We start from the raw sequence: 144,179 nt of genomic DNA, 5'->3' as shown, positions 1-144,179 counted from the left end.
AAAATCATATTGCTCCTATAACTATCTCATATACCAAAGTTTGTGTCTGCATATACCTGCAAAGCAAAATCTTTTAACTCTGCTTTTCTGCAACTTGTAGATAAATGAAATCTGCAACTCTAAAACAGGCGATAAAAATAATCTGTGCCATAATACAGAGTTTTCTTAAAAGAGATTAAAAACCAAAAAACAAGCCAGCTTTTATGAAAGGTTTTCGAAGCTTAATGCTCTGTGTTCACTTCTACTTGACTTTGATTCATCATATATGACTCCGTAATGTAACCTAAATCATTAGTCTAAGTCTTATGTTATGATATGAGTAAAATTGCATCATGCCATGACAACTGAATTTCCCCCACGGGATCAATAAAGGTCGGTCTGTCTGTCTGTCTGTCTGTCTGTCTGTCTGTCTGTCTGTCTGTCTGTCTGTCTGTCTGCCTCCCTGCCTGCAGTGGCCGGTTTGTCTATCATATCTATCAAACAAAATGATATAAGATGCAAATTTATTGTCATATGCATAGTAAAACCACAGATGTTTGTATAGCACTTTTGTCCACTATGCACACACAAAAGGATATCAGTGTGTATAAATATAATCGTACAAAATCCCTATACACAAAGAGAGCAGAGCAGCAGCCCTGAGTGTCCCACGGTGCACTACAACAAGATATTACATAACATATTACAACAACAACAAAAAGTTAAAAAGAGCAGCAATCCTGAGTGGTCTGACCAGGGACGAGACTGAGTGCAATCAATAGCAGCATATTACATCAATGATGCACAATATCCAAAGTCCAGTACCAATACGGTCAGTATTATAGGTTTGTGTGCGTGCGTGCGTGCGTGCGTGCGTGCGTGCGTGCGTGCGTGCGTGCGTGCGTGTGTGAGAGATGGCTGTACCTGAAGATAGGGCGTCCCCTCCCATACATACACTCCTACAGACACAGTTCAACTATTTTAGTCTGCAGCACAAAGTCTTAGAAGATAATTGCTATCATATGAATTAAAATGTAATATTCATGACGCCCATTTTTAACATGAAAGATCAATTAATGCAGCCATAGTATTTGATGTTGTATTTTTACTAATTGAATTAAATCCAGTCAAAGAGCAGATATATTTGTCTTAAAGGCTTTCAAAGCCCCGAGCTCTAATTAGAAATAGATCTCTTTAAACAGAAAATAATACATTTTAATTCATTCATAATTAATGAGGAAGGAGCGAAAATACTATGATGCAAATCCTTTACATATTCATGGGTTCAATTGAATTAATATGGTTTTAGCATTGCACTGTAGTGCATAGTGAACAATTCAGCTGCACAGCAAAGTCCTGAGTGGTAATTTAACTCATAAGTAAAATACAATCCCAAGAGTTAACCCGTTCAATCCGGGAACGCATTTCTGTCATTTAGATTTCTTTGGCTATTCAAAAATGGCAGATATACAAGCTCATAGCGCGGCAGTCGAGAGCTTGTAGATCTGCTTTTTTTTTTTTTGTGAAAATTTGTGCAAATCTTTGAATATACTGTATATTTTTTAAAGCGAACATTTGGAACTCAAATCTTTGCTTCTGGGGGGGGGGGGGGTCCCTGGAACTAAATATTTTGAGATGGGGCCACGGTCAAATACATATCATATTGGGGGTCCTTGACATGAAAAAGTCCAATGAGAACCACTGATATAGCAACATAGGTTTGTTTTTTTTTTCAACGGTTAGGATTTAGAAGACAGGATTGTAGACATTTGTGGAATGTATTCAAAGATTTGCACAAATGTTCACGATTTTTCAAAAAATAGCGGATCTACAAGCTCATAGCACAGCACTCGGTGCTGCGCTATGAGCTTGTATACCTGCTATTTTTGGATAGCCAAAGAAATCTTAAAATGACAGAGATGCGTTCCCGGATTGAATGGACACTAGAGTTACTTATCCATTTGTGACTCAAAGTGTACAAATGTGTTGCACCTGTACACTCTCAGGGTTAAATGAACACTATATGAGTTAGAGCAGTGGTTCTCAACCTTTTCTGGATCAGGGGCCCCACTTGAAATTCATGAAAGCGTTTGTGGCCCACCCATCTGACTACTTAACACGGCATCCTATCGGCCGTTAAGTGGTCAGAGGGGCTCAGATGGGTGGGCCGCTTAAAAAAAAAATCAATCGATTGTGTTCAATTAGATTAACATAGTATACATTTTAATGTAACTTTTAATTTAAATTTAACATAGCATCTATATCTATATATATGATATAATGATGATAATGATAATAGTATATTATATATATATATATATATATATATATATATATATGTATACTAGTGGGCCACGGCCCACAGGTTGAGAATCACTCAGTATCTTCAGGCATCTTGTTGGTATACAGTGATCACCATATAACCTGTTTAAAGAGGACATTTTTTTCTCTCTCTGTTAAATAGGTGGGGTGGGCTGAACAGATGGCCGAACCCGCGTCTTTCAACACTGTTTCTGTTCAGCAATTAAAAGTTTCTGGCTGTTTTTCTCCCCCCCCCCCACAAGTACAGATTGCAAACATGACAAGAGGTCAAATATCTGCAAGGGAAACAGGAGCGAAACAACTGTTCCAACGAGCTGCCGTGGCCTCAGCTGGCGTACAAGCGGACGAGGATTCACCTGAACGATGGGGCCGGTAATCACCCCGCACCAAAGTGAATAATTAGTGCAATAATTACCAGGCTTAAAATGAATCTGTGCGCCTGCCCTCTCACACAATGCCATCAAGAATAACAGGTGTTGGAAGTGCCTGGAAGGGACAGAGATTAAAGATTATTTCGCTATCCTGGGTCTCCTTCAGGCACAACTGTCTTGTGTTTTATCCTGTGATGCGCGGCCGGGTGCGCGCGGGGGGCTCATTTTCCTCTGGCTCGGCAGTTTTGGGAGCTGCGGCGCTTGACAGAGAGTGAACGTTGTTTAATCTGGGAGTGTTGAGCCGTCCTTGAGCTTCCTGGACGTTCCGTGTCCACATAACCTCCAGCTACATGCAGTTTGTTGTAATTCAGTAGGTCGCTGGGCTAATGGTCGCCACGGTGCCGTCTTCGTGGAGGAACCACTTAAGCCCTATATATACTACAAATAGCTAAAATATTAGGCAATCTACAAGCTCACAACTCGTCTCATTGTGACACATTGTGAGCCTGTAGATTTAGAGTTTTATCTGTTTATGATTGAAGTTTGAGTATCGTTGCCTATAATGACAAAATAGGGATATCAGGAATACTAGGGATACCAGGTTAAAAATGTGTCATGCTGTCCAGAGAGCCACACATCATGAAATGTATGCATTCGGATGCTAAAACGTAAACATAAATTAAGTCAAGTATAGAATGTCTGAGTAAATATGCAAATATCTCCAGCAATAAGTGCATATAAATCAACAGATTATGGTTTCCTCAGTTAGGGGCAAGATCGTATAATGAGTGATTACTGTTTATGACAGGCTATATGGTGTGGTCATAAGCCATTATAATATCCATGGACAGCACTTATCTGATTTCATTGGCAGCCTATAGGAGGCTGTATGCATTTTCTGCTTTGACTTAAGCAATGAAGCAAGTGAGCCTAGGGGTGTTTGTTCTTGTAGGAATTACTTAAAGACTTGTCATGATGCCACAACCACTCCTTGGGTTCTCGGGCACTTTCTGTGTTTGTTATTTAGACTTGCTGTGTGTTTTTGAAATCGCTACAGCAGGTGTTAACAGATCTCAGATACGGCAGTGCTAAATATTTGTTTGCTATTTCTCCAGAAGGGTTTTTTACATGTTCAAAAGTGTTACTGGAAGCTCATAGAAGTATTTCTGACAGCATGATTTAAAAGAGAGAGAGAGGGGGAAAAAAAGGCTAGCATTTCAAGTATCACAAAATAGGATTTAACCAGGAAGGAACAATCGTGTCATGACATTCTCATCCCGTACAAAAGGTCCTCGCTATATAAAATGTTATTTAAGGAATGGAATGGCATTTCAGAGCAAGGAGCAGAATATATGAAAGTCTATGCAAAATCAAGATGAATGTGGGGCCGGAACAGACATTGGCTGACTATAGCATCAGCATGACACACTCCACTTTATCTTTCACAATGCCCTGTTGTCTTATACTATTGTATCATTAGTTTCCTTGACAATGATTTAGCAGTCCGTGGCCAACCTCATTGACCTGTGCTGTGTTTAAATGTAACCTTCTTCCATCCCTCGCCATCATTTGTCAATTGCGAGCTGTCAAATACACACAAATTGGACACAACCAGCCATGGCCACTGACAAGCAGACACAGAGGGGCTGGGATGCAAGCAGGGCAAGCAGCTGCATCCATTACATTTACATGGTCTGGGAAGGTTAGCAAGTTGTTCCTGAAAGATTACCACCTCTAATTTCTTTGGGGAGGATGGGACCTTGGTTCTGCTGCCAAGCCTGCTTTTCGGGTCAGGGCCCCCTGAATGTTAAATAAGACCCAGGAGCAGGTCAGCAGGCAGGCCAAGGGACCAGTGGAAAGACTGCCCCCTGCTCTTACACTGGCGGCCAGCAGCTCGTGCAGAAAGTTGCCATCCATCTTTGGCACGATGCTAATGATCCATTTTGGGAGAGGTCTATGGTCAGGGAAGGCTATCCAGGTAACTCTCCATTGGTGCCTCCCTGCTGCTTAGTGCAGCACCAACTCTGAAATCTATGCCAGCAAAAATACATGCCCACTTACCAGCAAGCCTCTAGTATTCCTTCTAGTTACATTGGATCTGTTTGATGTCCTTATAAGCCTCGGTTCAACCCCCTGGTTGTCTTCTTTAAGCTATGCTGCAAGAAAATTCCACAAAGTGCTGCAAAGAGTGCCTTTTGCCTTCATTCTTAACTTCTAACTTTTGCTTTGATCTAAATAATTTACTAGCTTCAACTCCATCTACAGCGAATAGCTAGTACAAACCAACGAATGCCCTTACAACCCCCTCTCCCACTACAGACCTATGTTAAATAATTGTTTTAGTTATTTTAATTTGGATATAGCAGTCATCAGATTAGATAACATTTATCAGGCATTAGCCCCACTTTTAATCTCAGAATAATTATTTAACTGTATTATACATCATAAAATTGCATAGACATATGTAACCCACTTAGGGTGCACGTTATCTCTAGACAGAATATAAAATCAACATGATTTTAAATGTTACACATAATATTTTTTCAATAGTGACAGTCCCCAAAGTATTTTCTAAGGTCACCTCCTCTACGGTACAAACGTACCACTGCACCTGCAACAAACAATACCCAATATGTTCTATATTTGGTGAAGATAATAGCAGGTCTTTCAGTTACACAGTTACACAATTAGAGAAGGCAATTAAAAAGAAAGAGGACAATAGATTGTCCTATTCTTGTCATTTTTTCTAATTTGGTGAACAATGAAATACCCATTTAGAAATAACTGTATTAATAAAGCAGACAAGAGCGACCCTAGGGACCATTTCATTGGCAGTTAATTATACACTCAAGTGTTCTCAGCAAATGTAGAGTAAAACTATAAAGCAGTTATTGTGCGTCTGCTTCAGTTCACATTTGTGATAGAGCCATGTGCTTTACTGCCTCCATATGCAAGGACTCAGCATTTCTGCAATAACCTAGAAATATCTATAAAAATAAATATCTAAATAGAAAACATAGGAAATGCCTCATATCAGATGAAGTTGTCAGTACAAAGACTGATAAAAGGCATATATAAATGTAATATTTAAGTAAATAATGTGAACGTAATGAAGTATTTGTGGATTTTTGTTGTCGTTGTAAATGTAGCGATTCAATATGATCAAGCAATTATTTTTTTAAAGTTGCATTGCATGCTACTTCAAATGTATGAACAGTAGCTATTCCTTAATAGGATTTTCTGTAGATGATTGTGATACGAGTTGTGCCGAAAATCTGTCTGTTTTCACGCCTCTCTGTGGTAAATGAGGCTTGAAAAGCAAGGGAATCACTCACTGTTAACCATATGGTTTCCTGCACAAGCGTGGAACCACGCTTGTTCTGCTATTCTTTTATTCTTTTATGATTACCTACTTTTCAGCTGTGCACAGTAATATCTGGAGGGTTCATTTAACTCTAAAAACTGACCACCATGGCTACATTTTTACACTCCCAGTTTTACTGTGCCTTTTCACTTAATGTAAAGCGCACACAAAATGTGCTAAATAAATAGGTGATGTTGACAAGCTGACCAGCATTATGAAGGTTAATATCACATGTCTAAACATTATACAAAAGATTCCAAAGTATATAAATTATACTATATATCTGTGTTATTATCTCAAGTCTGAAGAGGACCAGGTCATGGCAAATAAGATGAGGGTGAGTTTAATTCACTATTCTCACACAATGACAGTTAATGAACGGCTAATGACACTTTTTGCAGCTTGTGTGTTTTATTTACTGAACTAATATGATAATGTACGGTATTGGACTTGGCATATGGATTTTTCATTTAACTTCTCTTTATAGCCACCCATCACTAATTAACATACTAACTGTTCATGTCGCCTGACAGATTGAGATGGATTGAGTCATTTAGTGAAGTCTAAATATGTAAGCTTCTCTATTGTTATAGGGAAACATTCATATGGGGTTAGACTCAACCTATTATGCATGATTTTTCACTTTATTTTGCAGATATGCTGGCTTCCTCTTTACATTGACAGTAGGCAAGATCAAGAGCCAGAATAAGAAATATTGGCTTTTAACAGCCACATAAAAAGGGCAAGGATGCTTAAGGCCATTCCAACATGATGTTCAAGCCGGTAGGGATTTATACAGTGTGCAGTCTCTCACATACTGTATCTGCAATCTATACCAAAACAACTATCACTTTATTAGCAAATAGTTATTATTTCATAACATAAAAAGCTCTGTGGCAACACACACTAAAATGATAAAATATTGAAACGTCTATGAAACATAAATGTGAATTCTTGCTACATCTGTCTCTTGCTAATTGAGTTGCTACCAAGAATGTTAGGGCTCTGGAGAATAATTTGTCAGTGCAAAACATCGAATGGACCAATTTATTGCTTGCTGCAGGCTGTGGAGTTCCAACAGTCTTTGATCAACCTTTTTAGGTCAGTATCTCTCGAAATACAGAGAGGAGTATTACATGGAAGAGAAAATATTTCATCTCTTTTAAAAAGACAAGGAAATGGATTTTTTTGTAGTTACATTGTTTGGATGTAAGATGAATAAATTCTTTATAGCACCGGAAGCCAGGGAGGGGTGGGGAAATAGTTGCTCCTGTGTGTCGTATTTGCTGTTTTGTGTTCATGATTAGTTAAACATTTATAATACAAAAAAGTGACAGTAAGAGTAATTATAAGTTTTGCTTCCTCTCATCACAGCACTCTTTCCTCTCACTCGCTGAACATGTAGAATCAATCCACTGACAGTTACCAACAGGTTCTTCCATAGACTTTGAATAAAAAGGGTGCTTCAAAGGTTTTCTTTTTTATGTAGGCTCTGGGGTTGAAGAGCCTTTGATTTGAATGAAGGATCATTCTTTAGGTGCTGACATGTTGTTCTGGGGCTCAGTGGTATGTCAAAATGCTCCTTTATCTAATGGAAGCTCAGACATCTTTAAGGAGTTAGTGTGCTTGAATTCAAATTCCAATTTCCATGTAGGATTATCTTTATTCATGTTTATTTAAATAATTTACACATCTCCACGACACATATCTATATAGATAAAGCTTGAATGTAAAATACATATAAACACATTCTCATGGAAATACACATTGAACACAGTATAACAGACTGTGTAATATGTGAACATTCTTTATCAAAACACGCAAGAAGTACAAAACGTAATATGCTGAAACCAGCCGGTGCTTTTGCTTTGTTTTATATCATTAACACAGGCTTAACAAGCATACCAGCTCAGTGGCCTTGTGGTTAACCCATTCAATCCGGGAACGCATTTGTGTCATTTTAAGATTTCTTTGGCTATTCAAAAATAGCAGATCCACAAGCTCATAGCTATGAGCTTGTGGATCTGCTATCTGCAAATCTTTGAATATATATATTTATAAAGCAAACATTTGTAACTCAAATCTTTGCTTCTGCGGGGTCCCTGGAACAGAACATTTTGAGATGGGGATCCGCCGCCAAATACATATCTAAAAATGTTTTCTAAATCCAACAGTATGTTTCTATATCAGTGGTGCTCCAACTTTTCCATGTCAAGGAAATTATATGTATTTGGCCGCAGACTCCCATCTCAAAATATGTTGTTCCAGGGACCCCCCAGAAGCACAGATCGGAGTTAAAAATGTTTGCTTTAAAACATATATTATTATATTAACTAAATACGACTCGTGCACATCTTTGTAAGACCTCGACTGGAGGTGCAGGTCAGTGCAAGGGATGTATATAACTAAAAGGAAAAACCTTCAAAAGAAGGGACCGCACAACTCCAGGACTGATTTTGCTTTCTTTATTTGCACAACGCGTTTCGTATACAAATTTGTATACTTTATGTATGTGATTTCTATGCATCATATCTGTCAAAATGATGAAATGAAATGTAATAATTGAAGAGCCAATGAACTTGGCATATTACTTGGTGGGGGTGGAGCATTCTGTATAAACTGATGATCACTGACACCTGCTGTATAGCACCTGAAGAAGCAAACAAGCGAAACGCGTTGTGCAAATAAAGAAAGCAAAATCAGTCCTGGAGTTGTGCGGTCCCTTCTTTTGAAGGTTTTTCCTTTTAGTTATATATATTATTATATATTCAAAGATTTGCACACATTTTCCATGATTTTTCAAAACATTGCAGATATACAAGCTCATATGTAGCTCTATGAGCTTGTATATCTGCTGTTTTTCAATAGTCAAAGAAATCTTAAAATGACACAGATGCGTTCCCGGTCTTAAAGTGTCCGCCCTGAGATTGGGAGGTCAATCCCCAGCCGCGTGATGATATAAAAATGGTATCCGATGCCTCCCTGCTTGGCACTCAGCACAGCGCCATGTCCAGAGGGCTTGTACATCAAGCTGCCTCACGCTGCCTCAAGGAAACAAGACCTATGGGTCACATGGCTCGGGAACGTTGGTTCCTAAGGCTTTTTTTATTTGATTTGATTTATTTGAAATGCAATAAAACCACAGGCTACTTACAGTATTACTTACCAACTCACATGAAAAGCCTCAAAATCACAGAAGTTAGATAACTCCATGTAACAAATCACCAGCTAACCAAAACTATCGTATTAGCATGTTAAAGCTACAACGCTTATGTTTTATGTCCATTGTCTCCCTCTACCGATGGAGAGAGGTAACTGCAACAATGTCCAAACTACAATAATGATGGCTGTGAATCTAATGTCCAATCCGGTGTGCCGTCTGCTTAAAATAACTATATTAGTATTTAACTCTAGTTATGTTGTATACTCAACCATACAGAATGTTTAAATCATATTTTATTCTTTCAAATGAATCCCAGATTGGAGCTTTAACCTAGCTTGTAATATGTAAGCACAGTAACAGTCAGGAATTTCAGTCGCCCAGAGGCAGCACAAGCAGTTAAGAGTTACAGATATAGAGTAAGGAAAGTGCTAACGGATACAGCAATACAAAAGGTAAGAAATAACAATAAGAAACACTGTTAGTAAAGAACAACGGTATACAAAAGTATACACCTGCAATATGCAGAAAAACAACAACAACACCAGGTTACAGTGTCCTGACTCCTGACAAACTAAATCAAGTCGTGTCAAACCGTGCAACCAGTACAATCAGTGCAATGCAAAGAAAAGTGACAGTGCAATCAGTACAATAACTATCCAAGTGTTATTAGAGGTCAGAGTAGGCTACTTGGTACATCTTTTATTCCAAGTTATATGACAGTTGACCAGGCAGAGCGACCAACGTGTGTCTTGTTGTAAATCCTCATAGCTACCGGCACAAAGGTCATGCCAAGTCTCATACAGTTCCACCCGGGGTATTAAATAGGTGAATCTATTGTTTCCTCTCCTGCTCAGATGCCCCACTATATCTAGCCCTATAGTAAGGGGTCGCACAAACTCCGAGAGGTTCTTGACTGACTGTACAGAATATCGCTGTGCTGCAACCCGCTATCACATCCCCTTAAGTTACTTGCCCGTCTGCTAGAAACATACCTATCGGCATTGCGGTAGAATGCTCAGAGGGTTATGGGTTCAAGCATCCACCTCATCAAATGTTGTGTTGTTGACAAAGTGGAATTGCTTGGAGGACCATTTGACATATGTGTGAGATTTAGAGAAACAAGGCACCATGCTCTGTTATCTGTCTGGCTTGAGATGCTTGTGCATTCCTATCAGAAAACTTGTGATTCTGCACTTCACTAAATGTGATGTTTTCTGACAGCAAGAGTCAGCTACCTGTGAATCTTAACCCATTTAAACCGGGAACGCATCTGTGTAACCACTTAAACCATTATTTTATACTTTGGCAATTCAAAAATAGCAGATATACAAGATTTGTGCAAATCTTTGAATATATATATATTTTAAAGCGAACATTTTTAACTCAAATCTTTGCTTCTGGGGAGGTACCTGGAACTAAATATTTTGAGATGGCGGCCAAATACATATAATTTTTGGTGGTCCTTGACATGAAAAAGTTTGAGCACCACTGATACAGCAACAATAGTTCTTCAGAAAAATGAAGACATTTGTTGAGACATTTGACCGTTACAAATGTTAGCTTTAAAAATATATATATATATTCAAAGATTTGCACACATTTTCACGATTTTTCTAAAATAGCCAAAGAAGTCTAAAGTGACAAGAGATGCGTTCCCGGATTGAATGGGTTAACTACATCTCCAATCTACATGACACTCCTTGAAATAAACAACAACCTTTTATACAGTAGGCTCTGTTATGCTTGAAGAGTCCTTCTTCACCAGCACGACATAACTGACTGTAATCATATCAGTGGCAGTTGGCAATTTAGAAATCCACATCTCAACCAACACCTACGCAAATAGTTTCATGATGTGACACCAAAGTTTGGCACTTTAACTTGAGCAAGTGTTCCATCAGCCAGACAACTTGAAGATTTCCCCTGGCCAGCTCGCCTACCATTAAAAATGAGTTACATCCAAGCAACTGTCACTTATTACTTATTGTCTGAAAACACCACAGGGGGGGGTTTAGACTTTTTTCTAAAGTTTTGCTGGTTGGTTCCAAGGCTACAGCTATTCTTGTTGTCCACTATAGCACAGGGACAATCAAGAGAACCCTTAAGAAAATAGATCTACAAGCTCATCACGCATCACAGTGTTAGACGTTGTGAGTTTGCAGATCAGCTATTTTAAGATGAGATTCAATAAAGAGGAAAATACTAGCAGACCTAGTATAGAGCCCTGGGGGGCTTCGGTCAACTAAGTAAATTGGGTTTATGGAGTTTTATCCCTCCATCACTAGAAAAGTGCGCTTCTCGGGGCACAGGTCTCTCTCCACCAGGCTGAGTTGCCTACCCACGGCCCAAGATTTGGAAGGTTTTTGTGTACATTTTGGACAAAATTTGTGGGAGTAGTAGCAAACGGTGTGTTTAGAAGAAAGCGCTAAATGGCGGAAAGTCGAGTGGCACAAATGGCTGGGGCCTATATAACGAGTTGCAAGAATCCAGGGAAGTAAATATTTGCCAAAACGTGAAGTGGGCTGTTATAGCACCACCATGAGGCCGATTTTAAACATTTGGGTGGAGGTTTTCCCTTGGCCTACTGGGAGTGTGGGTGCAAAGGTTCACAGCAATCGGACACTGTGTTCATGATTTGTGGCATTCTGTGCAAAACGGGCCCCTCACTCAAACTTTGAATGCCAAATGTTTATTTTATTGTTGTCTTGTGTACAAGTACACGTACATAAGAGTAAAATGTATTTTTGTTCAGCTCCTCAGACATTAACAGTAGCAGCATTAATAAGACTAATAAGAAAAGAGCAAACAATCAACAAGAATAATAATTATTGTTCTTTTTCTATGACTTTAGAATCAATATAAAGTATCAAGATCACCATGGTGTAATAAAACACAATGTAGTAAAACAGGCTACCTACTCTTTATTCATAATTGTATACAGATCAGTTTTGACTGCAAGCATAGTATTAAAATTCATATCCTCAAACCTGAAGCTATAAGGAAATCATTTAAGTGTGAATTTGACAATGAAAATACAAATCTGAATGGTATTTTCTATTCTTTAAGACTTATATTTAACATGCAATGCCATCACATATAACGATGACTATCACAAAATATGTGGTTCACATGTTCTCAGGTACAGTAAGACTTTCACTTCTAACTACCTGCCATTAGCATCACATGTCGTTATAAGTACATGGGTGCCACTCCCATCACATCTGGCATTTTTATCTGGTCACAGATAGTTGAAATTGTTTTCAACTCTGGCCAGGGCATGTGGACAAGACGTTGTATGTTTTCACCCGGGAAATACGGAGCTGGATCCCAGGCACTGTTCAGTGGCTGCCAACTGCTCCCAATAGTTTGGATGCGTTAAATGTAGAGGACCAATTTCCGGGTTTGTGCAAGTGTATTTGTCTAAAAAATGAAATAAAATATCCTAACTTAGTGTATTAATAGACACTACTGAGATTCAGACTGAAGCTGACCTTCAATTAATAGATACTACTGAGATTCAGACTGCAGCTGACCTTCAATCAAGTAGGTATGGTTTCAGGTTGAGTCTATGCTGATCACCACCATATCCCATTTATTATAGCTAGGAATGGTCCCAAGGCCATGGGGCTGGACATTTTAATTATGTTAGCAGTAAAAGGAAATATTAAGTGGTACATTTAAAATGCTGAATTGCAGTAATTAATTTGGACATGGTAGACTGGTAGTTCAAGTCTATCCTCCAGTGGGAATGAAAGATTTTGTGAAATCCATTCCTCCCATGTCCCTTCACAAATGCTGCCTCAACACCAGAGAGTCAGACCAGTTATTAGAGACTGTCAAGCAAACAGCTGTACTTTCTTTTCTTTCATTTAAAGTTCTATCCACTGAGAGGAACAATACGGAAAGAGGGTGAAATCTGCAGGTCATGAACTGGACCCAAATCCCAGATCAAACAGTTAGGTCTGTGTCTGTGTGTGCATAGCAGAATACTGGCTCTTAATTTAACTTATAAAGTGTCAAAATGGAGCCCTAAGGGTTTTACTGGGTGGTAGCCATCCAGGATGGCCCAGATAGAAGGGATATTTTTCACCATTGCTTTAGACATAACTGCTGGTGTTTGCCAAATTTGGTCTATAAATGTAAGGATGCTGACATTTGTAATTCTAAAAGACATTTGAAGAGGTGCGTGTGCCCATCATATTGTACGTGTGTAAGGTGCACCTAGAGATGGTGCCATAGCAAAAGTAGATAGTGCACATTACTGCTACCAAGACAACATTAACTTGCTACGTTCTGTTGACTTTAAAATGGCTATGTATATGTCAAATTCCAACCACTGTCAAAACTCAGCCATGGTGTGTATCTGATTCACAGCCTGTTTGCTACGAAGCACTTCGACCATGACAAATGCTAAGTAGAATTCACAGGTTATGAAATGGAAAAAGGTCATAAGTATCAATTAAATAGAAAATGTACAGACTAAAACATGTTTGCTTGGAAAATATCCACACTCCATAAGGGTCTGGTCATATAATTTCTTTCTTTCAAAACATTTCAACAAGCCCCCCCCAGATATCAGGTTCTGAAGCCCTTTACGTACATCATTAGCTCACACATGTAGGGTCTCAGAGGACCTTTAATTTGAGTAGGAAAAGTCTGTTCAGAGGTTATAGAGTGGGTGACAAGCGTAGAAAATCATGGTGGAATGCATTAATTAGTTAGACCTAAAAGAATATTTATCAAAGGCTAAACCTTATGGGAATTATCTTAGAAAGGCTCCAATAAAGAAAGGAGAGGTTAATAGAATAAAGGGCCTTGAATGGAATGTGTGCTTATACATAAAATATCAACCTGATCTCTCAAGTAAACGGATCATTAGGATGTAACGATTAAACATTACGACAAGCAAATCCTCACCAAATGAATTGACCTTAATCATTTTTGACAGTGACATGGCCTTCCTCTGTTCGTTGTGATTAACATGTTAGTTCTGCACTAAACCTCTGCCGTAATGCATCTCAGCATTTCACAAATTCCACGATTAAATGGAGCAATATTTGTTCAGAGCGAAAGACTGATTGCATGAACTTAAATGTGATTTCACGAAGAATAAACATTTCCTGAAATATTTTTGTCTTTATCGCTAAAACCTGAATGTGTCTGATGAGGAAATACACTGCACTGTGGCTTCTGACAGTATCATCCACATGGCATCAGTCACAGGTGAACATGCAGGGCTATTGTACCAGCAGATGACTGATGGCCCTTCACCGGCGATCAAGACAGAAGGAGCCGATAGAGGAAGCCCATCTTTACGATGGAGCCATGGCATTGTTAACAAGATGTGATAGCTCACGTCCACTGAACGGAGCCGGGAAATAAAGATGTTGGGCTCAGGCTATCACCCAATCATTCACAGAGGTAATGATCTCTGACTCGGTCCAGATTATAAGTCACTATCTGCCTGTCTACAGGTTACTATATGGGCATGACACAGTGTCACTGAAAAGCTGAACTTGGACAGATAGTGAAGATGAGGTGCACCACAATAACCTTAAGGCATTGTATTAAAACAGGCTATACTACAACACCTAGTGTAGTTTCTCAAAAATAATACCTGGCTGCTACAGTATGTATTCCCATTCATATTTATTTAGCCACGATTCAGGAATAATGGTATGAAACATTCTAAGTAACTAGTACGGTACAATAGATCAACACATGTAAAACTAATCTAATAAATACCATATTAGATCAAAAACGACTATGTATCTACACAGAACAACACTTTTCTGTGACAACCTACACTGTTATTAACAGACTATCACAAAGGTCGTTGTGCGAAATGCACAGCTATACTGATGCCATTTGAAGAGATAGCAGTCAAAGAACTAGCCCCATTCAATTATCTTTTGCAGGATAATTAATCGATTCAGTATGCACATCCAAGTCTCAAAGGCGTCTTTGAGATAATTGTTCTCATTGACTCGAATAATCATTTGTTTGCTGATTTAATTATTTTCACATTTAGAAAACAAATGAACGTGAGCTGATATGTACAACATATGTTTCTCTAGTGCTATAGGTAGAATTCAGACTTGGATATTTTATCAACGTGTACAGCACCTCAGTAACACATTTTTAAACTCCAAATATGTTTTATGGTCAATCCTAATGTAGATGTGTATCATTTTGTTTTCCCCACCCAGAACCCTAAGCTTAACTTCAAAGGAGCCAGCAAAGGCAATAGCTCTCTGCCTTGTAGCATCATTACAAACTACTGTACATTCAGCCAAAGGCAAATATTCCTCAGTTATGAGGTTGGCCAAGAGTTACAGACACGGTGTGCCCATGTAATGGCTGGCATAGGGAAAACAAAGTGCTATGGCCTGACTTGACACCACCATAAGTTGTGTCTAATTAATAGCACAAATTACAATAGGACCATTTTAATGACACACTACTATTTATCATGCTGTTTTAAATGTTTTGCTCATTTGTTTCCATTAAATATTTCATCTTCCCTTAAATATTCATTTAACTTCCTCTCTAAATTTTTCACCATGCAGTCTCTTTGCAGTGCCTATCTCCTCGCCTCCCTTTTAGGGTTTGCAATCATAAATAATTATTCATCTACGCCCAGAAAGAGATTGCATAAAACATGCACATGGATCCTTTTTGTCTTTTCTCATTACAGATATAGTTCGAGTAGCCTAAATACTTCCCACTACCCCACTTATGGAAATTGGTTGGAGAACCTCCCTAACGATACTGTTTCACAATTAGGTTACAGCTTCCCTTCCCTGATAATAAGATTCATCATCTCTTCTTTCAAGATGAAAGGAGAGGTCTAGTTTGGGTTGAGCTCTGTGGGTCTTCTTTTCCTACCACTTATAAGAAGAAGAGTCAAATCCATCCCCCATCAAATAATAAATCTTCCTCATTCTAACTGTTGCAGCTATTCTAGACCTACAGGTACGTATATGCAAAACAATAGCTGCTCTACTGCACTTAATACAATCTTAAAGAGAGTTTATCATGTTGAGCAATAACTGGGAAAATTACAGTAGTAGTAATTGATCTGCAATGTGTGTGTGTGTGTGTGTGTGTGTGTGTGTGTGTGTGTGTGTACATTTATGTATATTACAGTATATCTACCATATATATATATATATATATACACACACACACACACACACACACACACACACACACACACACACACACACACACAATATTCACAGCATCAAAGATTTTAGGTTTATGTCAAAATAAGTAGGCCTACTGAAAATCTATGTTAGGAAGGAAAACCCTTTCCAAGAGAAATCAAGAGAAATCATCAAATCAACCTAAACTCACTGAGCTATATGCCATACAAGATTCTTTTTTTTACATTTAAGTAAATAAAATGACATACATGTACGTACATTTTCACATGTCTGTCCTATAATTACTTTGGCCTGGCTCAATATTAGTTTGGCTTAACAGGCAAACATTTGCCTTCACAAAGTACAATCCTCAGTGTTCATTTTATCCATTTGTAACGGAGAGTGTAACAAATGTAAAGCAATGGACCCTCGTGCGTCTACTTGGTTACATTTGTATTCTCCGAGTTAATTTAACACTGAGGATTTGACGGTGTATACGTTGAATAATTGCAACATGATTCATTAGCAAACAACACCATGGTGCAATGTGGGAAGGAAGCATAAACCTTCAATTTGACCGGATTATCATTTTTGTGATGAGTCCTAATGATCCATCAGGGTAAATAGCAATGTGTTAATTAGAAATTACTCTGAATGATCCGCTGCAAACAGACTAGGTATTACCCAGGCTTTATTATCATATTACATCTGTACCTCTTCATGTTTCACTAATATGATGGCTGATGATAAATTATCCCTTAAAATTGAAAGATGCAGTTTTTGTAAAGTCTTCTTTTAGTACAGAAGTCAGAATATTTGTTGATAGTGATACCGGTACTCTCTGTTGCCAATGTTGATAAAGCCATGCAGTAACCTCTGAATCACAAAATAGACGAAATGGCATAGGACTGATTAATCAATTCAAATATATCCAAGTGTATTATGTCTCAGTGGTACAACCATTTTACAACCTTTTTAGTTAAAACAACATTAAATATTTTTGAAAATAACAATGTACTACTTTCAGCTCATCATCAAGCTTTGCACCAGATTTGGAACTTGGCAAATACCATATTTCATCAATAAAACTCTTGACCACTGTAAGTAAGGATCTGCTGCCATCTAGTGGATAACATCTATAATTGATTTAAATCACACAAACCCAAGGAATAGGTTACCAGTTATATTAGAACTCGTTCTAATAAGTAGAGCAGGGGTCTTCAACAGGGGGTCCGTGAGCCCTAGGGGGTCCTCAGAGTTACTACAGGGGGTCCGCAAAATAGGTGTGAAAGGGAACATTATAGACAAAAATAGCCGATCGGCTATTTTCGGAGAGTTGGTGTAGAGGGAAAAAGAGCAGACTAAGTACAGAGCCAACGGTCAAGTTGACTAAATATTGACTTTGAAAGGTTAACTGTCTGAAAATACACATTAGCATGAATCGAACTATCTATGAAATCTATGAAAAACTTTAATGTGCAACACAGTTTTATACAATGTGTAGTGGGGGTCCCTGCTTCATCTCTCTCTCAGCTAATGGGTCCTTGGGCCGAAAAACGTTGAAAACCCCTGAAGTATAGAGACAGAACAACAGCCACAACACTGTATCAACCTTTCCCCAAATTCCCAGAACTAGATTCCTACACAAAATAACCTGAACTCCACAAATGCCATAAAAGAGCACCTGTCTGCAATTTGCAACTGGACCAAGTATTCTAAGCTTGCCAAAAGAAATCACCCCCTACTGATTTTCTGTAAATATACTTTACTACTCCTTGTATTGATGATTTCTTGTATAGTATTGTATGTCTTTATAAGTATTGATGAATTGAATACACAGGACCACAATGGAAACAGGCCCTCTGGGCTTTTTGTGTTATCCTTTTAGCATTAATGTATAACTGTACCTTTTGCAAACTGTTAATAAAGTATTCAATCAATCAAACTAAACAGTTTCCCCCTTTTGGAAAAAAAAAACATACAGTCCATGTGGCCTAGGCAGCTACACTACCTTTGTTGAGTGGAACAGTAGTAGCAAGAATGGATTACATCCAAAGTGCAAGACACTACCCAATTAAAATTACAATTTAGGCATTTAGCAAACACTCTTACGCGACTTACAGATACAAAGTCAGAGAAAGCAGATTAAACAGCAGTGGTTCTCAACCTTTTCAGGCCGTGACCCCCCCAAAAGAATCATATTTTAACTGGCGACCCCCAACCCTGATAAGCACTTGGAATTAAGGAGTTGGCATTACATTTTCAGCTCCACAGATACATAATATGTGAAAATAGCAGATCTACAAGCTCACGAAGCCTCGCTTTGCGAGGCGTTGTGAGCTAGGCCAATGTTTTACCAGTTTTTATAGCATAGTTTGTTGATTATCTTTGATGCAGTAATGGTATTTTTATTTTCTTTCTGTTTGAGGTATTCAAAAGGTCTTAAAAGTCCCCCCCGACCCACAGGTTGAGAACCACTGCCATAGACAATGCATTGAACCTCGTTGCAGCCTCCAAGCAGGTTGGTCCCTCCCAACATCGCTGCCAGATGTCAACATTTTACTGTAAGACACATCCTGGACAGATTTTCCTCATAACCATCCATCCCATCACTGGTCCAGCCCATGGAAGGGAAAGATGTTTTTTTGATTGAATGAATACTTTATCAACAGTTTGCAGATTGTACAGAGGTACGGTTTACAAAGATTGTTAGAAGGATAACACAAAAAGCCCTAGGGGGCTTGTTTCCATTGTGGTCCTGATGTCAAGAGGTGGAACTTCCAGAAAGCAAACTGGGTAGACTTCACACAACAAGTCAGCAAGGCAGCTGCTGGTCTCTCACACCTTTGCCCTGGAACAGCTAGTTCCTATACGACTCCTACAACAAGATGATGCTGGCTGCCACCATTATGCAAAAACAAATGCAAAAAAACATTGTGGACTGTGGAGCCACTCCGGTAAACCTCAAATTTGATGATATTTACGTCAAAAAATCTAAAATATTGTAAATCTATCTAACTGTCTATCTATCTATCTATCTATCTATCTATCTATCTATCTATCTATAGGAAATAACCCAGTCACTTAGGTCACACCAGCAACTTTCCTTGGAGTATATATTCATGAAAGCTGGAAAAGCCATATTAGCCATGTATGTAATAAAATATCAAAATCTATCGGCATTATCTGCAAATTCAGCAGTTTGGTTATAGATTAATTTATCTGTATCTTATTGCAATGTCAGTTGAGGAGCTACTTATATAGCCTATACTCATCTTCATAAACTTCATAAGTTACAAAAACAATTCTGCAGGATTGCTACATGCAGTGATTTGTCTGCTCATTCTGCCTCTCTTTTCTACCAATTCTTTATTTAAATAAATACCAATCTTTATTTTCAAAGTTTAGCTTCAGCCAGTTTCATTTTCTTTCTTCCCTGAGCCATAGACCCCTTAACAGACGACGTCACTGATAAGAACCAGTATGCGTGCAACCAGTATGCGCGCAATGAAACCCATTCTGTCAGGTCTCGCTAGGACGCGCCTCACTAGCCAACACACAAGAGGGGGTTGGGGTGTGGTGAAACCAGCGCATCCCGAAACAACAGGTTGAGAATTGATTGCATGAAACAATCACCTGTGCGTCCAGTCTCAATGTTGGTAAACAAATAATTGGTCAAATAATGTAACTAGAAAATGTATAGAATTAAACAGTACTTGAGTAAATGTATCTACTTAAGTTACTTTACACCACTGCTGGTAGACTTACTTCTCCAATTCTGCAGTGATCTCTCTGGTGACACAGCACGTTCACTTCCTAGTGTGACGGTGTCCCTTTCAGTTTGATGAACACTTGCAGTCGTTTGTTGACAAGTTGTTGACTGGATCTTGTTCTGGTTTCTTTGGAACCGTGACCCCGTCTGGGTTAATTTTCTTCTTTGAATCAGGAGGGTGTTTTTCAGTGTTGCCAGGTTTTGCGAGAGAAACAAGCAACCAGGTCTATGAAAACAAGCCCAAGAGAAGCGACTAGGCCACATTAAACCATCGGATATTTGAAAATAGCCAATCTACAAGATCACAACGCGTCGACGCGTTTTGAGCTTGTAGATCTTCTATCTTCAAAATAATCTCAATCTATAAAAAAAAGTTACACGTTTTCAATATTTTTTGAAACATTTAACAACACAAATCTGGTAGGGGTCCCTGGCAGCTGGCACCAAATATTTTTAGATGGGGGGGGTCCGTGGACAAATTCATATTAATTTGGGGGTCTTTGACATGAAAATGTTTGAGAACCATTGGTTTAAACTACCCCAAAACAAGCCCAAAAAACGCAACTATAATATTTACAAGCAACTTTACAGAACAAGTCGCTTATAATATGCGGACATGGCAACACTGGACAGGAGCGCGCACCCCTGCCAGGTGCTCCTGAACGCCACCATGAGGCCGATTGGAGTTGGGTTCTTAGTATTAGGCCTCGGCCTTTTAGCCTTGGACTCCTTGTTGTGTTGTGTATCGCCGTGCAGGGACAGAACCCGATATATTATCTCTATGGACAGACAGAACCGAAGAAAACCCAAAGGTTCATCTTTTCCACTGGATTCCTTGGATCATGAAAATCTGTCAATAACGTGTCCACACAGAGTCTCTTTTCTACTCTAGCTTTTGTGTATACAGTACACCAAGACAATTCTTAATCGGCTGCTTCAATAATTAGACCACCCCCCCTGTTTGATCATAAGACTCAATTACTGAATGTCAGTCTCCAGGCTTTCTACTATGACACTATGGCACATTAGGAGTCCACTGGTTCAGTGGTTCTCTAACTTTTTATTTTCAAGGACCCCATAACTCTGAGAATGTACAAATGTTACATTTGTACACTCTCAGAGTTACAGACCAGAAATGGTCATTTAGGGCTAGCTCTTTATGTGTTTGTCTACTCATTTTGTATGTCCATGGCAAAAACTAATGTCACTCAGGAGTGTTCTTTGGTGAGAGAAACCAACCCCCCGACCACCCCACCCCACCCCCTCCTCCTACACTGTACAGTGCAAGGAAGTAGCGTTTTTAGAACTTGCTTCAGTTTCTCAGAGCATGCCCTACTTACACACATGCATACTGGAGAAGTGTGTTGTTGGAACTGTCCTGTCAGTCACCCAGGTAATTAAAAATGATGAAAAGGGAATCTCAATTGCAGAAAACCATATATTAAAGCTCACAAACAGCACCATAAAGGCAAATGAAGGAACACAAAAAGGCTAGTCAAAAAACATGCAGCACATGGCAAAGCGTTTCGAACTACTTGTGTCAGGCAGCAATGCTGATTTATGTTAGTTGCAAGCTATTTTCGGTGTGCGACACCAGCACGCAAATGACAGGGCTTTAAGGTCTGACCCTAGAAACACATGATGAAGAGAGGACAACAAAGAAAACAACAAATCTGAAAATACACATGAATGTCAACCCAGTAATAACAAAACCATTAAAAAAAAGTTTTTAGAACAAAACAATAAGAATATATAGAACCCAAATCTAAATATATGGTATACTAAATCCTACTAGTATTTCCCTCTACACCAAATCTCTGACCCAAACAGTTGCCAACCCAACCCTAAATAAAACAAATATCCCAAAACATATATATATATATTTTTTGTTCAAGGTTTTTTTTATTTTCACATACAGGTTAATAACAAAAGGCATACAAAAACAGTGAATGTATGTTACCCCTCCCACCCCCCCAAAGTTCCCGCTCCGAAAGAGCCACAACCCTGGTATCTTATTGTACCATTAACACAAAGGACAATACAAACAAGTCAAAAAATAAATAAATACAAAAAATACAAAAAAAGAAAGTATACCAAAACATAATTTGACCCCAAATTGTTTAAGAGATGGATTCTCTGTTTAAATTAATTTAGTGTAGCTAACTGCTTCTGTTCTTATTGTGCTTCATGTATGTGGAATTGATTACAGCGTAGCCACGGTGACACCTCTCAACACATTTGTACAGTGACCCACTGACCATATTATTCTCTTTGTTCTGTCACCACGGACACACTTTCTCCACCAATACCTCCAGGCAACCATCGTTCACCAGTTGAAGATGGAGCTGGCAAAACACATATGAGGCCAACGAAGCTGGTATGGAACATGAGAGCAGACTCACCAGGTATAGTTTAACTATTTATACCACTCATTCTAGTGCTATTCTTTGTCAGCATGTCACACATGTCACGCATGTAACACTAACACATGTGGATAATGCGGTCAACACGCGCTGACATTTTGCACCTTAATCCCATGTACAACACACTGTCTTTTGTCTTTTCTTTTGTGTTTTCTAGCACCTTAACTAACGTCCATAGTATATCATGTACAGTATACATCTGCAGCTATGCTCACGCGCCTTTATATCTTATCTCAGGTACTATGTGTAAACATGTAGATAATTTGTTTGTTTTCTCTGATTGATCTCTTTCCCCCTTGCCCCCCCCCCCCCATTCTTCTTTTTTCTATGGAAATAACAAAACGATAGCACAAATTTAACCCCCTTCTTTACTTCTGTAAACCTGTGATCACGTGATCACAGCTGACACGTGGATGAGATTTAATTCATCCACATATTTTTGAAAATCACTGACAGCACAGTCGATGAGGGCGAGGAAGATGAGAGGCCCAAGTAGTGTAGTACCTTGGGCCACGCAGTCTCTCCACCATACACTTGCCTGCAGCCTGAAACAAAGTTACACAAATAGGGAGACGTTCCATTGCAACGGTCAGGTCCACTATAGTCAAATGCTTTAGAAAAGTCAGTGGAGCATCACCAGAAGCTTTGCATAGGGTGTCTGGGATACTTACAAGAGCACGAATGGCTGATCTACCAAGTCTGCTATAAAACTGGACAGGGTCATGGTTGGGGGATTTTTAAAATTTCTTTTTACACAATTTGCTATAAACCCCTCTGCTACTTTGCTGATCTGGGGTGCTAGCCTAGGTACTATATCGAGAGTGGTTTAGAGCTTTGGGAACAGGAATGGCGGAGGGGGTGTTCAGGATGTTACACACAGGGCGACTCGGTTCACAGGCAAGATCCCTTGCCTACCCCCCTGGAGTATCTCTGAGGACCCCCTAGGGATCCCAGGCCCCCTGTTGAAGACCCCTGCTCTGGGGCACTATTGGTTTAAATAATCCTCCATTTGTCATATACATGGATGTATTTGAGGGAGGAGATGTGGAGCCGGCAGGAATGCAGGTAGTCAGCAATTGATTTGGTAATTATTAGACAGCACATGCCTATAGAGGTGGGCCTGGATTGGGCACACGTTGAGGAAACCATCCTCCAACACAACCAGGCAGGCTTTAACCTGGAACCCTCAGGGGAAAAGAAGTGGGTCTGTCGAGGTGGAACTCGGGGAAAAGGTCTGTCGAGGTGGAACTCGGGGAGAAAGGAACATCTTGGAAAGAAGCAGAGAAGATCGCCCAACACCGAACCAACTGGAAGACATTCATGAATGGCCTATGCACCCCTAAGAGCAAAAGGATTTAAGTCAAATAAGTCACATCGAGCTAGAGTGGAGAGGGGAGGTATATAGTGGCGTCATGACCATACCCGTCCCGAACCCTAACCCTAACACATTCTGTACACCATGTAATTGTACACCTTCCTCGGCCAATTTAATTTGTACATAGTATGTTTTTTGTTTATGTTTTGTCATATAAATCAGCATCGTCATCATCATCATAACCAACAGAGGGCAGTGTGGGAACAGTCCTAGAGGTTCAGTCATAACGGGTCACAAGGATGCCAGGTTTGATAGTTTTTACTTTGTTTTCACAGCCCTATTGAAACTTTGGCTATTTGAAAATAGCCGATCTACAAGCTCACACAACACGTCGCGATGCAAGGTGTTGTGTGCTTGTAGATCTGATGTTTTCAAAATATTTTTATACAGTTTGAAAACTTGAAATGGGACATTTTTGCATTATGAGTACTTTTACTTTTGGGTACTTTAAGTACTATTTTGATACTTTCACCCAAGTAATTATTTTTAACACCGAACTTTTACATGTATTTTTACATTGTGATATTGGTACTTTTACCTAAGTAAACAATGTGAGTACTTTTTCCACCAGTGGTGATTAGCCTTTTTATGTGACGTTTAAGACTAGTACTAATTTACTGGAAAGTGTCAAACTAATCTGGCAACTCACACATAGGGCTCTTACTAGCATTAGCAGAGTGGGCTACTGGCTGGTCAGCAGAAGCAACACAACAGTTACTTCACTTCTGGGATTTATGGAAAGCCAGAATGGTAAAACCAATGTTAACAGACCTCTAGCATATGCCCTTAAAGCCATACGTGGCCCGCAAGTTGACATTTTCTTGTTTCTTTTGGATTCTAGCTGATTAATGTGAAGTTATCTGAGGATTAGCCTGGCCAGCCGAGCTAGCAGCGTAACTTTGGCCACTTTCGCAGTTTGTGTGGATCATCAGGGAGGAAGGAAGAGGACAAGAAGGAAAAGGAATCAAACAAAACAAGGCGCTGGCTCCGAAACTCTTTGTCAAATCTACACAACTTGTCTAGACCGCAAACAGAAAACTAGACCGTTTTCTGTGAGTTATTTACTTGGCTAATAAAGTATGTCGTCTAAGCTGACTGTAGCTAACGTTAGCTAACTGTTGACTGGTAATCCGGTGTTTGTGGGGGGGATTAATTAAACACTTAAATCGGGAGTGTTTAATACTCTAGTATTAGCTTCACAAGGCGATCGTATGGATTCTGATGTGATCGAGACTGACGTGGTGCTGAAGAAGGGTGTCGGCGATATGAGTGTGAACAATGGCACGGATCTGGACACCGACACACCCAGGAGGACTACTGCTGACGACCTGGAAGATAGAGAGACTGAGGACCTGGAAGATAGAGAGACTCCAAGTCCTTCATCGTCTGGGGTCTCAGGAGAGGAGGAGGAAGAAGAAGATGATGAGGAGGAGGAGGAGGAGGAGGACGACGAGTTAGACGAGCTACAACTCAGCACAGCATCCAGCGTAGAACATGGCGTGGAGGCACTTCAAGAGAGCCAAGAGAGCCTAACCCAAACAGGAGGTCAGCCACAGGAAAGGACAACTCCTCCAGACAATGGACGTAAACAATCGGAGGAGGCAAGAAGCTCTACTCCTGATATGAGCTTCGCCCAGACTTACACAACTTTGGGAAGGTAGGGCAGTAGGTTCTCACACTGTTTCATGTCAAGGACCCCCCCCAAATTGAAAATATGTTGTGCCAGGGATCTACAAGCTCATAGCGCTATGAGCTTGTAGATCTGCTATTTTTGCCACAGTATAAAAGGTCAAAGTGGTTAAAATCATTGTGATGCTATATTCATAATTTTGCCGGGGACCCCCTGGAACCTCCCCAAGGAACCCTGGGGGTCCCCAGACCCCACTTTGAGAACCAATGAGGTAGGCTGTGTGGGTGCGTGTGTGAGACTAGATCTGGCCTTCGATCCCAGAACGCCAAGTTCTAATGAATGTCACCTTTCACCTACCACCAGGAAATCTGTCAACTTCTTATGAGTTATGAGGGTCCACCTCTTTTCCACCACTGTGTGCATATCTAATCAATTCTATCAAACCTGATGCTGCCAAGACTCTGCTAAACACTATGCTGTCTGGGGCAGATATTTGCTGTTCTTAAATGGACTTAAATCATATTTTCACTCATCATAATAATAATAAACAAAACAACCAACCAAGGGTTAGGGTGGAATGTCTTGCAGCTTATAGACTTTTTCATGTTAACGGGATATTTTCATCTTGAATGTAGAGATGACTTCCTATGACTGCGTACGTACACTAGTTGTTGTGGATTCTTGTATGCTCAATATTCAAGAACTCCGTAAAACTCTGTTTCATGGTAGACTGAATCACAGGCCTAGCCCAGATAATTTGATTGTGATTAACTTTAACTTAATTTATTCTGGACAGTATCTATCCTCTTGGCTTCAGTAAGGCATACATGAATGCCAGCCACCAATCAAATGTAGGTAAATTTACTTCCTTTCATCGCTGCTGCCAACAAGTGTCTTTGTTTGGAGATTAGCCTATTATTTTGGCCAGGGGATGACTGACTGCAATGGCAGCATGAATGAGTAGTCTTTATAATCAGATTTGGGGTTTAACAGTTCTAATGCCATACATATTATGACTCATCTCCACTACAATTGTTGTCATTCCCATTTGTATGCCCTGCATTTTAGTGGTTTAAGTAGCAGGCCATAACTGGACTAATATAATTTGGATTGACTACCTGTGAACAACAGCACATAACTTGGACTGACTTTTGACTGAGTCATTGAGAAGAAGGACTGTCATTTGTGATACATATGACGAGCTCGGTAGTTGACAAATAGTATCCCTACCACCGCCATCATCATCATCCTAAGATGATGAAGAAAATAATAATTTAGCGACATTTGACACTGGTCTACCAGCCTTGTGAGTCACCATCAACCAATTATTTTTCAGTGTACTCATTTAGAATAAATGTTATGTTCACAAATAAGACAATGTCTGAACTAGGAAAGGATACAATATTTTATCTTATCAGTATACAAAAGACTCAAGATGGATACTTTTATGGTGCGTTTACATTTTGGAGATAATCGTGAATATCCTCACAAGCGACTTGAAAAATGTGTCTAGCTCACTATGACATACCAGTGTTCCAACGTCCTTCTGAGAGACTGTTAAGTGCCACTGCACTTAGTTGCAAGGACAACTCAATCCAGAAAAAAGTGAGCGTGCTGACATTTCTGCACAATCAAGCTTGACAAGGACCACAGTTTGGCACATCTCAACTCTCTACAGGTCAGAAGGTTAGCAGCAAACAAGTTCCACAGTGTTTTTTTTTACTAAAACAGGTTCAATGTAGTAGCTAAACTACAGTTTGACTGACTTCATTTAAAGAAAAGACACAAAATGATGTATGCATATTTGATAATTATCGTTTTAATTGTTACATCCCTAATTGGTGGTCTAGGACGGTCAAGGGACAATAACATAAATCCAGTGAAAAGCATGGAGAAAACGGATGGATAAAATGAATATGAGGTGTCTGAGCAAAAACAAACAGGACGGCTGAGTGCCAAATCAAAATACCATAAAACCAAAATCCCAGTAACTACTGAACAAAAAAATACTAAACAAAACAAAATCTTCTACACCAACTATCAAAACAAATACAGGAGGTGGCACTCACACCTAAGCTAGTGTGTTTAACATAAATAATTATGTAATGACAATGGGATGGGTACCCCAAATCTTACCTAATGTTTCCCTGATAGAGAGAATAAGTATACTGAACAGATGGCTGAGTACACATACACACACGAAACAGGCCTGAATTTCACACAAAAGACAAAATGTAGGTCTGAACACAGACCGAGCTATCTCTCTCTGATCGTGGTGTAAGGGAGCAGGGGTTGATTGCTATTTTGTAAATAGTAAAAAACGCCTAAAGAGTTGAGGCATAAACGGTAAGGCGGCTCTTAAGATAGGGCCCATGTGCGAATGACTTCATGTCATGCATGCGTCCAGTCAGTGCACTTTGGCTTTGAGGGTTTGATTTCAAGGAGCCACATTCCTGTAGCACTTCTCCCCCTCTCAGCTGATTTCCAGTGTAACATGGAGATTAACGCTATACACAACCAAACTACTAACTGTTATGAAATGTCTTGAGTGCAGAATGCCTGGGATGTTTTTGTGTCTGAGAGTGCAAGTACCGTCGTGTTTGTGATTTACGGATCAAAGGGAGCTCTGTATACCATAGACACAGATACAATAATCAGCATTAATAAATACCCATATGGTTTACAAGCTAAGCCCTTAACACGCTGCCTTTTATCCCCAAGCTTTTCAAGGAGCCAGTGATCTGATTATGTAGCCAGTGGTGAGCTTGAAGCCCAGGGAATTGTTTGTGAACGCTGGGAACTGTGAATTGGGTATTGATTGCTCTACCAAGCACTGTATGCCTTCACACTGCAAAATGCTGAGCATAAGCATGATATTATGATGCTTCTCTAGTATCTCTACCCAACTTAATGTTGGTTTTTAGACCATTTAAGGATCGTACACTCAGAATCCTGAGTGTTAATTCAACTCTCAGGATTTAAAAATCAGGAAGGCACTTGAGTTGTAACGCTGAAAGTGGCAGCCAGCCAGAAGCTTGCTGTGGTCTGTAGTAGACATGGACTAAGCGTACACATGAACGTGACGCGGATGTTTCACACAGCCATTTACTGGATAAAACATTGCTGGTTTGAATTGGTTGTAAGTACAATTTTGAGTGTAAATAACATTATAAAACAATACCCTTTCCCCGCAGGTCCATTTTTGCAATCGGAGTTAAATTGACACTCTGATTTTTGCAGTGTATATGCACATACAAAAACAACAATTATGCGTTGGGAACTATAGTTTTGGTTGTTGAAGATAAAGTCCTTTGTTCTTGATCTTAGACTAGATATTAACTTTTTTTTGTTATGCCATCAACGAAATGTATTTTTTTCCAGTTTGGAGCGCCAGGAGTCAGTGCTCACAACAGAGGCCCGTTTAAGAATGGAAGGGGTGGAGCTTAAAGAAGAGTGGCAGGATGAGGACTTTCCCAGGTATTGTATCAGTGACACCCATACTCCATCACGGTGCTGGGCCATGTGACTTGAAATTGATATCATCATATTCATGGACACATTGTCTATATTCAGTATGCCTCGGTCTTGTCACGTTTTCTTCACTTAGTTATATAATGCAACAGTGTACCTCCATTTTATATGTCACATATAATGTAAAACCACTGGAAAGTTGGAGAGATCATTTTGAATAGCAAAAATGGCCAATCTATAAGCTCAACACGCATATTTCTTTTTAAATGTTTGAAAGTTGTGGCCTATAACGTCTTGCTCAAACTAACATTATGGAAAATATAACTTTTTTTTTTTCATGCTTAGTTTCAATGCTTAGTTTTACCACTGACCACTGAACCACTGATATACAACCTCCCTGCTTCCAAAACCAGCATACTCATCGTGGCCTCATAACCTCATATACTGGTTTTATGTTTAGGCCCCTGCCTGAGGAGGAGGAGGAGCTTGATGATGAGCTTTTTGGTGGGACCTCTGGAGAGGGAGAGACGGGTAAATGAACAAATGAGTGTTGGCTGTGCAACACTATAGTGACACTGGGAACGCATCATTGGTTGTTACCAGTGGTGGAAAAAGTTTTTTAAAAATGACTTAAGTGAAAGTATCAATACCAGAGTTGAAATTTTCTGTCACAAGTAAAAGTCCGGAATTTAAAATGTACTTGAGTAAAAGTATTGGTATCAAAATGTTCTTAAAGTACCTAAAGTAGAAAGTACTTATTATGCGGAATGTCCCATATCACAAAGTTTTCAAATGTATAAAATGCATAGAACTATTTTGAAAATAGTAGATCGGCTATTTTCAAATGGCCGAAATGTATATAAAGTGGTTTTGTAATAAGAATCAAAAAAAGAATACAAAGTAACTAGTAACTAAATAAGGAAGAAAAAACGGTGTGTTTCCTCTGGATGCCTTCTTAGTTTAGGCAGTGGGTGCTCAGCTATGTATACAACTCAAATCAAAACCACCTAAATGGAAAAAGCGGCACTCCAAAATAAATACTGCAAGACAGTGGCTCATATGTAGTTTCTCATTTTATTGCAAGAAGTGAACGCGTTTCGGCCGCAGCCTTCCTCAGAGCAGTTTAGATTATCTAATCTGCAACCTTCCTCAGAGCAGATTAGTTTATCTAATCTACTCTGAGGAAGGCTGCGGCCGAAACGCGTTAGCGTTCACTTCTCGCAATAAAATGAGAAACTACATCTGAGCCACTGTCTTGCAGTATTTATTTTGGAGTGCCGCTTTTTCCACAGGTGGTTTTGATTTAACTAGTAACTGTTACTAATTTGTCATTTCTGGCCCAACGATGTTCAGCTGCTCCGGGGTATGCCATGAACCATGGCAAAAAAGCCAAGAAGAGGCTCACAGCTCCAGACATCAGCCTCAACCTGGACCGTAGTGAAGGCTCCCTGCTCTCTGACGAACTGGACGACAGCACAGAACTGGACCTCGAGGACATAGACACACCCTCAGACAACAGCAATGAGTTTGAATGGGAAGGTATGGAGTAACTGCGTTGTGTTCGGATGATCCGCCTGTTTTGTCAGTGCTTTGATGTCCTCCAATTCTAACATACGAGTAGGAGCGAAGTTGACAGTATTTATGCAAAACGCCCAATTAGAGCTTGAGACTTGAGCTGAACTACAAATTGAGATGCAATGAAAGGTTTGATAGTCCATCATAGTGGGACTTCCGTTGAAGTCACAACTGAAGATGAGAAGATGTTACTGCGGAGACATGCACAGTATGTAATTGCAGACCTTGCCTCTTCTGGTTTATTCTCATCCTGAAACAGAAAAGATGTCATCAACAGACCTCATGTTTACACTTTAACCCTTGCAACCCTATTCTGAGGTTAACATTTGGTTCATTTGGTTTAAATAGCAGATATACAAGCTCACAACGGTTCGTGAGCTTGTAGATCTGCTATAGATCTGTTTTTGGAAGATATTCATTTAGAGGGAAAAAAGTAGGGAGCCTAGTATAGATCCCTGGGGGACTCCGGTCAACTAAGTAAACTAAGTAAGTGGTTAACTCTCAGCCACATTCTCCCACCTCTCAGGTCCACATGCTTATTTCGTACTTTATTCCAAGAGTCTGATGAGGCAGTGGACTCGGTGAAGTCTAGTTAAAATGTGTTGTGTTTTTGTTTTTGTGTTTTCCACTCTGCTGCCTACCTCTTTGTCCCTCGGAAGGATTGTTTCCGTTCTTTGCCTGGAAACAGGCCTCAGGCCAGCACCAGGTTTCTGCCGTTCGCGTGGTAAGGTCTCCTGGAACAGCAACCCCCCTTTGTTTTCTACCAGCCATGAGCTAATCAACCAGAAATGTCCAGATTATGCCGTGCCTTCGGTCATACGTTTGTGTGCATCAATTGTTTGAACAAATCAGGTGGTGTCTTTGTGTTGAGGAAGTTATTTTATTGTTTCATTCGAAGTTTTGTCAGCAGCATGTCATCATTCCTTTCCCCCCCCGAAATGATTTGTCCTGTATTTGAATCAAAAGAAACGTGTCGGTCACAAAGTTGCTCATTGTCTGTGTAATAATGCTATGAATATATATATATATATATATATATATATATATATATATATATATATATATATATATATATATATATATATATATATATATATATATATATATAAATAATTTCAGTGCCATTAACAAGCTATTCCAAGCATCAAGATACAACATGGTTACATTACTTTTCCAATATTCCACCCCAAAAAACACTGAACAATAGTGTTGTGTTTAATTGCGGCGTTATTACACTTACAATGTAGCAATATGCAATCTAATTTCACATCTTCCCATACATTAGCTGAACTCAAAACCATTGCCTTGCATGTCATTCATTTGATGAATGGTTAGATAGACACCTTATTTCATCAGAAGTCTTAGATCAACATTTTGGCCACATAAAGTGAGGAAATAAAGTTGATTTGATTTGATTACATATGTAATAACTTATACTCAATGCAGGCGTGATTCTGTTGGTTTGCACTATATCCCTAAATTACACCCTGCATGTGTGACATCTCAAAAGATACATGATTAGTGCTGTTCCTTGATTGACGATATTGTAATGAAATAATAATTATAGAGTTTGTTTTTCCTATTTGAACTTGTCTTGTTGCCCATGCTGTATAAAGCAAAATATCACTTTGATGCGGTCTAAACCGGGAGCGAGTTTTATGACGTGTCCCATGCAGTAATGGTGTGAATACACTGCATAAAATACAATATTGACCCTAATCTGGGCAAAAGGGACACATGGAATCTTCACATGTGATTAAGTTATTCAGAAATTAGCTTCACTACATCCAGCACACAGTAATCCAAGGTGTAGACTAAACGGATCTTGCTTTCCTCCAGATGACCTACCCAAGCCTAAAACCACAGAGCTTCTACAGAAGGGTGTGGAAACGGTGCAGGAGTACGCTGCTTCAGAGGAGAGAGAGGAGGGCAGACGCTGGAGGATATTCCGCATCGGCGACCAGGAACATCGAGTGGACATGAAGGCTATTGAGCCCTACAAGAGGGTCATCAGCCATGGAGGTCAGTGCATTGCCTTTTACGGGCCGCAGGGGAAACGAGCCCCATGCTGATTTTCGTGTTTTCCCTTTAGCATAACCTTTGACTGCACTGCTGGTACTGTTAACAAACCTGCGAATAATGTATTCAATCACTCAATCAATGTTATGTTTTCTTTTGTTACCACAAAAAATTAGAAGTCTTTGACAGGTAATCTTCATTTTTACAGAGAATAGTGGAAAAAGATGCAATTATAAAATCAGCAGCCAAGATTGTTTTTGGTACAGGAATATTCTTTTAATATTTCTGTTTTTTTCTGCAGGTTACTACGGAGATGGGTTGAATGCCATTATCGTATTTGCCGTTTGCTTTATGCCTGAGAGCAATCAACCAAATTACAGATACATAATGGACAATCTCTTCAAGTGAGGAATTATTTGAGCATAGTTTTTTCATTTCCTACATTAGAGCATTTTATTGAACCAATGCTAATGAGATTATTCTGTCACAGGTATGTCATTGGCACTCTGGAGCTTTTGGTCGCTGAGAACTATATGATAGTGTATTTGAATGGGGCGACATCGCGAAAAAAGATGCCCACCGTCGGCTGGCTCAGGAAATGTTATCAACAAATTGACAGGAGGTGAGTTGGGCTTAATCTTTCTTTCGCCCATATTACTCCCAGAAATAATGAACTATGATATTTGCGAAAAGCAGAAGGTTTTTTTTAAGATGCAATGCTCAGCCTTTACCAGGAAGTGTGGCCTTAATCCAAAGATCACTTTTGACTTAACTGCTACATAATGTGGTGTGGAGTCAACGGTCTGTCAGCAACAATATAATGTTTGATGCACTTGATTTCAGCCATGATCATCTCTATTTTGGTAATATCCATGACCCCTTAATTAACACAGTGTAATTGCAGTGTCAGAAATTTCAGGCCATGATCATGATGTGAAGCTGTGGTACCATGACGATTGTCAACACAAGATCATTATAACAGCTACTGTTCAAAATAAAGGGGAAAGGCCATCATTGTATTATGATGGCCTGCAACGATTACCAGAAAAATGATCGTATGGTAAAGCATGGGGAATCTATCCTTTTTTTTTAGCTTTTTTTACATTATTATTTTGTTTTGTACAATACTAGATTCTCGGGGCGCTTCGCGCCCCTCGAACCCATCCGCTGCGCGGGGCTTTGTGTTTGTTGGTCCCGCCGTGTCCCTCTCTCTGTGTCCGTGTCGCTGCAGCACAGAGTGGGCAGTAGAGATGGGATTTATGTGTCTTTGAAGGGAGGCGGATCGTGGGGTTCTGTTCCTTTCAAAGAGGCGTTGTGAATACTGGCTCATTTATGGCTCAGGTGTATATTATAGATACGTAGAAATAGATATAAAGATGTATGTATTGATATGTCATAATAGTATGTGTGTTTGTATTGTAGATATCATTTATATGTGACTGTAAGTATGTGTTATTATGTACTATAACTATAGGTCGCGCCCTTCCCGCTAGCTCCCTAGCCAACAAAATCGTTGGATACAAAAGAAAACATCGCAAACCCCTTTGAAAGAGCTGTTGTAAAGACTGTGTCATTTATGGCTGATGTGTATATTATATTTATTTTAAAAATATATTTAAATATGTATGTATTCATATGTCATAATACTATGTATATGTATATTGTAGATATAATGTATGTGTTAAATATGTGTTATGTACTGTAATACAGCATATGACATTATGATATAATAATGTATTATTATGTTTCATGTTATATAATATATAACATCATTAATACAATATTTATCATAGCATAAGATATTGCTGCAGCACCCCTGGTAGTGGGGAGTCCGCTCCGTGTGTCTGGCTCTGTCTGTCAATCCGGCGAACAGCTTTTTAACATGTTATATTTAATAATATATAATAATATAATATATAACATCATTAATACAATATTTATTATAGCATAAGATAATAATAAACATAATAATACATAGTATTGTAATGTGTAATATTGTGACATCTTTGGAGCGCATCTGTAGTGTACTGTTCTGTCTTTCAATCCCCCCCACCAGTGTTGGGACCAGTGGTGAGCTGTGGATTTTTGAACTAAGGGTGCTCTATTTTATGATGTCACGTGCGCGCGCAGGCATGTGCACATAGCCACTCAGCTCAGTGCTAGTTGAAATACTGTAGGTATTCAACATGTGATTATTAATGTATTTATATTTCTTATTATTTTGTTGCATTGTTAATTTGTTTTTGTTTTTATTTGTTTCAATTCTTTTGTTTTCCTTTTAGTTTTATGTAAAAGCCCTTTACATAGACTCACCCACACATAAGTAGTTAAAATAATCAGACAACTTGGCTTTGTCTTGTCTCGGAGAACTGGGTCCTCTGCTAAGCGATCCCCTTCACACTCTGCAGTGCAGAGACTGTTGTCTGTCAATTGTGAGAGGAATGTACGCATTCAATTCAAGTCCGTGGCTTTTCTCCAGTATAGCCTAATGTTATGCGAAGCAGCCAGGTAGAGGCTATTGAGGCTCGCCACTGACGGCGCGAACCTTGACAGGCTATTGTTTAAACTTTAAGGTGTTAACGACCGCCGCTGACGGTGAGTGCATGTGGAGCACGCGCGAGCCCCCAGCCCCCACAGTGTCAGAACTAAGGGTGTGGCGCCCCCCTTAGCACCCCCAACGTCAGTCCCAACTTGGGACTGATGTTGGGACTACATAACGCAACTACTATTTGCGTTAACTAATAACGTAACGCGTTACCTTTTCCCATTCAGTTAGAGTTACTGTGATTGAAATTGGTACGTTACTTGTGTTACGTTATGTGATCCAAATGAAGTTCTTTCTGCGAAGCAACCTTCCTCTCTCTGCCTGTCATTCAACAGGCAGACAGCGTGCAGCAGCCAGCAGGCTGAATAGAGTGGTTCCTCTCAGTCTAACATGATGAATAAGTGAAAGTGGTGGAGAGGACGATGATTGGTTAACGCGGGGTAAATTTTCAGTTTAAGCCAATCAGAGACAGCGTTAGAGGGCAGTGTTGCCATGTCCTGTTATTGTAAGCGACTTGTAATCGACTTTGAGCAAGCCTCCATGGAGGCAAATGGAGGAAAATTCACAGACCCTATTGCTTATTTAGCGCGCGCAACCTGGCAGCTAAAGGGAACTAACCTCGCGTCAGCAGTCTTTCCAGTTTCCACCTCGGAGGAAATGAAAGGTAACACAATGGTGTAGAGGAAATTTGGTCCGCCTCGCTGTGTTTGGGTCTCGTTGGGCGGTGGTCAGCGATGACGCTAAGGAACAACATGGCCGACCGTAATGTTGTGAGTTTGTGTTGGCCGCAATTAATTATGCTGCGAGGGGGCAGATGTGTGCTGAGCAGTAAGAAGTGGCCTACAGACTGCGCGGAGTGATTGTGCGCGTTGTGGCTTGTGTTGTTAGTGACATTGATATGTTGTTTTTGTATTGAGTCCCACACAGTGGCAGGTTTTTTTTGGGGGTTTGGGGTTTTGCAATGTATTATAGGATTGGACTGACAGTCCCACATACGATATACGCTATTATTGCTATAATGTCCAAATAGAAAATATATTCCCACCTGAAAGATCAAATGCTTATTAAACTTTTATTCGTGTTGAGAATGAATATATACCGCCGAGCAGACAGGCAGCAGGAGTGTATAGTCACATGTCTTATGTCTGTCTTGGAGTTCCAGTAACATTTTTTAACTATCGATTTCTTAAATTAGCCTTTCATTATATGTTCTGGCCCGCCATCTAATGCCTAAGGAAAAAATTGGCCCGGCACCAAACCTAGTTGCCAACTCCTGTGCTAGTCTATATGCAGACTGTTTGTGAAAAGAATGGCATGTGTGTACATATTACCAGCTCCCTTGGGAGAATTGCCGACACCGTTTCATCTCCTGCCAAGTCGAGACCGGGTCCATATCCTTTTGTTTTGTTTACTCGAGACAGAACTTGGCCCGGCAAACGTCAGCTGATGTAGGTCTTAGTCTCATGCACAGTAGACTCCTTAACAGACGACGTCACGCTGGTTGCAAGCGTCATACTGCGCAAGCGTCAAACCCATTCTGCCAGGTCTCGCTAGGGCGCGCAGCACTAGCCAACACACAAGAGGGGGTTGGGGTGTGCTGAAACTAGCGCACCCCGAAACAACAGGCTTAGAATTGATTGCATGAAACAATCACCTGTGCATCCAGTCTCAATGTTGGTAAACAAATAATTGGTCTATGTGACAGTAAACATTAGAATTCAGTAGAATTCAACTTGCACAGTCTGACAAGGAAGGTAATCAAGATTTTACCTTTTTCTCATTGCACAGTTTGACATGTCATACGACCAAAATCGTATGACAGTGTGCAGGCACTATAATAATAATAAACTGAAATGACTGAATTGTGCCCGGGCCCCACAGAAATGTAGTATAATACAAAACAAAGCACACACCAAGATGATTCTGGCCAATCATGGGCCCTTTGGCAAGAGCGTACCAGTGGTCTGCAGAAAGGCAAAGTTATGGTGTCCGTCCCAAAATTATAACAACCATAAATGTTCAGATTATGCTGTGCCTACAGCGATACTTGCTGTAATATGACACAAATAAAGCTCTAAACTGCAGGCTGTTACTACTTGTATTTTAAATTATGCAAAGATATGGCACGTATCGCATTTAAAAGGCATTCATATTTTCAAAAGTAAGCTATGTTCTTATCGACCCCTTACTAACAATTTAGACTAAACGCATAGTCCTTCTGCTCATGTTTAATAATCAGAATAATGTTCATATCAGCACATGATTAATGCTCTGGCACTTTTTCTGCAGGTTAAGGAAGAATCTGAAGTCCTTGATAATCGTTCATCCCTCTTGGTTTATTCGCACCCTCTTGGCACTCACAAAACCATTCATAAGGTAATAATAGCCTTGAAAATGAAGAGAATTTAATGGAGAAAATGTTTTAATAGTTTTAAGACTGGACATTGTTCTTAACAACACCTGCTATTTTTCTTAGCTCCAAATTTACCCAGAAAATCAAGTTTGTGTTCAGTTTGGCAGACCTGGCTGAGTTGGTCCCTATGGAGTACGTGTCCATACCAGAGTGTATCAAACAGTAAGTGTGCTCCACTCAGACACACATCAGACCTTTGTAAGTTTCACTCAGCCACCTTATCTGTGACTGACTAAGTCTTTGGAAAGGATTAGAAATGCATCCAAAAGATTGTGTTGTTCATGCTACTATGAATGGTTTAAAACAAAATTCAATTCCTTTTCGAAATAGCAGATATCGTACTATGAAATTTAATTTAAATCAGTGTACTTTAATCAAGTGATTAAAGTAGACAAAATTCTGCCACCTTCTCTGTTCTTTTCTGACATGGATTGAAATATTTTTCTTGTGAAAGGTTCCTGGACAGCCTTGGTATTAAGACTATGTTGAAAATCAATGCAGAGACCACTCTTGTTTTTGCTTAGCCTCATTTGGATGTATTAACGTGGCAGCTGAATGTGCCGTACATATTTCAAAATGCTCCTTTGGATTTGGTTTCTGTTGGCTGTATATTTCTCTATATATTTCTCTATTCCTTAACCCCATTTCCCTGCCCCTTTTAAGGTTTGACGACGAAAAAAATAGGAAAACCAGTAAAAGGTATATATGCATATTCACCCAAGGGGTTTCACCAGGTTTTGTTTTTTAAATTTGTAATTCTTTTAATTGCACGAAACTAACAACAAATTGATTGATTGGCTTTTAGGGATGCAACTATCCTCCCCAGTATTTTAATTTTACTTTTTCCAATAATCTCCCTGCCATCTCATAATTTACTCAACTACAACTGATCATTGAGTGACTTTTAATGAGCAAATTGAGTGGCTGTTTCTACAAACTGAAATTCAGCTTAGACCCCATACAATGTGTTTTTTGCCTGTTTTTCTGCTCTTCCCTTCGAATCTATGTTACTTACTATACACTACAGTAAATGCATTGTCAGCCTAATATGATGTATCATTTTCTGTTTACTTATATTTACCTTCAAACAATTGTTTCGTTAATAGTTACTCTATATGCCATGCTGCTATCACAAGTTAAAAGCACCGAGAAGAACTTACTAGAATGTTTCTTTAAAACTACAGGTTTAGAATAGGACTCGGTTGGTAGGTTGGTAAGTACGCTTATGTCTCCTGGTGCTCGTTTTGCTCAAGGGGGTGAAGCGAATGCACTGTGGTGTGTGGTTGCACTGTAGCCATGTCCTTTCATGGTCCCTCCAGTAACTAGCCCTCACTGCACACTTGGCTTGTCCATTCTCACAGCTTCCTGCATGACTTGCTGTAAAACTGCTCCTTACTGATATTTTTCAATTGTAACGAAACTCTAATGTCAGCCGTGGGCACTTCGTATCAGTTAATGTCAAAATATTAGAGTTTTATAGAAGTACAATGTAAATTCAAGTGGCACAGTGTTATTGGAGAAGTTTGTTGTAGATATTTTACACTGCATTAAAGCATGCATACAATACATTATTTCTGGTCAGTTCTAGGATTGTAGCGGCTAAAATTAAGCTGGAAAACATCAGTTGATCAAAGTATAATTATTTGTCTTCACCAAATAATACCTGGTCAAGAAGCCTCATTACGCCTGATTTATACTTGGTTGTGCATGTTCATGCAAATAATGTTCATGAAAATAGCCGATCTATAAGTTCACAACCTGTCACATTGCAGTGTGTTGAGCTTGTAGATCTTCTTTTTGTGATGCACAGCACAGCATGTAACTTAGATGCATTGATTATATCATTAGCTACTCTCAGCTGAAATCTCACTGAATTGGAATAAATGTGGTTATAACATCGTTTCAAGGATCGGCTGAAATTGGGAAAATGACTTTCAATAGTAATTGAAAAGCAAGTTAATTCGTGATGCACATGTACACAAAGTTAATTCGTGATGCACATATACACAAAGGCAATTCATATTGTTTTACATAAGGCATGAAAAGGCATTTCAAAATAATTACAAAATGTAAACAAAGAAATTGATGGTTAATGATGATTAGGAGATAAACGGATCCATAGCAGAGAATTATTAATGTGATGATCAATTAGCCTAGCCCTGTTAGACATGGCTCTGTGCCTCTCACACAGACACCTGATGAGCCCATTGTTCTCTTCACAGCATTGACCAGGACAGCAAAGTGGAGATAGCAGCCGCTGCTGATCCAGAGTAACTCAGTCATGCACTGCAACGTCTGGAGGAATAGGATGGAGAAGAATGTGGACAGCAGCCGCTCATATGTTGATGTTCTGTGCAATGTAACTGGAGCATAATTAGCTCTTTGTCAGAGACGTGCCCTCTTGAAACTATGCTGCGTGTTACATTGTGGAACTCTCTGCTGTGTTGTTACTAGTGTGCCATGTGCTTTATCTTCAGTAGTTCTATCACGTGCTGTCTGAAGCATTTTTATAACCTTTTTATGTACTATATCAAGCCAAACCTAGATACTGTCTCCGTAGTTACTGTTCAACGATGTATGTATCTACAAATGTATTGAAGGCACTCTTGATACAAACGGTTGATGCATGTTCGGCTTCATCACATTTAAATATTATATTTATATTCAAGAGGTGACAAAGGAGAAAGATTAATATATTTTTTATGGTTGCTCTGATTTCAATTGCGTTTTAGGTCATCCGACCCCACCGAGTGGCATTCTTAGAGCAGGTTTCACGTCACCCCCGTCACTGTTCAATTTCACTGCTGAAGTTCTTTGTAAGAATCCTGCCTGGGAATGAGAAAAGAAAAAAAATAGTTGTGCTGTTCCCAATCACTTGAATGTTGTTTCTGAATTGTGGCTGGAAGGTAATGTTTGTGAGAATTTGTCTGAAGCAGGGATTTGGGTCAAGGCTGAACATGATTCATGTTCACCCACACATGTTCACTCATGTATGTATCAATGTTGATGTTACAGAAGAAGATTTACTGGTGAGCTTATTCTTGTACATTATTTCCTGCAAATAAATGGGCAATGGATCCACACAAACTGTTTTTGTAAATATTTATTAATGTGCATTTTGGGTCTTATCTCAAGAACTTGACAAAACCAAGAGATATGGTGCTACTGTAGCAGAAATTGTGAACTGTGCAAAATACATTTAACAGATTATACATCATTCATAGATTTTAATTTAGCCAATGCTGTATTTGAAAAATACTATGTACTGTACATTTGCTGATGATGAAGCCTTAGTTGTCCCAGTAGATGGCACTGTTGACCTAATAGTGATTTCAAGATCTCTGTAATATTTACAAAAGTAATACAATTACCTAAAGCTACACTATGTCACTTTTTGTGTGTGAATTGAATGTTCTTTTGACAAATCTATATGGAAGAGTATGTTAATTTAACTCACACATTTGGGGTGGTGGCATTTGTTCTCCCTGCTCTTGTATATCCTGTGGTCTGGTTTGACTACTACGCCTACTTGTCATCAAGTGGTTCTGCCTTAATGTCAAATTTAAATTTCTTTAATAGCTCAGTGATAGAAAAAAGATAGAAAATATCAGCACTTGCGTTGGGGAGTTGGGTTCAAATCCGGGATAGGACATGAAAGTTACATAATGTAGCTATAACATTACTGTACAGTAGGCCACTGTTTCTCAAACACTGGGTCAGAACCCATGTTTGGATTGCAGACTAATTTCTGTGTGTAACGAGTAATTATCCCTTTATTTTTCGTTTCTTAATTTTTTTTACATTTTCTTACAAATCCAAAGATTATTTTTTTTTCATAAATTAAAAACTTTGTAAATAAATCATAAATTAAAAACATTGTAAAGAAATCATAAATTAAAAACATTCAAATATTTTTGAAAACAATTGAATAAATTCATAAAAAAAATAAGAAATTCCATAAATTAGGGTAAAAAAATCTAAGTGGAAATAGCAGATCTACAAGCTGACATCCTGTCACATGTGTTGTGAGCTTGTATATCTGCTATTTTCACTAGTTTGGTTCCCGGGGAGACACATTTCTCTTTTGGGTCTCGAGCTAAAACGTTTGGGAACCACTGCAGTAGGCTGAGGCTATATCAAATGCTTCAGGTACAGTATAAGCTTAATGGTACAATGCAGCTAAATAAATTAAATTAAATGATGTACATGAGAAAAATTCACTTACATCATCAAGAGACAAAACCGACAAGAAGAATAAAATATAAATTAAGAAACCATGAAAGAAAACTTCATAGTCAAATTACATAGCACAAGAAGTGAAAATAACACAAGGACTTCAAGTAATAGTATTTACTGTATAATGTGCTTTTATGAATTTTGCACAGCTACTACAGACCGATTTTGCAATGCTTTGAAACGGAGCATTGACTCTATACATCTAATAGCAATGTCATCAACTTCCGGGTCAAACTTGTTCGCCATGAGGTGATGCTGTTGAAACATCCACTGGAGATCTCCAGCCCCATACACACACACTGCTCTTCTATATGTTCCAGAGCATGAAGGGTACGGGGCTCCTCTAGTTACATCACCAGCTAAATAAGACCAATTTACCAGGCGGGCGATGGCATTCATGTCAGACAGGTCGAACTTACTGTTGGCAGGCTGTGACCCGGGTACAGAGACCATCCTGTATAGAGTGGCCCACAAATGCTCATCTGGGCTAAACGTGTCTTTCTCCCACTCCAGAAAATTCTGGATTTCTTTATTCTCCAGCACGTGTTCTACAAAGGCTCTAGTGACCACAAAGTAGGCATTGCCTGAGAACATGGGGCTGTTGATTGGGGGGGAGGTCTTCTTGATTCCTGTCCCGGTGACAGTATCAGTGACATTGTGATGGTACTGCCAGCGGCCCTTCTTGTAGTCGTTGGTGGGCTCAGACTCCATATGGTTCTTCCCATTGAGCAGCTTCAGTGCCTGAACCATCTCGGCATTGGTCTTGATGGGGAAGTCTGCGCCGCAAGTGTTGAGCAGATACCTCCACTGGACAGGGGACTTCAATAGATCCTTCATGCAGTTTAGATCCGCTTGCACTCGAGACCAGGACGCGTAAACCACACGTTCTAGTTTGCTGGCTATGAACACGTTAGGGAAACAGGAAACAATTGCTCTCACAGCTTTCTGGAATTCCTCTGAGGACTTCCGGTCCACATGCACACAGTAGGCATTCTGAGGGTTGTAAACGGCACGCAGGAGTCGCTCAAACATCTCGACATTTGCATGGATCACCATGGAGTAGGCGATGGGAAAGTCTCTCTCCTCCGCACTGAGGGGCACTGTGATGAACCCTCTGTTTTCAATATAAGCTTTACAGTCCTTTGTTTTGTTAAGGTAGAACTCCTCCGATAGGAGCTTAGTTCTCTTCTTGGATCCCAGAAGTTGAGCAATTTCATCTTTCATGCTCTCTGAGTCTCCTTGGACGATGGCCGAGCAGGCTGGCATGTCATCAAAGTATCCTTGTGGTACTCTGTGGTGGTCAGTCACTGGGCGCCTCTCAGAGGTAGTTTGCCAAAGAAAAAAGGAGACAAGCATACATACCAGCAAGAGAGAGAGGTTCACGAAGAAGCTCTTACACTTTGATGATCTTAAAGTAGCCATGACTTCAGTGGTGTGCCGTCAAGTGATATGATATGTTAAAATCAGAGAAACAGATTAAACCCTCTCTGCTGTTAAGCTCTAGATAAATAGGGAGAGGTTCATAAGCTCAGGCATTTTAAATGGTACATTTGAATAGGTGTGTCCAAATAAGATGTATGCACACCATGATTGTGTCAATAGCTTTTACAGGATGTGCACATAGCATATCAATTGCAAATCCTGTGGGGATTGAATAACTATTACCTACTTATATCTTTAATTTACTATGTAGCCAAATGTTTTTTTCACTATGGAGAGCAAGGCAAATAGAGAGAATGATAACATTTTTAAATGATTTGTTTAGTGGAAGCTGTGAAAGCAATCGTTTACTGCGATTGTTTAGTGAACCTTTTCATAAACACTTTATGTTTTCAATTGCTGGTTTAAAGTATTTTTTAAATCTTCATGATATGCGTTTAGTAAATTATGGTCCCATTCATTTAAAAATTAATGATAAAGTAGGGTATGTTTCTACTGGTTCTACCGAGTGAAGACTTTCTATGGCTGAGACCCGCTGCTCCAGAGCCAGAGTCTGTATTGAAGTTTGCTGGCTGTATTGTAACTTTATTAATTATGCCAGGCTGTTTGGCAGTACAACAATAATTATGTATTATGTATTATTATTATGTTATATAATACGTACATGAAATGATAGTTGCACAACTAAGACGTTTCTGTACTTCCTATGGCTCATGAGCACACTTTGTCTATGCACACACTGCACTGCACACTATACCTCAACACCTTCTCTACATAATCTAACTCAGTGGTTATAACTATTTTATAGTTTTAATATTCAAAAATAGAGACTATCTACAAGCTCACAATGTGTTGCATCGCAGCACATTGTGAGATTGTAGATCAGCTATATTTGAAAAAGTTGGACATATAGAAAGAAATTGAGTACTTTAACTTTGGTACTGTAACTATTTTGATGCCATTACTTTTGTTTCTGTTACATGTAACAGAGTATTTTATATTGGGATATTGCAACTTATTCCACCATTACAAACAGTGCAATGTCTTTTAAAATGTGTTTGCTTAATGTTTTATGTAAATTTGAATTGCCTTGTTGAACTGTGCCATTCAAAATAAACTTGCCTTGCCTAGAATATGGACACAGGTGTTATAACAGCTATTTAAAATGTGCCCATTGTTTAATCTTATGGCATAATTATATTCAGGTGTGGACCTTAAGCTTATGTCAATGCTCATTTACATGTACAATCATGTTGCTTGTCATAAAATCACTGAAAATATTTATTCGGAAACCACTTGTTTTCGTTATCTGCAACCGTTTAGAAGGTAAGTGATATACTGTCCACTGAGGGCATGGAATTGAAAAAGAACATTTTATTTCAGTTATATTTTCTATTTACAATAAATGATACAGAATTCAGTCCTTATACACAATCACTTAATGTAACTCCCAAACACCACATCTAGTAAGGTACAATGCACAAGTGGAAGCACTTTATATTACAAAACATAAAATGTATCAAAAATGAATCTCACATAAAGTAAGAAAAAAAAAAAAACATTGTTTGGTTCTAATACATTACATATGAAAACATAACTAGATTTCTTCCCCAAAATTCAATTTCGAACACCCACAATACCGTTATCAGCTACTGTAAGTGCTAATGGATGGAGATACTGTATGTCACTAGGATCGGTTGAGGTACGTGCTCTCGTCCACGTCCTGGTCAGCGTCTGCGTCCGGCTCATGGATAAAGCTGTAGCGTCGATACACTGATCCACCCTTGCTAGTGTACACGACGTCTGCCTCGTCCCCACTGTCTGGATCCGGCACGCCATGGGGCATAGTGCTGCTTGCACTCCCACTCAGTCTCTCATAGCTCTGGCTCCAGCATAGCCTCTTCCTGGCACGGGCCTGGACCAAAGCAAACACAGCCAGAGCCAACCCCAGCGCCAGCAGCAGAGCAGCGGGCAGAGCGGCTGAAGTGTGCTTGACTACTCCGGGTGCAAAGGATAAGTCAGTTGCCTGGTCTCCTCCAGACTTGGGCTGGGGAGCCTCCACGCAAAGAGCTAGAAAGAAAAAGAAGATTTTAGGGCATACATGGGCAACTGGCAACCCGGGGGCCACATGCGGCCCCCGCCTTCACTTAATGCGGCCCGCAGGTTAATATCGGAGTACTGATATATTATTGATTTCAGCTGTTACAATTCCAAACATGCAAACATGACCCATTTAAATTACTTCAGTCTATTTTAGTAGCTTAATGACTAGTTTTAAAATGTTATTGTCTTTTTTATGTCCAATGTATTTGTATTTAAGTTCATAAAGTTAACATAAGTATAACTAAATTAAATTAAATAAAAATGTTACTTTTCAGGATTCCAATTAAAAAATAGCACAAAAAAAAATCTCCTCCTGGGATTTTTGAGCAATCTGCACAAAACGTTTTACACATGAACTTTGGACCTCGGCAAAACATTAGTAGCGGATTTTCCATAAGTGAAAGAATGAAGCTTTTAAGAGCCAATGACTGTTTTTCATATAATTGAAAATGGTGGGAGATCTAAAGGTCAAAGGTCAAAAGTCAGAGTGTGAAAGTTGTTCAGCACGAGGAGACGCATATGTGTATCGAAGTTTCATGGCTGTAGGTCAAACAGGGCATGAGTTGTACCTGTTCAAAGTTGGCATTTTCAATTGAGTGCTATAGCGCCACCTTTTGACGAAAGATTGTGAGAATTATTTCTTGATAGTTTTTCATGACCATCTACCATATGTTGCCGAGTTTCGTAAAAAGCGACAGCACGGTTCAGCCAGAACTGCAAAAAGTGGCAGAAGAAGAAGAAGAAGAAGAAGAAGAAGAAGAAGAAGAAGAAGAAGAAGAAGAAGAAGAAGAAGAAGGAGAAGAAAAATAATGCCAATCTTAAAACGGAGCCCAGCTCAGTGCCTGAGCTCTGGCCCCGTAAATAGCAAAAATAGCAGATCTACAAGTTCAACGTATCGCACTGCAATGTGTTTTGGGCTTGTAGATTGGCTATTTCTGCTACTTTTGTGTGACATAGAATGACGAAGTAGGGCATTAATTACGAAAAAAAGTTATATATAAATACAGAGATAAGAGGTTTCTGTACAGTATATGCAATGTGGCCCTCTGGAGTGAGAGTGGAAATATAGTGGCCCTCTCCATCATCAAAGTTGCCCACTCCTGTTTTAGGGGATGGTATTATCTCAATGACCCTACGACGCTCAAGGGCTGCAGGAACCTTACCTGAGCGGGTATCGCACACACAGCACTCTGTGTCATTCCCTCCAGTCTGGCAGCAGCGGGCACAGCGGTTCTCCACAGCATGGAGGGCAAAGTCACGGGGGCAAGACAAACACTGGTCAGGCCTGGGGCCACTACAGTGCCGACAGGAGCTGTCACATGGCTCACAGCTCTCCTGCAACGGCATGCGTTTCAAAGCATAATGTAAAGGACACTGGACTGCACTGACAAGATAGCAAAGAAACATGCAGTATGTGTGATATGTACATATTAATGTCATGGAGGACTCCAGCCATCCAGGAATCCATGAATATGACAACTACAGGTTACCAATTTCTGTTACTATAGTAGTGCATTTATTTATTGAGAAAATAAAGTGCTTTTCATAAACGGTATTTTTAGGGAATATGCAACTCAGATCTCCAACCGGAGTCAAACAGGGCACAATTTATGTATTCAGCACACAACACGCACGTCCCTCGTAGACATTCTAAATGAGTGACATTAAGTGACATTTGCGGTGAACCTCATACTCTTTGTAGCGTTCGGCAGCGTTCGGCTGACTCAGAGCTCACCTCGTCAGAGAAGTACGACCCTTCCTTACAGTGCGGATAGCAGACGTTGTCGCGTAGCGTGCTGCCCCAGTCGCATGTCACACAGCTCTGAGGCGCGGCGTCTGCAAACATACATATACATAGACACGCCTGGTTATCTGAAAAACTATTATATGTCTAAGAAGCAGCGTGCCGACAAGGGTAAGATAAGGTCTGTGAAGCTCTGGACGTCCTGTTCAGTCAAAGGCAGAACAATACCTGTATTATGAACTGCATGATTCACTGAAGTAATAAGTCGTTTTATGGAATCAGATCTGTAAGAGGTAGTAAATCAGTAAACCAGCGGTTTACCTGTGCAGGTCTGGCAGCTGGTGTGGCACTGTTTGCAGAGATGGTTGAGCTGATAGAAGCGGGTTGGACAGTGCTCCACACACAGCCTGGTGCCCTGCAGCTCCAGCAGAGGAGGGCGGCAGGCCCGGCAGGACTCGGGTCCCGGACCAGTACACATTTCACAGGAACCGTCGCATTTCTCACAGCGGGAGCCCTCCCGGTAGTACCTGACAGGGCAAAAAAAAAAAGAACATCCAAATGATTGAAAATAAATGAGCTGAAAGTAAAGTTACTGTACAGAGTGGGCAGTTTGCCCAAAAGAAACTGCCTTGATAATCAGCTTTGACATGAGTGGACACAGGGTGGAGAGGAAGTTTCATCACAGTAAAACAATAGCAATAGGGTTGGGCAATTAACCAGCAATTAAATTTACATTTTTTTTAACCAATAACCTACTTAATCTTGCTCATGTAGGTTAATCGAATAACCAAGAACATTCTTTCTTTATTTTCTATTCTTATATATCAACAAATCCTCACAAAAATTCTAATAGATTTTGTAAAATCGACTAAATCAATTAACCACTTAACCCTGTATTATACTTCATTGTGCTATTGTGGTGTACTTGTGGTGTAGTATTGTGGCGCACTATTGTGGAGTTTTGTGAGCTTTTAGATCTGCTATTTTCGCTATTAAAAAAATAAATGAATAATCGTGATCGAGGAAAACGTTTGAGATAATCGTGATATTGATTTGAAGTCGTATCAACCAGCCCTACAGTATATCGTAGTTTCCAAAAGCCAGTGCTTCGAAGCTCTTACCCTGTGGGACAATGGCTGACACATAGGTGGAGGAGCTGGAGGTATCCTGGGGAACAGGTCAGGCAGTCTTTGGGTGAAGCCCCGGTACAGGTAGAGCACACGTGGTCGCACGGTAAACAGAACCCCAGCTCTGTTCCATCAGCATCCTGTTTGGAGCTGTATGTGCCTGGTGGACACTCATTCACACAGGTACTGTCTGTAGAGCACACACGCACGCACACACGCACGCACGCACGCACGCGCACGCGCACACGCACACGCACACGCACACGCACACGCACACACACACACACACACACACACACACACACACACACACACACACACACACACACACACCACAGACACACACACCAGAATGTCGAGATCAATAATATCCAACATTTGAAAGAGGGCTGAACTGATTACCATTATTCTCGTCTCAGTCAGTTTTTATGTTCTTCCATAAATGTAATACCCTATTTTATTATTTCTCGTGTGACAATATCATCCAAAAGTAGCAAATATAGCCCACCTACAAGCTCAAAACGTATCACAAGGCGACAAGCTTGAAGTTCTGATGTTTTCACTTTTTGGAAAAACTTTGAAAGCTAATAAAAGCTTGTTACTAAAACTACATTTGGATCCATTGCGACACATTCTCTTTTGTACATTTCTGGTTTTGAACATAGGCTACAAGGTTTCCGCCTGACAGTGACGACATGGGAGCCTCTGTCAGTTAAACCACTGCTTCTCAAAGTGGAGTCCGGGGGTCCCCAGGAGTCCTTTAGGGGATTCCAGGAGGTCCCTAGCAAAATGAGGAACAGTTCAAACACTTAAGTTTGTAGATCTGCTATTTTCAAAAACAAATGGACAGATCTTCTCTTATGGGTGTCTCTGTCACAAAATAAATATATTTTTTCCCCAAAGATTTATTTTTGGGCTTTTTATGCCTTTATTGATAGGATAGTAAGTTGACAGGAAAATGGGGAAAGAGATGGGGAGTGACACACAGCAAAGGCCGTCGGGATCGGGACTCAACCCTGCGACAGGCTACTTTGGAGCCTAGGTGCCACAAAACCTTTCAAATGGGGGTAAGCGGCCAAATACATCAATTTGGGGATCCGTATGATAACGTTTGAGATACACTGAGTTGAACATTAGTGAGTGCTTACTGTGGAGGTACTTTGGCATAACACAGGCCTCGCATTGGTTGTGCCCCGGCCCTCCGCAGTAATGACAGTGATGGTGGCAGTCTAAGCAGGTGAACTGGTCATCGTGCAGGTAGGTCCTTGGTGGGCAGTCTGTGTCACCTGTCACTCCACACAACATTGTGTTTGGGTCCAGCACCAGTCCCCTCTCACACTGGGTGCACTGGTTGGCATCTGGCCCTGAGCAGCTGGCACAGGTCTGGTGGCATTCTGTGTGTAATCAAATAATTCACACTGCGTCATCTATGTGTTGCAAAACGGTGAACAGTAAAAGGGTGGTGTCACTTTACCGCACGCAAGGGTGACTACGTACGATGTTTACCTGTGTTATCAATCAATTTATCACTGAACAAGCAATTAAAGTGTAAATTAAATAACATGGCATTGTATAAAATTCAATTCAGATAGTAATCCTATCACTGAACATGCAGTTATAGAATACATTTACAGTAAATGACATGGTACCTTTTGTAATTCCAGTTACCGTAGTAACGATCATTGTTACAGTTATTGTAACTGAAGAAGTTATCTTTGCATTTCCACATCCCCAACAAATCGTTTGTGCTTGCTTTAGCATTTCCTGTTCTGTATAAATTCTGATGTGTCAAGTACAATAAATGTACTGTAACTGGTTTTGCTGACACAGGTGAAGACACACACGACCCCTCACAGAGCCTCACAGTACAGCACGTACTGCACAGACACACCTGATATCAGAACGACTACACATACTGTACCCCTTTCCATACAGTAAGAACGTTCCACCTTCAATCAAATCAAAGCTAAATACAATGAGTCCAGTGGTGTAAAGTAACTAAATACATTTACTCAATACAATTTTCAGTACTTTTACTTTTACTCCACTACATCTCAGAGGCAAATACTGTTCTTTTACTCCACTACAATTGTGAAAACTTTAGTTACTGGTTACTTTGTAGATTTTGATTATTATTGCAAAACATAAATTAACCACTTCAGCCCTATATACATTTCGGCCATTTGAGAATAGCCAATCTACAAGCTTACAATGCGTCGCGATGCAACGTATTGTGAGCTTGTAGATCTGCTAATTTCAAAAGATTTTTATACATTTGAAAACTTGAAATGGGACATTCTGCATAATAAGTACTTTTACGTTTGGTACTACAGTATAAATACATTTTGATGCCAATACTTTTGTAACAGAGTATTTCTATATTGCAGTATTGATACTTTTACTTAAGTAAAAAATGTGAGTACTTTTTTCACCACTGAATGAGTCTCACCTTGGCATTCCTTAGCCGAGGTCTCATAGTAGGTCCCCATGGGGCAGTCCTTGGCGCACACGCCTTCATACAGCTTGGGGGTCAGCTCAACGCAGGTCTCACAGTCATCTGGCTGAGGGCCTGAGCAGCTGCTACAGGTGCTGTGACATTCACCACAACGACCCTCCTCCATATCCTCATAGTAGCCCATGGGACAGCTGGCCTTGCACACACCGTTCAGGATCAGGTAGAGGAAACTGCACTCTGAAACAGTGACGGGGCCAATGGCTAGTTAACAGAGGTAGGGCTGCAACTGCAAGTATTATTAGTATTGTTTTGTATATATCAATGAATCGATTAACTACTTATTGTATACTTAGTTCAGTTAGTTGCACAATTGTGTCATGAAAAATCCTATATTAAAATTGGCTTAAGGGACGACTGGCCAGCAGTGTTAGGAAAGTTCACTTTCTACATGAACTAGTTCAAAGTTCAGTTCACAAATTTTAAAATGAACTAGTTCAGTTCATAGTTCATAATTAAAACATTAGAACTAAAGTTCATGGTTCCAAAAATGAACTAGTTTATAGTTCTTATTTTTTTCAATACATTGCTGCGAGCTATGATTTGTCAAAATTATTGCTAGCCCATATAGAACCACAGAGAGCAATTATTTTATCAGTTTTAACACTGAAACTATGCGTCAGATTCATCTTCGCCGTTAGCCTTAGATCAAGACTATCATAGATGTATTTTATCGATTTTAACATTTTTATATCTACGAGAGTCTTAGCGACCACTCCCCCAGTTTGCCATGGAATGTCACCAGCAAAGCCCGTATTTCTCCAAACATGTACAAATGTGAAATATAAGGTGCTTACCCGCTTGCCCCATTTGTTAACTAGGTGTCCAGAGTATTTGTGCAATGTATTAGTCCATATTTTTCAATTAAGTGTTTTAATCCTGTCTGTGGCCGATTCTGTCGGAAGTTCCCAATGGGTGGTAGTGACGGGGCGCATCCGGTGAAAGCCGGAATTACACTCAATGTAAACAGGAAGTAAACGAGGGGGGGAAAATGGCGTTCGGCCACAGACGGGATTAAAACACTTCTTTATTGAAAATACATTGCACAAATACTCCGGACACCTAGTTAACATTTGGGGAAAGCAGGTAAGCACCTTATATTTTGCATTTGTGAAAGAGCGCCGTTCACAAACTCCAGAATGAACACGTTCACAATAACGTTCATCCAGCGGGAATACAGTACGTTCAGTTCATGTTCGCCCAAAACACGAACGAGTTTGTGAACGATCGTTCATTGAACGTGTTCAGGCACAACACTGCTGGCCAGTGGGCCGGCGGACCACGTTGTCACGCTCATGTCACTATGACTCGTCCATAACCTTATAAGGAGTTCCCAATGCAGCTTATCCAAAATATGTGTTGTCTAAAGTCAATGCGTCTCATGAAATCAGGCGCAAACAAATCAGCTAGCTCCATATATGGGCACAAAAGGGGGCATGCCCGTATACTGAAGACATCAGGGATCTCCATACTGTATATGGGCATGAAAGGGACAAGGACTGACAGATACAGAGATCTCCATATATGGGCATATCGTTCGGATCGGCAATGCAACATAGGCGTAGGGGCCCGAACCTATAGTAGTAAAAATTTGTCAATCTACAAGCTCACAACGCGTTAGCTGTTTTTTTTTACTAAACCTTAACTTTTCACCTATAATGACTTGCCCAAAATGGGAATTGATTCGATTATCAATTCTTTTTTTATAATAGTTTGATTAACTGCACCCCTAAACAGAAGCAGGTGTAGCACAGTAGCCCTGCCTGTAGGCCAGAAGCCTAGTATTTCCTTTGGCAGGGGCGCAGCCCTCTTTGTTTGAATGGTGGGAGTTTGGTTTCCTATGCGATAGTGTTTACACAGGCAAAACAAACATTGGTAATAGTATTATTAAGCGTTTTAAACCATTATCCTTGTATGAGGTATATAGGGTGTAAGATGTGGAATGTTGCTCATTAGCCATTCAGTTAAAATATACATATATATATATCTTTCACATAGTTTCTTTAAAACAAGAAACATTAAACACTTCTAATTACAAATAATAATGTTTTGATATATTTTGCCAATTGAAAGGCTATTTCCTCCCATACATGACCATTTTGTACGGGTGCTTTTCGAAACATGTAAAGTATGTTTTTCTGTAGGGGATCTCACTGAAGCAGGTCCTGTCATCCGAGCAGACATCACAGTGGGGAGGACAGCGTCTACAGGTGCCGTCGTCTCCGGGGTAGGACCGCACGGAACAATTGAGTCGACAGAGACCATTCTCTAGGTAGTGTCCGTCAGGACAGGACAGACACTGGGTCTTAGTCCCATCGCAAGTCTGGCAGGAGCTGTCACAGGCTTCACATGACCCTTCCGCCGTCTCAAAGAAACCTCTGTAAGTACAATTGCAGGTCAATTGATGACATAGAAAAGTAGGAATTGGACAGACGATGGAAAACAGTAATTGTGCAAATGCAGAAAATAATTAAATAAGAAATAATACATTTCATAGTTATTTTTTCTGCACGGATTTAGTCCCATTTCTATAGAGCTTACTCTGGGCAGTTGGACCAGCACCGCCCCTGGTGTAGAAAGAGTTTATAGCTGCCTTTGGAACAGCTAATACAGGTATCACTGCTGTCTGCACAGGCCTCACAGTTAGGCGAACAGTCCTCACACAGCTGAGTCGAAGGGTTGGCAAAAGAGCCATGAGGACAATGCTTTACACATGAGCTGTCCTGGTCCAAGAAATATCCTGTTCCAAAGGCACACAAACAAACACACACACACACACACACACACACACACACACATGAACACACGCATGCAGTAAGTGAATAAAGACAATAAACATAAACAAAAAGTAGTGGCATCTGCAGCTACAATTTCATAACCTTAACTCATTCCACGACGATCACGCAGACCTAAATTCAGGCATACCATTTTATTTGTTGTGTTTAGGCATTGCATTACAAATGGAATACAAAAGCTACAGGCAGATCTGATCAATGATAGTGCATGACCACTGTGTAATTATTTATTCAGCTAAAGCCTTACTGTCTTTCCAATCATGTGTAGTAGACTGATTGACTGACTGAACCATACCAAAACACAGACGCTCACAGCTATTTGACCACTCTATCTCTCAAGTTGAAATATGGAGAGTACAAAGTTTCTGCTGGACAGCGACGATATACTACATATATTATTTACAACAAAAACAATAATAATAATTAGGCTACTACTATATTCTAATAAATATACACATACTACACTTTATTGTATTTATAGGCTATTATTAAAATTAAAATAAAAACATGCTGTAATGCTGTACTGTACTGTATATTGTTGTACATCTCACTTTATACTATTTTTCTCAGTGATGGTCTATTACTAGTAGTCAAACCATTTCAATAAAAAAAATATGAGCTGTGTTCTGACTGGCCGGAGTACAAGAAAGGGTAAAATGATGAGGACATAGACAGAAAAAGCGATTCCCACGATGAAAATAACTTTCTGATTTATTCCCTGAGACCTCAAACTCCCTAAACAAAATCTATCTTGAAACCTTTTTTCAGGCAGAACATCAGTAATTAATTGTACCTGTGAAACATGAGGAGCAATCCAGTGCTTGGGGACCAAAGCATGTCTTACAGGATACATCGCATGATTGACAGCCACGAGAGGCTCCTGAAATAAGATCAGAGGACAAATAAGTATCCGATTTTACATGCCAACAAAACACTGAACTTGAAAAAAGAAATTAAGAACAAGCAACTGCTAGTGCTAATGTCTCCTGTAGAGGACAGCATAATCAGCTTAGGGTGAAGGATTCAGAGTACAAAGCATTGTAGACTATTGATCCATGGTGTTAATGGGAAACTTAACAACACAAAGCCACTGTCTTTTAACAACACATCTGTTTTTCATGTTTCTAAATAATCTCTGATCCAACCCACTACTGTATAAAACACCATGCTATCAACTGACACAATCAAGGACCTGGGGTACGATGTTTGATTTATCTTTAAGTGACATGCAGTCATCCAGCATCCTTAATCAATGTTTTCATATTTTTTCATATTTTGTCATTAATTATTAAATGATGTGGATCTCAGGATCCACATAGGAACTCCAACGTGGAACTCGGACTTAATGTATGACGTCAGTCGTCTATGTGATGTATCCTACGTATGACTCCGAATTTGGGCAAGGTCTCAGCGCGATCACAACCCCACTGACCTCAGTGATTAGCTCAAGGACATTTTGAAAGGATACATGACTGCTGACAGAGCTGACACGATAGCTATTACAGGAATTGAACCCGTGACCTTCTGGTGAGAAAGTGGCTCTCAAACCAATTGGCTACCCTGCCACCCCCAGGATGTGTTAGTGAAATAAGGCCTTGGGTTCGTACACACTGGGAGCTGTTTAATTTCAGTCATTTACCTCAAGTCTCCAACTGTTATTTATAAGGACATTGAACAGGTAGGGGCCAGCATCTTCCTAAAAGACACATGTCCGCTGATGGACACTTTATTGGACTGGGGATTCGACTTGCAACCTTTTGGTCATGGGGCAATGTTTCAAACCTCTAGACCCCTTCCCTCCCCTGAGCAGTGTTTTCACAACTATTTGTCTAAAGTGAACTTAAATGGCCCTATTGTTACATCATTATCTCTGGCTCTGCTGTCACTGAATAGTCAATTCTCACACTTCATTAGCTTTGCTTCCAGCTGACACGCATCACAATGGACTGAAAACCTTTCTATACCAAAGGAGATGCCCTCTGTAACAGAGAGGAAGTGACAGATGAGGAGGGGGAGAGAGAGAGAGAGAAAGAGAGAGAGAGAGAGAGAGAGAGAGAGAGAGAGAGAGAGAGAGAGAGAGAGAGAGAGAGAGAGAGAGAGAGAGAGAGAGAGAGAGAGAGAGAGAGAGAGAGAGAGAGAGAGAGAGAGAGAGAGAGAGAGAGAGAGAGAGAGAGAGAGAGAGAGAGAGAGAGAGAGAGAGAGAGAGAGAGAGAGAGAGAGAGAGAGAGAGAGAGACATTACTATACCCTTATCACCAGTGGTGGAAAAAGTACTCACATTTCTTACTTAAGTAAAAGTATCAATACTGCAATGTAGAGATACTCTGGTACAAGTAGAAGTCCGGAATTCTACAAGTAGAAGTCCGGTATTCCAAATTTTCTTGACTAAAAGTACAAAAGTATTGGTATCAAAATGTACTTAAAGTACCAAAAGTAGAAAGTAGGCTACTCATTATGCAGAATTTACACCACTGATTATCACAGAGTGTTCCCTCACCATCAAAGTACTGGCTCTGTGCACAGTTGACCAGAGGGCACTGTCCATGGAGAGGGATATCCCCGCCCTGGCATAGATCACAGTCTGTTGAGCGTGGTCCATGGCATGTCTGGCAAGAGCTGTGACAGGCCTGACAGCGCCGCCCAGTGGAATCACTGAAGGTTTGCAGGGGACACTGTTTCACACACTCACCACCTGACAACACAGAGCAGCAAAGAGGAATATGCGATGAGAACAATTCTGTAATAGTATTATTATTATTATTATGACTAATATTATTTCTGTATTTGAATTATTAGTATCCCTGGATAGTGGATTGTGATGTTCATGATTTTTTTGCACAAAAGGTTTCCATGAGGCACATGCTCACACTGATGGTTCTGATGTAGCCTCAGAATCAGGATCACTTTAGTGGTGCTTAAAGTTAACCACATGAAACCTAGTGTCCCTATTCTGGGGCGAACATTTGTCAGAAATAGCAGATCTACAAGCTCACAACCCGTCGCAACGTGATGCGTTGTGGGCTTAATAGATGTGCCATTTTTGGTGAAGAGATTTGGTGTAATACTAGCGGGCTATACAGGGACAGATTGCTGCTTCAGAGGGAGGCCTCTTGGATCCACACACTACAAACTGAGCACCCCAAGGGTCGTAATGAGGAGCTATTATTAAGCCATATTGGCTTAATTTTTCAAATTAATATAACAAACATGTCCACATTGGGACATCAATTACTATTAGTATTTTGCTAATATTGTATGTTGTATTGGCTTTTTGTAGGCTACATGTGCATAATATTTGTGAATTTTGTGAGTCAGTTGAATACTGCTAGCCTTTCAGGCACCTTAGGTTCTACCTAGCCCTCTGTCCATGTGTCTTTGATTCATGTATAGATATAGTTGACTCACTGTACAGATTGTAAATGTTTTTCTCTTCATTGTCTCCGCCAGGAGACATTGTTTTCACTTTCCACATGTCAAGCTAACATTGGTCAAGCCTCACGTGACACGTGACAATACGGTGAAATAGTGTGATCTGATTGGCTAGTGACGTATAGCGGCCTATAAATACATGTGTCACTTTGAAAGAGTCTTAGCCTCTTTCAAAGTGAGGTAAGACAGGAATAATCACGAAATGGCTGAGAAATGGCGGATACTGTAACAATTGGATAGGACACTTACACAGACAGGACAGATAGGACACTTACATAGGACACTTACATAGACAGGACGGATAGGACACTTATACAGACAGGACGGATAGGACACTTATACAGACAGGACGGATAGGACACTTATACAGACAGGACGGATAGGACACTTATACAGACAGGACGGATAGGACAGTTATACAGACGGATAGGACACTTGTGTCATGTTACTATGACACAGTAACATGTTCTATTTTTTGTAAGAATTAGAACATAAGAAGTAGAACATTCCCAACATTCCCAAGTCTGCTGGCGGAGACTTGTGCTCCGAGGAGCACTTTTTCTAGTTGTCTCCGCCAGGAGACATTGTTTTCACTTTCCACATGTCAAGCTAACATTGGTCAAGCCTCACGTGACACGTGACAATACGGTGAAATAGTGTGATCTGATTGGCTAGTGACGTATAGCGGCCTATAAATACATGTGTCACTTTGAAAGAGTCTTAGCCTCTTTCAAAGTGAGGTAAGACAGGAATAATCACGAAATGGCGGATACTGTAACAATTGGATAGGACACTTACACAGACAGGACAGATAGGACACTTATACAGACAGGACGGATAGGACACTTATACAGACAGGACACTTATACAGACAGGACACTTACACAGACAGGACACTTACACAGACAGGACGGATAGGACACTTACATATACAGGACGGATAGGACACTTATACAGACAGGACGGATAGGACACTTATACAGACAGGACACTTATACAGACAGGACGGATAGGACAGTTACAGTATACAGACGGATAGGACACCTGTGTCATGTTACTTTGACACAGTAACATGTTCTAGTTTTTGTAAGAATTAGATTAGAACATAAGAATTAGAACATTCCCAACATTCCCAACACAAGTCTGCTGGCGGAGACTTGTGCTCCGAGGAGCACTTTTTCTAGTTGAATTTGAATTCACATAGTAATTATCCTTTCCAAGTAACTTGTAATTAATAGAGTTGTCATTGTTAGCTTCCAAAGTGATGACAGTTTGCACCTGTATTCATTTGGATCATATACTACTTAAACCTCACTTCCTATTGTCTTGACACAACGAATAACTATTAAGTTGAATTGTACGTGTTGCTCTGCCTGGGTGAGGTAAATAAAATGTGAAAAGGTGAAAAGGACATGTATTGAGTGCTGGCTGACTGTCTTCTTCTCGTGATATTGTTGAGCCCTGCACCTTCACCTTGAGACAATAATTGAATTCCTCTCTTTTCTCTACTAGCGGACCTAGTAAAGAGCTCTGGGGGACGCTGGTCAACTAAAGTAAATAGGGTTTAAGTGGTTACGTTTGCACATACAAGGAATTTGGCCTTGTAAAAAAAGAACACATTTTGGAATGGGGAGGGGGGCAATATATATTATTATAAAAGATTCCTTGCTTCTCTATCTCTATAACATACTGTGAGATGGTTTTAATACCCTCTCTAAAGTGTTTCTCCTCTAACTGACCTTCTCTCTCTCCACATTCCATCCAGTTGCCCAGCCATGAAGCAATGACCCAAATCATTTGAAAATGGACCTTGAGCTAGCCTTGGCTCAAGAGCAGGGAAACAAGCTTATCCCCCCTTAATATACTCCATACAGCCACATGTGTAACCGTTACCACATACAATCAATTTGTTGACACTTAGGGGTCAGAGGGACCTCTGATGGGTCATAACAGTGCACTCTAATGAGCAATACTGATGACTGATAGATATTTAATATGGACCACACACCGGTCCATACACACAGGTCCATATTAAGACATTATCTGAATCAAAGGTTTATTAGATGAGAAGCAGATCTAAATGTTGGTGAACCTGCAGTTTTCTGTGGATTTTCTTCACAAAATTAATACATAAATGAGCAAATCTTCGTAATTTAAGGGGTTGCTATATGATTTAAAGGTGTACTTTCCCCTCAGCAAGTGATAACACTGTCACGTCCACCCCAGAGTCAACCTCAGCTCTTGTTTGCATACATCATATATTTACATATCTCATGCTGACATGGGAGTGATTTGCAATGCAAATGAGGGGTACCAGTGCCAGCCAGGATTCATCTTTAACGAGAATGATTGATTACCCTTACATGCACAATGATTTAAGAGTTTACGAAACAATGTGTACACAGACTGCAGATAAACGATGATTTACTACATTTGATGGGAGAGTAGACTGGTGCTACAAGGAAGGCCATCTAATGTTTTGTTTAAAGTCGCCACCTCCACCCTTTGCTCCCCAAAACCTATTTTCATATATTGCCTCCTGACTGATAATTCCTGACTGGCACAGAAGTGTGCACTTTTTAACGAAGTTTGTATGTATTTGTATACATGAATGTGAAGTACATTGAGTTTTCATATGTATGAAATGTGACTTGACTTCACTAATATTTAACCACATGAAGTCTATTAGCATCCCTATTCTGTGCAATGTTGGGCCTGTGTGGGCATGTCGGACATTCTGCAAAAACAGGTGAACATTCGGCAAACTTAGGCAAATGTTGAGCTTGTAGATCGGCTATTTTCACCATTTGACCTAAAGCTAAGTAGGGTTTAACCCATTAAAACCGGAAAAGCATCTGTTATTTTAGCGTTGGCTAGGGCTATTCAAAAATAACAGATATACAAGCTCTTCATGCCACGCTGCGAGCTTGCACATCTGCTATTTTTGAACATTTTAAAAAAATCTTTAAAGTGTGAGAACTACTGATTTAGAATGCATTTGTAGAGTCGACCTCAGGTCTTAATGGGTTAATCCCAACAGATTTACATCAGTACAGTGTAAAGGGAAAGAATGATGCGTTCTCTCCTTCGTAACATGTTTAGTACCATTGAGGAAGTGTCCATTCTGGCACGCCAGACAGAGTGTGTTGCTCCTGCAGTCAGTGCATGGTCCTGGGCAAGTCAAACACATGGCCCTGCCCCGGTCCTCGTACGTGCTCTGAGGACAGTGCCTGCGACACTGTTGCCTGAATCTATGATGAGATTTTAAAACAAATGTCAAATACATGTCTATTATAAGCACCCAACTGAAATGTCATGATTACTGAACAAAGAGTCTTGTATTAGACTTGGCCTATGTCAATTCAATCCAATCCAAATTCAAAATGATCTACAATAGGTATATTTTATTTATGTTTATTTGACAGGGACAATGCAAAAAAACAATGTATCAAGTTATAAAAACATTAAACCGTTGGCTAATTTGCGACCCCTTTCCCTGGTTAGGCCTTTCTATCTACCTAGTTAAAAACGTATCCAAACAAGTAGAAAAGTAATAACATTCACAAATTATAGTCATAAAAGCAATGACTTTAACATTTTAAAACGTGCATAACATATTAGTGTTCGCAGCTTTGGTTTGATTTTCAGTATTTTACCTTTTCATAAAATATTTTAAGACCAGTTTGTTTTTTTATTTCAGTTGGTAGGGCATTCCACAAGTGTATCCCTTTACTGAAAAAGATGACTGACCAAAAGTGGTTTTGCGCTTTGCTACCCTGCAGTTGCCATTCGCTTCAGCAAAAAAACTGCTACTTTTTTAAGTTAAGCATTCAGAGCAAATCTATTGAGAGATCAAAGACCTGAAGTCTAGTATGACTGAATACCACATGTCAGGTAAAGCTTCACAGCAAAAGAGGAGCAATGTCGCTATGGGCAGATTTTTTTCTTCCCAGATGAAGGATTCTGAAGTTAGAGGAATTGATACCAGAGAAGTGACGACACACACCACATGTACAGTAACATGCAATCCCTGCATGCACTGTGGCAATCTGCACCGCACCTGTAGCTGCATTGTTGACTTCAATACATTCCACAGTCAAACAGTCTACACCACCAATCAATAAGCATGACAAAAGTATAATACAAGCTGATTTTGTTCAAGCCTATCATGCTTCTTTTCTTGTCTCAAGGCAGAGAATGAATTGCTGTTTTATTTTCAGCCTGTAGGCTGAGGGGGTACTTTCCTGCCATTAACCTGTCCTGTCTGTCCTAGGGCTTAATTGACCCTCCGATATGGGGGACTGCTCTCAGCCATAAGCATCTACGGGATTGAGTTACAAGGATGTCACACATAAATGGTAGTTTGAAGATGACATAGCACTCTACATGATACAAATGTAGCAGCAATCACTTGCAATAACTTTGACAACAATCTGCTGCTACGCTTCCCGATGCCCTCCTATGTGAGAGTATAGCTGACCACAGATAGGCATGGTGCTACCCTTCCTGCTGTGTTGCCGTGGTATCCGTACTGAGATGCACTAGTTTGTTTGAGGAGGAACAGCTGGGAGTGGCATACTGCATCAGTCATCACACTCACAATAGCAGCAGCACAGTCAAATCCTGTGTTTTAATTTAACTCTGACGGCGTGCAAATGCAACCAAATGGAACCATAAGTGTCCATTTGGTTACATTTGTACGCCGTCAAGAGTTACAAATGGATGAAGGGACACTAGGATTTTACTGTGTGCAGACCAGCAGTGGTCTCTGGCCCGGAAACAGCATATTCATTTAAGAAACGCTCAGCAAATATTAGATTGGCCCATACATTCACCAAGGAGAGCATCGTTTCCTGCTTAGCTTTGGTTTAGGGGCATTCAGTGTTTTAAGTTGAAGTAGCGAGACAGTAGAAAATACATGTAGTGATGTAGTAAAAAAGCCTGAAGGGCTAATTTGGACCAAATTAGATTGAAAGCAGGCGGGTACATTGTACTGAGTATGGTTTTGGTGCACTTAGCTTAGAGGAAGATAAATGCCAAAAATGAAACCCCATTCTGAAAGATCAACTGTACAAAGCTGTATTTCTGGGCTGATGAGTATAGTACTCTTTCAGCTTGACAGTCCACAGGGCTGAATTTCTATGTTTGCAATCCATAGGCTGAAGCACCTATCGGACCTTCTGGAATGGGACGATCAGTAGAAAAAATAATGGCATTTCAGCAGTACGTTCAGAATGGTGCTGAGGGTCAGGTAGATTAAGCATCTCTACATAGTCACAGCAATGCTGTTTTTACAGCTCATTTTATGACGACTCTCCATGTAGGCTATGGTTATTTTTTTGGTAGTTGCACAATTGGAAGAAAGTAATGGGGGAGAAAAACACTTTGTCGCACTTTCGGAATGCAAAGTTACAGTATCATGGCAAGGGTTCAGACAAAGACCGAGTATCTGTCAACAGCATCGGTGTAACCACAATAAAATGTGTGAGTGGATAGTGGACTCTCCCCCTGTTATTGTGGGTCATGCAACTAGAGGAAATAAAGATGCTGCTACACAATCCTGCTTAGGCTTTCTCTTCTGCAATGTTCTGTCTTTGTCTGTTATTCCACACACACACACACACACACACACACACACACACACACACACACACACACACACACACACACACACACACACACACACACACACACACACACACACACAAAATCACACTGTGAAGTGCCTTTGTATGAATCAGCCTGCATGTGTATGCTCAAACTAAGGCTCATGTAACAGTGCATGGCTCGGAGTGGTGGGTAACCTGATTCACACAATACCAGGAGGCCCAAACTCAGGGGACAAGAACATAATGGGAGGTCTGTTCTAGTTCTAGAGCCCATGTGCTAAGCTAGGTCCAAGTGATAGGGTGGAGTAAACAGAGCCAAGAAATGCTCTGGTGGTGTAATGAATAACTAAACAATTTCTGCAACAAAACAAAAAAATAGAAAGGAAAAAACTATTTCTGTGGTGCACGTCTATGAGACTGTATTGCTTTGCACACCTTATGCTACCTAATTTAGCAGGACAATGACAAATTCTGTGTAGATGGCAGAAGATTAAAAAGAAACTCAATTATAGGACGACAATTATTCATGGAGAGCATTTATAATGTCTAATATTCATAATCTTAGCAATTTGTAGGAAATGTATGAATAAGTCATGCCACAAAATCTTCATTTTGTGTCAAATATAGACAATGAAGATTCATTGAAACCTGTGGGATCTTACAGTGATTCCTCAGATTTAAAGCTGTAGCAGATAATTTTGAAGGCCAGATTAGTCCACAGAATGAAAACAGAAACTGATAGACTGATAGAAAACATATAGACTCACAGGAAGTAACCATCAACACAGCTGCTGCAGATCTCAGGGTCTTCTGTATGGAGACAAAGTGTGATAGTAACTCCATATGAAAAATATATTTTGTGTGTCCGAATCTTTAATTACAAGATGCACAAGGAATTGATATAGATGCACGTGTCAACATAAATGTATATTTCATCAGATGTTTGTGCTAGAATCCATTTACATGAATGAATGTGATGTGAAACATATGTTGTGCTCTACAGTATTTCCCATCATCGCTCCATTATTAATCATTATCGGTCATTATTAATTATCAGGAACGCATAGGTACAGCATTGTGACAGTGGGCATCAGTAGCATGTGTCTCACCTGTGGAACACGTTTTGCATCCCATCTCGCAGTCAATGCATTCTCCTGTGTCAGGATCCTGAACCTGCCCTGAAACATAGACAAGACAAGACAAAGGGAACCTCCAGATATGGGACATGTAACCAACCAGCACAGCAACCTTCAGTTCTCAAAAGAGTCCTCTCAAATTGCAGGAAACCAAAACAAAGCTTCTTCTCTCACGTCACGACCAACCACACGTACCTAAGTTACAGGTGTAGGCAGTTTGGCAGACGCCATTGTGGAGCTTGTAGTGTTCCCGGCACTTGGCACAAATGTGGGCATCAGTGCAGAGCTCACAGTTGGCTATGCAGGGCAGGCAGGCGTAGCGACCCCTGTCAGGGTACAGTCCCCGGGGGCAGTGTGTCCGACAGCGACCTTGGTGGAGATAACGCTCCTGTCCGTCTTCATCTGGGGAGGGCAGGACATGTAAGACTTGTTAACGTGAATCCTTCCCACTTCATATGTTGACAAAGATGCCATTAGTGCGCCCCTGCCAGGAAATGCCTCTTCCAGACATGCAGGCTCTTATGGGAACGGGAATCAATTCCTCCCCTCATAATACATGACAGGGCAGAGCCAAGTGGGCCCGACAATCACATGGGGATGGAGAATAGATGTCAGGACAAGCTGCCAACTGTGACAAAGTTCAGTACACAACACATACTGTGGCAATCGTTGTTCCCACGTGTTCATTAACAAAAAGAGACACATCTTGTAAACACAGAGATCAAAACAGCAATATATTATTTATTATATTTATTTACAAGCTGATATTATGAATTGAGAGCTCAAATACTGGAAATGCACACATTTATATTCATGCATAATGCAGCGGCAGTCCACTCATCTCATTAATATATGAATAGATTATAGTATATAGTATTGATCTAAAAATAGTGGAACAAAGCAAACACATCTCAACGCCTTGATTGACATTGAACTGACATGACCTGCAGGTGTACAGTAGATCTCAATGTGAGATCACTTCCTGACTGATGATGCCGTGACTTAAAGCGATGTAAACACGGGCGATGAGAAGCAGCAGATGAGAGGATATCAGTGCTGAGGGGCTGGAGATAGAGGTCTGTCTCGGCCCTACTGATTAATACTCTGCCACCTGCCACTTCCCCAGCCCTAGCACCTGAGGCTGTTGGGAATGCAGCTGAGTTACAGTATATTGTCACATCTGCTCAGAGCTGCAGTGAAGATGTGTGTGACCGACGGGGGAGGAGAGCGCTTTATGACTATATCTGCCTCTCTCTGTCCCCCACCTTCCATCTGAGACTTCCATCTTATGCTTAATTGATACCCCGCCGTACAGCGGTGTCACTCGCCGAGAACAGCTTGTAGATCTGCTATTTTCGGTGATGGCACTTGTGGGCAAAAAGCTCACAATGTAAATGGAGCTGGTTTATGCTATATGCTGTCATTAGAGAGAAGGGACACTCTCAGGTTGAGCCCATTGAACTGCAACAGTAGTAGCTTTAGCCCAGGGGGATGTTTTTCTCTTTCCCTCTGCCTAACAATGCCTCCATTCTGACATGATCAGATTTCACTGAGGAAACTCAGGGAGAGTTATAACACCTTTATTTCTATTTCCATTTCAAACATGTCTGCAAACCAATCGTAAAGAAGTCAAACTCTTTGTGGAAAAATACCAACAAATAGCCAACACAAGTAGGCCTATAGCCTACAACAACACTCTGGTTGTCTTATTCTCTGTTGCTCAACAGTGGTAAATGGTAAACCAGAGGTGAATGTTCCTCCCCTAATTCCTCAGCCTTTGAGCAACTCTGCTTTGGTAACCATTAAATAGCACTGCTTTGAGGAAAGACCATTCCGTCCACTGGATTGATGGGTTTGTGACACGGCTTTGTTTGAGCCTGGCAGCTGTGTAGCCACAATTCAAGATAGAACAACTGCTCAGGCTATTTGCATGGAATTCAATTAGATAAAATGGCCCTCTCTGCTCATACTAAGCTATGCACTCCATTGCATGATGCTGTTGATGGCATCTCCCAAGGACAACATCAACATACTGTATAGAGGCAACATTTAAATGTATCAAATCAATAAGGCATGGTAGTCTTTACCAATAGTAGCCTGTATAAAAGAGAGATGAAAACAAATATGGAAAAAAAATCACATAGTCATGCTTTTACAATTATCGGATATAATGGGTTACATATTTGGGTCAATGCCTTTCTACATTTAAACGATATAAAGTTAAGACATTTGTCAGTAGCCTATATCCAGTGGTGGAAAGTAACTAAGTACATTTACTCAAGTACTGTACTTAAGTACAATTTTGAGGTATTTTTACTTTACTTGAGTATTTCCAATTTTCTGTACTTTTACTTCTACTCCACTACATCTGTTACTCCACTATTATTTGAAAACTTTAGTTACTAGTTACTTTGTTTGATTATTATTACAAAACCTACATTAACCACTTCAGCCCTATACATTTCGGCCATTTGAAAATAGCCAATCTACAAGCTCACAATGTGTCAAGATGCATTGTGAGTTTGTAGATCTGCTATTTTCAAAAGATTTTTATACATTTTTTGAAGACTTGTGAAATGGCACATTCTGCATAATGAGGAGGCCTGGCCTACTTTCTACTGTTGGTAGGACTACTTAATATGTAAAAAAAAAACGTACCAATACTTTTGTACTTTTACTCAAGTATTTTTTTAATTCCGGACTTTTGCTTGTAAAAGAGTATTTCTACATTGCAGTATTGATACTTTTACTTACAAAATGTGAGTACTTTTTCTACCACTGCCTATATCGATTGTTGACATGGACCATGTTATTTATGTGGGTGCAGAGTAAAAAGCAGGCTCAGTCTTACCCACTCCACAGGTTGTACATTCAAACAGCTCATGTCCGTTGCACTCGGAGCAGGTGGGATGACAGAGGACGCACTGGCTCTTCAACATAAACTGTCCACTTGGACAAGAAGACGAAGGTTTACTTCGCACGAAGCCGACGTAGTACAGAAAAATACATGCAGTGAAGAACTTCATCGTTATTCCGAGGAGGACTATAGACTGTACCCGCAGTCCGTGCAGCAGGTATAGACTCTGGAGCCTGTCTGCTGAGACCAACCCAGATCAAACTTGCTGGACCAGTTCGCTGAAGAGCGACTGGACAATAGAGACTGAATTGCGGTCAGATTTTAATGAGTAACCTAAAGAAAATACAAACCCGTTCCATCCTCATGTATTAATAACAGATAGATAGATAGATAGATAGATAGATAGATAGATAGATAGATAGATAGATAGATAGATTAATAGGCAGGCAGGCAGGCAGGCAGGCAGGCGGCAGACAGACAGACAGACAGACAGACAGACAGACTGACTGACTGATTGATTAGTTACTGATTCATTTTTCCCTCTTAATAAAACATTTTATTTGTACTTAGGCTTATATAAGAAGTTACAGTTTATAATCACTTTATAACACAAGGATTTTTGAGAGAGACATATGGTGGGGCCTGCGGAAGGAGGTTGGTTCAAGATTAGGCCTACATCATAATTGATGAAATGTAGGATACACATGATAAGGCTGCCAGGAATGTTTCTTAATTATGCCAGGGCCAGTTTGTCAACAGTGGAAAGAAAGACACAGCTGGAGCCAGATGATCATCCATTCTATTATTGTCTTGGGCGCCATCCACAGGTCTAAATGAAACATGCAGGGAATTTATAAACATACTATGTTTATAATTGAAATAGTTCAATTTAATTTTTTCAAGTCACCATGTCAAGATTGTAAAGTAGGCTAATAGGTAGGCTACATTATAAAGACCACACAATGGAAATGAACTGAGCTTTACGTGACCCTGAACTGAATTCATTTTAATTTGTGTAGGCTACATATTCTGCCAGTATGACTGCACGGGTTTTTTAAAATTTCATTTTAATTGATCAGATAAATTCAATCAATAAACCATTCCAATCGATCAATCATCACAATCAGCCAGCCTGCCTACATGAATGAGGGCGTGGGCCAAAAATGTTCACGGGCTGACGTAAGTGTTGCCAGATTTTTCAAGAGAAACAAGCAAACAGGTCTATGAAAACAAGCCTAAAATAAGCAAACCTACAGTTTTTTTGACACACCGACAAGAACAGATATACAATTTGTGTAATATCACTTATATGCCGATATCTCATTTGGCTGACCAGTTGAAAAACTTTTAAACCCATATCAGTGATCTTTTTCATAATACTGCACTTTACGGCTTTGTTGGGCAGATGAACACTTTAAAACCAGATCTACAGGCGTTGTGAGCTTGTAGATTGGCTATTCTCAAAAGAATCTTGGAAAAGAAATGTGGAAAATTTGGAACATCTTTTAAACATTTTAACAACACCATTTACACAAATATAGTGGGGGTCTCTGGCACAAGATGTTTTCAGTCTGCGGACAAATACGTATTAATTTGGGGGTCATTGACAAGAAAATGTTTGAGAGCCACTGGTTAAAACAACATTAGGTAACAATGTTGTTTCCAAAATAAGCAACTAACACTTTAGGAAAAAGCCCCAAAAACCGCAACCCGCATCTTTAAAGAAAAAGAAGCCCAACGTCGCTTATAATAAGCGGAGGTGGCAACGCTGGCTGACGTCACGCGACGGTGGAGCCGAAGGGAGGAGGAGGCGTGACTTTGTTCTGCTGCAGCGGAGAAACATGACATGATGGGGATGAGAGAGAAACAGAGACACAGTCTGGGCTGATTGGAATTAAACCAGTTCGTCAGATGGTCTGGATGCGATGGGGAGCAACGACTAGAAAAGACAACGGTAAGACGCGCTGTGGTTGTTCCTGCAGCGATCAGACAGACAGGCCACGTCTCTGCTCGTTTGATAGAATACCAAAACTCTCGTCCTAAAACACGGTCGCCCCGGGGCAAATCTGGCGACTTCGGAACGGTCGCCACCTGGTATTCCGAAACGTAACCTTGATTGATTGATTACTTTATTAACAGTTTGCAAAAAAATTGCACAGAAAGTACAGTTCTATACAAGATCTGCTAAAAGGATTAAAACCCAAGAAAGCACTATGGCTTGTTTCCATTGGGGTCCATGTGTATTCAATTCATCGAAATAATTCAATTCAGAATTCAATTCAGAATTCAATTCAGAATTCAATTCAGAATTCAATTCAGAATTCAATTCAGAATTCAATTCAGAATTCAATTAATCGAAACCTCAGTAAACTATGCCTAAAACCTAACCTTATTCCTAAACGTAACCTCAGTAAACTATGCCTAAACCTAACCTTATTCCTAAACGAACCTAACCTTATTCCTAAAGGTAACCTCAGTAAACTATGCTTAACCTCTAACCTTATTCCTAAACGTAACTTCAGTAAAACTATGCCTAAACCTAACTTTACTCATAAATGTAACCTCATTAAAACTATGCCTTAACTTAAACTTATTCATAAACTTGACCTCAGTAAAACGGTGCCAAAACCTAACCTCATTCCTAAACTTGACCTCAGTAAAACTATGCCTAACCATAAACTTGTCCTCCTCAGGAAAACAAACGCAAGAATACAAGAACCGCTGGGGGCGAGCGGTCCGCGAATTTTTTGGGGGGCGAGCGTGTTTTGGGGCGAGGCTTCCGGTTACCAGTTGGAATTGAACACGATACCACTGCAGACAGAGACAGGTGCACCTGCCTGGATGGTACGTGCCTCAATGTGTGTGTATTCAACTTGGAAATACATCTGATCTGAGGTTGGGGTGTGAATGTCTGTATATAAGGCTCGCTGGACGCAAATGCATTCATGGCAGATGATGTGACCGAGGGCTTTGAGTGTTAAGAGACTCGAAGTCTAAGATCCACGCAGCAAATATGGATGTATCTCTGTCTGAGTCCCATTTTCACAGACCTGTGTGTATGTGTGTGTGTGATGTGGGAACACTGTCACATATAGCAGCATAACGTGTCAGACAGACCAGTAGAATCTGTGGTGATGATAGCTTGTCCTCAAGCTAAAATAGTTGAGACTGTTATTGTATTGTCTTGGTTCTCTTCAATGACACACTACTAGGCTAATCATCATCACACTGTGTTTGGGGGATGAACGGGAAATCGATTGTGTATGTGAATGAATGGTGGAGAAACACAAGACGCATGTGTTCTGAAACGTGAATCACAACAACCTGAATGTAATTTCACTCGAAATGACAGTGAGACTGTGGTTTAATAGTAAAGTGCCCAATTTAGGCCTATCTATATGATGCTTGTTGTTTTAGGCCTGTAATAATGATGAATATGGCTATACTGAATGATATTCATGTTCATCACACACACACACAGGCTACGTAATTCCATGATGCTATATTTACTGTGCATTGTGCAGTAGCTTATGGCTGAGCTCAGTAAGGGAAACAAACACCACCTTGTGCCCAATGTATTGCATGGTCACTGCTGTGCCAGAATGTTTCTCTGATCTGATTGAATCGTTGTGTTGGCTATTCTGGATTTAATATAACGCAACTCAGACCTCACCAGTGAACTCATTACTCAGGTTTGTGAGATGGGCAGTTGACACTATAGTCAGGGTTGATTTGGAGATGGACACAATAATCAGTGCAGAACAACAATCAGAGCCATGCCATGGCATGCCCGGGCCATGCCATGCCATGCCAGCACCACAAAGCACCAGGGCTCTAGGAAGAGGGGCACTTGGCACCTGATCAGTTACCACAGTGAATTCTGTTCCTGTCACTGGCATTTAGCTCCAGAAAAGCAGAGCAGAGATGACGGCTGTTGTTGAACTCAGTTGGGCTTTCATGTCACTGTGGCTGTGCCGCTATATCAAACAGCCTCTCAGGTCATGCAAAATGACAGTTGCTTCCAAACATCTGGGCCAGTTTCTCCTAGCATACTTCAAAAACTTTACTCGCAGATAAAAATGCCTCGTAGGCCCTCAGCCCTGATTATCCAATCTTTGAATTAAAAATAGTCTCTCAGTTCAGACTTTACAATGTGCTATAATGGCCACCAGTGCAATGCTGTTTTCACTCACCCTTGGCATTAGACAAGAGTAAAAAAAATATGATAAAAATAATAATATCGGGAATGGACGTAAAATAGAGGCTAAACTGCACATGTTGCCTTTGAAACAAATCTTACCATGTCTGATTCCTCCCCAAAGTTCTTCACAGCAGATGAAATGAGTCAAGTGGCCCATGGCAATCATGGCCCAATCACTGCATGGCTTTGAAGTGGGCATTTCCCGGCATCTCCACTGGTGGGGGCGCAATGTTAAGTATCCTGTCTGCAGGTAGGGCTGGGTGTGTGAGGGGTTAGCCAGAGGCCAGGGGTGGGCGGGTGGCGGAGCCAGGAGAGGAGTCGGGGTGGGGAGATCATTCCATGCACAAAATAATGGGGAGACTGATTGGTACACTTAATTCATTCCAGTTTACTTATTTCTACATCTGTAGAAATGACATGCTTTTGAGGATATTTTCTCCCTACATTTCTATATAGTATATGAATATATATATATATATATATATATATATATATATATATATTATACTGTAGGTTTTCCTCCACCAGTGAAGTGTCATCATGAGTTGAAACAACACTCTCAATGACATTTCAGGTGAATGTACCGTAAATTGAACACCTTCTACGTGATGTTAGAACTGGTTCCAGCTGTAGCTATTTGTGTGATCCTTTGTTATGAAATTGCTGTGGTGGTGAAGGAACTGTGGCTCACTGTAAAATCCTGAATGTTAATTTAACTCTGAGTGAGAATGTAAATGGTACCAAATGGAACCTAAGCTTAGCTTATATAACTGAAGTGGAAGTTGCGGAATCTAGATAACAAGGTGCTAAAACAGAAAACCACAGTTGGCCAAAGAGACCGTTGGATAGCACTAGCTGAGATTTATACTTTTGACATATATTTGTTTAACAGTGCTGTTCACTGATGGCTTGCTTTGCATTGATCTGTAGGGCTGTAACTATCGATTATGTTCTTAACGATTATTCTATCGATTACTTTTTACTTTTTTCATAAATTGTTTTAATCTTAAAAAGATTAATCTACGAATCAACACAAAAAAAGTGAAATCGTTTTTTTTTTTAGAATAAACTAAATTGATTAGTCCGATTAACCACTTAAGTCCTGTTTTATACTTAGCTGTAGAACAGTGTCTTGCGAAAATAGCCGATCTACAGGCTCACAAGCTTTGCAATGTTTGTTGATTGTCTATTTTTGCTTGTATTTAAACAAATAAATAAAAAAGATGTAACAAAACAAAAACAAAAAAACGGCACAAAAACAAATGTAATCGTTTTTCTTCAAAATCAATACTTTTAATAGAATCAAAATAATGGATTAAATCGATTCATTTTTAGATTAACTGTTGCACCCCTGTTGATCATTATGGAGATTTGAAAAGTCGACTGATGAGGTAAATACTAGCTGACAAGTTAAAGCAATTTAAGCACTAATTTCCAAGTATCCGTGGCTTTAGTTGATGACAGTATAATGGAAAGCCTTTGTGGCTTCTGAATGTTGTATCATAGTTTTTTATTAACAACTTATGCCTACTTGGAAACTGAATTGCCATCATATGTGGTTATTTGGTTGGATGTGATGTTGTGTTGCACACTGACACGACACTGATCAAGAATGATCTGTCCTGACAAAGTTATTTGTTGATGGAATAAATTGGATACTTAGTGGTGATCGTGGTTGCACTTGTCATAGTTTTAATCTAATTAGCCTTATAGTGTAAGTGACATGTTTCTTGTTTCATGTTTCAGAGGAATGTTGCAGGAAAACAAAAACATACAAAACATGGCTCACTCCGTTGACTGATTTTCATGACAACTGCATTTTCTTTTTCACTGTTTTTTTGTTTTTTTGTTTTGTTACCATAGCACATGCACAGTCAAATCCTGAGGTTTGGACTGTGACGTCTGTTGATGTTACGCGTCATTGGAGCTCTTGAAAGGCACTATAGACGTTATTATTATTATTATTACTAACTTGAAAAATTGACCCTAACACTTGCATGGTGTCCCACTTCTCACACTGTTACACTCACTGTGTCCTTAGATTATTACTGTTGATGGATTAGGACGAGGGTGGTGTGTGCGTTTGCACTGCATGGTTGGAAGTGTGTGCATGTAGTGCACAGGTAGTGTCCACATTCCCTTAACTCGAAAAAAGAGCACTTCGGGCGTTTGGCCCCGTTGTACATGAAAGCCCCCTCGGGAGGCAGTTGGACTACTGGTCTGCTGTTAGACCCCTGACAACCAAAGCACACAAACACACAACACAGCTTGCCAATTATAGTAGTAAGTTAAGATAAGATAAGATGTGAAAGTCGCAGAGGCAGCGACAGCACTTTTATTTGTTTTTATTGCCAACCAGGAAGATGTCCTCTGTGAGAGACAAAAAGCCAGACTAGAGTGTTCATTTAACTCTAGAAATAGACACTTTAGACTCTCAGAGTTAAATAAACACTCTGGATTTGACTGTGCAGTGTTTGTGTGCATGGTCTCTTAAGCTAGACGACTCTTCCACAATCTTTGAATGCTAAACAGAGACTGCAATTCCACCCCATAAAAGTTGAGAACAGGAAGCAGTCATCCGTTTGTCATGTCTGTTCACACAAATACATTTTAATAATTTGGTTTCCAGTAGGGAATATTTTCATGATTGCAAAGACGAAAGGGTAGTGGGGTAGAGGAGGGACATCCGCTTTATTTTCTACTCATTTTCAGCGCTTCTGATGTACAGACTACAGGCGGAAGCATTTCAAAATTGTTTGAGCCAACAGCCTGTATCGAGAGACTTGTGTGTGCTTGTGTGTGTTAGTGTGAGTGTGTGTACCTCCACATAATTGCATTTGTCCTGCCTCACTTGTCTGGTGCTGCATCTAGAAGGAGGCTGGCTTCTGGAGCCGTCTGCCATTGTCACATTCTCTCCACCAGGCCCAATGGGGACAGCCATCGTCCCCCTTCCTCGCCTCCAATCACCAAGAGAACAGCCATTCTACCAAACACAACAGTATTGCACTGGATGCTAGCGATGTAATGGTACACAAAAATCAGGGTTGGGTATATACTTTAGTTTTTAACCAGTTTGGTTAATTTTTAGTACACAGTAATGGTAACAGAAATGCATAATATATATATTTTTGTTGTTTATAGTCTCTTGAGACAGACTGCTGGCTCACATAATTTTCAAATGCTTCCGCCGAACAGGCTGTGAAACAGATCTCTGTAGCATTCAAAGATTGTGGAAGAGTTGTGAGAGACTATATGTTGTTTTTACCAGCTTGCTCGAAGAGTGGCTGGTCTACGAACAGACAGAGCAGCTAGTCGAGACCTTTTAGCCAATGGGGAGACTTCCCCCATACTCTGAACGGCGGTCGTCCTCCCATGCTATGGCATCATAACCCTACTAACTAGACACGCCTGCCTGCCCTGGTGACTGCTCGCAAGTTGTCGCAACATAACTATCAATTCCAGCGGATTTTGGAATTATGTAGTACTGTATGTGGAGTGCACACACACACACACACACACACACACACACACACACACACACACACACACACACACACACACACACACACACACACACACACACACACACACACACACACACACACACACACACACACACACACACACGCGCACACCTTCATCATCATCATTTTTGCTTTTACAGGCTTTGAGCCCCAGTGAACACAAACACACATCCACGGTCCACATACTGTACGTGGCCGCGCATTTGATTTTAATAATTTGTTTACATTACATTTTGTGCTGCAGATACAAGAAAAAGATTGGATTGGGGCGAAAAAATGCTTGCAGCAAGCTGGTATAATATGACCGTGTCATATCTTGTTTAAATATCAACAATTTATAATTTTTGGCCTCACATTTTAAATGAAACACAATACAAAATCGAATAGGATACCGCTGCAAACTACCAAGTTCTCTAATGCAGAAAATAATAATGGAAAGTATGAAATAAAGCAAACGATATATATATATATATATATATATATATATATATATATATATATATATATATATATATATATATATATATATATATATATACTAACTAGGGTTTCGGGGGGCTACGCCCCCCTCAACCCCAGCCGCGCACGGGGCCCAGCGTGGGCGTGTGTATATTGGGGTACCCAAATCGCCGGAGTAAAACTGTCCAAAAGGAAAAAAATAATAATAATAAATTGGGGAAAAATGTTAATATTTATTGTTACCTTGGTGGTCCGCGGACCCCCTGGTGGTCCGCCGACCCCCTGTGAGTGTTGGGACCCCCGGGGACCTCCCTGGAACATGGCGGACCCCTTCGGCTGTTTTTTTTTTTTTCATGCACGGTTTGCTTGTTTCTGTCGCTTGTTTTTTAAAACCTGGCAGAACTTGGCAACCCGACTGACATCACTGACGTATCCTTGGTATTTGTACTTCCGGGTTGCATAATGATGACATCACTGTCGAGTCCTTTGGTGTCATGAACCTAGGCTGGTTTGTTTACCAGATTTACCAGGGCAGCGTGCTGTGCTGTGGCCGTCGCTGTTTGTTTTTGTGTTTGGGATGAACATGGCACGTGAAGGACGGACATATTGTGATCGAGACATGAGTGAAGTGAAAGTAACGGCCTGGGTGGAACAAAGGAGGTACGTACTGTAAGAAGAGGGGGGGGGGGTTGAAGCAAAGGAGCTGCGTGTGTGTTGTTGTGGAGGAGATGGGCAGAGTGCAATGGCGGCCGCTCGTGTTGTTTCGGCGAAACCCGTCGCCGTTCGGTGTCGGTGGTGTGCACGGTAAACGGTACGAAAGTGCTTCACCTTCACCTTCACCATTTCTCAGATTACTATACAGCAAAATCCTCAGTGTTAATTTAACACCAAGGTACAGAATTGTCTTCCAGTCCGCCACTTAATATGGTCGCGTGGGATCTCCACAGCCTATGTTCTGCACGCAAAACACGTCTACTTTGCACTCAGATCGGTACACATCCTCACCGCTCAACAAATACCGGACAAACAGTCCGGTATGAATATGTACTGTTAACACCCCCTTAGTGGATATATCATCATAATTCAGACCAATAAAAGATCGGCAGTGATATTGTCCGTTTTCTCAGTAGTAGGCTGCTATACTATATTCATTTTTGTTAAATGGTGATTAATGCTTTGCTGCCTCCTCTCAATGTCACCAGACTCGCCACCGACCTTTGTTTCATCTCCACTTCATTGACACAGCACCACAGTGCTCATCAAGTGTTAAATTGAACCCATTCATGCAACGTGGGCGAGGTCATTCACCCTCTCTACCTCTAGATTTCTCCCATCTTCCCAAGGTCTGGCGACCGACCTCACAGTCGAGGGAGAAGACCCACTTAAGCCATGATTCACCCTGATGGTCAGAGTGGCCAGATCCTTTTTTTATGAGGTGACGCCGAAGGGGTCTGTATCTCTGTCCCCACAAAACTAGACCAACCACAGTGCAACTCACGCTGCCACATACATACAGTGAACCACACAGCTCAGCTGACGCCGCTATGCCACACAAAGCACACTTTAGCACATTAGAAAATCATTGCTGATGTTTATGCAATCAAAATCCAACTGAGTTTACAGGGTGTCACGGTCAACCTATCTCTCACGTTCAACATGTTGATAACATTGCTGAGCGACGCATTGAGGACAAGGTAAAAATACATTATAACAATTAATGATCTAGAGCCACATTATATGGCTGTGCCAGAAGCAGCACTCAGTTGAAGTCAGATCCTCTCGGTGGGCTTTTGTTTTACCCGTCTCCTGAATCATTATATTGCTTTCTGCATTGTCCTCTTTCTGGTGATGCCAGAAGACATGAGCACAAACTGATCTATTTCCTCAACTGAAAACAACTTGCTTCTCCTCCACTTACCGTATCCACTATTTAAATAGCAATGTACCATCGGTACAGCCGCACCTGGCTCTTAAATACAATGGTAGAAGCTCGGATTGGTTTAATTCATGTTATGACCAAAACACACCCATGACTAGAGACTAAATGCAATCCCCATAAGCTGGCAGCATAAACAAAGTCAAACTTTTTTTGGCTTGCTGATGCTGAACCAAATTAAGTTATCTGAGGATGAAACTCTTTTATGCTCTATGCAGGTCCACTTCGATTGCCGAAAGTTAGAACCCATGTTATACAGTGCTGGAATAGTGATTTTGACACCTGGATGTCTGCTATTTGTTAACATCAACCTCCGACATGCTTTGACATGATTTAGGCTCCTGGTCTTCATGCAGGACTCCCCTGCTACTGTACACACTATTTTTCAAAACCTCGTCCCTTCATATTCTTGCATGCTCATCTGGGTATTGTGCAGTGCAACTACAGCGTTCTATAACTGTCCACTGGCATTCCAGTGGAGAAGTTTGGAGTCTTAAGTGCCTTGCTGAGGGGCATTACATACAACAGTAGCTGTTAAGGGAGTGCATTACTCTTTAACTTTCCCTGTGCACAGGTCTTCCCGGGGGATTCATACTGGTGACTTTCAGGTCACTGGGTAGCTAGGAGTGGTGGACTGGATTAAACCGCTGGAGGAGTCCTCACCACCGGCCACAGCATTCCTGTCACACAGCCCACGAACTTTGGCTTCTTTTATTGGAAAACTAAGTACTCACGCCTTTTTTTCTGCAAATGAATACTAAAATAAGAATTGGTTTGTTTGATATTGCCTACTTCAGTCCACTTCAATTTACATGAAGACATGTACAAGGCAATACAAGGTCGATCTGCCTTGTGTTGAACTCTACTTTTTTTTTCCCCCATCCTAGATAATGGACTAAAATGAAATAATAATGTTGACATGTGTCCATAACAGTAACTGCACCGGCTGTAAAGTTAATTTGCTGCAACCCCCCCACCCCCACATCCTCATCCACATTCAATAATTGATCTGGGAGTTCTCTCAGTTGTTCCATTCAAAGTGTAATGTTCTCCTCATCTGACCATCCCTACCATTTTAAGGGATGTCAGTATTGCAGCATGCTGTGTATAATACACACCCTCTGGCGTTGGATGTGAAACACAATAATACCCTCACTTATGACTTACATCAGCCATAGCTGAATGAATAGAGAGGCTGCCTGGAAACAGAAGGTTCCCCCAGGTTCGATTCCCGGCCCTGGCAATGAGTCGACGTGTCCCTGAGCTACTGAGCAAGACACTTAACCCACTTAATGTGAGGTAGAGCCAGACTGATAAGGTTTGGCCGATATATCGGTATTGGCAGCGATATGTTTTTGCCACTTTCAATCTGGCCCCCTCAAAAATCAAGCTCACATTGCTTCGCTTAGTGACACCTGAGCTTGTAGATCAATTATTTGTTTTATTTTCTATTTTTGAAAGACTTTAATAAAATAAAAAGTTTTTCAAATTTATTTGAATTGATTTAGCACTTTTTGCTTTGGTCAAAACATTGGACTCTCCGAAATCGGGATCGGCAGCTGGCATCGGTCGGACTCCTGCATAAGGAATTCTACAGTATTGGAGGACCTAATAATTCACGAGTGAAGCTCAGCAGTGCGTGTGGAGCCGGTGGCTCTCTTCACAGGAAAACCTCCCTCAGCACAAAAACAGAAACAGGCCAACACCACCTGGCTGGTTTATCTCACCTGGGATCCCAGGGTAAATATTCAAATCGTATGCAAGTTCTTCGTTATATTCTTTCTGGGTATGCTTGGTGTCCTTGTTTTGCTTCTGCCCTTAACCCATTAAAACCGTGAACGCATCTGTGTAACCACTTAAACCGTAATTTTATACTTTGGCTATTCAAAAATAGCAGATCTACAAGCTCATAGCGCGGCTTGTAGATCTGCTATTTTTGAAAAAATCGTGAAAATGTGTGCATATCTTTGAATCTATATATATTTTTTTTTTCAAGCAAACATTTTTACTCAAATATTTACTTCCGGGCGTCCCTGGAACAAAATATTTTAAGATGGTGGTCCGCGGCCAAATACATGTAATGTTGGGGGTCCTTGAAATGAAAACGTTTGAGCACCACTGATATAGCAGGATTTAGAAGACATTTGTAGAATCGGCCTCAGGTCTTAATGGGTTAAAACACCCCTGTCACCAATCACCATAGAACTGTGTAACGTTGGATTGTGTAAATGGTGCATTTATATAGTATAGCCTTTCTCCAAAGTGCATCACATTTATGTTACATTGTATTCAACCATTCACACGCACATTCAAACACCGACAGCAGAGGAAAACATGCAAGGCATCAACCTGCTCATTGACCTGCTCATAGACCATATTCACACGGCGGCCATATTGCCATTAAGTCAATGAAATGCCACCCCAGTTGTCATAGCAACGCAATGTTAAATTCCAAAATCGCCGCCGTGTGAATATGGACTATTCGGGAGCTCAAGGACACTTTGAACCTTCGACATGAAGACGGGCGTGGCCAATTCTAAGATGGCCACGCGACACCTGAGCCAGTGCCGCCGGTTGTTTTGTGTGCATCATAAAGTGTGGCATGTGACACTTTAGGAGCAGGCCAGTTTGGTTTCTGTGGCTTTATCTCTTGACCAATGGGGAAGTTACATACCATCTGCTCAGGGGGAGGTCGTGAACTCTGTACACAGCTGTGTGCTTTTGGTGCTGCTCTGCTAGAACGAGCTTTGGCAAGACGTATTGGCTGCTGTGTGGAGGGACTGGAATTTTAACCACTTAAACCCCATATGGGTACTATCCGGAGTCCTTTAGGGCTCAACACTAGTGTCTTTTCTGTTTTCTGTTATTTCGCTGAAAATAGCCGATCGACAAGCTCACGACGAGCTCATAATCCTAGGTTTAAAGGGTTAACCAAATTGCCAATCTGCAAGCTCCACGAGCTGGTGAATCTGCTATTTAAAAAAAATATATAGATACAGTACATTCGCCTAGAAAGATATGCCCAAACTAGGGGCGCAAGGGTTAATGTGGTTAAAGGTCCCGGGGGAATCATTCCGTGCGATTAATTCAGTGTTTTTTCAAACTGTTGTTTGTGTCAGGAGTACATCCATACAGAACGTGAAAATGACATGGCGATCGAGGGCGAATTTCCACTGGGAATAAAGGCATCAACCTGTATGAATGAGTCATCAACTACCTGTACTGTATATGAATAGCGTTGATATAAAATACTCTCCAGTGATTGTTGTATCATTTATTCGTCACGCCCCTGGTGGGTAAAGACCTTGATACTGCTCTGATCTACCCTATAGCTCCCTTGCTATGTTTGGTTTAACCACACTGCTAAGCTGTGCTTGCAGCTTTGTTATAATGAATACATTGACTTAAATTAACACATTGCTTTGTTTGATTATTGCACTATGGAATTCACCTGCACACTCATACAATAAACTAGTTTGTTGTTTATTGTCTCCGCCAGGCCGAAGGCATGGTGGAGAGTATGTTTTCGTTTGATTTCCTTTGGTTCCACCAAGCTAACATTGGTCAAGCTTCACGTGACAATATGTTGAAAGGGTGTGTTTTGATTGGCTAGCGAGACGCATGACGAAATACATACCTATAAATAGGTGAGTCACGTCGAAACATTGCATTGCATGTTTCGAAGTGACATCAGTGCCATCAGCCAAGCTAACATTTAGTCAGGAGATATTAGCAGAAAAGGTTCCAATCTTGGAATAAATTCCTTACCAAAAATCCTCACCAATGTGGGTCTGCTGGCGGAGACTTGTGCTCCGAGGAGCACATTTTCTAGTTGTTTCTTCTTTTTTTGTGTATTTGTTTTTCACCTGGCACATAACCTGAAAGGATTTCTAGGAACAGGGCTTGTGCAGTGTATAAGTAACACACGGCTGACACTGTCCACTGTAGTGTAAATCAAAATGTACATCAAGTATTAATGTGATGATGTATTGAGGGCCAATTGACTACAGCCCTCAGGTTGTTTGCATCTGCTTTTCTGGCTGTATGCAGCACAGCAAGGAGATGTAATGTGACATTACTGCTTCCAGCAGCATATTTGTCCCAGTATTTCTGAAGGTACGGTCTGCAGCATACAGACGTCTGTCTATTAAAAAAACGAAAGAAAAGGAAGCAAGGGAAGTGAGGGGGGAATAAAGCCTGTGTGTGTGCAGTACAGCTCTGAGACAGAGCCCAATTAGATGTTTGGAGTAGCGTTTCACATTGTGTGATGTAATAGCAAAATGGCCACTGTATGAATATGATCAACTGAGTTCGGCCCTCACATCTAGCGGCCCTAACACCTAGGTCGTACCGCCGATCCGACCGATATGCCTATATATGGATATCTCTATATATGGTTATGTCTGAGTCATAATGACTGGGTGGTCCACCGGTTGGACTGCCCATTAGCCAATTTTAATATAGGATGGCTGCCAGTCTCTTTCCTTATGGTGCGTTCCCACGGGCAGATAAAAAGATACACGCTATCATTAATTTTCAATGGAAGCCGACATGAAGATACAAATATACATCCGATGTTTGTAGCTGTAGCTCTAGCGACAAATTCAAGTTGAGCAGGGTTCAACTTCCAGATACAAAGATACAAAACTACAACTGTAGCTCTGATGTCCGCACGTTTGATGACGTCAACGACCGCGTTGAGCAACACAGATACAAAGCGACACAGCGACAAAGATGCGGCGTATTTTTGTATCTTTGTATCTGGCCCGTGTGAACGCACCATTATATGTCTGCGCATTGATCTCTCTCTGTCACTCTACCACTCTGCAGCCTCCCTCTCTCTAAGACAAGTCATCCAGACTTTTGGGACTAATATGTCTCGGGGTGATTTGAGTTTGCACAGCCAGGAAATGCTGCTTGGCTTGCAGGATATGGACAAAGATCTGGGAAGAGGTCTTTCTATCAAAGACATGCACATCCGATCTCCCCCAGGTGCTGGATAAAGTTGATCAACTGTAAAAAACAAAAAACAAAAAAAAACAACAATAATGTCTGCAACCCTGGCATCTCAGCTTAACTTGTTTTATTGCTTTGTGTAAAGAGGTCTTTCTATACCATAGAGATTAGAGATGCACGTTTGGCCGGTCTTCAGCTGATCGGCGGGTCCAGAACGGTTGTGCTGCGTGATGTGGGCTGTGCTCAGAAACAACAACAACAACGTGTCGTCAGTGTGGGCGTTTTTCACTTTGAACAGAGAAGTTTAATTAAGCAGTTGAATTTCCTGGCTACCACTGGTTACACAAGGAAGAGGAATATAATTACCATATGCGCGTTCGCTACTTTTCATTTGGTCAAAGCATCAGAGCTTCGTCTCTTGGCGTTCGTTTGACAAACAGTGTTGCGTGTCAAAAATAAAAGATCTACAAGCTAAGAATGCATCGGGATGTGATCTGGTCTGGTGTTACATTGTAGATCTACTCCGCATCACCTAGAAATTACACAATCAATTTACATCATCAAATCTGCGACCTGTACAAACAAAACATTTTTTTCAATATTTTTCTCATTTTGCCAAAATGTCTGGTAAAATATAAATGTTTCATTTGCCAACTTAATTCATTTAAGTTAAGAAATTACGAGCAATACAGTTCTGTTAGTAATTAGTTGTGGTATTTATTTCAAAGTGATTTAATAGTTAGTCAATGTTTTATTTAAATTCATATAGGCAAGTCAGAAAAACTGAAACGATATTCTAATCGGTGCATCTCTCTTAATAGAGATGGCCCCTGACAAGATGCTCTGGGTTGTAGCAGAGTAGAACGATGTCAGGACCTTCTCTGACACCTTGAATTTCCTCAGCTGCCTGAGGTGGAACAGGCATTGCCTCGTTTTCTTTGCCACAGCCTCTGTGTGCATACTCCGAGTCAGATCCTGTGTGATGTGCACCCCAATTTACTTGAAACTGTCCCCTCTCTCCACTGGTTCCCTGTTGATCAGAAGTGGTGTGTAAGACCTCTGTCTCTGCTTACAGAAGTCCATAATCATCTCCTTGGTCCTTCTGACATTCAGAAAAAGAGGCAGTTATCCTGGCACCACTGCGACAGGCCTGCCACCTCCTCCAGATTGGCCCTCTCATCGTTGTTTGAGAACTGTGTGTGCAAACGTAACAATGGTTAAGCCGTTACTGGCCACGTAGAGGTTCGTAGAGGTGTGACTGCCCAACCTGACTGCTTGGGGTCTGGCAGTCCAGTCCAGGACCCAGTCGCACACAGAAGGGTTTTGTCCCAGGTCTGCCAGCTTGCTAGCCAGCCTAGTGGGGACTTATGGTTTTAATGGCAGAGCTGTAATCAATACATTACAGCTTGGGGAAAGGGGAGCAGATGTGATCCTTTACTAGCCACTAACCACTGAGGTCTGCAGCACTACCGGCCAGGGGCGGTAGTTATTTAGGCCAGCTGGGGAGGAGTTCTTGGGTACAGGGACAATGCTTGACCTCTTGAAGCATGTTGGTACCACAGACTGTGCTATATATATATATATATATATATATATATATATATATATATATATATATATATATATATATATATATATATATATATATATATATATATATATATATATATATATATATATATATATATATATATATATATATATATATGTATATGTATCTAACTATATAAATGGCGACCAACTTCCGCACCCTCGGTGTCCACACCCCACAGCTCTCTTATCGACTAAACAACGCACCGCCAGACCACATGTCGCCAACTGACTCGCCACGCCGGCCGCGCTGAATTTACGCCTCGCGTAGGGGACATCTCACTGCTCAATACACCTTTTCCACCGCGCAACATAATTAATTCTACTCACCAAATGTCGGACAAAACGGAAGGGGAGGCAGCTTCGTACCGTTTACCGTGCGCACGACCTCATCACCACAACAGCACGCAGCCGCTGCGGGGTTTTTTTCCTTTTTTTCCAAACTTTTTTTTTGGTCACCATTTTCTCCAGGCACCATTTCTGGTGTAACGTCGGGTGTTTCTTTTCACCAGCCAATCACCTTTCACGTTGCCACGTCCGTTGCCACGTCGCGCTGACGTACGCTAAACAAGCGCTGCCGTGCGCACAATGCAAACGAGCCCAAAGGCGCGCCAAAATCAGCCGACCATTGCTTACACACAAAGTCAGACCTGGCAACGCAGCCTACGCCAATCATGTGTGAGAGATCTACAAGCTATGGGGCAGAGACGCCACCGTATCTTAGCAACAACTACAGCGCTCACTCTCATTGGTCGTGTCACGCTAAGAGCAGTCTCCAGACAATGGCATCGCAGACAGCTTGCTGTTACTGCTGTAGCCATCACAGGCAGTTGCAGCACGACGGACAGGGCGCTGTGATAGCTGCCATGTCGCTAACGCTAACCTGGTTGTCATGCCTGCAGCGGCTGTGCAATCACTTTGTCAACAATGCACGTTCGTGTGGTGAATGTCTATATTGCTGCTCAGTTCGTCCATTGTAGATGGTGTATGTTTGTGTGTGTCTTCTGGAGAACTATGTCGCTCCACAGCAACTACAGTAACTAACGTAATGGCAGGACCGCCCCGTGCAACAGATGTTAGGCTGCATTATGGTCATGTAGTAATTTCAGATAATTTCGCTCCGATTACAGCAGTGTTTATCAACCCTTTCACGCCGCCCCCCCCCCCCCCCCCCCCCCAAATACACGTACTTGATCTGGGACCCCCCCATTCTGTTTGACTCCGTTCCACAAGTAAATATTGTGAAAATAGCCGATCTACAAGCTCGAAACGCCTCACGTTCAGAGGCTTTGTAAGCTTGGAGATCGGCTATTTTCTACATGATTGCCTCTTTCTTACATTCTTTGCCAATGTGGCCCATGTTTTCATAGCATAGTTTATTGACTACTTCTGTTGCAGAAATGGCCATTTCCTTTACTTTCGGTTTTTTATTGTCTCCGCCAGGCCGAAAGGCATGGCGCAACACTATGTTTCACCCCCTGTCCGTCCGTCTGTGATAGCTACTCTCTCACATCGTTGACTTGATCGCAGCAAAATAACAGCCCGATGTGGAGAGTCAGTGAGAGCTGGATAAACGACGTAAAATGTGTCAAAAGGAGTCTGTACGGCTGTCGATAAATGAACACATGACGTTGGTGGGAGAGCAGATATTGTGTCTTTTGGACAAACAGCAGCGTGGTGCTGATGTTTGTTGTGTGAAGCAGCTTAATGTCAGAGTGTTTGTGTTGGAGCGCCTCAGTGCGGCTGCAGAGTTCATGTGCAACCTCTTCCAGAGAGACACAGAGACACTAGAAACTCTGCTGGGGAAAAAAACCACTGCTGGGCATTGACTTTCCTATGGACATTGATCTACACACTGCAGGTATATCTGCTACACACACAACATCAAACTACACACTGCAGGTATGATGCAGCGTTTGCATTACAGCCAGCATGCCAGCGTAGTTCCCATATGGTTTCAAGGTGGGCTAAACCATATGGACCCCATGTCAGCAATGTCAGCGGCATCCACTTCAGTCCCAACTGCGATGCCCATGCAGGCTATAAGTAGCTTCTACCTGGCCCTTAGGTGGGCCCCAACTAGCCATGTTTATGTGGGACCAAGGCGGGTCCTAACTGGGTTTGCCCATGCAGGCTTTAACTGGGTTCTACCTGGGCCCTAGGTGTACCCTAACCAACCACAGTGCAGTGCCCATCGCTCCAATTGTTGTGACGTCAGGGCTCTCACTACTGCACATTGGTGGAGGAGGAGGGGCCGCAGGGCGACCGCACACATCGCTGAACCAATGGTAGCCCACGGATGTTTCCTCTGTGGATTTACAATCTGCCCCTCTATGCCACATATCATCCGCACTACAGGGTCTTCACTGACCGAGCCACGGCCCCACTGACCCTCATGACGCTACGCCACTTAAACGTGCGGCAGCATGCGCTGGGTTGCCAGGTTTGCACAGCCTGCGCCAGAAACAAGCAACCACCTTCATGAAAAAAAAAAAAACACCGAAATGGTCCGCAATGTTCCAGGGGTGTCCCCGCGCGTCCCAACACTCCACAGGGGGTCAGTGGACCATCAGGGGGTCCGCGGACCCCCTGTGGACCCCCTGAAACATAACAAATATTATTTCTTCAAATTTTTTCCTTTTTCAAAAAATTTTTTCCACAGTTTCACTCCGGCGATTTGGGTCCCCCAATATACACACGGCTGGGCCCCGTGCGCGGCTGGGGTTGAGGGGGGCGTAGCCCCCCGAAACTCTAGTATGTATATATGTATATGTATATATGTATATGTATATATGTATATATGTATATGTATATATATATATGTATATATATATGTATATAGGGGTTTATCTCAAACCCCTACACCCCCCAAAATAAAATTACTAATAAAAAATAAAAGGGCAGAATTAACAAGCCACGGTGACATCTCAGAGACAATAAGTTAATGTAGGCTATATGCTATTACTAAGTGAATTGGTGTCATACAGTATTACAAGATAATATGAATCATGATACCAGCAAAGACCTAGTGGAAGTGCTTAGTTCAAAGTTCGGTGAGATGTTATTGTTTTCCATTCCATTAATCCCCATGCTACTTCACAGTGGTGATTTATGATGCAAAGTGATTGATTAGATGATCATTAATTACAGAGGGGGAAATTGTGTGTACCCTGGGATCGTGTTGATTCATTTTCCAACTTTGTCTTATTGACTTATTGAGAAGAATGGAGCAATATTTACCTCTGTTGTTGTTTTTTTTGTCGTCTTTCATTGTTTTGGTCTTCTTTTCATTCCAACTTCTGTTTAGTAATAGCATCGTACAACCTATGATGCTGGTGAAAGGGCTGTCCGCTTTTAACGCATGTTTAGGTGTTAGAATGGTAAACCTGTAGCAATGTTGCTATTTGGCTGATGAAGTAGCACCAACATGTCCCCCCGTCTGTAAACAAGCACATTCTTGGGCCATAACTGAGAGGGAGGCTTGACATTTTGCTGTGCACAGGCATGTGAAATAGGCGAGTGTTGAATGAGAATGGGATCTTTTATTAGCAGTCTGTTATCAGCAGCCCTTTGTGGAAGCACTTGTTCTGCTGGCTTTGTGATGGGTAAACACTAAGTGTTGGTAATGAACATATAATAAAGCATGCACGTTTATGAGTGTGTGTGCGTGTGTGTGTGTGTGTGTGTGTGTGCGTGCGTGCGTGCGTGTGTGTGTGTGTGCGCGGCTGTGTGCGTGCATGGTTGCATGCATGCTCACTTCAGAGAAAGGGCTCTGATAAAGTGCTTATCTTCCAAGCTTTTCGACATAATATTTCCAGTCTTTTATGTGGCTCCCTACAGTACCAGCCACAGCTTAGCTCAACCACTGCTAATGGTGAGAAGTCGGTTGGCCTTACAGAGCTGGTAGTTACAGCCAGAATATGGGATATAATTCCCTCATGTGCACACTTGAAGTATCCAACTATTTTGTTCCAGCCGAGGATGGATCAGGCTTCTTGAGTTTAGCCTGTCCTACTTTGTCTTTCGCAGACGTCGTCTTCTGTGTGACTATTGGCGGGTAGGTCTCCAGCTGCCGTTTTGTTTATTTGGCTCAGGTTTCTTCAGTATTGATGTCTGGTGGCAGTGCTGTCTGTGATCCTTTGGAGCCGTGGAGGTGGACAAGTGCAGATTGGAAATGATTAAAGTGCAGAGATCTACTGACTTATTCATAAACTTTGTTTAATATTGCATTGAATCCTTATTGCCACATATGGCATTGTGCATCTGCAGAGAGACTTCCTCAGCTGCTAAACAGAAAGACTGCATATTTTATGGCAGCTTAAAGCAATAGAAAAACAATTAGCTGCTTGCCACGCCCCTTTATGATCAGACGTCCACAGATGAGACTTGCATGATGAGCACAGCTGTGTTATCGCACAGGATTACATGGCAACAAGCATCCGAGCCGGCTCCCTAACTGAATAGACTATGACTATGGCTAATGGATCACAGAATGTATGAGGAATTGATGCACGGTGACTACACTCGACCAGTGGTTGGTTTGCACTTGACAAATTCGGACCGACTGACAGTCGCTTAGACTAGCTGTGTGGTTGTACAGTAAAATCTGAACTCCTCTCCTCTCCCTGTCAGTGGTGGAATGTAACCAAGTACATGAACTCAAGTACTGTATTTAAGTGCAATGTTTAGGTATTTTTAGAGTATTTCCAATTGTAAGAGCCATATTTAAAATAAATCTGTATTAGAGTATTTTTGAGTATCTTGAGTATTTGATGGCTTTTAACTTTTTAGTGAAGATAAAAGTGCACAGAAAAAACAAACATGACATCCAAAGTGTTCAAAAAGGTGGTTCTAACTTAACAGGTTTTGTAGGGTCAAAAAACTGTCTTTGCTCTTAGGCTTCCAGTTGCTAGAACAGCCTTTGATTAGAAGCTTTCTGTATTAACAGCACCTGTGTCTAGAAGAGTTTGTCAGTCTAGAGCTGGACGCCTAAGAGCAAAGACAGTTTTTTGACCCTACAAAACCTGTTAAGTTAGAACCACCTTTTTGAACACTTTGGATGTATATGTCATGTTTGTTTTTTCTGTGCACTTTTTTCTTCACTAAAAAGTTAAAAGCCATCAAGGTGTGATTTTTTTGGAGTCAAGCTTATTGTTTTTTGGGCTTTCACTGGAATTAAGAATTGGGACCAACACCAATTTTCAATACTTTTACTTCTACTCTACTACATCTCACAGATTGTACTTTTACTCCACTACAACTATTTGAAAACTTAGTTACTAGTTACTTTGTAGATTTTGATTATTACAAAACATGCATTAGCCATTAACTTTTACTTGTAACTGAGTATTTCTAGATTGTGGTATTTGATACTTTTATTTAAGTAAAAAAATGTCTTTTTCCACCACTGCCTGTCAGTGAGCTGCCCAGAGGTGAGGAGGGTGCTAGCAGCATGCGGTCTGCCACTGGCAGGTTCAGCTACAGTTCCCCATGACATGAGATCCAACCCTAAGCAAACCTCAGTTTATCCTCAGCTCCTCACAGCTGCTGAACAGTTTTGCACGTTGTCATATGGTTAAAATGGGGACCGATCCCACAGCAGTGGAGGGGAGGGATGAAACACCTTGCACACCGTTCCATGGCTAATCCCATTAAGACCTGAGGCCGATTCTACAAATGCCTTCTAAATAACTAGCACTTTTACAGATTTTTCAAAAATGTTCAAAAATAGCATACAAGCTGTGAGCTTGTAAATGCGGAGACGACAAGATTAACAAAAATAAGGTTGGCCAAAATATAACGTTCTAACATTTTTTAATCAGAAATTAACACAAGTTTGGAAGCTAAACTAAGGAAACACAACAGGCCAAGAACTTAAGAAACTGTTTAACTGGCTATGCCTTCCATGAAGGCTCTGGCAGCTCTCCCTTGGTGTTGTTACTAGCTCAAGCCAAACTGGGACTCCACACCTCCTCCCTTTTTATAACGGGTGAGCCACACCCAGAACACAGATTAGCAATGAACAGTCGATTAGCTAATCTACACATGTCCTATTACTCAGCTAGTGGTACAACACATATGCCTCCCATTTTGTTCACACATAAAACTCCTCAAAAAAGGTTCGGAAAGGTAACTTCAGTCGCGATTATTTCTCCCCTTCAATAATGCCAATTAGTATTGTATTTTATATTGTTGTTATCATTGTTTAGTGACCTTTACAACAAGGTATAACTTGTAAGGATTGTGCAATCATGGAATGAGCAACACAGCTAAACGTGTGGGTAGCTCCCTCCAAAAATGTGCCAAAATCCCCCACTGTGCTTCTGTTGGTACTGTATGCGCTCTCATTTTGAGTGACCTGCCAGTCTTTGACAGAGATCTGTCTGTGGTAGGCTACCGTTGTGCAAATCGTACTAGTATTGTTGGCACTCTGCGTAACGGACCCCCTCCTGTGCTCGCATGTGTCTCCTCTCTATCTGTCCTTGGCGTGCCTGAGTAGCAGGAGATGTTTGTGACATTTGATGTTCCACTGAAATATTGAATCTAGCTTTTTTACTCTGTTCCTTTCTTTTTGTCTAGTTTTTTTATTTTATCCCCCAGCAGGGCTGAGTGTGTGTGTGTGTGTGTGTGTGTGTGTGTGTGTGTGTGTGTGTGTGTGTGTGTGTGTGTGTGTGTGTGTGTGTGTGTGTGTGTGTGTGTGTGTGTGTGTGTGTGTGTGTGTGTGTGTGTGTGTGTGTGTGTGTGTGTGTGTGTGTGCACGCATGTGCGAGCGTGAAAAAAAGTATTTAGCTAATCTTCCAAACTGTAAGCCCGATCAGCGCAACATGTCTTGTGCATGCTGGAAGCCACTCAAATAGGCATTGTGGTGGTCCTATGCCAACCCATTTTACATTTCAGCCAATAGGTCAATCAAAATGGCCCATTTCGTCCAACTAGATTTCACATTTATCTTCAAAACACACTTTTTGCTACTTAAAGATTTTGACCAAAACTCACACAGGAAAGATAATAATTCCCACATGTTGGGAATGGCTCGTTTAGAGATTTGTAAGTTGAGTCTAATAATGGACCCGGGCGGTAGAGCGCTTGCATGGGAAATGCATCATGAGAATTATAGGAACACAGAGAATGGATGAAATGGACAGAATAGGGGATTTTCTATGTCAACATGGGTTGTATCATAATTATTGTTTCTATAGACTATCTATGATAAATGCATCAACAGCCTGTTCCCTTTAAGAGGTTTAAAACAATAATACTTCATGATGGCTGGCAGTTAAAGTACCCACTCCAAGTGGTGCACTCAAGTGTGTGCTGGTATACACTTCTCTGAGTAGAGTGCATTTGAATACTAACAAGGTTTAGTTCTATGCATGCAAGGAAATATAAACACTTTTCTGTGCTAGTTGTTGCTTATGTACATTACAACATGCAAAGCCTTGCATGCTCTTTCGCCAGCCGTACATTGATAACTCTTTTCACCAGACCCTTTTCTGGTAATGGAGGCATGAATCAGAGAGTAGAAAGTACTTGTTTTGAGCCTGTAGTTGTAGCCTGATAAACCACCCCGGTCGTGGAAATCACATTTAATTTGACTTCTGCTGAAATCAAATGAAATGTGATTTCCACGACCGGGATGGTTTACCACGCTACTGTAGTTGCACCTCCCACCTACATTACAGTATTGTACTTATTTATTTGACGTGCAGGCACCCCACAGCTCCCTGTGGAAACAATTGTCTCAGCGACAAGTAGACCACGGTGCAGTGGAAAATGTTACTTCATATGAATGACCTGCATGTACTGTATTAGTGGAAAACTACCCAGATTTCCACTCGGCGAATAACAAATATGATTCACTGTGTCAACTCGTCACGGCGGCCACTGAGTGGACAGTATGATCAGATCAAATGGCGCAAGAAACATATACTCTTAGGGGGGAGTAGTGAAACCGTGGCAGTGTGCACTGTGAAATTGTTACCCATTTTACAATAGAGATCGATTGATATTTTTGTAAATTCGGCTGTCATGCACCTGTTTCTAGCTTCCAAAATACAATGGGCCCGATTCACGAAGCTGTTTACGCCCATATTGTGAGTGTAAACAGCTTTATGGTCTTAAATGGGGGCGTGGAGCAATGCAAAGAATCTTCCATATGAACGCACCACTGGCCTTCAGGCAAAAATGAGGAACAACTGTGATCCGCACATATCAGGGATTTACACACGCCTTTGTGAATTGCACAGCGTTTTTTGCATAGAGAAAATACACCCTCCTTTAGACATTTAATTTACACCCATATATACACTGATATTTACGACCAGCTTAGTGAATCGGGCCCATTGTCACAGAGCTCATGAAGACTCCTATAACACGGTGATCAACACAGACAAATTAACGTCATAAACGCTGTTCTGTTCGTTCTTGTTGTCCTCATAATATGAGGAAAACAAGAAAGAACAGAACAGCGTTTACAAAGTTAATTTGACATATTATGTCTGCAGTGGGACGTGGGGATCGCAAGATAACCCTGGCTAACCTCTAGATGTATAGAGCTGACTGGCTACTTAAAGTACAGCGCTCAGCAAAGGAGCTGCGTTGTTCCATAAAATGTATCAGGACTTCACATGGGGGGGAAAGGGAGGAACGCCATAGACGTGCTAACGCTAAGCATAGGTGTCCAATCAAGTCCTGCAGCTGACTTCTGTATACAGTAGTCTCAGCTGTGGTGGGACATTCCTGACTTTATCATCATCTTCTTCTACGAGGAGTCCACTGCATTTACTGTACGTCACACAACTGAACAAACTGCTAGATGTAACGATGGGATCTAATATGTGTTGAGGCAGGATTAGTGCTTGATCATTACACGATGTCTGAGACAATTCACCACTTATTTAAATTTATTAGGAAGCAAGCCCAAATAACCACTACCAAAAAACCAAAAACTACCAATATTTACAAGCAACTTTACAGAAAAACAAGCCCAAAGTCGCTTATAATAGGCAGACATGGCAACACTGGTTGTGATTCCCCATATCCATCACATGCAAACATAAAGCGTGTGTAGGGTTTGTCACGGATGATGGCCTAGTCAGATTTATAGTGTCTGATAGGATTTGGTTGTATGTTGTCTGTATGCCTGCCAATATGAAGTTGGTTAAAACATTTTTTTTTAATGCACATCACATTTTAGACTCACCTGATAGAAAGAGCTCTTACCTTAAGTTCCTTTAGTCCCAGAATATGTGAATTTCAATTAAATTCAACTCTCAGTTGGATAGACCAGGTACAGCAGTTTCTCAGTGAGCACATTTACACAAGGCCCAGTTACAGTACCTCCAAATGCATCCAAATCCGAAGCTGTGATTTGGCTGTGAATGTGATTTATAAAAAAAACTAAAGTTACGACTCACTCAATTATTGCAATAATCTCATCAATATAACTTTCATTTGTCAATAATGTAATTTGAAACGATCATGTTCATGACGTGAAGAAATATCATGGAGGAGGTCAAGTTATTTATACACGAGGCCCAAGGAATCCACACTGAAGGCCTGCAGTGTCTGTGGACAAAGGCTGTTGTGATGCTGCAAGAAAGGACAGTGGGTCGGGGAGCGGTGTTTGTGTAGTCGGATGATTAAGAGCCAGGGCCTCTCTCTCTGTCGCTCTGTTTTACTGCCTACAAACATGCTCTCGTAAATATGAAGGGGCTGCAGGCAGAGTGCTCTGAGGTCAATGGAGCATGGGTTGTACACAATGGTGTGTGTGTGTGTGTGTGTGTGTGTGTGTGCACGTGTGTGTGTGCACGTGTGCACGTGTGTGTGCGTGCGCGTGCACGTGAGTGTGCGTGTCTTCCTGCCTTTCAAGAAGCCACTTGAAAAAGGACAGTAAGATAGAGCAGCAACAACTGACCACAGTACTCATATGACAGTTGTTCTGTTTACAAGGTAGTATAATATACAATCTGACTAGAGTACTGTCTGATACTGTTTATGTTGTATCCATTGTAGGCGGCCAGTCTTTGTTTACAGCACATCTAACAACTTGAACCCTAGCATCCCTATTCTAGGGGAACATTCGACGAAAATAGGCAGCACATCTACAAGCACACGTTGTGAGCCTGTAGATTTACTATTTTAGCTGAGTTTTGGTGTAGAGTGATTAAAAAGGGCGGAACAAGTGCAGCGCTGACCCGGTCAAGTTTACTAAGTATAGAGCCGAGTATAAGGGAGTACTTCTGTGTGTTGTGTCTTGTGTCTTTGACTCATTGTCATAGGGGAGCGCCAAAATTACATTGTCTTTATTTGTTTCCAATTGGGCCATTGTTGTACAAAAAACACACATTTAATACATTTTAACAATGTTTGACGTTAAAGCTACAATATGTACCATACCGCTTTATGTCCGTTGTCTCTCTCCCGACGGAGAGAGGTAATTGCAACGATGTCCGAACTACAATAAAGGTGCCCCATGTGTATAAACATACTCTACCATACAGATTAAATACACACACTTTAGTCATTCAATTAAATTATAACAACAACATATATTTATTAAATACAATATGAAATTAATTGTTTGTCACCTCTCATCTGCTACTCATTACCATTCCTGTATGGGACACTTCTAAAAGGCATCTGAGATGCATCTGGTGAAATCACAAGCATTGTCTAGACTAGAGCGGCTGCGATCAGTTTCGGCAGTCTGTATAGCAGCTGGAACACGACAAAGCTGCTTTTTAGAGCAGCATCGGTTTTGAGAGTAGCGGATACCTTGTTTGCATACATGTCAGAATGCTGTGTCCTGCAGAGGTCCCAAATTTAAAGGACATAGCCTGGAAACGTGGATTTGAGTTTATGTATGTGTTTGTTTGTGCTTTTGTTTATTTTCCTCTATCTTGGTGAACATTTTTCTGTTCCAACTTTGGCCATTTGGTCTGCACTGTAAATCACAGGAATCACTGCTGTAAAAAAAGAAACACACTCACAAAACAAACAGGAAAAAAAGAAGAACTCTATGTGCCTGAACTTGTTTAAACCTCACCTTTGCTGTGACTGTCCTTAGGTGTTATATCAATGGGCGGAGGCCTGGGACAGGTGGGGCATGATTGGTTAAATGAGGAAGTGTAGGCCTACAGAGTATGTGTTTTCCGCATTATTTTACTTTACCAGCTCCCCTCAAACAGACATCAACATTCAAACAAGAAGTATTCAAATAATTGGACTTTAACAAAGACATCTCACACCCTATTTAAGTTGTTGGTTACATTAAAGACTCCTTTTCCAGGAGAGTTTCAGCTTGGGGTTAGGCCTATCTACTATGTTCTAGAAGAGAACTGCAAAAATCTATTGGCTAATTGGCTAAAAGTTTCAGTCATAACTCTATTCTTTTTAAGTGAGAGCTCTGTCTACTTTCACACTTTTTGCTGCTGTGTTCAAAGCTCATCCATATACAGTAGCAATGGGGTAAACAGTATTTGAACCCCTTTGGTGTTCCTGTGAATTATACACGGCACTGCAAGATATTTCAGTATCCATTTATAAGGGCTTTGACACTTGCTCCTCGGCAGTTCTCAGTGTTATGTTGAAATGGGTGCAGTGAGAGGTGTGGCCCGGTGCGGAGGTCAGCCACCATATGTTTGCTAAGTTTCCACCAGCCCTCATCATCTCCATGTATGCCCTCACCTACTCTATAATCATATCTCATTTTATCTACAGCTCCTTCCTTGTTTGCTCACGTTTTCACACGTTGGTTTATGAAACAAAATGTGTACATTGTACAAACGATGGAATATTTTTTTCGACTGTGTGGAAATGACACACGTCAAATCAACCATGACCTACCTTCACTGGCATCAGCATTTTGTTGGCACTCTCTTGCGTAACACAGCCAAGACCATGACGCTTGCACTGCACTTTCCCTGCCCATGACAGCATAGTTACATGCAGTACACCTGCACCTTGAAGCTGAGACTACGGTGAAAGTGAAAGGAGCTTTAGAAAGCAAACTTTCACTTGATTAATTACCAATCCCTGTGACTTGTCAAGTTACAGTGCTTGCATTGCGTTTGAAACATTTCATCATCTTAGCAAAATGCTAGCATCACAGTTGTGGGCAATATATAGCATTGCAGATTTGTTGTCTAATTCGGTCAAAATTTTAGATCACATGGAAGATTAGCTACTAGAGGAGCTCTTAGTCTCCTTTTTGGTCTTATAAAAACATGTATTCATTTTTCTCTGACTCTCAAGAAGAGTGAATTAAATCCATAAATTCCATCCATCCAAGGTTGACGTTTGCAATGTTGAATCATAAATGGCTTTAAGATCATATCCGGAGTTGCTGATAGAGGTATGCAAACAAGGCTGGTCGCCTTGTTACAGTACCCGCCAAGCCATACTAGTCCAAATTTCTAAATGTTTCAATTTCTTGCTCTGTAGTGGAGAGTGGCTTTTAATGTGCATGGATGCTTCCAAGTCTTAATACTGTATGTCTTGTGTCTGTGTTTCAGGGCTCTCTGCATACCCAGCGTGTTCCTCGTCTCCCCACGGCCTCTGAGGACATGGACTAGCCTGGTGCGTGTGTGTATGACACTGACAGTACCATGGCCGTCAGATGGCTGCTCAACAACCCTCAGTGAAAATACAGAAAGTATGTTCAACACGTTTCCCTTCCATGAACATTAAACACAAAATTAAATTGCATTATAGTTACTAGAGGAGAAGAAGGTAAAACATCCGCACACTGGTTTAAAGCTCCCAAAACATATTTTACTTAATGCCGCAATGTTTAGACCTTATAGGTCTTCATCAGGCAAATACTGTATAGCCACCGTATTTGCCTGATGAAGACCTATAAGGTTGAAACGGTCGCCAATTTTTTAAATACGTTTTGGAGCTTTAAACCATTGTGCGGATGTTTTACCTTCTTCTCCTTGTTTCTATTCTTGATGTCCAGCACCTGGCCTAAATACAGATACAAGATATGCACACAATTTCCTCTGTGAATTTTAGTTAGTAGAACCATTTCTTGTTGTTGCTGACTGATAGCTACAAAGTTGGATTAAAAAACAAAACATAGGCCTCTTTTGCCTGGATTGGTTTTCTGTTTCTGGTTAACTTAACATGGACGATTGTACAAAATATTTGTGATTAGATTTTTACTTGCATGCTTTTATTAGTTATGTATTATTATTATTATTATTATTATTAATAATATTTATTATTAATATTTGTATTATAAACCACACTAGTTGGACAGTACTACGATTCTTTGGCCCACATTGAGCTGGATCAGACAAAGAAAAATGGTGTGTAGGATGAGTCTTGAGTCATAATGACCTCCCACAGGAGTTCTCAGGGGAACCTGTGAGGTCATGATTTATAACATTCAGCTATTTCAATGTCTCTTTCCCCAGCGCTAGTCACCGCTTTTTGCTCTACAAAGCAATATCATGATTCACACTTTGTGAACCACCTATTATTCTCTTCGTAGTTAAGCGTCCTCCCCAGGGGAGAGCTTAATGATGCGCTTGTATTATCACCACCGTCCTACAAAGAGCAGAGATTGGCTTATAGACTGACACACATTATATCTCCCTAAATTGAAGCGGTGTCATTAAGATGTAAATACGTATGTTGTTTTTGTTTTGATGTTATAAACATCAAGTTACAGTTAATCACTTCAACCCTATATAATCTGTTGACCGGGGTCCCCCAGAGGTTCTGTACTTGGTCACCTCCTTTTTTCCCTCTACAACAAATCTGTTTGCCGATCTACAAGCTCACAACGTGTGAGTGACGTGTTGTCTCAAAATCTTAGCCTGTTATGACATGCCCAGAATAGGAATGCTATGGTTCCTGTGGTTAAGAAATAAAATAGTTAAAATGTAAACGGTTCAAATACTATTTGGTGTGACTGTGTGAGTTACATGTGACATTGTAGAGCCCTGTATTATTGTGGTCGTCTGATTGGCTACACCTAAAGCCAGATTTATACAGCGTTGCATGACGGTGACACTTGCCAACAAGAACCGATTTTCAAGCTAACAACGCATTGAATCAATGGAGTATAAATGAAGATGAACTGCTCTGTGTTTCCTCGACCTACCACCATGTCTGAGGCTCTCTCAAATGCTCCGTGATACACAACGCATGCAACACAATGCAAATGGCTGGCAGTAACTAGGTCGGCAAAAACTACAGCTTAAGTGCAGCTTTGGCTCATAAATAATGCATATGATGAAGACAAAAGTTGCTGGGTCTTGAACATTTTCTCTCTGCCAAGGCATTGCTCACAGTGCGGTGAGCAGTGCTCACCACACATCCCTTATTTGAGGTGCTGGGTTAGAAGGGATCATGAAGGATAGAATAAAGCCCGCGCACTCAGAGTTTTGACCTGACGAAGAGCCTTGGCTCCAAACGTCGTCAATAAACTGGAGCATGAGTGCGCAGGCTTTATTCTGTTCTCTTTATAAACACTGATGATTTTACTGTACCAGCCTTCTTGAGATGGGGCTCCACAATAATGCAACACACAATAACGTTTAGACTCCTCTATGAGGGGACATTTTCAAGGCTTTCGGGACTCTTTTATTTCTCCAGTAGTTAACATTCACCCTGTCCTGTTCATGCTGTTACCACCAATGCCCATCTATGAGAAATGGTTAAACATGACAGACAGACGACTAACACACTGCGGTGTCAGGTGGGACTGTGGGACAACAGCTTATGGTCATTCTAAAACTGTGCTTCTCAAACTTTTTCAAGTCAAGGACCCCCAAATTGATACGTATTTGGCCGCGGACCCCCATCTGAAAACGTTTTTTTTTGTAAGCAAAGATTTGTGTTAAAAATGTTCAAAAATAGCTGATCTACAAGTTCTATGAGCTTGTATATCTGCTATTTTTGAATAGCCAAAGTGTAATATATGATTAAAGTGGTCAAACTCATTGTGATATTAACTAATTATGCTGGAGACCCCCTGGTACCTAAGAACCAATGTTCTAGGATGTCTGTAAGCTGTTCCCACCCAGCAGGGAGTGCTCCTTTTGGTTCACGTAAGAACCGTTTTGGTCTACCGCGGCTTGACAACTAGGCCGGTGCGCTCGTCGTTGTGTGTGAGGCCATGGGCTGCGCGCCACGGGTGATCGCTTGCTAGCCTAGTTGTCCCTATTCTGGGATGAACATTCTGTGAAAATAGCTGATCTACAAGCTCAAAACGCATCACAACGCGTTGTGAATTTGTAAAGGAGGGAACCTAGTGTAGACCCCTGGGGGACTCCGGTCAATGAAGTATATATCCTGTAGGGTTTAAGTGTTTAAAAAGTCATGTATTTGTTGTAAAATATTGCTTGCACGTACAGTACACTGTACTCAGGATGTTGAGCGAACCAAAACGAGCGCTCCTCCTTAGTTCAACAGGTTACACGCACGCATCTAAAACCACAGAATGTCAATGAACCTGTGGGTGTTTGTTTTCTCCGCTGACGATGCTATGCACTCTTCTCCAACGCCCACACACAGCCCCACGTGGAGAGGAAAGTATGCATATGCTCCCACAGCAGACGCCAGGCTGTGTGTGTGTGTGTGTGTGTGTGTGTGTGTGTGTGTGTGTGTGTGTGTGTGTGTGTGTGTGTGTGTGTGTGTGTGTGTGTGTGTGTGTGTGTGTGTGTGTGTGTGTGTGTGTGTGTGTGTGTGTCACGGACAGTGAAAGTGTTGTTTATGACAGTGGTTCCTTTTTTTGATCTCTCTGGACCACCAGCATATTTAGAACAATCCTCAAGGACCACACCACCCTACTTTCCCCCACAAAAATCATATTTAGAATATAAGAAGGAGTTTCTATTAAGTATAAATAAAGTACATCAAGCCCTTAACAGTCGTTATTTTATTTCAAGCTTAAAAAAACAATGTGTTTTCATAAATTTGACGGACTCAGTGACTCATATTATTTAAACATAATTTTTGATATATTCAACGGGTACAATATATTTGTACCTTTTTAAAAAAAAGCATTTAAAAATGTTTTCCCATGGACCACCTGTAATTATGCCATGGACCACTAGTGGTCTGTGAACCACTGGTTGAGAAACAGTGGTACTGTATGTGACCTTGCAGGCATGGAATGTGTTTGTTGTTGATGATCAGAGTCCCGGCGTGGCGTAGTCATGATGTAAACATGTTGTGTAGCTAGGGAGGAGGGGGGGGGGGGGGAGTGGGACACACACAAAAAAAGCCTCCAGAACATCACACTCTGCTGACCAAACAACAATGACTCATCCTTCCTCACTCGCACACACAAACACACACCTCCATCAGCTAGCCCAGAGTGCTGATGTGGGGGCGATGATGCTGGATCACACCCAGCAAGCAACCCTTGGTTGACCCCGGGACAGCAGGAAGCGGTTAATGTTGTCATGAGCAGCACAGGCTGTGGGCCAGAGACCGCCGGGCCAGGCAGGTGTGTCCTGGATAAGGCCTTATTGTTGATACTCCGTCTTCTTTGGGAACTTTTGATATAATGTTATGACCACTGGTGAGAGCTATGAGGAACGGTGTGTGGGAGTGGGAGTGGGACCGCGCTTCACAAAGCACCGTGACGAAGCATTACAAATCAGTAGGTGCCAGGCAGAGGCCGTTGACGAGGCGGCAAAAGAACGATCACATCCAGTGACTATTCTTCTTTTTTTTTTTCTGGCAAGGGTTCGTGAGTGATCGACTGATAGCTGCCGGTCTGTTACTGACGTCACTGACCCGTTTATGTCCTTTTTTTATCCTGCCGTGTCTGTCTGTCTGTCTGTCTCTCCAGATGAGAACGTGAAGGCTGGCGTCCACCAAGGCCACCGCTGCACCCTGGGCAGCACACACACATGATCACATGACTCTGGACATGGACGCGGTCCTGTCAGACTTTGTTCGGTCCACAGGGGCGGAACCGGGTCTGGCTAGAGACCTGCTGGAAGGTAGGCCACACGTTTACTGGCATGTGTGCATTCAAGACTAGACACTATGGCCGATCTATAAGCTCACAAGGCGGTGCATCACGATGTGTAGTGAGCTTGTAGATCGGCTATTTCTTAAACGTTTTTTTTACATTTATGGAAAAAGTCTTTTTTAGTCTTTTAAGAATAATAATTATTCCATGACCCCAAAATGGAGTCCCGACCCATGATTTGGGAACCACTGCTATAAGACATCTTCTATCTCGGCTACGATCGGTGGGAATTAACAATATTATTAGCTGCTCCCTGTGGACAGGAGGGGAGAGGAGAGGAGAGGCCTGCAGCAGTGAGCCAGCCCGCTGATTTAGAGGCTAGTGTGACAGCTTTACGAGTGCACTCCCCATGGAGAGCTTTGTGCCCATTCAATGGAACTCATTGAGGAGTGGCGAGCTACTGGCACTCGCACAGCTTATGTACAGTACCCTGCCCGCCCAGGAAGGGACGGATGAAGAGCAAAAAGTGCATACAGCTACAGAAAACTGACCATATGTACGGTCAATGGAACTAGCTACCATTAATACAAACAGCGCTGTGGTCTTTTTCCCCCCCAAGTTACGAAAAGTACACTAAATCTGCATTTTAATACAATCTTATCCAATTACATATTTATCATAAATAAGTGGATTCCATTAGATTTCCCATCTGGCCAACTGTCGTGTAAACGTTATAAATGAAATAATTCTACATTGTTTTCTAGATTTTGTGAGTGCGGATCTAATATTGTTTACCATAGGGCATTGTCATCCTTTTTACCAGAACAAAAAGGTGTACCACTGAAGACTTCGGCCCCAATAAGCTTTGCATCAAGGCTGTTTAATACTCTGAAGTGTCTGTTGATGATGATGACTGACAAAAATAATAGGCTCTCAAACGAAGAAAGTCTGTATTTGTCAGGGGATAAACACTTGTTTTATGAGTATGAAACAGCCTTTGGAGAGTATGAAACAGCCTTTGAGGAGTATGAAACAGCCTTTTAGGAGTATGAAACAGCGTTTGGGGTATGAAATCATCATAGTGTGTGAGTGAGCAATGCAGGAAATAGTCTGTGCCTGTCCTGAGAGCTCTTTCTCTGACTCTGCACCCATTGTCTGGTGGTGGCCGCATAAAATGAGTGATAGGACTGGGTAATCACCCAAGCTCTCTGTCTCTCTCTTTTGCATTCTGTCTTGCTCTCTCCGTCTGTCTCTGTCTATCTGGCCTCTATTTTGTGGTTTCCCTTTGGCACTCAGCCACAGGGGCACTCTGGACAGGCTAACACACCTAAACAAGACAAAGCACTTGGGGAGAATGGCCCTGGACAATCCAATTCAAGCAGTCAATATCATAGCTGCTTATTTCCGGCGTTAGCCTGCCTGGCTAGCATCAGTAGGCTGCTCTGTGCCCCTCTGGTCTGACTGAGGGAGAGGAGCAGAGACACTGACATGCTGAGAAGTGTGTTGACAGCTCATGCGGTGCTGCCCCCTGGAGGCATATTTATGCACTGAATCTCTACACCATGGCCAGTAAATAGTTTTGATTTGCTTTGAGTTAATTGAGGCAGGATATTGGAACAGGTCAACAATGCATCACTGAGGCACCACTCTTAATGAGGAAGTTTTTTTTATAGTGTTAATAATCTCTTTTGTGTTTGGAAGAAGGAAATGGCGTTTCCTCTAAGGCTCATTAGTATATGCGTCCTTATGGATTCATTTAACAATCTCAGTTTACGGAATAAACCCCAATTTCCCTTGCAGTTGAACAGTTCAGTTTCGTTCATTTTACATGAATGCTTTAGCATGACTTCTGCTGTCCGTGTTGGAAACATTCCCATGCACACGGGGAATAGGGTTCATTTTCATCTTGAAATGAGAAAACTTGGATCAATTGTGAGCTCAGTGCAGGTACAGTACGATTTTTCCATAATGGACTAACTAATGCACTTACATACTATATGGTACAGATGAGTATTCCTGTGGCTTTTGCCGACATCAGCCCTTTTTAATCGAACGGGAAGCTAAACGGAGATGGAATTCCGCCACTGAAGGCCGAAACAATGCTTTTTACTCACTTAATTGATTGGAGGCTAATGTCGGACAGGTTATATAGACCATGCATTAGGGTGCTGGGTGGCCGTAAGACGGACCCCTAAAATGTATTCTCATGTTTGACCAGCTCAACCAAAGTGAGACACACAAGGAGGAATTGGTTTTGCATTGACTGACGTGGTTAAGTGGGTATGATTGGTGGTGCCAGGTTTCACGTGCACATACACTGCCAAGACCATGCCTCTTGAGGGCTGGAGAATAGAGGACAACTTCCTCTGCAGACGGGGAGTCAATTAATCTGTCTCTCTCTCTCTGTCTCGCTCTCTCTCTCTCTCTCACACGCATGCTCACATTACACCACCAGCATACACATTACTGCATCTGTGCCCTCTAGATGTTTTTGATGTCGCTTGGTGTGTGCCTCTTCGGAGACGGTGTGTCGATCCCATGGCATGGCGAGACAGCCCTCGGAGTTATAATAAGACCCAGACTGGTGTCTCCTAAACCTGCAGGGATTTCTGTCACAGAGAGATGACACCCAGAGGAGACAGCCGTGCACGCGCGAGCGTGTGTGTCGGTGTGTGTGTACTGTATGTAGGTTTGTGCCTGTGTGTTTCTCTCTCAGGCACAATGTACATACAGTATTGCAGTCTCTCTGAGGCATGTTTACTGTAGGTTTCATGAACACAGGAATGTGACATTAGCTCGTGGTTGCACACATTTTATAGCAGGGTGCCGGTGAAGATTTTTTTCTACACAGAACTTGAACGTTGATTCATCGACACGTTGTGTTTCTGTGTTGCTTACAGGTAGTGGTGAACAGTAACTAAGAACATTTTACTTGAGTACTGTACTTATTTTTGGATTTTTTTTTGCAAGCTGATGACTTTCACTCATTTTGAATAGAAATATTGTACTTTTGACTCCAGTACATTTCTAGGAAGGGACTCTTGGGACGGAAACTTACAGAAAATATTATGAATTAACCACTTGGGCCTTATTTCAAATGTAATGATCTACAAGCTCACAACGCGTTGCAGTCTGCAGCTTGTAAATCTGCTATTTTCTGGACCACGTATGGAAATCGTGCTTTACTTACTTTACTTTATTTGTTTATTTACGGACAGTGCACGTTAATGAACATTCATACATGTACAAGAATTCAATCAATTGAACATGATCTCATGTAAATTTTGCTAGAAGCAAAAACAGAAAATACTTACATACATACCTAATTTAAGCCTAACTAACAACCTAAAATACCTACTATAAAGTCTAATACCTAACCAATAGAATATCTAAAGCCTATGTTGACATATCCAAGATTTTAAATGTATCGATGGTCACATGTTTGAGACATTTTTATCCATTGTTTTAGTTGTGTTTTAAAGGTACACAGGGTGGGGCTTTGTAATTTGCACTTTTGAGTACTTGGAGTATTTACTTGAGTATTATACTTTGTCCACCACTGCTTACAGGTAAAAACTGGGACCTGAGTGCCGCTCTTAATGACTATGAGCAGCTCAGGCAGGTCCACACTGCCAACCTGCCGCAGGTCTTCAACGAGGGCCGCTACTTCGCCAAGCAGCCGGAGGCGAGGGACACGCCCACCCATGTCAACAAGGCTGACAGGCTGTGTGCACAGAAGCAAGAGGATGCTTCACAAGGTATAGCCTGTCTGTGTCGACCTCACACTGTACATTCCTAGGTCCCTGCTGGGGTTCATTTATTAACTGTCTGAGTTAAATTAACCCATTAAGGCCAGAGGTTCCGATTCTACAAAATGTCTTCTAAATCCTAACAGTTTTCTGAAAAACGTATGTTACTATTATCAGTGGTTCTCAAACTTTTTCATGTCAAGGACCTCCAAAATGATATGTATTTGGCTGCCGACCGACCCCCATCTGAAAATATTACACAGATGCGTTCCCGGTTTTGATGGATTAAAGCTGCAATCCATAACATTTTGGGGGTGAATAAATCGTCATTTTAACCAATCCGTATGGTAGCGCAGTGGTTCTCGAACTTTTTCATGTCAAGGACCTCTAAATGAATATGTACCGTATTTGGCCACGGACCCCCATCTGAAAAAAAAATGTTGTGCCAGGGAACCCCATACAAGATTTGTGTTTTCATTTTTTATATTCCAGTAGAGGTTCTTGCTACAGTAAGTGGGTAAACTGATTGTGATGCTATATTAACAAATTTAGCTGGGGACCCCCTTGAACCCCCTCAAGGACCACTGGCGGTCCCCGGACACCACTTTCAGAACCACTGTAGTTAGAGTTTGTTAATACAATACAACTAACACGACTGCATTGGGTAGAGGTGGTCTCCCTGCTCTTCTGTTCAGACATGTATACATCCTGTGGTCAGGTAGAACCACTACTGGTTGACAAGATGTATTGCATGAAGCTCAAAGGGTAATATCTCAAGCCTTCTAATGCTGCACGATCAATGCATCTGTGAACTCCACAAACGTACCATTGCTCTGCACATTCACGTGTTTGGTTCGTTTGCTTCTGAGCAATCGCAGTTGCAATTTCAATCCCACTTACACGATGTAAAGCAAAGCACGCTATTAAATCAATATTCACATCATACAACTCAATTTGTGTTATCTATATTACTCATTGACAGTGCGCTGTCCCCGTTACTATAGTAACCCAACACGGCACGTGTTGATGGAGGCAGAAACACAGCAATAGCCGTATGACAGAGAGCATATGACATAAAGTTTTCAAGCTAAAGAAACATTGAGGAAAATCTTTGTGTGCTCATACTGAAAAAGGAGCACATCCCAGTATGAATCATCATCCTAGGATTCATATTGTGCACGCATTGGCATCGTTGCTGCACCGCAAGGTAACACTATACAACCCTCCACAACCACCCCAAACATGAGTAAAAAAATCCAATATGATTTAGCCTGAAAAGGCAGCAGTTCATAAACCTCAATAACGCAAATATTACAGAAGAGATTACAGAAACGATCAAGGCACTTGGATAAAAAATGTTGGCTACAGTCAGTCAACACAAATCGAGGGGTTTAAAACAACATGATGTCGAATGAGTCGAGACTGAATGTCATACAAAGGTGTCACTCATCGAAAATGGCAGATTCACTACTCCACTATTTGTCAAATTGCGATGTTGTGAGCTTGTAGATCAGCTGAGCAACGACAAAACATAAATTAAGCTTCAACCTTAAACTGTCAATAGGCTGGTGTTCTTGGCCAAAGGACGTAAAGTACAGTAGTACAGTTTACAGTAATTATTTATTCTAAAGCTGTACATTTACATTGAAATGTTTCATGTTCAGCATAATTTAATCACTTTGATTAACTGTTCTAAAATAATGAGAGGAAAAGAGACCCAGTACTTGGATATACAGTGTTTTTTAGGTCAAGCACTTTATATTATCAGTTCAAAGCCATGTCTAGACAGCAAGCGTCTCAGATGCATTTTTACTCTTATCAAAGTTGCAATGAATGTTTTTATTGAAAAAATAAGAATTGTGATCTCAATTTGTAGGGAGAAAGATCGTGACTCACATTTTAGCAGGAATCATGAAGCCCTAGTGCCTCCTCAAACGGGCAGCCCGTTAAGCCCAATTTATGCTTGACTGTGTCGTGCGACGAATAGCTCAGCGGTAGAACTTCTCGTTCGGCAGACACAGGTTTCGAATCCTTGGCCATTAATCTTACAGATTGCGGCTTTAACACGGAGGACTCGGCTGTGCGTCATCACTAGGGGTGTGCCGATATATCGTCCCGCGATATATCGCGATACGTTTTCGCGACGATATGTATCGTTTTGGGGGAAAAAAATATCGTTTTTGAAATTTTTTTTTTTTTTTTTTTTTACAATCATAATAATCAGGCATGCAAACGGCCCCGAAGTGAAAAGAGTGACAACATGTTTTTTTTTTCGGGTCAGGTGTCACACTATTTGGATTGAAAACGGCTATTGTAGCTGAAAAGCTACAAGTTTGCATGTCTGAATAATGCAAAAACAGAATTATTTGTTTGCATTTTCTTTTTTTCTCCCCCATTTATTTTCATAATAAAAAAAGTGCGTATCGTATCGTATCGAAATCGTATCGAAGTTGTGAGCCAAATATCGTATCGTATCGTTTGGTGAAATTAGTGTATCGGCACACCCCTAATCATCACAATATCAACACAGCCAATGAGCGTTCCTCACCACACATCTTAACATAGTAGTTCCTTCAATTCGTATACGATCGTTTCCCATTTACCTCGTTAGGTTCTCACTTCCCTTGTTTCCCTCCCTCTTTTAGAGAAGCGCCTGTCCCGTGGGATTTCCCACGCCAGCTCTGCCATTATGTCCTTGGCGCGGCTGCAAGTGGCCAACGATACCAGCGAACAATTCCCCCTCGACATGCCCATCTACACATTCCAACTGCCCGACCTCAGCGTCTACAGCGAGGACTTCAGGAGTTTCATTGAGAGAGACCTCATCGAGCAGTCCACCATGATGGCTCTGGAGCAGGCCGGTGAGTGCCGCATGCCCGTGCATTTACTGGAGGTCTGTCTTCAAGATCATATCTCTGACTCGTAATTTGGAGGACCTGGCTGGGAAAGCCGCAATGGATGTGAAGCTTCAAATAGCAGCAGAAACTCAGAGAGAGAGAGGGAGAGATAGAACTGCACTGTAGTCTGGAAGCTAGACATCAAGTAATTCAGAGGCATTCACCGTTCCCAAGGGATTAATCTTCCGTAGACTCAACTAAAGCTTTGAACCTCAGTGAGAGGAGCTAGTTTGTGAAGTTTCACATTTTTGTGCAGGCTTTCCCACACGATACAGAGATCAAAAAAAGGCATTCTAACTTGTTTCCTGTCAGGCATTCGGGGACAGCCATCAGAGCAGAATCGTGGGGCCAAGAACTCTATTGACCTCCATTTTACTTGGTTTGGAAGTGCATAAATAAGAGATTAGCCATCTTAAAGTGGTCTTTAAAATAAAAGTATACCCCAGACTGGGCCTGTGCAGGGACAGCAATGGACTATGATTTGCAAAAGTTGAGGGCGGAATTTTTGTCATGCATCAAAGAACAATTGAAGGAGGCACGAAAAAAAAAGAAAAACATCTGCATTTCAAGCAGATCCAACACTGAGGGGCAAATCATTCAGAGCCTCTTCTGTGTTTACCGTTGAATAAATGATGCCTTCAGATCACCTCAGGCCCTGAGCACAGAGGCTGCATGGCGCACCGGGCCCAGGGCAGAGAAGCATGAGCTGTCTCCACCCCCAGGGACGCCGACCGAGGGAGGGTAAAATGTGGAAGAAAGTCCAGGCATACAGCGGGGGATGGGAGAGTGCAGATGATGTAGGAATGATATGAGGTTCCATGATCTCAGAGTATGGTTTCATGGCGGTTGCTGAGTATACAGTAGGAGTACAAGGGATTGTTTCAGCCACTGCCCGCCCAAACGCTGCACTAGGTTCATGCACAAGGATTGAAGGCTAATTGTCCTCAAGGAGCCTTCATATGATGTGATAATGCTGGACATAGACACATGGTTATGTTCAAATAGGAGTCAATTGTCCAATCCAAAAGAGGTCTTGATGCCAGTACGTCAGTTTTAGTCAAACTTTAAAATGGCATATCTGACAATTAATTTAACCCTTTAAGACCTGAGGCGATTCTTAAAAATGTTTTCTAAATCCTAACAGTTTTTTGAAAAAAATCATTTTTTTCCCCCCCAAGATTTTTCAAAAATAGCAGATCTACAAGCTCATAGCGCGGCACTCGGTGCCACGCTATGAGCTTGTATATCTGCTATTTTTGAATAGCCAAAGAAATCTAAAGAGACACTGATGCGTTCCAGGTCTAAATGGGTTAATAGGATCTCCACTGTCCATTTTGTGAATGTTTAGACAATCGATTAATGTCCCGTTCTGAAGATTTACTTTACTTTACAGTATGATCCTACAATACCCAGAATTCACTGTAAAGGTCTTCTGGAGCAGTTATCGAGGCCATTAGCGGCCCCCTAGTGTCAGTGGGTAGAATGGCTATTTACTGTAGCTTTTGATGTCTGTGTGACATCACCGCTTAGACATTATTGTGTTGTTTTTGATTGGCTCCCTCTGTGAAACAGTGAGTGTTGACTGATTCACGCCATTCGTTGATCATTACTCATACCGATAAAGAAGTAGAGATGAGGTTGAAAAACAGCAGGATATTATTTCGATTCTTTACAGTATGTGTGCTTGTGCCAAGCAGTTTTCACAGCAAGGGGTTTCTAATATCTTCATAGATTGTGTCATTGATAATGGACCGTACCCGTGGTCTGGCATGTTTAGCCCACTTACTACAACAAACCCTTTGCTTGACTGATTTTTCAACAGGGGGTCCGGGACCCCTAGGGGGTCGTCAGAGTTACTACAGGGGGTCCGCCAAATCTTTGTGTGATATGATTTTTTTTTTGCTAATTATTTTTTAAATTTCTGAGGAGAACTTAAGCCAAAAATAGCCGATCTACAAGCTCTTGTAGATGTTTTTGATGTTCTTGTAGAGCTTGTAGATCGGCTATTTTTGGCAAAGAGTTATAGGTGAGGAGGGGAAAAAAAGCAGCAGAAGTTTATCTGAAATACAATTTTTTACAATACAGAGGGGGTCCCTGTTTCAACTCTCTCTCAGCTAGGGGGTCCTTGGCCTGAAAACGTTGAAGACCCTTGGCATAGCCTACAGTGCTTTGTAAAGACAGAGAAATGACAACCAGGTGCTCAACAGAGAACAAATTAATATGTAAAAATATTGATGGTGCTCCTGGATCAAATGGAAATAACCATAGAAAAAACAAAGGAAGGATCTGGGCGCAGAAAACTGGAGGACAAAGGTAAATAAATTAAAGATAAATAAAAAGCCTTTATTTATACATGGCTAAGTCGACATGTTTCGACCACAACCAGGCTTCATCAGGGCAAAGTGAATGCCATTCTGTGGTTTGTATGATTTTCAAGGAAGCAACTGGATGGAATCCAGTCATTTCAGGACGGTAGAAAAATCTACTTGCAGAGACTTGAACTTTGCTTAAGATAGGTAACGCAACACACTAAGTATCATTTATCATTCATTTCATCAAGTTACAGTATCATTGCAAGTAAAGAGTCCCTTGAGAAAAGATTGATTTACAAATGAAATTCAAACGTCAGCGACTTATTAACCTCACAATGATGTGTAATCAACTATGACATTGGCTGAAGCTGTAAATAAACAATGACGTACAGTATATTGATGTTGGTATGGTCAGTTAAAGGTCCATACAGGAAATGAACAGTCACTTAAAATATGGGATGACCTGCTGGTTAAACCAGTTAATGCACCGACTACACACAGTAATCACATTGTCAAGGTTCATCTTCCTCCCTTGTGCTCTCACCTTCATGTCTCTCTACCTACTACGCTGTTAACCCATTCAATCCAGGAGCGCATCTCTGTCATTTTAAAATGTTTTCAAAAATAGCAGATACTATACAAGCTCATAGCTATGAGCTTGTAGATCTGGAACAGACCTGGAACAAAATATTTGACTTAATGTTCGCTTTAAAAAATATTTATTCAAAGATTTGCACGAATGCTCACGATTCTTCAAAAAAATAGCAGATCTACAAGCTCATAGCGCGGCACTCTGTGCTATATTTTTGAATAGCCAAAGAAATCTTAAAAATGACACAGATGCGTCCCCGGATTGAATGGGTTAAAGAATGCGACCAATGTAAAGAAATATATTTTTTTAATTTTGTACACGTTCCTCCGTGTCCGCAGGTCGTTTAAACTGGTGGTCCACCATGTGCACTGGCTGTAAAAAGCTCCTCCCTCTGGCTACCACCGGCGACGGGAACTGCCTGCTGCACGCCGCTTCATTAGGTGAGTCCCTCGTGACGAACGTGGGCGAATCGCTGTCACAGCTGCGTGTCAGCGCTGTGGTGCCACAGCTGCTGAGTGCAGAGGACAGAGAGGAGAGGAAGAGGTGTGATGAGAGGGCGATGGAAGGGAGGATAGGGAGGGAGATGAGGGGCTGACCCATGCAGAGGGCAGGAGACTGTCACGCTGTTGGACTTGGGGGGGCTGAGGAGGGAGACGGGTCTGATTCTCTCTTGTGAGAAACATTGGAATCAAGAGGGAAGCTGCTGGGGGGATAATAAATCCAAGACACATAAATGTAATCTATGCTGACAGAGGATTAAGGGCCTTTGCGGGGGCAACAAGTGAAGTGTTAGACACAACGAGGGAGATGAACTGGGGGTCACCTCAAAAGGATAACCCCCTACATATTCATTATTATGTCGATACTTGGGTACGTCTGTGCAGATCTCTGACTATGCTGTTTCAGTCATGTAATACAGTGGTTCTCAACCAGTGGTCCTTGTGGAGCACCAGTGGTCCTTGTGGAGTTTCCAGGTGGTCCCCAGCTAAATGATGGAGAGTTGGAATGGACCCTTGTAGATAGAGTTAAATTATTGTTAAACATCTGCATTACTTAATTTACAAGAAGTCTACACAATTAGAGGATGTAGAAGAATTGTTATTTTGACCAAATCTTATCCAACGACAACATAATATTCTAAGTTTTGGGTCTGAGAGGCTTAAATCTCATCAAACAGTGGTCCGTGGCTCAAATGCTGAATAAATAATGGACCTTGATATGAAAAAGGTTGAAAACCACTGATGTAATATATCGTCCACTCCTTAATGGTCGTGTGTTATGTGTCCGTCAGGGATGTGGGGCTTCCACGACAGGGACCTGATGCTGAGGAAGTCTCTCTACACCATGATGAAGAGCGGAGCTGAGAAAGCGGCTCTGAAGAGACGGTGGAGGTGGCAGCAGACCCAGCAGAACAAGGAGGTCAGGCGTCCATTTTATTCACTGTATACTCCACACAAATGCATTCATGATGTCATCGACATCGGCAGCTGTTTTTTCTCCGTCTTATAACGAGTGTGCTACATTTGAGAACAGACGATTGGATCCTCATGAACTCCGCCATCCTTATTCTGGGGGGGCGAACATTCAGCAAAAAATAGTAAATCGTCTCTGTCGAGTGTAAACCTCATATGTCCAAAACTGTTACTTTTCAGGATTCAAATTCAAAAACCGCAAAAGTAGCAGATATACAAGTTTGAAACACGTCGCTTCGCTCCGTGTTTCGAGCTTGCAGATATGCTACTTTTGAGGCTTTTGTGACGCTGTAGTATGATTAAGTAGGGCGTTAATTTACAATGCATTTTGAGCTTGTAGAGTGAAGCCATTTAGTGTAGAGGGAAAAAGGAGGGAGCTTGTATAGATCAGTGTTTCTCTAATGTGACCTTAAAGGAGTTATTCACCCCCCAAAAAAAAATCTATCAATTACACACCCCATGAAGCCATGAATTCATGGAGATGTTTTAGTTTTTGTCGCATTGAGTCTCCTACCGGAGACTCTGCCGGAGGTACTACAGGTTATATGAGAGAAAATGGAAAATGAAAAAAAATCTATTTTGCTCTTATCATTGCATGTCGGGCAAAAACCGATCACACAAAAACATTAAAAGTAACAGAGCCGCGTTTTGAGCTTGTCGATTTTTCCTTCGACTTTTTCCTGAAAAGTAACACTTTTGAACATGCTTAATGATATAACATTGACAAGTTTTGTGTGCACCTGCTGATCTGTTGCTCTGTAAAGTTAAATAATAATTGAATAGCATTGAACAACCATTCAGCATGTAGTGGGTCAGGTCAGGACAAAGAACCCTGAGTCCGGATGCTCCTGGTCTAAACTAAGTGCACTTGTGTGGGTGTTAACCACTTAATACAATACTTCCCTTTGCCCAAAATAGGAACCCCAGGATTAATGGCTTCAGAGAGCTTCAGGAACCAACCCATAGATGCAGACAGAGATTTTGAGAAGTGAAATAATGGCAATAGGCATTTATGTGGGTGAACATGAGCACATGCTTATCAGTTTCCATTTCTGTGTGTGTGTGTGTGTGTGTGTGTGTGTGTGTGTGTGTGTGTGTGTGTGTGTGTGTGTGTGTGTGTGTGTGTGTGTGTGTGTGTGTGTGTGTGTGTGTGTGTGTGTGTGTGTGTGTGTGTGTGTGTGTGTGTGTGTGTGTGTGTGTGTGTGTGTACACGTTGCAGTCAGGACTGGTGTACACCGAGGAGGAGTGGGAGAGAGAATGGAACGAGCTGCTGAAGTTGGCCTCCAGTGAACCGCGCACCCACCTCAGCAAGAACGGCAACACCAGTGGAGGGTAAGACTGTTGTGTTCCACACACACGCGCTCCCTGAAATCCAGCAAGCCTACGCGTGTGCAGCGTGCACTCACTCACCTGACTGAACACACACACGAGCCAGAATCCAGCAATATGACAGCTGCATGTAAAAGTATTATTCTAGCAATTAATCAAAAGAAATGATATATCAATGAATCAAAGCTAAAATTGTCGTTAGATTTTTTTAAATAGTCGACTAAATCGATAGTCTGATTAACCATTTATACCTATTTTATACTTAGCTAAAACCGATGTACAAGTTCACAACGTGGCGCATTGTGTCATTTTTGCCGTTTGGTGGAGGGGTGAACTATTGCAATTTCCCCCCCAAAATGTACAATTTGATTAAAATTGATTATTTCAAATAATCAATTAAATCGATTAGTTCACAACAGGAGACACTGAGAAATCCTGAGCGTTAATTTAACTCTGAGAGTGAACAAACGGACCTGAAAGGGTACATTTGTTCACTGTCTGAGTTAAATAACACTCGGGGATCTTGCAGTGGACAAGCCAGTGGCAAAATCCAAGACATCGACAGACGGTTGCTGCAATTGCAACCTTGCATCACTGTGATCAATGTCTGGAGACTGGGGATCTGGGGACTAAAGAAGGGACTTTGCCTGCATTAGGGGGCCATCATTATACACCGAAAAATCCTCAGTGTTCATTTACCTCTTGGGAGCTTCCATTTTTACATTCTTGGAGTTAAATTAAGGCTGAGGATGTAGGATGGTTGCCCATTAACACCAGACAGGGCTCGCAATTAAAAGCTGACCTTTTCACCGAGATGGATTTGTCAGGAAAGCCTGCGAGCGCTCTCCTGGACCGCAGCGCTTTCCCTGAGCGCTGCCTTGACCTACAATAACACAGTGGAAGATCAGATTGTGACACTCTGCCATCTACTGGTGAGGTTGGATATTGATGTGTGTGTGTGTGTGTGTGTGTGTGTGTGTGTGTGTGTGTGTGTGTGTTGTGTGGTGTGTGGTGTGTGTGTGCGTGTGTGTGTGGTGCCTCATAAACACTCACACACACCTGGTGGCTCAGGTCAAATGGACCGTGTAAGCGCGAGGACCCGGGTTTGAATGCAACCCCTGTTTTGACTTGCTCTTGGTTTCCTGGTCCTCTACACTGATCTATCTGGAAAGAAAAAAAACATTTCAGGATTCAAATTCAAAAAAATTAAACTTGAATCCAGGCTGAGGTGTTCGTTCAGCGTTTTTCTTTTTTTTTTCACTTCGCTTCTCCGTCTGGCTATCATCCAGTTTGAGCTGGATTTTCAAACGCCACCAATTACCCGAGGCCCTTGCAAATGGCAGTTTTACCAGACTGAGAAGCAAAGTGAGAAAAAACAAATCCACCGAACGGAGTGAATCAGTCTGGATTCCATGTTGGCACAAAGTAGCAGATCGACAGAGATTTCGAGCTTGTAGATCTGCTACTTTTGATGCTTTTGTGTGACGCTGTAGTATGATCAAGTAGTGCGTTAATTTACAAAAAAACACAAAAAGTTAAAATATAGAGGTAAGAGGTTTTTGCCCGACAGCAACGATATAATTTATACATGTGTTTGAGCTGCAGCAGATGATGAGGTACTGTACATTTCTCCCTCCGATGGCATAAACAAGCGGATCTCAAAGTGGTGTCTGGGAACCCCAAGGGGTCCTTGAGGGGGTTCCAGAGGGTCCCCAGCAAAATGAGCTAATATAGCATCAAAATCAGTTTAACCTTATAGATCGGCTATTTGAAAATAGACGATCTACAAGCTCACAACGCGATGTGAGCTTCTAGATTTGCACACAAAAAAATTGAATATTTTTGAAACATTTGAACAATACAAATCTTGTATGGGGGTCTCTGGCACAAAATCTTTTCAGATGGGTTGAACTGGGGTTCAGGGAGGGAGTCGACCCGGAAGCAGACTGTGGTTTCCTACTACGCACAGAGAATGCACAGAAAAACGCTGTGGCTTTTTCATTTTCCATTTCCTGAGCCCGATTCATACTTCATCATATGAAGGTATTGCGTGCCGAAAATAGCCAACCTACAAGCTCACAACGAATTGCGGATGGGACGCGTTGTGAGCTTGTAGGTCTGCTATTTTTGTCTCGTGCGACAGTATGAATCAGCCATTACTCCCTTGTTCGCGCGCACACGCACGCACGCACGCACACACGCACGCACGCACGCACGCACGCACGCACGCACGCAAGCACACACACACACACACACACACACACACACACACACACACACACACACACACACACACACACACACACACTCATGTACTCTCTCCAATGGAAATAATAAAAGAATAACCATGAACTGACAAGGTCTCACTGTTAGTGGAACATCTTAACTGCAATGGAACGCTGGCTAAAGCACTTTTAATTTCAGTAGATTGCCATGACTACATAAGCAATTCCAGTGCAATTCCACGCCCCAAACCTCAGTACGCTGCAGTTATGGACAATAGGAACACACCTTAAGATTTCGCCAGTTTGAGGATATGTCTTTTGTTACATGTACATGTTACATGTACGAATTGCCCACGGTGCTACATTAAATTCTATGTGTAGATATCTTTATTTTATTTTGTATTTTTCATTTAGGATGGTGGTTTTAATCTCTCATGGAGTTTGACTGCGGTACAGTAATCAGGTTAGGTCCGTTTTGATGGCCCTCGAGTCTAATGAGACCATAAAGAGGCTGAGTGGGATTCACATATTAAGAGGCTCTTCATTAAGAGCGAATTTGGCAGTGGAACTGTGTGGTTGACAACTTAATTGTTGCACATCCCCTGGTGGTTGCATGCCTGGAAGCTCACTCTCTCCCCCTCTGTCTCTCTCTGGTGTTGTTCTTCCCATTCACACGCACACATACGAGCAGATGGGGCTTGTGTGCTGTGTGTCACGGCTATCACCTTTATGGTTACCATCGTTGTTGCCAGGTCTGCCTATTATAAGCGACTTTGGGCTTGTTTTTCAGTGAAGTTGCTTGTAAATGTTGGTGGTTGCGGGCAAACGTGTATTTGCTTACTTGGGCTTGCTTCAAAAAATGTTTTCATTATTGTTTAAACCAGTGGTTCTCAAACTGTTTCTTGTCCTATTTGTAAACTATTTGTCCACGGACCCCCATTTGAAATGATAATTTGTACCAGATTTGTATTGTTAAAATGGTTCAAAAATATTCCACATTTTGCCCTTTTTTCTCCTCAAGATGTTTTTGAAAACAGCAAATCTACAAGCTTACAACGCCTTGTGAACTTATAGATCGGCTATTTATTTAAAATAAATCTGCTATTTTCAAGTATACAGTAGGTTTGAAGTGCTCATGTGGCCTAGTCGCTTCTTTTGAGCTTGTTTTCATAGACCTGGTTGCTTATTTCTCTCGCGAAATCTGGCAACAGTGGTTACCATGAGTATTTTATGTAAGATTGGGTTACACCAGAGCACGATGGCCGAGCGAGCGGTGTGTAATATCACTGTAGGAGGAGCACATTGAGTTTCCCACTGTGTGAAATGTGCTATTTAGCTAGCTCAGCCTCGGTTCGATGTATTAACCACATTAACCCTGGAGTCCCTATTTTTAAAACATTAAATCATTTTCAAACATTTTCAAAATGAATTCTCAATTTGCAAAGATAGAGGAAATAGCTGAGCTACAAACTCACAACGTGTTGCATTAGTTGAGTGACTTGTGAGCTTATAGATCGGCTATTTTCGTTATTTGTCACACAAAGTACAGTATAGGCCTTAAAGGTGTAGTTCGCCCCAAAATTACTTATTTTCTATCAATTAGAAAATAAGTTTTCTAATTGAAAACGTATTTTTGTTTTTGTCGCATTCCTAAGCCAATAATTTGATGACCGGCTCAATTGCAGGTCAATTGAGTCCTGTCTGTCACTAACAACTGCAGCTGAATAAAGCATAATTTATAGTTTGTTACACGACAGTGATGCTAACCATCATGTCTGTCTGTCTGTCTGTCTGTCTGTCTGTCTGTCTGTCTGTCTGTCTGTCTGTCTGTCTGTCTGTCTGCAGGGTTGATAACACTGAGGACCCGGTCTATGAGAGTCTGGAGGAGTTCCATGTGTTTGTCCTGGCCCACGTGCTGCGCAGGCCCATCGTAGTGGTTGCTGACACTATGCTAAGAGACTCAGGAGGAGAAGGTAGTCTTTCTATACGTGTGTGTGTGTGCGTGTGTGCGTGTGTGTGTGTGTGTGTGTGTGTGTGTGTGTGTGTGTGTGTGTTATATTCGCAAGGGTGGAAAGAGTACTAGAATATCCTACTGGAGTAGAAGTACAGTTACTTAAATGGAATATCCTCCTGATTGTGCCATAACAGAAGAAATGTAGGCCATTATTTTTCTTTTTTTTAAGAGTAGCCTATTATTTCCCCCCTTTTTTCTCTCAATTTAGTTATGCCAATTAACTCTACCCACACCTTTCTGTGTTGCCACTGCTATTGTACCATAGCCTGGCATGGCCAGACTAATATCACTGTGTAGATACAGTATTAAGGTCCTTACACACAGGGGGCGATTTTTTCATGTGAATAATAAGTTTTTTTTAAAACCTTATAAAGTCAATGCAAGCTTCCACATCAATTTCGCGGAGCGAAAAAGCGTCTTTTATTTATTCGGACCGCATCCGAATGTTGCGTATATTCGCATAATCGCCGGTGTGTAATGACCTTTAGTCTGGAATCTCTGTGTGGAACCTGCATTTCCAAGGGGCGGGTAAAACCAATGCCTCCGGTGATAAACCCGCCCCATATTTGCATACTGGGCCCTGGTTGGTGCTCCACAACTTTGGGAGCAGTGAAATCCAATCACAACCGAGCGGAGCCAGACTACTCTGAGACTACTCTGGCAGCTTCGTCTGGTTTCCAGGATAATTGTACTGTACCATACTGGCTCTCCTGCCAGTGAGGAGGCCCCACCGGGAGGACGTAGTCAACCTGTGACGTCAGTCATCTATGACATGAGTCATCTATAACATATCTATAACATTCTGTATGACTCCAAATTTGGTTAAGGTTACAGCCCAATCAGAGCCCCATTGACTTCTGTTATAAAATTCAAGTTTAATGCTTCAGAAAGTATAAAACATATGTGAAAAGAAATTTGTGGAGGGACTTCTGTGGCCTACTGGAATGTGCATGCATAAATTGACATAAATCTCTCATAGACAGCTAGTGTTTTGCAGAGCCACGTCGTAAAACATTCAAGTACATGAAAAACTAAATCTGAATGCATCTTATGCACACGTGTATGTCTGTGCATATGTGTGAATGTGGCTATGGCTATGAATACATACTGTCACTGTTAGGGATTGACAACTGTATGTACTAGTGAAATTGAATACATAGGACCACAATGGAAACAAGTCCCCAGGACTTTTTTGTGTTATCCTTTTAGCTCACATGTCTGACCATACCTCGTGCTGTTTACATTTCTGTCTAAAGTATTCATAGATGTTACAGCAGTGCATAGTTAAAAGAGTTTGTATGAATGTAAATAGAGCCAATTCCAATTCTAGTTCCAATCTCATGATAGCCATGATAGCCATGATTAATGCCTGTAACCATAGCAACATTGAATACAGACCAAGGATGACGACTTCAGCAGCTTTAGTTTTTATCTCATTTGACTGCTATAACAACAGGAGGCATGCCGTGAGTTTATCCTTCAGGGTGCGATAAGCGACAATGACGTTGCATGTTTTTCCACCTAATGAATGGTATTCCATTTAAGTGCTTAGTGGAGAGCACAACATTTGAATTAGAACCACACTTATTTGTATTGAAAGGAATATTTATACGTTTAAGGAATTTGTCTTTGAGAGGCTGGTTCATTACACAGAATAACTTAATTAAGAAACATTTACAAATTGTTTACAACTATTTTCTGAAACTTAAAGATAAGCATAAAGATGAAAAATACAATGCACATTGCACACTATAGCCTACAGAGACTGATGTAGGTAACAGGGGTAGATAAATAAATTCATATTAACTATTGCACTTGTGTACATAGAGTAGCTGCATACATACATACAGTGTAGCAGCATACAGTATACAGTACATCCTCAAATGTTGACTTTGCCATGTACAGTAGTTGTCCAGTGTGGCTCTAATGCTTATGCTACACATAAATCTAACTGAATCAGCACTCAAAGTATCTACTGAATACCAGAGAACAAAAGAAAATAAATCGGGTAGGAGGGGGCCTCACCGGGTAAGAGCGAATACCACATAAATATAAGGCTATAGCCCTCCCGCAGCTGGTCTGGGTTTGAATCTGGCCCCAGGTTCTTTGCTGCGTGTCATCCCCTTTAATCTGTAAATACCCCTGATGGAAGTTTTACACCATTGTGTATATAGTATATCGTCGGTGTCCAGCCGGGACCAGCTAACTCCATTTTCAGTTGTTTTTTTTTTGTTCATAAATCGACGCTATTGAACACCCTTCACATCTGTGTAAAAAATCTAAACATTTGAACCAATGAAAAGTATTAAAAAGCGCCTCAGACGAAAACTCCCAACTCCATTGGATCCTCAAACTGTCCGTCAAAAACAAACAACTCCCCCCTCTCCTCTACACAGTGCTACAGCACAGCATTAGCAGTGCGCAGTGAACGAGGAACAACAACACGTAAACAGACTCCCCGTAGTATGTTAAAACTATGCAGTGTACCTGTTTATCAAACAGCACTGACGCTAATGTTATGAAAACAAGTTATTATATTTCTAAAATCTATGAAGTGTTTAATGAGGAGAGCATTGTGATGAGAAGAAAGACGTTCATAGCATTTCTGTCGTGCTAGTGTTCTACTACCTCTTAGCAGAAGTTATTGTAATATTTAAAGTCCTGTTTATTGTTGTAGGCCTATATAATAAGTGTCATGAAGCATCAGGGCATTAATTCACACGTTGTTGTGATGCATTGTGAGCTTGGAGATCCATTGTTAGCTTTTGGGAATCTGTACCCTTTTGAAACCTCTCTCAGCAGCGAGTGGAGCTACTGTTGTTTGGACACCTAACTCCATTTCAGCTTGATTTCTGCTCGTCTGAAACTTCTAGCTCCACTCGCGCTGGGTAAAGTGTTGATTTACCCACGATTTGGGTAAAGTGTTGATAATATAATGACACATGCAAGTATCTCACAATATATACAGTCACTATACCAACTTTGACGAGGTAGTATTGCTTTGTTTTAAAAATATAAGGTTTTCTTCATTTTCTGAAAAACGTATATCTTGTATATGGGTATGCCTTATTATTTTGATACATTATATCCAGCTACTAAATTATTCTCCCCCATTTTCTGCACACTCCCCATTGCTGCTTAAGAATGCAAGGTATACTGTAGGTAAAGGCCCTTAACCTACTATTGCTGACTTTATTTGATCTTTTTTTAAATATTTTTTTTTTTATCCCACGATTTTGTAACCCTTATTTTTCACCCGGTGCCGATTTTCTAAGTGATCCTGGGCACTACACTCCCCTCACCAGCCTAGGTAGGCCAGGGCCGAGCTCATGCCTCCTTCAATGCATGAGAGCCAACTGACCTTCTTGTCACCTGACAGGGGGGAGTTTCCCTGGTTGGACGTAGCGCGTGGAAGGAACACGTTATTCCAACCAGTTCCCTTCCACTCCATCAGGCGCCCCCGCTGACATGGGGGAGGCGTTATAGTGACCAGGATTACTACATGTTTTTGTGAGGGTATTAAAGGGTCTACACCATGAATTTTAACTTTTTCTTCATTTTTGTGTGTTTTTGGTCTCCCACACCTCTCTTCTGTTCCAACAAATACCCGACTTCGAGCATGCAAGCTTTCATAGGCTATCTGTGGTTTTCATGTAAATTGGTCTGAAAACAGTCCGTCAGATTTGTTCCCCCACCCTACGTCACGTCTGGGAACAATTCCTCCCGTTTTTCAGTTCTAACCAAAAAAAAAAATCAAAAAAAAAAATTTTTTTTTTTTTTTTCATTTTTAATTTTTTTTAAATTTTTTCTTTTTTTTTTTTTTTACTTTTTCCGCACAGAACCAGGACATGACATGCATACAAACTGTCTCAATAGCGCCCCGTGCCAAACAGGACAATGTGGTATTGCAGGTGAAAGTGCTTTATAAGCCAGAGAGAAGTTAGTTGGAATGAGTATATCTGAGGCTTGATTTAGGCTCAAACCTTTTGAAAAACGTTTGAGGGACATAAACAATATGATATCAAATATTATTATTATTTTTTAAATTCATGGTGTAGCTCCTTTAACTACCCTGAGAGACACGGGGAGAACATGCAAACTCCACACAGAGTGGGCCAACCCCACCTAATGTATGGGCGCTGATGACGCGGAGGAAAAGACACACCCCCAGCGCCCACAGCATCCTGAATCTCCTTCCTTCTCAACTCTAGACGATTGAGACAAGGTGGAGTTGGGATGGTTGCTCTTTGCTTGCTGAAAAGAGAATTACAGGGTCAGAGGCAGTGATATAGTATATCGGCTGATTGGCTGACTGCAGATTGGCTAGAACTGCTCACACTTCAAGCTGTGAATGACAATTCTAGCAATAAAGATGAAAGAGAGAGAACTTACACTAGAGTTACATTTCGCTGCTTGTACTTGTATGACGAGTGAGTGAAAAATAAACCCTCTTGAATCTCCCATGAGAAGGTGAGTTTATTTACCTATACTTTTATTTTTTTATTCCCAGCATTTGCTCCTATCCCATTTGGAGGTCTGTATCTGCCTCTGGAGGTGCCCCCAAGCCGCTGCCACTGTTCGCCGCTGGTATTGGCCTACGACCAGGCCCACTTCTCAGCCCTGGTGTCCATGGAGCAAAGGGACGTGCAGCGGGAGCAAGGTAACCAACCCGCTGCCCCATCACAGCCCCCAGGATAGAACAGAGGGAAAACAATGGGCCAACTCTAGGGATATACAGCATTACATACAGTATAGCAGGACTCTGCAGAGGACGGGGGCAGTCCCTCATCTGCTGAAAAGCACGTGCAAATTTAAAATGTCATCTGCCGTATTGTGTGGTTGTCGGGCAGTTTTGCCCTTTGCTTTTTGCTGGAGGGCGGGGGATACAGCGACAGAGATAGAAAGGGAGAGAGAGAGCTCAGCCTGTCCTGCCAAAGGTGAATAATATATGAGACTGCGGTCTAATTACCTGTGATCTATTATTAAAGCATCCCAGCAAGAATCAGAGAGAAAGAGAGAGAGAGAGAGAGTAAAGAATAATGTCCTAGCGTTGTCCTATCTGACTTACTATAAGTGGTTTTACTCAATTCCTCATTGAAGTATATGGTGCGAAGGGTGCCTTGTTGAGCATATTGACTTTGCGTTTAAGCCTGCGTTTTGCTGGTCGTGCGACAACATATTTTCAACTGAAAACACATTGTTTTCGTCGACACTTTGTCGCCAAAACATACTGTAAGTGTGTGGCTCAATGCCGGCTGAGTGACCGTTGTGCCTCTGCTATGTGACTCTGCGCTCTGGCCTTATTCAGATTTAAACTTTGCCCACTCAGGATGCGTCGCTCACACCCGAGGTCACAGTTATCCTCACAAGGAGTTCCTTTGAGTGACAAATAGGCCAGGTTTCCTTGACAACCAGGCCTTGGTAGTCACAGCACCTCTCTGTATCAGCCCTAGTGGGTGGAACACACTTGTCATTCGCGTGGGCAGCTGGCCAACTCTTATTTCTCTCTTTCTACACCCCCCTTATTTTTTATGTCTTACTCTCTTTTTCTCTCTCACTCGTTCTTTCTCTCACTCTTTCACAAATCTTACTCACTCCCCCACTCACATTACACAGACTCCCCTATCCTCCTGCTCTCTTTCTCTCTCTCTCTAGCCTTTGTCTGTGTGTGTGTGTGTGTGTGTGTGTGTGTGTGTGTGTGTGTGTGTGTGTGTGTGTGTGTGTGTGTGTGTGTGTGTGTGTGTGTGTGTGTGTGTGTGTGTGTGTGTGTGTGTGTGTGTGTGTGTGTGTGTGTGTGTGTGTGTGTGTGCATACATACTATGGTCCTATTTTGGGCCTGCAGACACCAACCTAGTCATTATGACCACTGCAGTCTGCAGCGCACAGCAGACTAACAGACAGGCATGGTTACTAACCTGCTATTTACTCCCTGAAGTCATTCTCCATAAAGCCAGCCACACATCAAAGCCGTGCTACTCCTGTGCCCATAATTGTTTGGTGCTGCCACTTTTATTAAGCTCTTTTTTACTACAGGGGAGGTAATTCTCGTTTTTGTCCAGAAGGTGGTGCTTGTGTCCATAGAACTCCACAGCAGTGTTATAACACAGTAGCTGCATGACCGTCCTTAGCACTGTCTGGTACAGGGTGTCCTGTGCTAGGATTAGAGTACATTTCATCTGCAGTCGCTCTCCACTATGTTATCAAAATACACACACACTTGTCAAAATACAAAGCTCTGTGTATATATGTATCCTGTGTATTGGTTTTACACAGCTAACATACAGAGCAATATGCTGTTGCTTCGGCTCCTCTACATTACTGCTATAGGTCTGCATGCAAGGATATAGCACATACATGTTTGTGATCATATTTATTTACAGCATATGTATTTTATTGTTAGCGAAGAGCATGAGGCGCAGGGACAGCCTCAGCAAGTGTTTTATGTCACAAGCTTTGCCTTGCCTCACCAGGCTGCATTAGTGCATGTTTGTCTGAGCAGGTGCCAGACAAACAGACAGAAGGACAGAGGGTCAGCTAGACAGACAGGGCCCAATCTTCCACTGCCAATTAGGGCAAGGTAGCCTCAGACGGACCCTAAGCCCTCTGCAGCACATTGCCACATATGGGCAGGGTCCAGCACGGCCGGGGGGGCCCCAACAAACCAACCATCCTGTCCTGTGTAGGAGGAGAGGTTGGTTGGACTGGACTCCCTTCACAGGCCGGCCACTGTGTGGGCGTCTCAGGTGGAGGGTCTCTCCATTTCCCCTAGCCACTAGCCAGCGAGGAGCATCCGAGGGGCTGTCACGCCGGTGTGTGTGTTCAGGTGCCAGAGGCTCGGCTAGAATACTGGCTCTTTCTTCAGCTCTGTCTATGGAAGATTATAGCCCGGTCCCTCCCAGTAACCTGAGCCTAAATCACACTGACACATCACGCCACTGCCCCTTTTATGGGCTGCTAGCATGGGCTGCTGTGGCGGCTTTGATGGGGCTTCTGGGTTGATGTCAGGAAAAAAAAACGGCGAGGGTGAAGGGGGGGACTATATGGAGTAAGGGGTTATTGCGAGGATGAAGTGAGACTTTCTTTCAGAATTATTTGTTTAATATTTTTTTTCACACTTGGGGTCCCAAAGGAGCAGTTAGGAGTGTTTTCTGTGTAAGGCAGTCAGGTGTGTTTTTTTTTGTCTGCCAAATCCTGCTCACCTACTGCTTGATAATGGGTGGTTCCTCGACAGACGCCAGTGACCATGCCTTCTTGTCGGCTTATTTTCACTCTGTGGTTTAGCGATGTGCGAGAGGGGCCGGCCCCTCGGAAAACTCAGGCTCTATTTCAAGCTCTGCTCCCAGTATCAAAAGACTAGCTGGTTTTCCTTGGCTTCCCATCATCAGCCCGCTAACTCTCAGTGAAGTAAATGGTCCTCTTTTACACAAAGACCACCTACAGAACAGCATGGTATAGTCATTCACCTCTGGCTGGGATTTTAACTACTGGTTCTATTAAACACTTCCAGTGCCCTACTTTACAGTACAATACACTTAGCCTAATGGTATCAATATGGCGATCAACCGGTTGTTTTGTTTAACATGTTACTTCAAATGTGATGCTTTTGTAATCACAGACATGTTTCCGCTGTTAAAATATGTGAGGCCAAACACTGCCTTGTTTATATGCGTGACTGCTGTTTATTGTGGTGAATTAGACCCCTTAAATCTGCAGCTGTGCACAGTGGCCGAAGTCAGGAATTCAAATTCGTACGTTTTCCAGGCAGTACAAATTGTCCTCAAAAACAAAGCGGAGGGGAAACATTTGCTCAGCCTTGTTACTGTGTGTGTCTGTCTGTGTGTAAAGGTTGCGACGTGACGAAACGCAGTAAGCTATAGAGAGAGAATCAATAATCTGCTTCCTCTCCTCTCCCCTGAAACGGGATTTTAGGATTGAGATGCTCTCCACGCACACACAGGAGTTAGGATTGAGATGCTCGCCACACACACGTCTGCCTGGTCCTCCTCCAAAGACATAAATGAACAAACACAAATGTCAACCCCCTCACACTTCCAACAGCTGCATCCTTTTGCAGCACCAGGTTACACCCAGCCCCCCCCACCCCCCTCCTCCACGTCTCTATTCCACCAAAATCTAAGATGCATACTGAACGGGCGCTAGGCGAGCTAGCAGCAGCAAAGCTACGCTGCTGAGTACACAGCTCACATTCCGCGGAGGTCTGCGCTGATGTCATCCCCGCATATGTTATGCGAATCGGTCATTCAAGGACAGCGGAATCGAGGCTGCCGACGGGGATAGTAAATACATTACAGCACACTTCAGTCCCCCGGAGCTCTGTTGGCAAGCACTAGACGCTGGAAGCGGACCAAGCCCCGAACGGGAACAACGGCATACACAGCACTTCGGAACAGAGAGGGGAGGGAAGGACAGCTGCACCGTGGGAGCTGGGACGCGACCCTAAAGGCCTCGGCTGCCCGCTGCATGACCTGAGTGGGAACTGAGTGGGAGCTTGGCCCAGTGTGCTCTGTACACGTTTGCATGATCATTATATTGAGCCTTTCCTTTGTTTGTTGTGGCTTTTAAAAAAAAGAAAATATATAGAAGCATTGTAAGCAAGATGCTTCTTCTGTAAGGAGACCCCATGTCCCCCATCCCTCATGTCCCCCATCCCTCTACTCTTTTCCTAGAATTCAACAAGCCATGCCAGTATTTGCAGAATGCCAGACAGTGCCGAATTGGCACCGGCCTTCTGAAAGGGTCTCTGTAAGGCACTTTAATTTGCACCCATGAAAAAAGCAAACGGCCGCTCTGAGATCTATTGAGAGACTTTCCAGATGCTCTTAGTGATATATTTGCTCTGTTGATGGTGCGACATTCTGTCTGCCTGCCTGCCTGCTTGCTTGCCTGCCGGCCTGGTGGCAAAGTGATCATATCAATGGAGAGTCGGAGACTATTCTGGTTCTGGCCTGTTCTTGTTCTCTCTTTGGGAAATGCTACAAAGATGTGTCATCACTGTCAATGACTCAACTCACACTTCCAGGCACATTCATCATGCTATACACGTCACACACACACGCCAAACAGATGCACAGAGAGAGAGAGAAAACGAAAGAGAGGATAAGAGAGAGAGAGAGATGGTAGGATTTGCCCCACAGTTTCATTGTCATGAAAAAGGAGGGGCGTGTGTGTGTGTGTGTGTGTGTGTGTGTGTGTGTGTGTGTGTGCCGCCTGCAGAGCAGCCTATTGGCAGTAAAAGGATTTGTGAGGCAGGGAGGAGACTGTATGTTCCATCTGGGACTGACAGTGAGGCTGGAATGTCCTCGGCCTGAACAGGCTGCATCACCCTGCTGTCATGCGGACAACAGCCCCCACACTAAACTGCCTGAGGAGAACGGTCAGGTGGTCCAGAAGAACACAGCAGTTCTTCCTCACACTGTGGGTCTTATCCACACCCACCCACACACACACACACACACACACACACACACACACACACATTGTACGCTTGTGCACACTTCACGCCTCCCACAAGAGGAAGTGCGGGTGGGTTACCGTTCTATTGTTTTGCATTTGCCGATGGCTGTTGAAACGCTCTTCCTGCTCGTGTGACAGACAGACAGCCAGACAGACAGACAGATGCTATCGAATGAAACCATTTCAGGGCCACTGGTCGTGCACTACAATGCGTGACTGCATTGTTCCTCACACCCTTATCGTTTTAGTGGCACTGGGTGAGAGGGCTGTTCAGGACATAAGCAGACGTGTCGCTGTTGTCGATAATCTTCTCCACCTTTCCTTCCTGTGTTGGTGAAAGCAACAGCGAATGCCACGCCCTTGCCACAACCTTACCTGTAGTGGTTTTCCAGGTTTTCCCTTTTCTGTTTGCGACAATGTGGAAATACTGGCTACCGTTGGCGAGACATAGTAGTAGTAGTAGTAGTAGTAGTAGTAGTAGTAGTAGTAGTAGTAGTAGTAGTAGTAGTAGTAGTAGTAGTAGTAGTAGTAGTAGTAGTAGTAGTAGTAGTAGTAGTAGTAGTAGTAGTAGTAGTAGTAGTAGTAGTAGTAGTAGTAGTAGTAGTAGTAGTAGTAGTAGTAGTAGTAGTAGTAGTAGTAGTAGTAAATAATAATCTGTATCTGTATAGCACTTTTAATACATTGGAAGCAAGCAGCTCAAAGTACTTTTGAGCTGAATGAAAATAATGAAAAAGAATGGTTAAAATGAATACATTATTATTAATTAAGAAAATTAATTATAAGCTAGCTTAAAAACACATGTTTCCATTTGCCGTTTATTGGCAGCTTCAGTGGACCAGGACAGGAATTGCATTGCAGTGTTATGAAAGAAGTAACCATTTGAGTTTTAACTTTCATGGCTTGATGACCTAACCTGTTATGTGACACTAGTGTCACATAACAGGTGTATCTCCTAGAGTTAGGTAAGTTAAGGTAGGCGGACGCAGTGTACAGTGATACAAACACCTGTCCTGTTTGAGAGGGTTATAAATCATGATTCTATTGAATCATTGAGTACATGAGTAAAGTCATTTTGTTTCGGCTCCTCAATAGTGTAGTAGCAATGTAGCAACAAAAACAAAACACATAATTAAGAATAACAAGTAGCAATGAAGTATGTACATGAATCTGTGCTTTGAAGGTGCTGTGTGCATGGTTCCTACTTCTAAATAGGTAATACTATGCAGTATGTAGTATGTACACTACAGTATGTGCGCAGAATATAAGCATCTATATATTTATGTGTGTGCATTATGTTTGTACTGTTTGTGCAATCTTATACAGTATGTGTCAGGTTCCTTTGCGTTGTCAGGTGTGTGTGTGTGTGTGTGTGTGTGTGTGTGTGTGTGTGTGTGTGTGTGTGTGTGTGTGTGTGTGTGTGTGTGTGTGTGTGTGTGTGTGTGTGTGTGTGTGTGTGTGTGTGTGTGTGTGTGTGTGTGTGTGTGTGTGTGTGTGTGTGTGTTAGTCAGACAGGTAACAGGCCTGTAGCGTAATTGTTCATCAACCTGGTTGCCTGGGGGGGGGGGGGTTGTTTTTTCTGAGTCTACTCGTTGATAATCCCACGGGCTGACACAACGTGTGCAGCCTTCATGTTGTCTTTGACACCTTGACATCATTGCGTACACAATCACCGACGATGCAGCCAAACCGGACCGAATCCCTCAACCTCTCCTCTGTCTTCCAGCTGTTATCCCTCTGACCGACTCTGAACACAAGCTACTTGCACTCCACTTCGCCGTGGACCCTGGGAGAGACTGGGAGTGGGGGAGAGATGACAACGACAACGCCAAACTAGCCAAGTAAGTCCCATAGCACCGGGACCGATTACCTGGACTGCTTTCTACCAAAGTACCAGAACTATGTGCAGACCAGAAACATCTCTCTTTATGTGCATACAAGGGTCCATTTGGTTACATTTGTAACACTCTCTGAGTTACAAATGGATATATTAACACACATGCAGTACAGTATGTATACAGTATATAGATACATAAGGCTCCATTGTGTCTGTATAAGTTCACTGTGAGGGATTTAGGTCTGGTCATGGGCTCCGGGCTCTCGGTCACTTCAAAGAGCGAAGCAGAGAACAAATTGTGAGCCGTGTCAGTCATCCATAGGGTTTCCCAGGAACGAGTGTGCTAAAGCAGCATTCCTCCTGCCAGTCCGGATTGGCCTCGGTGTTTAGGAATGAGTTTATGTAAGGGTATCTGTTTCACATTCTTGCCAGTCAGGTGGTATACTTATCCCTGGAACAGGCTGGAGGTATGTACATTCTTAAGGGTACAGATATGAAGCATTTAGAACAATAACTGTTCTGTATGTTATGTGAAATAACATCCACAATACAACCATCATTATGTCACCGATGAATTGGATTGTTATGTGTTAGAATGTTTTGATTAAACGGTACAGATAAATGGACGCAGTATTTGGAATAAAGAAATGATATCTTGCCTGTGCTGTAGAATTTTAGAAATGTTACTTTAATGTCATGAAACAATGGCGCATTGAAAGCCTGATTTATACACTGGAAATGGCAGATCCACCAAGCTGACAACACATTGCATTGCAACACGCTGTGAGCTTGTACATCCGTTATTTTCGGAAAGCGGCGCTGTCATATGATGGAGTATAAATTAGAACATAAGTCCTTTTGGAGGTTCCATCACATGACTGTGTTAACCCTGGATGTGCTTGTGAGAGGGTCACATCACATGACTGGGTGTTAAGCCCTGGATGTGTGGTTGTGGGAGCTCCATCACATGACTTAGCGTTAACCTCTGGATGTCTCTCTGCAGCCTCATCCTCTCCCTGGAGGCCAAACTGAATCTCCTGCACAACTACATGAACGTAACGTGGATCCGGATCCCGTCTGAAACCAGGGTAATGATGTTTTGCCGCATGTAACATTTCATGTGTGTCACATTTGATTTGGCTCATTTATGGATGCTATGCTCCAGATGTCCTTTAAATCATACAGTCCCTGCAATTTAGTTTTATTGTCAGGATGTTATTATGTTCTCAGTATCCCCACACAGTCTGCCGTGAGAGCGGACACGTAAACAGCGGCAAGCACAAGCATGTGTTTGATTTACGGGTTTGTTGGAATCGGTTTTACAACTTTGTAGGAAATCCATGAAAGACTCTCTGTTGATTATTTAGATACCAACCTTCCCTAATGTTCCTTCAATCAAGATGCTGTGAAAATGTTGCTGATAACCAAGCCAGACAATCAGAAATGTATTGTATGTGCTTACACTGGTTGGAAGCAGTTCTAAAAAGAAGAAAAAAACTTCAGAACCAATGCTCCTTCCTATTGGGATGGTGATGATTTGATTTCAAAGCAGTGGATGTAGCTTTGTCAGCAGCCGTTCTTGCCTCTGTTCTCTGATCTCTGAACGTCTGGCTATGCAAGACTAAATTATTTTCTTTTTTTTACTGCGTACAGTAGTCTACTATATGTGTGGTTTCTCACTGTGTGTGTGTGTGTGTGTGTGTGTGTGTGTGTGTGTGTGTGTGTGTGTGTGTGTGTGTGTGTGTGTGTGTGTGTGTGTGTGCGTGTGTGCGTGTGTGCGTGTGTGCGTGCGTGCGTGCGTGCGTGCGTGCGTGCGTGCGTGCGTGCGTGCGTGCGTGCGTGCGTGTGGTGTGTGTGTGTGTCCTTGCCGCAGGCTCCCCTGGCTCAGCCGGAGTCGCCCACGGCCTCCGCAGGTGAGGACGTCCAATCCCTGGCCGAGTCCATGGACTCGGATCGCGAGTCTGTCGGCAGCAACTCCAACGTCAACACCGGGAAGCCCAGCGGTAAGGACAAGGACAAGGACAAGCATCGCAAGGACAAAGACAAGAACCGGGCTGACTCTGTGGCCAACAAACTGGGTAGCTTCAGCAAAACCCTGGGCATCAAGCTGAAGAAGAACATGGGAGGTCTGGGTGGCCTCGTGCACGGCAAAATGAACAAGTCGAACTCTGGCACCACCCGCAATGGCGACAACGGTGGGGAGAAGATGAAGAAGAAAGAGTCAAAGAACGTCAAGGGAAGCAAGGAGGAGTCAGGCCAATCAGGCCAGTCAGGCCAATCGGCCAGCTCCACCTCCTCCGAGAAGGCCACCAGCCCCTCCCCTACGGACCAAGACAGGCCCTCTGGCTCCTCCCCCACCGAGCGAGCGGACACTGTGGGGAGGTTCCCGGGAGGAGACAAGACCCTGGACAACTGGAAGTACAGCACCGATGTCAAGCTCAGCCTCAACATTCTGCGGGCCGCCATGCAGGGCGAGCGCAAGTTCATCTTCGCTGGCCTCCTCCTCACCAGCCACCGGCACCAGTTCCACGAGGAGATGATCAGCTACTACCTGAGCAGCGCCCAGGAACGCTTCAGCCAGGAGCAGGAGCAGAGGAGGAAGGAGGGCGACAAGAAGCCGTCTTCGGCCACCGTGGCCAATGCCAACGCCTTGAAGAAGCCCGAGCTCGAGAGCGTCTTTCAGAGGGAGCGGTCGGACAGCTCCCCTCCGGAGAGCTGCTCGCCGGTCCTGCCGCACCACGCCCACGCCTACAGCCACAGCTCCCAGGCGCCGCTGGGCCTCAAGATGCAGGGCAGGAACAGCCCCACCCCCGCGGCCCCCCCGCTGGTACCCACCTCTGTCCCACCTCTCACCCCGCCCCCAGCCGCCCACTACACCTCACACCCGGCCCCCGTCTCGGTCCCGGCCCCTTACGCCTCCCCTAGTATCGGTGCTAAGAGACCGGGGCCCGTCCCGGTGTCCGCCCACTACAGCCATACCCCGCCCATCCAGAGGCACAGCGTAATCCACCTGCGAGACGTCAACGTGCAATCCTCCAGCTTCCAGGACGAGCCCTATAAGCCCGTGGTGGGCAGCCTGAAAACATGCGCCACCTACCCCCAGCAGAATCGCTCGCTGTCCTCGCAGAGCTACAGCCCCGCCCGCCTGTCGGGGGTCCGCACCATCAACGCCATGGAGACACTGTCCTACAACATGGCGGGCGAACACAAGTCCCACACCTACACCAACGGGTTCGACGCCGGGGACATCCGGGACTGCCTGGAGTTCGCCGACGAGGACCCCTCGGCGCACACCTGTTTCAGCCAGGACAAAACCAAAGGGCGGAGCCCCGGGGGTCCTCTGTACTGCTTTCAGCAACGCCGCTGCAAGCGGGAGAACTGCTCCTTTTACGGCAGGCTGGAGACAGACAACTACTGCTCCTACTGTTACCGAGAGGAGGTGAAACGCAGGGAGAGGGAGAGCAAAGTGTACAGGCCTGCGTAGCCGCCGACCACACTCCACATTTAGCCTAACATGTAACGGCATACATTTTCCTACTCTGTTGAAGAACACTCCCCTTTGTGTCCCAGTTACTCATCTCTCGTTAGTAAAGAATACTACTTTATTATGTGGGAAGCAGAACTGGAAACAGTGAGCAGCTTTGGCCAGATGTTGTACTATTTCTGTGTTTTCTCTGTCTCATTGAATTTAAGCCTGATCTATGTTTCGTCGCACAACGGTGCCGCGCACCAGAAATAGTCAGATGTGCAAGCTCACAGTGCGCTGTTGATGCAACGCGTTGGGAGCTTGTACATCTGCAATTTTTGGCATGCGACCGCTGTCGTGTGACGGAGCATAAATTCGGCATTAGTCTTTTACTTGTTTTAGAGTAAAAGTCATCTCTTCCTGTGCTGTATTTTCTATATGTGAGGCAAAGTCCTGTATTTTTGAGAGCGTGAAAGGTTTGCGACTTACGTGGAAGGAGCATTTTGTCTAATTTAACCAGTTTTAATACAATATTTATGTTTAGGTCTTCAAAGTGTTGTTTGTGGAGAAATTGTGGTTGTTTCGCAATCAAAAGAAATGCGAGGGGGAGGAAACATTTAACTTAAAAGCAATAATTTGGTGATGTTTGCTACTCCCTCTCCCAGTTTTGTCTATGCACCAAATGATAGCTACTGTAAGTCTGACTGTGTCTTGTACATTTTAAAGGATTATTACGGTGTGCTTTTGTAAAAGACCTTCAAGTACAGGAATGCACATGAATAAACATGGACCATGGTGTTGGATTAGGATCTAATATAAACCTGTCTCGTTCATACAATGTACCTCTGTGCTCGCCCTGGTGCAATGGAAGTGGTCAGATGTGTCAGCATTTGGGTTGAGAACGTCGTGCAATACAACGTCTCATGAAGGTTTTTGTACCCTTTAGTCAACTCGATCTCCGTAGCGCTGCCAAACTGGCTTATTGAAAAAGTGACCATCAGTAGCTCTGAATTTACAAATATGTAAATGTATGTGCCAAACATTGACCAATATGCATGGGTTGAATGAATATGCAGTGTTCATGGTGTCTTTCCCTCTGAGCGAAATGTTAATCGCCCCATTGATAGTATTAGGTGAGCAGGAATCGTGGCTCCATCTGTTTGAAGTGTTATTAACGTGTGTCTCTAGCCCGTCTCTAATCGAACACACAAGACTGTGCGATCATGCTACTAGCATTATGTGGTGACCTACTACAATATAGAGTATACATGTGTCACTGGTCCAACGTTAAGATTGTCTGTACTTCTTTCATATGGGGAGGCCATAAAAAAGAAAACACACCTGCTGCTGCTAAGAGCACCTCAAGCCTTTTGTGATATCATTAGTGCTTTAACCAATCAGTGGGTTTCGGAACTGTGTATGCCTTTTGTACCAGAAAATGTTCTGGTGCAAATGATAATACACGTGTTCCAGACACCCGTCCCCAGTGCTTACTGCCCATTGGACATGACTACTGTAAAAGAAGCCGTGTTTGTGTTTGTTCTGGTGATGCCTGGATATTATTCGACCACACTGTCCTTACCTGAGTGTGTCCTGGCCAAGGATGTTCCACTGCTTCCTCGGTTCACTTCCTATCTTTACACTCACTCTACGCGCACACACACCCCTATACGTGCGCACACACTGCAGTGATGTTCCTCCGCTCCTCTTCCTCGTTTCTACGTGACCAGTTCATGGACTCTCACCATGTTAGGACTGTAAGATATGATTTTGTATTCCTTTGAAAGTTTTACACTACTTTAAATTATTTATTTGCACATTAGGTACTGTACGGATGTAAATATGAAAAGAAAAAAATAGTTTATTGTTACAAATATGATGTGTCTGTGTCATTCATTGTTTTTATGGATGGGGATGTAAATTTAGACAGAGGAAATGGTCAATGCTCAGTCTGGAGAAATATTCATTTACCTTGTTCCATGGAGATATATGATTTGATCAAAGGCAGTCAAGACTTTATGGTGTTTATACTACACATATATTGTACTGGAGAAAGGTCTTATTTCGTAAGTACAATGATGTAGCCCAATACACTTTGACTTATTTGCCTGTTCTGGTTAAGGATGACTTCAGAATGAGTAGTAGACCTATTAGGCCTACTGTTATCAATGCTGTATTGGGACACATTGTGGTCTCCGCCAGCTCCAAGGCAAGGGGAGGGATTATGCGTTTGCCTTTGTCTGTCTGTCTAGAGCTAATCTCAAACTGCTGGACCAATCAGCGGCAAGTTTCTTGTGCATGCTGCCGATAGGCCAAGGAATGACCTCCCCAGTACTGTCTTTGAAATATTGAACTTAACTTTTATAATGGAAGTGAAAGGCGGTCAGATCGGGCTGAAACCATGCCCATACATGTAATGTCATAGATGACAAACGTCATGGACTGGACACCAGGCCTGGCAGAGACACAGTATGCACTCCACTGAGTGCATGAACCTCTTTAGTTTTTGTCGCTCGCCAAATATAATTGAGTTTCAACTGAACAAGACGAATAATGACGTGGCTTGGCTTCATGTGAATCTTGTCACCTATGACGTATCTATGATGAACGACTCCATATTTGGCCATATGGTTTGGGCCAAACATCCCGTCACTTCCGTTATATAATTAGTATTCCTAAGTATTCCTATTTTTTTAATGTTTAAAAAGCAAGGACAAGACGTTTTCTGCTGATTAGAAAAACAAAAGACGGACAGACCGATTTCGATGAGATTCAAGGTGACGCCAAAAAGGTTGAGCGACACAGCCGTGTGACAAATAATAAATTAGCTAACTTCAGGAATCATACACATCAGTCACAGAAGCCATCCATATTTTTTTTTAGACATTTGCCTTGGTCAGGACTCAACGGAAAATGCCATTCATCTCGGTAACTGTTTTCAGAATAAGGCTTTTCCACCGTGTCTCATTTCTCCGAAAAGAAAATCTGAGGAAAACTCCCTCGAACCCGGTCTGAGGTCAGCGAGTTGAGATTGTTATGAGTCAACTGCCAAGTAGGGCAGCATTCCAGGGCTGTAACTCTGCCTTATTCCTCCAGGGACTCCACAACACTGGCAAGACCACGATTGTTGCTATACAGCCAAATAGCCACAACAACAATAAAAAACACCCAAACATCTCTAAGTACATCCATGTGAGGTATCCATAGTTGCTGAATTCTAGGGAGGGCTTGCTGGATATGAGTTTGATTCACATGTGAAGAAATATGCATTGCCAAAACACTACAGTCAGCCAACAGAGCGGAATGCAATAGATGAGGTGAACCCAAAGGGAGGTATGAAGAGTCATCTTGGTTTGAACTGATCTAACCTTCCAGAGACACTTCTGAGGGAATGACTAGTCAGTGACGTACAGTGCATCACAGCATGCTTCACCCTGGCCTCTAAGGACTTTGATGCAAGTTCCACCCTTACTCCCGCCCTCTGTAATCCTTCAAGGAAAATTGTGGAAAAACACTCCAAATTGGAGATTAAAGGTTTGGTAACAAGTTGGAGTGACCTTCCATAATCTGATAAATACAAGACTAAGAGGCTAAAAGCACCTCTAGTGGCCCCACGCTCTATAAGTAGAAGGGTGTGTCTGCAGAGCTGGTGCACAGGCAGAACTACAGCCCAGGCAGTTTCACGTCCATGCTGATTTATGAGCAGGCAGACAGACCGATAGGAGGCTGACGAGTGAGTGCTTGTTTTGTTTCACCCAGTCAGTCAATACCCTCCGTATGTTAGGTACAGGGGAGCTCTCATTTTGCTTCACATGTGCAATTTCGAAACGGGTGACAAGCTATTCCATCCTCCACTAGCCTGGCTCCAGCCCCTGAATCGCTAGCCTCGCATTCAGGGTCTGGTGGCGCTGTAGAAGGCGGGGTTTTCACGGTTGAAAATGTAACCGCTGGCCCGGCCCAATCGGGATTGGGATTATACAATATGAACCAAGCACCAAAGAGTCCCACTTTGGCCACGCCCCCATCTCAGAAAACGGCTGCACTGAGAGGGGCTTTCAGACTGAATAATGAAGTGAAACGAAATGAAAATTCAGTGTCAATCCACCACGGCTTGGCAACTCAGTTTGTTGTCACAGGAGGTCAGACATCAGGTCATCAGGTGCTCTGCGTGGGCACTCAATGTTTACCAGATTAAATATGGTAATTATTCCAAAAACGTACCAATTGATACATAAAAGAAAATAATAATTATATATATATAATTACATATAAATGTAAACCCAGAACTTTTAAATTATTTGTTTCTACTGCTGATACTTCTGTTGCACAATTCAACTTCAGTAGAGGTTTGGATTGTGTAATTGTCTTGCCATGATGTAACTCCAAATATTGGCAAGATATCTTCAATAGTTGCAGTAATAAAATAATTGATGATCCAATATATTCTCCCCATGATTGCATGATGAAACAGGTCTCAAAGTCACAGTGTTGGCGCACAAATGAAGTGTATTCTGCCAACGCATTAGATTATAAAACCTAGTTCAGCCTTTTTCTTCTTACAATGATTAATAAGGTACTATCTTCATTTGCATGTGCAATAACAAACAGTGAATCAGTTGTTTTTGTTAGATTATCAATTTCTGTTGAAATTATATTGCCAATAATTGGAGTTACAATACATCATGGCAATGTAACTACACAACCCAGATCTCTACTGTAGTTTGATTGTGCTTTAAATAAGTCATTAACAATTTAATTTAGTTCTTAAATCAATATTTTCTCCAGGCAGGGACTATGGCTACAATTTTGAAACAAGCTGTGTTTCAAATGCAACTATGGATACTTCTCATCCAAGAGTGAGAATCCCCTTCACGGGAGAGATATTAGAGATATGAGCTTCAGCCAGACAGGCCTACTCTGCTACTCTTACAAGCTAACAAGGTAAAAAATAATTTAAAAAAAGATATATATATATGAGAAATGGTAGGAAGTAACATCAATAATACAACGAGTCATAATAATAATATACAATTTAATACCTCAGATTTAGTCAAAGGGCTTAACATGCAAGATCACAGGTATGGTCCCTTATAGGGAAATAGAATAAATGACTAATATCATTTAAAAACCTTTAAAAATAAGTAGAAAGTAGAAATCTTGGCCTTTTTGAGGAAACGCTTGGGGTCACCGAAAACCAGTAGGTTTCATCCTCTAGGGTCCATCTGCCTGTTACATAAGAGGTAATATTGTGTGCAAACTTGAGATTTTAGGAGAGGCCTGAGGGTGGGCTAGGTTCATTGGGTCACTCAAATGGTTGGGGTTCAGCCTCCAGGGAGCATGAATGCGCTCAGTAATTTCCAAGGCAATCCACCCATTACATTTTGAGATCTTGTTTGTAAGTGGAAATTTTGGCCTACGGCTAGCTAGCTCTAGCGTAAAGGCCATGAGGTCAAATATGACCAGAAGGCATCGCCATCTATAGAGAGCTCCACAGCTAGAGGGGCTAAAAATATTAAGGAAGTCAATAACTGTGTTACAACTAACCCCCCTAATAGATATTGATTGTTTGGATTATCCCTACTTTGTCATATGATGGTGTTCGTGCAGTGAAAATATCTGATGTACAAGTTCAGCTTGTACATCTATTTTTGAAAACATTTGGAATTATTTTTTACATTATCGCCCCTAGAACAACTTGCCCAAAATCGGGATCCCAGGGTGTGAGGTTGAAAGTGGTTAAAGGGATATTTCACTTTCAAACATGTGTGGGGTTATTTTAACGTCTACTCTGGCTTTTGTGTTTCACCCTTCACCCCAGACAGTTTTTAAGTTGCTTGATTCAGTACCATTGTAACTTCAAACTCCATTTTAACCATGTTAGATTTATTGAAAACACCGTCCTTGGTTCTGGTGACTGATATTGGCCTCCTAATGCGTGAGGGGTATGTTTTTTTTCAATAACCTTTTTCATTTTTTCATTTTTTTCCCCCAGAAGATATATATATATATTTTAAAAAGGTCCGTACTGCTGCTGTAGCGGTCCAGGCACCTAGGCTATAAACAACCTGACAGCACATCGCGGGTTCGAGTCCTGATACCGATGATCTTTGCAGCATGTCTCTCTTCATCTCTCTCTCCCTGTTTCCTGTCTGTCTCTCTAAAAAAGCCCCAAAAATATCTTTAAAAACATTTATACAAATAAAATGAATGAAAAAAAGTGATTGAAAAAACACGGCCCTCTCACGGAAGGACAACATCAATCACCAGAACCAAGGATGGGTGTTTTCTATCATGGTTAAAATAGAGTTTGAAGTTACAATGGGTTTGTACAGGAAGCTGGCCTGTCTGATAAAATGAATATAAAATGTCTAAATACTGAATCAAGCAACTTAAAAACTGTCAGGGGTGCACACAAGTGAAATTTCCCTTTAACCACTTAATGTTATACTTTGTTATACGATGGCGTTGCCCTGCGAAAATAGCCAATCTACAAGGTTACAATGTTTCTTGGTAGCTTGTAGACCTACTAATTTGGAAGACTTTTGAGGGCAGAGAAGTGATGAACCAGATACAAACCCATGACAACTTGGTCTTGGTGAGGGGCACTAAATTGCTGCGGCTGGTCCACCTAGAACATGTGTTTCCCAAATACACTGCAATAGGACAATTGATTAGAAAGATTTACCAAATGATTTCTCTTGACAACAGTGACATTCAAGCACTTTTTCCAAGTACTCATTCTGTTGAAACGCTGGGATGAATAGGCTGGACGTGCATCAATGGTAAATTTGAGCCCTAGGAACAGACCAACAAATCAATCCCGCACAGCCTGTCAGGATAGGCACACATGACCTAGTTCAGTGCACTTCTAGATACAGTAGGCTATGAAACTAGACTGCAAAAGAGACTGTGGTGCCTGTGATCATTCTCCATAAACTAGAATACTCATCATCATGGCAATCACAATTATCGTTCCCTCTCAAAACAATTTAAATGGTACCATATTTGAAGTAGGGATTCAAAATTAGGCTTTATTATTATTTTCCTCCTCCCACTAACCTTTAGCAGGCGAGTGTCTTTCTGTGTTGGTGGAGTGAGTGAGTCAAGGGTATAGCAGGCTGTCATGTGTGGGGTGGAGTATAGTGAATGTTTCTAGTCTCGTGACTAGAGTGGTAGTGTGGGCAAGTGGAGTTCAGAGCCAATCCTCAAATTGTTTCCCCATGCTCCATGGTTGCATTTGATTGATTGATTGAATACTTTATTAGTCCAAATTGTAAACAGCACAAGGTACAGTCAGACATTTAGGCTAAAAGGGTAACACAAACAAGTCCTGGGACTAGTTTCCATTGTGGTCCTATATCTGTGAATATGGCTAGAAATCATGTAGAGCGATTGATTAAAGCTGTATTATGTAACCTCTTTTAAAAGAATCCAATCTTATATTATGTATTAGAGTATGTTAATGCAATATAACCTATACAATTGGGGTGGTTGTATTTGGTCTCCCCCTGCTCTTCTATCGAGACATTTAGATCCTGTGTCCGTTTGACCCAACCTTTCGATCCTGTTTCTAGTTTGACTTCAGGTCTCCCCTGAGCAGGCAGGCAGGCTTTATTAGCTCAGTGGTAAAAACAAAATTCAGCACTTGCGCAGGAGACAGAGGTTCAAATCCAGGGTAGATCAGGAAAGTGTATAGTGTGTAGCTTTAACCTTATCGTAATTGACATTTGCAATGACTTTAAAGGAAAAGAAAGATATTTTTCCACACTGTCAACATAGCCTACGAAAAGACCAGCACTGAAATATGCTTTTGCTTTAGTCACTTAGTCAGTCTTGCCAAAACATTATATCGAGGGCTTGGAGTGCAAAGGGCGCAGGTGACATTTAATCAAAAACAACACATTTAAGTAATCTATACTTTTATACAGATTAGGCTTCAAGGAATTTATATTTTAAAAGACATACTAAAAAACATACACTTACTATTATTACATTTGAGCTAAAACATCACTTACGCCTTACGGCTTTTGCACACCAACATTTTATTACTTTGTGCTTGTTGTTAAGGGCGTAAGTATCACTCAGGAAATAATGATACTGGAACAGAGACAGAGTAACAAGCCAAAATAAGATATTTAAAAACACTTTCCACGATTACCCTAATATTATGAAATTGAATTTAACACCATGAAGTAAAAACAGGAACCCTATGTTATTAAAAAACTGTCATTCTTGGAGTAAATATTTGAATTTTCCATTAACAATGGAACTCTAACTATTCAGAAAACTTTTTGTAACTTCACTCTAATTATATTAATTTAGCTCCCATGTATTATAGCCCCATGTCATTTAAAGGTACGGTATGTGATGGTACTTCATATGGTACTTGCCTGTATTCTATGGTGCTTACTATGGTACTTACCTGTTTTCTATGGTGCTAATATGGTACTTACCTGTTTTCTATGGTGCTTGCTTGTACTAAACTGTTTTCTATGGTACTTATCGGTTTTCAATTGAGCTTACTATGCCTCCCTGCCAAGCCAAAGTGCAGTAACTACGTTTTTGGACACACCAACTTATTTGTGTATCCAAAAGGTCAAATTAGCCTTCGTGATTTTGGGGGATAAACAATTACCTCAAGAACAGATGTACAATTAGTGTAATATCACTTATATGCCGATATCTCATTTGACTGACCAGTTGAATCACTTTTAAAGCCATTTTTCAGTGATTTCGTTTTTTTCGTAGTTACTGCACTTTGGCTTGGCAGGGCAGTTAAAAGTATATATAAAAGTCATTTTTGCCAAAAATGTCACACAAGCCCTTTGAGCTCCAACCCCTCAATATAGCTAGTCTGGAAGTCATACTCAAAGCCACTGTGTCAAAAAAGAAAAACGTTAAAACCCCCCTAGATTCCTTGGGTCATGACGCAACTCCCCATATAGGCCACGCCCATTTGCGTTAGGATAGATATTCCGCCATTTTGAATTTTCTTCAAAACACACTTTTAGCTCCTCCTCCCACATATTTTGTCCAAATTTCACAAAAATCGGTACACATGATCTCTAGACCCATGCGATAAACATCTCCAAACGGAATTTTTGATAGTCCATACGGTTCTTCCATAAATGGCTTCCAAAATTAGCGGGAGGGGCCTGTTTTACAAAAAAGGCCAGAACTCACAAACTAAACGTCCGGTCAATCCCAAATTTGAATCTCCACTTTGATCCATAGGGGGTGCCACAAATGCACAAAAGACTAGGACACTCATTTATGACATTGTGCCGTTTGTTCAGCACTCAACTCTTAGCAACAAAGTTTATTTTCATACAATAGGCCTATAGATTACATTTCAATAATACAAATAAATAGAAAAACAACATTTCTGGGTCCAATTAGTTTGTTTTTGTAATAGAGAGGAATGGTCACATAATCCCACCTATAAACATGTTTTTGCCCAATGCTGACAGCTGGTCAGCAGGAATGAATAGACAATATTTTGGACCAATTAAAAAAAATATATATATGCAGTAGACCACATTTCCAAACCCCACCTGAAATTGCCTGAAAAAACATGTACTACGTCCAAAGCTCGATGAATGTTAGGGACCAAAAAAAGTCACTACAAAGTACTACCAATCAACTCTAAATTGCCTGAAACGTACACCTAACAGGTTTTTGGGGGGACGATTTTGGCCTCCACACTTAGTGATATTTTCGGATTTAACTTTCGTTTCGGTAGTGACCAACTTTCGTTTCGGTAGTGACACAATGGTGAAAAAAAAATGTACTAAGTCCAGAGCTCGATGAATGTTAGGGACCAAAAAAAGTCACAACAAAGTACTTTGTAGTACCAATCAACTCTAAATTGCCTGAAACGTACTCCTAACAGGTTTTTGGGGGGACGATTTTGGCCTCCACACTTAGTGATTTTTTCGGATTTAACTTTCGTTTCGGTAGTGACCAACTTTCGTTTCGGTAGTGACACAATGGTGGAAAAAAAAATGTACTAAGTCCAGAGCTCGATGAATGTTAGGGACCAAAAAAAGTCACTAAAAAGGACTACCAATCAACTCTAAATTGCCTGAAACGTACTCCTAACAGTTTTTTGGGGGACGATTTTGGCCTCCACACTTAGTGATTTTTTTGGATTTAACTTTCGTTTCGGTAGTGACCAACTTTCGTTTCGGTAGTGACACAATGGTGAAAAAAAAATTGTACTAAGTCCAGAGCTCAATGAATGTTAGGGACCAAAAAAAATCACTACAAAGTACTACCAATCAACTCTAAATTGCCTGAAACGTACTCCTAACAGGTTTTTGGGGGAACAATTTTTTTTTCGTTTCGGTAGTGACACCATTGTGTCACTACCGAAACGGAAAAAAAATTACTAAGTCCAGAGCTCGATGAATGTTAGGGACCAAAAAAAAGTCACTACCAATCAACTTTAAATTGCCTGAAACGTACTCCTAACAGGTTTTTGGGGGAACAATTTTTTTTTCGTTTCGGTACCGAAACGGAAAAAAAATTACTAAGTCCAGAGCTCGATGAATGTTAGGGACCAAAAAAAAGTCACTACCAATCAACTTTAAATTGCCTGAAACGTACTCCTAACAGGTTTTTGGGGGAACAATTTTTTTTTCGTTTCGGTAGTGACACCATTGTGTCACTACCGAAACGGAAAAAAAATTACTAAGTCCAGAGCTCGATGAATGTCAGGGACCAAAAAAAAGTCACTACCAATCAACTTTAAATTGCCTGAAACGTACTCCTAACAGGTTTTTGGAGGAACCATTTTTTTTTCGTTTCGGTAGTGACACCATTGTGTCACTACCGAAACGGAAAAAAAATTACTAAGTCCAGAGCTCGATGAATGTCAGGGACCAAAAAAAAAGTCACTACCAATCAACTTTAAATTGCCTGAAACGTACTCCTAACAGGTTTTTGGGGGAACAATTTTTTTTTCGTTTCGGTAGTGACACCATTGTGTCACTACCGAAACGGAAAAAAAATTACTAAGTCCAGAGCTCGATGAATGTTAGGGACCAAAAAAAAAGTCACTACCAATCAACTTTAAATTGCCTGAAACGTACTCCTAACAGGTTTTTGGGGGAACAATTATTTTTTCGTTTCGGTAGTGACACCATTGTGTCACTACCGAAACGGAAAAAAAATTACTAAGTCCAGAGCTCGATGAATGTTAGGGACCAAAAAAAAAGTCACTACCAATCAACTTTAAATTGCCTGAAACGTACTCCTAACAGGTTTTTGGGGGAACACATTTTTTTTTGTTTCAGTAGTGACACCATTGTGTCACTACCGAAACGGAAAAAAAATTACCAAGTCCAGAGCTCGATGAATGTTAGGGACCAAAAAAAAGTCACTACCAATCAACTTTAAATTGCCTGAAACGTACTCCTAACAGGTTTTTGGGGGAACAATTTTTTTTTCGTTTCGGTAGTGACACCATTGTGTCACTACCAAAACGGAAAAAAAATGACTAAGTCCAGAGCTCGATGAATGTCAGGGACCAAAAAAAAGTCACTACCAATCAACTTTAAATTGCCTGAAACGTACTCCTAACAGGTTTTTGGGGGAACAATTTTTCTTTCGTTTCGGTAGTGACACCATTGTGTCACTACCGAAACGGAAAAAAAATTACTAAGTCCAGAGCTCGATGAATGTTAGGGACCAAAAAAAAGTCACTACCAATCAACTTTAAATTGCCTGAAACGTACTCCTAACAGGTTTTTGGGGGAACATTTTTTTTTTCGTTTCGGTAGTGACACCATTGTGTCACTACCGAAACGGGAAAAAAATTACTAAGTCCAGAGCTCGATGAATGTTAGGGACCAAAAAAAAAGTCACTACCAATCAATTTTAAATTGCCTGAAACGTACTCCTAACAGGTTTTTGGGGGAACAATTTTTTTTTCGTTTCGGTAGTGACACCATTGTGTCACTACCGAAACGGAAAAAAAATTACTAAGTCCAGAGCTCGATGAATGTTAGGGACCAAAAAAAAAGTCACTACCAATCAACTTTAAATTGCCTGAAACGTACTCCTAACAGGTTTTTGGGGGAAGATTTTGGCCTCCACACTTAGTGATTTTTTCGGATTTAACTTTCGTTTCGGTAGTGACAAAAACGTTTCGGTAGTGACACAATGGTGAAAAACTAAAATTACTCCACTACAAAGTACTACCAATCAACTCTAAATTGCCTGAAACGTACTCCTAACAGGTTTTTGGGGGACGATTTTGGCTTCCACACTCAGTGATTTTTTTTTCGGATTTAACTTTCGTTTCGGTAGTGACACAAAAACGTTTCGGTAGTGACACAATGGTGAAAAAAAAAATTACTCCACTTCAAAGTACTACCAATCAACTCTAAATTGCCTGAAACGTACTCCTAACAGGTTTTTGGGGGGACGATTTTGGCCTCCACACTTAGTGATTTTTTCGGATTTAACTTTCGTTTCGGTAGTGACAAAAACGTTTCGGTAGTGACACAATGGTGAAAAAAAAATTACTCCACTACAAAGTACTACCAATCAACTCTAAATTGCCTGAAACCTACTCCTAACAGGTTTTTGGGGCGACGATTTTGGCCTCCACACTTAGTGATTTTTTCGGATTTAATTTTCGTTTCGGT

At 41.6% G+C, this 144,179-nt stretch overlaps 4 protein-coding genes across 7 annotated transcripts; 2 read left to right on the top strand and 2 right to left on the bottom strand.

Moving 5' to 3' along the window:
- The first annotated feature begins 24,582 nt into the window (after positions 1-24,582).
- On the top strand, positions 24,583-40,667 carry bnip2 (BCL2 interacting protein 2). 3 transcript variants are annotated; one of them, XM_084060157.1, is made up of 12 exons: positions 24,583-25,574; positions 28,929-29,024; positions 29,479-29,549; positions 30,372-30,557; positions 32,433-32,615; positions 32,914-33,016; positions 33,103-33,234; positions 37,447-37,533; positions 37,634-37,732; positions 38,234-38,269; positions 38,755-38,783; positions 39,793-40,667. In XM_084060157.1, exons 1-11 carry the CDS (start codon positions 25,129-25,131, stop codon positions 38,777-38,779), a joined length of 1,464 nt encoding a protein of 487 aa, XP_083916283.1. In that variant the 5' UTR covers positions 24,583-25,128; the 3' UTR covers positions 38,780-38,783; positions 39,793-40,667. The 3 variants fall into 3 exon arrangements, with proteins under 3 accessions (XP_083916283.1, XP_083916282.1, XP_083916284.1); XM_084060156.1 differs by lacking the exon at positions 38,755-38,783 and having other exon boundaries at positions 39,793-40,666; XM_084060158.1 differs by lacking the exons at positions 38,234-38,269; positions 38,755-38,783.
- A 1,271-nt stretch (positions 40,668-41,938) lies between these two features.
- On the bottom strand, positions 41,939-43,157 carry gcnt3 (glucosaminyl (N-acetyl) transferase 3, mucin type; the record flags this gene model as incomplete). The annotated part of the gene is made up of 1 exon (XM_084060202.1): positions 41,939-43,157. Exon 1 carries the CDS (start codon positions 43,070-43,072, stop codon positions 41,939-41,941), a length of 1,134 nt encoding a protein of 377 aa, XP_083916328.1. The 5' UTR covers positions 43,073-43,157.
- A 1,443-nt stretch (positions 43,158-44,600) lies between these two features.
- Positions 44,601-66,738, bottom strand: LOC311047266 (uncharacterized protein). The gene is made up of 16 exons (XM_084059921.1): positions 66,552-66,738; positions 63,896-64,102; positions 63,674-63,742; positions 63,332-63,374; positions 60,061-60,206; positions 56,024-56,218; positions 54,321-54,407; positions 53,274-53,472; positions 52,887-53,110; positions 50,670-50,912; positions 49,369-49,614; positions 48,215-48,410; positions 47,415-47,620; positions 47,085-47,185; positions 46,513-46,684; positions 44,601-45,316 (listed from the first exon to the last, which is right to left on the bottom strand). Exons 1-16 carry the CDS (start codon positions 66,724-66,726, stop codon positions 44,934-44,936), a joined length of 2,892 nt encoding a protein of 963 aa, XP_083916047.1. The 5' UTR covers positions 66,727-66,738; the 3' UTR covers positions 44,601-44,933.
- A 1,663-nt stretch (positions 66,739-68,401) lies between these two features.
- otud7a (OTU deubiquitinase 7A) lies at positions 68,402-133,355 on the top strand. Of its 2 annotated transcripts, none has more exons than XM_084059919.1 (13): positions 68,402-68,511; positions 95,739-95,878; positions 100,037-100,190; positions 103,732-103,920; positions 106,557-106,772; positions 110,051-110,152; positions 111,004-111,131; positions 112,404-112,516; positions 116,584-116,711; positions 121,263-121,412; positions 127,950-128,064; positions 129,064-129,148; positions 129,934-133,355. In XM_084059919.1, the coding sequence occupies exons 3-13, from the start codon at positions 100,106-100,108 to the stop codon at positions 131,542-131,544; spliced, it is 2,922 nt and encodes a 973-aa protein (XP_083916045.1). In that variant the 5' UTR covers positions 68,402-68,511; positions 95,739-95,878; positions 100,037-100,105; the 3' UTR covers positions 131,545-133,355. The 2 variants fall into 2 exon arrangements, with proteins under 2 accessions (XP_083916045.1, XP_083916046.1); XM_084059920.1 differs by lacking the exon at positions 68,402-68,511 and adding an exon at positions 69,290-69,401.
- Positions 133,356-144,179: the final 10,824 nt, after the last annotated feature.

The sequence above is a fragment of the Gymnoscopelus microlampas genome, assembly GCF_963454915.1.
Source record: "Gymnoscopelus microlampas genome assembly, chromosome: 6".
Classification (NCBI taxonomy): Eukaryota; Metazoa; Chordata; class Actinopteri; order Myctophiformes; family Myctophidae; genus Gymnoscopelus; species Gymnoscopelus microlampas.
This window is presented reverse-complemented; position numbering and strand designations above follow the sequence as displayed.

Bases quoted from the DNA above. Each gene is read 5' to 3' on its own strand.
- LOC311047266 (XM_084059921.1), bottom strand. From the start codon at position 66,726: ATGAAGTTCTTCACTGCATGTATTTTTCTGTACTACGTCGGCTTCGTG. The intron at 56,219-60,060 runs GTACTAAACATG...CTGTGTTGTCAG, and splicing joins GAATGGACACTTCCTCAATG to GTGGTGAGTGTGTGAAACAG. The intron at 45,317-46,512 runs GTAAGGTTCCTG...TTTTCTTTCTAG, and splicing joins TGTGTGCGATACCCGCTCAG to CTCTTTGCGTGGAGGCTCCC.
- otud7a (XM_084059919.1), top strand. From the start codon at position 100,106: ATGACTCTGGACATGGACGCGGTCCTGTCAGACTTTGTTCGGTCCACA. The intron at 106,773-110,050 runs GTGAGTGCCGCA...CCGTGTCCGCAG, and splicing joins GATGGCTCTGGAGCAGGCCG to GTCGTTTAAACTGGTGGTCC. The intron at 111,132-112,403 runs GTCAGGCGTCCA...TACACGTTGCAG, and splicing joins AGACCCAGCAGAACAAGGAG to TCAGGACTGGTGTACACCGA.
- bnip2 (XM_084060156.1), top strand. From the start codon at position 25,129: ATGGATTCTGATGTGATCGAGACTGACGTGGTGCTGAAGAAGGGTGTC. The intron at 25,575-28,928 runs GTAGGGCAGTAG...ATTTTTTTCCAG, and splicing joins ACTTACACAACTTTGGGAAG to TTTGGAGCGCCAGGAGTCAG. The intron at 37,733-38,233 runs GTAAGTGTGCTC...GCCCCTTTTAAG, and splicing joins ATACCAGAGTGTATCAAACA to GTTTGACGACGAAAAAAATA.